Source organism: Saccoglossus kowalevskii, chromosome 4, assembly GCF_978046115.1.
Source record: "Saccoglossus kowalevskii chromosome 4, keSacKowa6.1, whole genome shotgun sequence".
NCBI classification, from domain to species: domain Eukaryota; kingdom Metazoa; phylum Hemichordata; class Enteropneusta; family Harrimaniidae; genus Saccoglossus; species Saccoglossus kowalevskii.
In genome coordinates, this window is record NC_140644.1 from 28,074,709 (window position 1) to 28,196,604 (window position 121,896).

The 121,896-nt window shown below is 38.3% G+C and overlaps 2 protein-coding genes across 2 annotated transcripts; both read right to left on the reverse strand.

Moving 5' to 3' along the window:
• Positions 1–28,951: 28,951 nt before the first annotated feature.
• On the reverse strand, positions 28,952–107,442 carry LOC100373582 (E3 ubiquitin-protein ligase HERC2-like). Its single transcript, XM_085498050.1, has 76 exons — positions 107,334–107,442; positions 107,030–107,143; positions 96,208–96,325; positions 95,243–95,443; positions 94,274–94,487; positions 92,117–92,377; positions 91,435–91,720; positions 90,512–90,676; positions 90,016–90,222; positions 89,113–89,264; positions 88,420–88,565; positions 88,188–88,301; positions 87,378–87,549; positions 86,948–87,221; positions 86,449–86,649; positions 85,455–85,683; positions 84,457–84,781; positions 83,826–84,013; positions 83,234–83,389; positions 82,529–82,714; positions 82,214–82,399; positions 81,924–82,015; positions 80,563–81,231; positions 80,170–80,365; positions 76,878–76,990; positions 74,141–74,314; positions 73,587–73,723; positions 72,884–73,209; positions 72,518–72,693; positions 71,834–72,026; positions 70,948–71,130; positions 69,915–70,096; positions 69,490–69,640; positions 68,754–68,962; positions 65,712–65,933; positions 63,199–63,370; positions 62,605–62,849; positions 59,516–59,825; positions 57,383–57,558; positions 56,798–56,959; positions 56,062–56,287; positions 55,314–55,422; positions 53,684–53,820; positions 53,205–53,392; positions 52,392–52,589; positions 51,837–52,124; positions 51,273–51,354; positions 50,897–51,040; positions 50,321–50,411; positions 49,792–49,969; positions 49,217–49,470; positions 48,757–48,901; positions 47,980–48,205; positions 47,419–47,584; positions 46,251–46,494; positions 45,372–45,560; positions 44,747–44,900; positions 44,264–44,371; positions 43,693–43,983; positions 42,897–43,027; positions 42,223–42,348; positions 41,479–41,750; positions 40,897–41,095; positions 40,258–40,472; positions 39,350–39,527; positions 37,722–37,975; positions 35,847–35,986; positions 34,968–35,063; positions 34,336–34,625; positions 33,802–34,027; positions 33,124–33,318; positions 32,770–32,904; positions 32,375–32,537; positions 32,046–32,151; positions 31,644–31,856; positions 28,952–31,142 (listed from the first exon to the last, which is right to left on the reverse strand). The coding sequence occupies exons 2-76, from the start codon at positions 107,105–107,107 to the stop codon at positions 30,879–30,881; spliced, it is 14,568 nt and encodes a 4,855-aa protein (XP_085354176.1). The 5' UTR covers positions 107,108–107,143; positions 107,334–107,442; the 3' UTR covers positions 28,952–30,878.
• Positions 101,237–102,158, reverse strand: LOC146747256 (uncharacterized protein KIAA1958 homolog). The gene is made up of 2 exons (XM_085498138.1): positions 102,074–102,158; positions 101,237–101,883 (listed from the first exon to the last, which is right to left on the reverse strand). Exons 1-2 carry the CDS (start codon positions 102,156–102,158, stop codon positions 101,237–101,239), a joined length of 732 nt encoding a protein of 243 aa, XP_085354264.1.
• Positions 107,443–121,896: the final 14,454 nt, after the last annotated feature.

Sequence of the window (121,896 nt, forward strand, 5' to 3'; positions counted from 1 at the left end):
AATGCCTATCACGTTGTTGTAAATGCCTACCACGTTGTGGTGAATGCCTATCACGTTGTGGTAAATGCCTATCACGTTGTGGTAAATGCCTATCACGTTGTTGTAAATGCCTATCACGTTGTGGTAAATGCCTATCACGTTGTGGTAAATGCCTATCACGTTGTTGTAAATGCCTATCACGTTGTTGTAAATGCCTATCACGTTGTTGTAAATGCCTATCACGTTGTGGCGAATGCCTATCACGTTGTGGCGAATGCCTATCACGTTGTGGTAAATGCCTATCACGTTGTGGTAAATGCCTATCACGTTGTTGTAAATGCCTATCACGTTGTGGCGAATGCCTATCACGTTGTGGTAAATGCCTATCACGTTGTGGTAAATGCCTATCACGTTGTTGTAAATGCCTATCACGTTGTGGTAAATGCCTATCACGTTGTGGTAAATGCCTATCACGTTGTGGTAAATGCCTATCACGTTGTGGCGAATGCCTATCACGTTGTGGTAAATGCCTATCACGTTGTGGTAAATGCCTATCACGTTGTTGTAAATGCCTATCACGTTGTGGTAAATGCCTATCACGTTGTGGTAAATGCCTATCACGTTGTGGTAAATGCCTATCACGTTGTTGTAAATGCCTATCACTTTGTGGTAAATGCCTACCACGTTGTGGTAAATGACTATCACGTTGTTGTAAATGCCTTTCACGTTGTGGTAAATGCCTTTCACGTTGTGGTAAATGCCTATCACGTTGTTGTAAATGCCTATCACGTTGTTGTAAATGCCTATCACGTTGTGGTAAATGCCTTTCACGTTGTGGTAAATGCCTATCACGTTGTTGTAAATGCCTTTCACGTTGTGGTAAATGCCTTTCACGTTGTGGTAAATGCCTATCACGTTGTGGTAAATGCCTATCACGTTGTGGTAAATGCCTATCACGTTGTGGTAAATGCCTATCACGTTGTTGTAAATGCCTTTCACGTTGTGGTAAATGCCTATCACGTTGTTGTAAATGCCTATCACGTTGTTGTAAATGCCTTTCACGTTGTGGTAAATGCCTATCACGTTGTGGTAAATGCCTATCACGTTGTGGTAAATGCCTATCACGTTGTTGTAAATGCCTTTCACGTTGTGGTAAATGCCTATCACGTTGTGGTAAATGCCTATCACGTTGTTGTAAATGCCTATCACGTTGTGGTAAATGCCTATCACGTTGTGGTAAATGCCTATCACGTTGTTGTAAATGCCTACCACGTTGTTGTAAATGCCTATCACGTTGTGGTGAATGACTATCACGTTGTGGTAAATGCCTATCACGTTGTGGTAAATGCCTATCACGTTGTGGTAAATGCCTATCACGTTGTGGTGAATGACTATCACGTTGTGGTAAATGCCTATCACGTTGTGGTAAATGCCTATCACGTTGTTGTAAATGCCTATCACGTTGTGGTAAATGCCTACCACGTTGTGGTAAATGCCTATCACGTTGTGGTAAATGCCTATCACGTTGTGGTAAATGCCTATCACGTTGTTGTAAATGCCTACCACGTTGTTGTAAATGCCTATCACGTTGTGGTAAATGCCTATCACGTTGTGGTAAATGCCTATCACGTTGTGGTAAATGCCTATCACGTTGTGGTAAATGCCTATCACGTTGTGGTAAATGCCTATCACGTTGTTGTAAATGCCTATCACGTTGTGGTAAATGCCTATCACGTTGTGGTAAATGCCTTTCACGTTGTGGTAAATGCCTATCACGTTGTTGTAAATGCCTATCACGTTGTGGTAAATGCCTATCACGTTGTGGTAAATGCCTATCACGTTGTGGTAAATGCCTATCACGTTGTGGTAAATGCCTATCACGTTGTGGTAAATGCCTATCACGTTGTGGTAAATGCCTATCACGTTGTGGTAAATGCCTTTCACGTTGTGGTAAATGCCTATCACGTTGTTGTAAATGCCTATCACGTTGTTGTAAATGCCTATCACGTTGTGGTAAATGCCTATCACGTTGTGGTAAATGCCTATCACGTTGTGGTAAATGCCTACCACGTTGTGGCGAATGCCTATCACGTTGTGGTAAATGCCTATCACGTTGTTGTAAATGCCTATCACGTTGTGGTAAATGCCTATCACGTTGTTGTAAATGCCTATCACGTTGTTGTAAATGCCTATCACGTTGTTGTAAATGCCTATCACGTTGTTGTAAATGCCTATCACGTTGTGGTAAATGCCTATCACGTTGTGGTAAATGCCTACCACGTTGTGTCGAATGCCTATCACGTTGTTGTAAATGCCTATCACGTTGTGGTAAATGCCTATCACGTTGTGGTAAATGCCTACCACGTTGTGGGGAATGCCTATCACGTTGTGGTAAATGCCTATCACGTTGTGGTAAATGCCTACCACGTTGTGGTAAATGCCTACCACGTTGTTGTAAATGCCTATCACGTTGTGGTGAATGACTATCACGTTGTTGTAAATGCCTATCACGTTGTGGTAAATGCCTACCACGTTGTTGTAAATGCCTATCACGTTGTGGTAAATGCCTATCACGTTGTTGTAAATGCCTATCACGTTGTGGTAAATGCCTACCACGTTGTGGCGAATGCCTATCACGTTGTGGTAAATGCCTACCACGTTGTGGTAAATGCCTATCACGTTGTGGTAAATGCCTACCACGTTGTTGTAAATGCCTATCACGTTGTGGTAAATGCCTATCACGTTGTTGTAAATGCCTTTCACGTTGTTGTAAATGCCTATCACGTTGTTGTAAATGCCTATCACGTTGTGGTAAATGCCTATCACGTTGTTGTAAATGCCTATCACGTTGTTGTAAATGCCTATCACGTTGTGGTAAATGCCTATCACGTTGTGGTAAATGCCTATCACGTTGTGGCGAATGCCTATCACGTTGTGGTAAATGCCTATCACGTTGTGGTAAATGCCTACCACGTTGTGGTAAATGCCTTTCACGTTGTGGTAAATGCCTATCACGTTGTTGTAAATGCCTATCACGTTGTTGTAAATGCCTATCACGTTGTGGTAAATGCCTATCACGTTGTTGTAAATGCCTATCACGTTGTTGTAAATGCCTATCACGTTGTGGCGAATGCCTATCACGTTGTGGTAAATGCCTATCACGTTGTGGTAAATGCCTACCACGTTGTGGTAAATGCCTACCACGTTGTGGTAAATGCCTTTCACGTTGTGGTAAATGCCTATCACGTTGTTGTAAATGCCTATCACGTTGTGGTAAATGCCTATCACGTTGTGGTAAATGCCTATCACGTTGTGGTAAATGCCTATCACGTTGTGGTAAATGCCTATCACGTTGTGGCGAATGCCTATCACGTTGTGGTAAATGCCTATCACGTTGTGGTAAATGCCTACCACGTTGTGGTAAATGCCTTTCACGTTGTGGTAAATGCCTATCACGTTGTTGTAAATGCCTATCACGTTGTGGTAAATGCCTATCACGTTGTTGTAAATGCCTTTCACGTTGTTGTAAATGCCTATCACGTTGTTGTAAATGCCTATCACGTTGTGGTAAATGCCTATCACGTTGTTGTAAATGCCTATCACGTTGTTGTAAATGCCTATCACGTTGTGGTAAATGCCTATCACGTTGTGGTAAATGCCTATCACGTTGTGGCGAATGCCTATCACGTTGTGGTAAATGCCTATCACGTTGTGGTAAATGCCTACCACGTTGTGGTAAATGCCTTTCACGTTGTGGTAAATGCCTATCACGTTGTTGTAAATGCCTATCACGTTGTTGTAAATGCCTATCACGTTGTGGTAAATGCCTTTCACGTTGTGGTAAATGCCTATCACGTTGTTGTAAATGCCTATCACGTTGTTGTAAATGCCTATCACGTTGTGGTAAATGCCTATCACGTTGTGGCGAATGCCTATCACGTTGTGGTAAATGCCTATCACGTTGTGGTAAATGCCTACCACGTTGTTGTAAATGCCTATCACGTTGTTGTAAATGCCTATCACGTTGTTGTAAATGCCTATCACGTTGTTGTAAATGCCTATCACGTTGTTGTAAATGCCTATCACGTTGTGGTGAATGACTATCACGTTGTTGTAAATGCCTATCACTTTGTGGTAAATGACTATCACGTTGTGGTGAATGCCTATCACGTTGTTGTAAATGCCTTTCACGTTGTGGTAAATGCCTTTCACGTTGTGGTAAATGCCTTTCACGTTGTGGTAAATGCCTATCACGTTGTGGTAAATGCCTTTCACGTTGTGGTAAATGCCTTTCACGTTGTGGTAAATGCCTATCACGTTGTGGTGAATGCCTACCACGTTGTTGTAAATGCCTATCACGTTGTGGTAAATGCCTATCACGTTGTGGTAAATGCCTATCACGTTGTGGTAAATGCCTATCACGTTGTGGTAAATGCCTATCACGTTGTTGTAAATGCCTATCACGTTGTGGTGAATGCCTATCACGTTGTTGTAAATGCCTACCACGTTGTTGTAAATGCCTATCACGTTGTTGTAAATGCCTATCACGTTGTTGTAAATGCCTATCACGTTGTGGTAAATGCCTATCACGTTGTGGTAAATGCCTATCACGTTGTTGTAAATGCCTATCACGTTGTTGTAAATGCCTATCACGTTGTGGTAAATGCCTATCACGTTGTTGTAAATGCCTATCACGTTGTTGTAAATGCCTGTCACGTTGTGGTGAATGCCTATCACGTTGTGGTAAATGCCTATCACGTTGTGGTGAATGACTATCACGTTGTTGTAAATGCCTATCACTTTGTGGTAAATGACTATCACGTTGTGGTGAATGCCTATCACGTTGTTGTAAATGCCTATCACGTTGTGGTGAATGACTATCACGTTGTTGTAAATGCCTATCACGTTGTGGTAAATGACTATCACGTTGTGGTGAATGCCTATCACGTTGTTGTAAATGCCTATCACGTTGTGGTGAATGACTATCACGTTGTTGTAAATGCCTATCACGTTGTGGTAAATGCCTATCACGTTGTGGCGAATGCCTATCACGTTGTGGTAAATGCCTATCATGTTGTGGTAAATGCCTATCACGTTGTTGTAAATGCCTAACACGTTGTGGTAAATGCCTTTCACGTTGTTGTAAATGCCTATCACGTTGTGGTAAATGCCTATCATGTTGTGGTAAATGCCTATCACGTTGTTGTAAATGCCTACCACGTTGTGGTGAATGCCTATCACGTTGTGGTAAATGCCTATCACGTTGTGGTAAATGCCTATCACGTTGTTGTAAATGCCTATCACGTTGTGGTAAATGCCTATCACGTTGTGGTAAATGCCTATCACGTTGTTGTAAATGCCTATCACGTTGTTGTAAATGCCTATCACGTTGTTGTAAATGCCTATCACGTTGTGGCGAATGCCTATCACGTTGTGGTAAATGCCTATCACGTTGTGGTAAATGCCTATCACGTTGTTGTAAATGCCTATCACGTTGTGGTAAATGCCTATCACGTTGTGGTAAATGCCTATCACGTTGTGGTAAATGCCTATCACGTTGTTGTAAATGCCTATCACTTTGTGGTAAATGCCTACCACGTTGTGGTAAATGACTATCACGTTGTTGTAAATGCCTTTCACGTTGTGGTAAATGCCTTTCACGTTGTGGTAAATGCCTATCACGTTGTTGTAAATGCCTATCACGTTGTTGTAAATGCCTATCACGTTGTGGTGAATGCCTATCACTTTGTGGTAAATGACTATCACGTTGTGGTGAATGCCTATCACGTTGTTGTAAATGCCTTTCACGTTGTGGTAAATGCCTTTCACGTTGTGGTAAATGCCTTTCACGTTGTGGTAAATGCCTATCACGTTGTGGTAAATGCCTTTCACGTTGTGGTAAATGCCTTTCACGTTGTGGTAAATGCCTATCACGTTGTGGTGAATGCCTACCACGTTGTTGTAAATGCCTATCACGTTGTGGTAAATGCCTATCACGTTGTGGTAAATGCCTATCACGTTGTGGTAAATGCCTATCACGTTGTGGTAAATGCCTATCACGTTGTTGTAAATGCCTATCACGTTGTGGTGAATGCCTATCACGTTGTTGTAAATGCCTACCACGTTGTTGTAAATGCCTACCACGTTGTGGTAAATGCCTACCACGTTGTGGTAAATGCCTATCACGTTGTGGTAAATGCCTATCACGTTGTGGTAAATGCCTATCACGTTGTTGTAAATGCCTATCACGTTGTTGTAAATGCCTATCACGTTGTGGTAAATGCCTATCACGTTGTTGTAAATGCCTATCACGTTGTTGTAAATGCCTATCACGTTGTGGTGAATGCCTATCACGTTGTGGTAAATGCCTATCACGTTGTGGTGAATGACTATCACGTTGTTGTAAATGCCTATCACTTTGTGGTAAATGACTATCACGTTGTGGTGAATGCCTATCACGTTGTTGTAAATGCCTATCACGTTGTGGTGAATGACTATCACGTTGTTGTAAATGCCTATCACATTGTGGTAAATGACTATCACGTTGTGGTGAATGCCTATCACGTTGTTGTAAATGCCTATCACGTTGTGGTGAATGACTATCACGTTGTTGTAAATGCCTATCACGTTGTGGTAAATGCCTATCACGTTGTGGCGAATGCCTATCACGTTGTGGTAAATGCCTATCATGTTGTGGTAAATGCCTATCACGTTGTTGTAAATGCCTACCACGTTGTGGTAAATGCCTTTCACGTTGTTGTAAATGCCTATCACGTTGTGGTAAATGCCTATCATGTTGTGGTAAATGCCTATCACGTTGTTGTAAATGCCTACCACGTTGTGGTGAATGCCTATCACGTTGTGGTAAATGCCTATCACGTTGTGGTAAATGCCTATCACGTTGTTGTAAATGCCTATCACGTTGTGGTAAATGCCTATCACGTTGTGGTAAATGCCTATCACGTTGTTGTAAATGCCTATCACGTTGTTGTAAATGCCTATCACGTTGTTGTAAATGCCTATCACGTTGTGGCGAATGCCTATCACGTTGTGGTAAATGCCTATCACGTTGTGGTAAATGCCTATCACGTTGTTGTAAATGCCTATCACGTTGTGGTAAATGCCTATCACGTTGTGGTAAATGCCTATCACGTTGTGGTAAATGCCTATCACGTTGTTGTAAATGCCTATCACTTTGTGGTAAATGCCTACCACGTTGTGGTAAATGACTATCACGTTGTTGTAAATGCCTTTCACGTTGTGGTAAATGCCTTTCACGTTGTGGTAAATGCCTATCACGTTGTTGTAAATGCCTATCACGTTGTTGTAAATGCCTATCACGTTGTGGTAAATGCCTTTCACGTTGTGGTAAATGCCTATCACGTTGTTGTAAATGCCTTTCACGTTGTGGTAAATGCCTTTCACGTTGTGGTAAATGCCTATCACGTTGTGGTAAATGCCTATCACGTTGTGGTAAATGCCTATCACGTTGTGGTAAATGCCTATCACGTTGTTGTAAATGCCTTTCACGTTGTGGTAAATGCCTATCACGTTGTTGTAAATGCCTATCACGTTGTGGTGAATGACTATCACGTTGTGGTAAATGCCTATCACGTTGTTGTAAATGCCTACCACGTTGTTGTAAATGCCTATCACGTTGTGGTGAATGACTATCACGTTGTGGTAAATGCCTATCACGTTGTGGTAAATGCCTATCACGTTGTTGTAAATGCCTACCACGTTGTTGTAAATGCCTATCACGTTGTGGTGAATGACTATCACGTTGTGGTAAATGCCTATCACGTTGTGGTAAATGCCTATCACGTTGTGGTAAATGCCTCTCACGTTGTGGTGAATGACTATCACGTTGTGGTAAATGCCTATCACGTTGTGGTAAATGCCTATCACGTTGTTGTAAATGCCTATCACGTTGTGGTAAATGCCTACCACGTTGTGGTAAATGCCTATCACGTTGTGGTAAATGCCTATCACGTTGTGGTAAATGCCTATCACGTTGTTGTAAATGCCTACCACGTTGTTGTAAATGCCTATCACGTTGTGGTAAATGCCTATCACGTTGTGGTAAATGCCTATCACGTTGTGGTAAATGCCTATCACGTTGTGGTAAATGCCTATCACGTTGTGGTAAATGCCTATCACGTTGTTGTAAATGCCTATCACGTTGTGGTAAATGCCTATCACGTTGTGGTAAATGCCTTTCACGTTGTGGTAAATGCCTATCACGTTGTTGTAAATGCCTATCACGTTGTGGTAAATGCCTATCACGTTGTGGTAAATGCCTATCACGTTGTGGTAAATGCCTATCACGTTGTGGTAAATGCCTATCACGTTGTGGTAAATGCCTATCACGTTGTGGTAAATGCCTATCACGTTGTGGTAAATGCCTTTCACGTTGTGGTAAATGCCTATCACGTTGTTGTAAATGCCTATCACGTTGTTGTAAATGCCTATCACGTTGTGGTAAATGCCTATCACGTTGTGGTAAATGCCTATCACGTTGTGGTAAATGCCTACCACGTTGTGGCGAATGCCTATCACGTTGTAGTAAATGCCTATCACGTTGTTGTAAATGCCTATCACGTTGTGGTAAATGCCTATCACGTTGTTGTAAATGCCTATCACGTTGTTGTAAATGCCTATCACGTTGTTGTAAATGCCTATCACGTTGTTGTAAATGCCTATCACGTTGTGGTAAATGCCTATCACGTTGTGGTAAATGCCTACCACGTTGTGGCGAATGCCTATCACGTTGTTGTAAATGCCTATCACGTTGTGGTAAATGCATATCACGTTGTGGTAAATGCCTACCACGTTGTGGCGAATGCCTATCACGTTGTGGTAAATGCCTATCACGTTGTGGTAAATGCCTACCACGTTGTGGTAAATGCCTACCACGTTGTTGTAAATGCCTATCACGTTGTGGTGAATGACTATCACGTTGTTGTAAATGCCTATCACGTTGTGGTAAATGCCTATCACGTTGTGGTAAATGCCTATCACGTTGTGGTAAATGCCTATCACGTTGTGGTAAATGCCTATCACGTTGTGGTAAATGCCTATCACGTTGTGGTAAATGCCTATCACGTTGTGGTAAATGCCTATCACGTTGTGGTAAATGCCTATCACGTTGTGGTAAATGCCTTTCACGTTGTGGTAAATGCCTATCACGTTGTTGTAAATGCCTATCACGTTGTTGTAAATGCCTATCACGTTGTGGTAAATGCCTATCACGTTGTGGTAAATGCCTATCACGTTGTGGTAAATGCCTACCACGTTGTGGCGAATGCCTATCACGTTGTGGTAAATGCCTATCACGTTGTTGTAAATGCCTATCACGTTGTGGTAAATGCCTATCACGTTGTTGTAAATGCCTATCACGTTGTTGTAAATGCCTATCACGTTGTTGTAAATGCCTATCACGTTGTTGTAAATGCCTATCACGTTGTGGTAAATGCCTATCACGTTGTGGTAAATGCCTACCACGTTGTGGCGAATGCCTATCACGTTGTTGTAAATGCATATCACGTTGTGGTAAATGCCTATCACGTTGTGGTAAATGCCTATCACGTTGTGGTAAATGCCTATCACGTTGTGGTAAATGCCTATCACGTTGTTGTAAATGCCTATCACGTTGTGGTGAATGCCTATCACGTTGTTGTAAATGCCTACCACGTTGTTGTAAATGCCTACCACGTTGTGGTAAATGCCTACCACGTTGTGGTAAATGCCTATCACGTTGTGGTAAATGCCTATCACGTTGTGGTAAATGCCTATCACGTTGTTGTAAATGCCTATCACGTTGTTGTAAATGCCTATCACGTTGTGGTAAATGCCTATCACGTTGTTGTAAATGCCTATCACGTTGTTGTAAATGCCTATCACGTTGTGGTGAATGCCTATCACGTTGTGGTAAATGCCTATCACGTTGTGGTGAATGACTATCACGTTGTTGTAAATGCCTATCACTTTGTGGTAAATGACTATCACGTTGTGGTGAATGCCTATCACGTTGTTGTAAATGCCTATCACGTTGTGGTGAATGACTATCACGTTGTTGTAAATGCCTATCACGTTGTGGTAAATGACTATCACGTTGTGGTGAATGCCTATCACGTTGTTGTAAATGCCTATCACGTTGTGGTGAATGACTATCACGTTGTTGTAAATGCCTATCACGTTGTGGTAAATGCCTATCACGTTGTGGCGAATGCCTATCACGTTGTGGTAAATGCCTATCATGTTGTGGTAAATGCCTATCACGTTGTTGTAAATGCCTACCACGTTGTGGTAAATGCCTTTCACGTTGTTGTAAATGCCTATCACGTTGTGGTAAATGCCTATCATGTTGTGGTAAATGCCTATCACGTTGTTGTAAATGCCTACCACGTTGTGGTGAATGCCTATCACGTTGTGGTAAATGCCTATCACGTTGTGGTAAATGCCTATCACGTTGTTGTAAATGCCTATCACGTTGTGGTAAATGCCTATCACGTTGTGGTAAATGCCTATCACGTTGTTGTAAATGCCTATCACGTTGTTGTAAATGCCTATCACGTTGTTGTAAATGCCTATCACGTTGTGGCGAATGCCTATCACGTTGTGGTAAATGCCTATCACGTTGTGGTAAATGCCTATCACGTTGTTGTAAATGCCTATCACGTTGTGGTAAATGCCTATCACGTTGTGGTAAATGCCTATCACGTTGTGGTAAATGCCTATCACGTTGTTGTAAATGCCTATCACTTTGTGGTAAATGCCTACCACGTTGTGGTAAATGACTATCACGTTGTTGTAAATGCCTTTCACGTTGTGGTAAATGCCTTTCACGTTGTGGTAAATGCCTATCACGTTGTTGTAAATGCCTATCACGTTGTTGTAAATGCCTATCACGTTGTGGTAAATGCCTTTCACGTTGTGGTAAATGCCTATCACGTTGTTGTAAATGCCTTTCACGTTGTGGTAAATGCCTTTCACGTTGTGGTAAATGCCTATCACGTTGTGGTAAATGCCTATCACGTTGTGGTAAATGCCTATCACGTTGTGGTAAATGCCTATCACGTTGTTGTAAATGCCTTTCACGTTGTGGTAAATGCCTATCACGTTGTTGTAAATGCCTATCACGTTGTGGTGAATGACTATCACGTTGTGGTAAATGCCTATCACGTTGTTGTAAATGCCTACCACGTTGTTGTAAATGCCTATCACGTTGTGGTGAATGACTATCACGTTGTGGTAAATGCCTATCACGTTGTGGTAAATGCCTATCACGTTGTTGTAAATGCCTACCACGTTGTTGTAAATGCCTATCACGTTGTGGTGAATGACTATCACGTTGTGGTAAATGCCTATCACGTTGTGGTAAATGCCTATCACGTTGTGGTAAATGCCTCTCACGTTGTGGTGAATGACTATCACGTTGTGGTAAATGCCTATCACGTTGTGGTAAATGCCTATCACGTTGTTGTAAATGCCTATCACGTTGTGGTAAATGCCTACCACGTTGTGGTAAATGCCTATCACGTTGTGGTAAATGCCTATCACGTTGTGGTAAATGCCTATCACGTTGTTGTAAATGCCTACCACGTTGTTGTAAATGCCTATCACGTTGTGGTAAATGCCTATCACGTTGTGGTAAATGCCTATCACGTTGTGGTAAATGCCTATCACGTTGTGGTAAATGCCTATCACGTTGTGGTAAATGCCTATCACGTTGTTGTAAATGCCTATCACGTTGTGGTAAATGCCTATCACGTTGTGGTAAATGCCTTTCACGTTGTGGTAAATGCCTATCACGTTGTTGTAAATGCCTATCACGTTGTGGTAAATGCCTATCACGTTGTGGTAAATGCCTATCACGTTGTGGTAAATGCCTATCACGTTGTGGTAAATGCCTATCACGTTGTGGTAAATGCCTATCACGTTGTGGTAAATGCCTATCACGTTGTGGTAAATGCCTTTCACGTTGTGGTAAATGCCTATCACGTTGTTGTAAATGCCTATCACGTTGTTGTAAATGCCTATCACGTTGTGGTAAATGCCTATCACGTTGTGGTAAATGCCTATCACGTTGTGGTAAATGCCTACCACGTTGTGGCGAATGCCTATCACGTTGTGGTAAATGCCTATCACGTTGTTGTAAATGCCTATCACGTTGTGGTAAATGCCTATCACGTTGTTGTAAATGCCTATCACGTTGTTGTAAATGCCTATCACGTTGTTGTAAATGCCTATCACGTTGTTGTAAATGCCTATCACGTTGTGGTAAATGCCTATCACGTTGTGGTAAATGCCTACCACGTTGTGGCGAATGCCTATCACGTTGTTGTAAATGCCTATCACGTTGTGGTAAATGCCTATCACGTTGTGGTAAATGCCTACCACGTTGTGGCGAATGCCTATCACGTTGTGGTAAATGCCTATCACGTTGTGGTAAATGCCTACCACGTTGTGGTAAATGCCTACCACGTTGTTGTAAATGCCTATCACGTTGTGGTGAATGACTATCACGTTGTTGTAAATGCCTATCACGTTGTGGTAAATGCCTATCACGTTGTGGTAAATGCCTATCACGTTGTGGTAAATGCCTATCACGTTGTGGTAAATGCCTACCACGTTGTGGTAAATGCCTACCACGTTGTTGTAAATGCCTATCACGTTGTGGTGAATGACTATCACGTTGTTGTAAATGCCTATCACGTTGTGGTAAATGCCTATCACGTTGTGGTAAATGCCTATCACGTTGTTGTAAATGCCTATCACGTTGTGGTAAATGCCTACCACGTTGTTGTAAATGCCTATCACGTTGTGGTAAATGCCTATCACGTTGTTGTAAATGCCTATCACGTTGTTGTAAATGCCTATCACGTTGTGGTAAATGCCTATCACGTTGTTGTAAATGCCTATCACGTTGTTGTAAATGCCTATCACGTTGTGGTAAATGCCTATCACGTTGTGGTAAATGCCTATCACGTTGTGGTAAATGCCTATCACTTTGTGGTAAATGCCTATCACGTTGTGGTAAATGCCTATCACGTTGTTGTAAATGCCTATCACTTTGTGGTAAATGCCTATCACGTTGTGGTAAATGCCTACCACGTTGTTGTAAATGCCTATCACGTTGTTGTAAATGCCTATCACGTTGTGGTAAATGCCTATCACGTTGTGGTAAATGCCTATCACGTTGTGGTAAATGCCTATCACGTTGTTGTAAATGCCTATCACGTTGTTGTAAATGCCTATCACGTTGTGGTAAATGCCTACCACGTTGTTGTAAATGCCTATCACGTTGTTGTAAATGCCTATCACGTTGTTGTAAATGCCTATCACGTTGTTGTAAATGCCTATCACGTTGTTGTAAATGCCTATCACGTTGTTGTAAATGCCTATCACGTTGTGGTAAATGCCTATCACGTTGTGGTAAATGCCTATCACGTTGTTGTAAATGCCTATCACTTTGTGGTAAATGCCTATCACGTTGTGGTAAATGCCTATCACGTTGTTGTAAATGCCTATCACTTTGTGGTAAATGCCTATCACGTTGTGGTAAATGCCTATCACGTTGTGGTAAATGCCTATCACGTTGTGGTAAATGCCTATCACGTTGTGGTAAATGCCTACCACGTTGTTGTAAATGCCTATCACGTTGTTGTAAATGCCTATCACGTTGTTGTAAATGCCTATCACGTTGTGGTAAATGCCTATCACGTTGTGGTAAATGCCTATCACGTTGTGGTAAATGCCTATCACGTTGTTGTAAATGCCTATCACGTTGTTGTAAATGCCTATCACGTTGTTGTAAATGCCTATCACGTTGTGGTAAATACCTATCACGTTGTGGTAAATGCCTACCACGTTGTTGTAAATGCCTATCACGTTGTGGTAAATGCCTATCACGTTGTTGTAAATGCCTATCACGTTGTTGTAAATGCCTATCACGTTGTTGTAAATGCCTATCACGTTGTGGTAAATGCCTATCACGTTGTTGTAAATGCCTATCACTTTGTGGTAAATGCCTATCACGTTGTGGTAAATGCCTATCACGTTGTTGTAAATGCCTATCACTTTGTGGTAAATGCCTATCACGTTGTGGTAAATGCCTATCACGTTGTGGTAAATGCCTATCACGTTGTGGTAAATGCCTATCACGTTGTGGTAAATGCCTACCACGTTGTTGTAAATGCCTATCACGTTGTTGTAAATGCCTACCACGTTGTTGTAAATGCCTATCACGTTGTTGTAAATGCCTATCACGTTGTGGTAAATGCCTATCACGTTGTGGTAAATGCCTATCACGTTGTTGTAAATGCCTATCACGTTGTTGTAAATGCCTATCACGTTGTGGTAAATGCCTATCACGTTGTGGTAAATGCCTATCACGTTGTGGTAAATGCCTATCACGTTGTTGTAAATGCCTATCACGTTGTGGTAAATGCCTATCACGTTGTTGTAAATGCCTATCACTTTGTGGTAAATGCCTATCACGTTGTTGTAAATGCCTATCACGTTGTGGTAAATGCCTATCACGTTGTGGTGAATGCCTATCACGTTGTTGTAAATGCATATCACGTTGTGGTAAATGCCTACCACGTTGTTGTAAATGCCTATCACGTTGTTGTAAATGCCTATCACGTTGTGGTAAATGCCTACCACGTTGTGGTAAATGCCTATCACGTTGTGGTGAATGCCTATCACGTTGTGGTAAATGCCTATCACGTTGTGGTAAATGCCTATCACGTTGTTGTAAATGCATATCACGTTGTGGTAAATGCCTACCACGTTGTTGTAAATGCCTATCACGTTGTTGTAAATGCCTATCACGTTGTGGTAAATGCCTACCACGTTGTGGTAAATGCCTATCACGTTGTGGTGAATGCCTATCACGTTGTGGTAAATGCCTATCACGTTGTGGTAAATGCCTATCACGTTGTTGTAAATGCATATCACGTTGTGGTAAATGCCTACCACGTTGTTGTAAATGCCTATCACGTTGTGGTAAATGCCTATCACGTTGTGGTAAATGCCTATCACGTTGTGGTAAATGCCTATCACGTTGTGGTAAATGCCTATCACGTTGTTGTAAATGCCTACCACGTTGTGGTAAATGCCTTTCACGTTGTGGTAAATGCTTATCACGTTGTTGTAAATGCATATCACGTTGTGGTAAATGCCTATCACGTTGTGGTAAATGCCTATCACGTTGTGGTAAATGACTATCACGTTGTGGTAAATGCCTATCACGTTGTTGTAAATGCATATCACGTTGTGGTAAATGACTATCACGTTGTGGTAAATGCCTATCACGTTGTTGTAAATGCTTATCACGTTGTGGTAAATGCCTATCACGTTGTGGTAAATGACTATCACGTTGTTGTAAATGCCTATCATGTTGTGGTAAATGCTTATCACGTTGTTGTAAATGCATATCACGTTGTGGTAAATGACTATCACGTTGTGGTAAATGCCTATCACGTTGTTGTAAATGCTTATCACGTTGTGGTAAATGCCTATCACGTTGTGGTAAATGACTATCACGTTGTTGTAAATGCCTATCACGTTGTTGTAAATGCATATCACGTTGTGGTAAATGACTATCACGTTGTTGTAAATGCCTATCATGTTGTGGTAAATGCCTATCACGTTGTGGTAAATGCCTATCACGTTGTGGTGAATGCCTATCACGTTGTGGTAAATGCCTATCACGTTGTTGTAAATGCTTATCACGTTGTGGTAAATGCCTATCATGTTGTGGTAAATGCCTATCACGTTGTGGTAAATGCCTATCACGTTGTGGTAAATGCCTATCACGTTGTGGTAAATGCCTTTCACGTTGTTGTAAATGCCTATCACGTTGTGGTAAATGCCTATCACGTTGTGGTAAATGCCTTTCACGTTGTTGTAAATGCTTATCACGTTGTGGTAAATGCCTATCACGTTGTGGTAAATGCCTATCACGTTGTGGTAAATGCCTATCACGTTGTGGTAAATGCCTATCACGTTGTGGTAAATGCCTATCACGTTGTGGTAAATGCCTTTCACGTTGTTGTAAATGCTTATCACGTTGTGGTAAATGCCTTTCACGTTGTTGTAAATGCCTATCACGTTGTTGTAAATGCCTATCACGTTGTGGTAAATGCCTATCACGTTGTGGTAAATGCCTTTCACGTTGTTGTAAATGCTTATCACGTTGTGGTAAATGCCTATCACGTTGTGGTAAATGCCTATCACGTTGTGGTAAATGCCTATCACGTTGTGGTAAATGCCTATCACGTTGTGGTAAATGCCTATCACGTTGTTGTAAATGCCTATCACGTTGTTGTAAATGCCTATCACGTTGTGGTAAATGCCTATCACGTTGTGGTAAATGCCTATCACGTTGTGGTAAATGCCTATCACGTTGTGGTAAATGCCTATCACGTTGTGGTAAATGCCTATCACGTTGTGGTAAATGCCTATCACGTTGTTGTAAATGCCTATCACGTTGTTGTAAATGCTTATCACGTTGTGGTAAATGCCTATCACGTTGTGGTAAATGCCTATCACGTTGTGGTAAATGCCTACCACGTTGTGGTAAATGCCTTTCACGTTGTTGTAAATGCCTACCACGTTGTGGCAAATGCCTATCACGTTGTGGTAAATGCCTTTCACGTTGTTGTAAATGCCTACCACGTTGTGGCAAATGCCTATCACGTTGTGGTAAATGCCTTTCACGTTGTGGTAAATGCCTATCACGTTGTGGTAAATGCCTTTCACGTTGTTGTAAATGCCTACCACGTTGTGGCAAATGCCTATCACGTTGTGGTAAATGCCTTTCACGTTGTGGTAAATGCCTATCACGTTGTGGTAAATGCCTATCACGTTGTGGTAAATGCCTATCACGTTGTGGTAAATGCCTTTCACGTTGTTGTAAATGCCTACCACGTTGTGGCAAATGCCTATCACGTTGTGGTAAATGCCTTTCACGTTGTTGTAAATGCCTATCACGTTGTTGTAAATGCCTACCACGTTGTGGTAAATGCCTATCACGTTGTGGTAAATGCCTATCACGTTGTGGCGAATGCCTTTCACGTTGTGGTAAATGCCTATCACGTTGTGGTAAATGCCTATCACGTTGTGGTAAATGCCTACCACGTTGTGGCAAATGCCTATCACGTTGTGGTAAATGCCTTTCACGTTGTTGTAAATGCCTATCACGTTGTTGTAAATGCCTACCACGTTGTGGTAAATGCCTATCACGTTGTGGTAAATGCCTATCACGTTGTGGCGAATGCCTTTCACGTTGTGGTAAATGCCTTTCACGTTGTTGTAAATGCCTACCACGTTGTGGCAAATGCCTATCACGTTGTGGTAAATGCCTTTCACGTTGTTGTAAATGCCTATCACGTTGTTGTAAATGCCTACCACGTTGTGGTAAATGCCTATCACGTTGTGGTAAATGCCTATCACGTTGTGGCGAATGCCTTTCACGTTGTGGTAAATGCCTATCACGTTGTGGTAAATGCCTATCACGTTGTTGTAAATGCCTATCACGTTGTGGTAAATGCCTATCACGTTGTTGTAAATGCCTATCACGTTGTGGTAAATGCCTATCACGTTGTTGTAAATGCCTATCACGTTGTTGTAAATGCCTATCACGTTGTGGTAAATGCCTATCACGTTGTGGTAAATGCCTATCACGTTGTGGTAAATGCCTATCACGTTGTGGTAAATGCCTATCACGTTGTTGTAAATGCCTATCACGTTGTTGTAAATGCCTATCACGTTGTGGTAAATGCCTACCACGTTGTGGCAAATGCCTATCACGTTGTTGTAAATGCCTACCACGTTGTGGTAAATGCCTACCACGTTGTGGTAAATGACTATCACGTTGTGGTAAATGCCTATCACGTTGTTGTAAATGCCTATCACGTTGTTGTAAATGCCTATCACGTTGTGGTAAATGCCTATCACGTTGTTGTAAATGCCTATCACGTTGTGGCGAATGCCTTTCACGTTGTGGTAAATGCCTATCACGTTGTGGTAAATGCCTATCACGTTGTGGTAAATGCCTATCACGTTGTGGTAAATGCCTATCACGTTGTTGTAAATGCCTATCACGTTGTGGTAAATGCCTATCACGTTGTTGTAAATGCCTATCACGTTGTGGTAAATGCCTATCACGTTGTGGTAAATGCCTACCACGTTGTGGTAAATGCCTACCACGTTGTGGTAAATGCCTATCACGTTGTTGTAAATGCCTATCACGTTGTGGTAAATGCCTACCACGTTGTGGCAAATGCCTATCACGTTGTTGTAAATGCCTACCACGTTGTGGTAAATGCCTACCACGTTGTGGTAAATGACTATCACGTTGTTGTAAATGCCTATCACGTTGTTGTAAATGCCTATCACGTTGTTGTAAATGCCTATCACGTTGTGGTAAATGCCTATCACGTTGTGGCGAATGCCTATCACGTTGTGGCGAATGCCTATCACGTTGTGGTAAATGCCTATCACGTTGTGGTAAATGCCTATCACGTTGTTGTAAATGCCTATCACGTTGTTGTAAATGCCTATCACGTTGTGGTAAATGCCTATCACGTTGTGGCGAATGCCTATCACGTTGTGGTGAATGCCTATCACGTTGTTGTAAATGCCTATCACGTTGTGGCGAATGACTATCATGTAATGGTGAATGACTATCACGTTGTTGTAAATGCCTACCACGTTGTGGTAAATGCCTATCACGTTGTTGTAAATGCCTATCACGTTGTTGTAAATGCCTATCACGTTGTGGCGAATGACTATCATGTAATGGTGAATGACTATCACGTTGTGGTAAATGACTATCACGTTGTGGTAAATGCCTATCACGTTGTGGTAAATGCCTACCACGTTGTGGTAAATGCCTATCACGTTGTGGTGAATGCCTATCACGTTGTTGTAAATGCCTATCACGTTGTGGCGAATGACTATCATGTAATGGTGAATGCCTATCACGTTGTTGTAAATGCCTACCACGTTGTGGTAAATGCCTATCACGTTGTGGTAAATGCCTATCACGTTGTTGTAAATGCCTACCACGTTGTGGTGAATGCCTATCACGTTGTGGTAAATGCCTACCACGTTGTTGTAAATGCCTATCACGTTGTGGTGAATGACTATCACGTTGTGGTAAATGCCTATCACGTTGTGGTGAATGCCTATCACGTTGTGGTAAATGCCTACCACGTTGTGGTAAATGACTATCACGTTGTTGTAAATGCCTATCACGTTGTGGTAAATGCCTATCACGTTGTGGTAAATGCCTATCACGTTGTTGTAAATGCCTATCACGTTGTGGTAAATGCCTATCACGTTGTGGTAAATGCCTATCACGTTGTTGTAAATGCCTATCACGTTGTGGTAAATGCCTATCACGTTGTGGTAAATGCCTATCACGTTGTGGTAAATGCCTATCACGTTGTGGTAAATGCCTATCACGTTGTGGTAAATGCCTATCACGTTGTGGCGAATGCCTATCACGTTGTGGTAAATGCCTATCACGTTGTGGTAAATGCCTATCACGTTGTGGCGAATGCCTATCACGTTGTGGTAAATGCCTATCACGTTGTGGTAAATGCCTATCACGTTGTGGTAAATGCCTATCACGTTGTGGTAAATGCCTATCACGTTGTTGTAAATGCCTTTCACGTTGTGGTAAATGCCTATCACGTTGTTGTAAATGCCTATCACGTTGTGGTAAATGCCTATCACGTTGTTGTAAATGCCTATCACGTTGTGGTAAATGCCTATCACGTTGTTGTAAATGCCTATCACGTTGTGGTAAATGCCTATCACGTTGTGGTAAATGCCTATCACGTTGTGGTAAATGCCTATCACGTTGTGGTAAATGCCTATCACGTTGTGGTAAATGCCTATCACGTTGTGGTAAATGCCTATCACGTTGTGGTAAATGCCTATCACGTTGTGGTAAATGCCTATCACGTTGTGGTGAATGCCTATCACGTTGTGGTAAATGCCTATCACGTTGTGGTAAATGCCTATCACGTTGTGGTAAATGCCTATCACGTTGTGGTAAATGCCTATCACGTTGTGGTAAATGCCTATCACGTTGTGGTAAATGCCTATCACGTTGTGGCGAATGCCTATCATGTAATGTGAATGCCTATTATGTAATGGTGAATGCCTATCATGTAATGGTGAATGCCTATCATGTAATGTAAATGAGTAGGATAAGACAGTCATGGCTTTCCATAGTCCATGTCCTCCTTAACCAGGAGTTGCCAGCCACTCCAATCCCCGTAGCTGCTAGTCAGCTATTCACGCATACATGGTGTTTTTCTCGCTTTTGAATGCTGAACGAAGGACATGACGCCGGTCTCAAAAATGAAGCCAATCACGATCTCCCAAACGTTGCCTGGACCAGGGACCAATCACAAACAAGAATAGACAATGAATTAACACCTCTGTTTTCCCGACGCTGGCGAACTTTTCCACATGCTAACACAAAAATCTTTTGTCTTCTACCGACTTCCTGTTCCGGTTCGTCTTTGAGAACGCAAATATTTCAGTTTGTGCGTACCGTCGACTCGTAGGACAACTCACAAAGTGGCCTGACTCAACCAGCAGAATGCCTTCATGCGACTTTTGGCGACTCGTAGGACAACTCGCAAAGTGGCCTGACTCGACTAGCAGAATGCCTTCATGCGACTTTTGGCGACTCGTAGGACACATCGCAAAGTGGCCTGACTCGACTAGCAGAATGCCTTCATGTGACTTTTGGCAACTCGCAGGACACATCGCAAAGTGGCCTGACTCGACTAGCAGAATGCTTTCATGCGACTTTTGGCGACTCGTAGGACACATCGCAAAGTGGCCTGACTCGACTAGCAGAATGCCTTCATGCGACTTTTGGCGACTCGCAGGACACATCGCAAAGTGGCCTGACTCGACTAGCAGAATGCTTTCATGCGACTTTTGGCGACTCGTAGGACACATCGCAAAGTGGCCTGACTCGACTAGCAGAATGCCTTCATGCGACTTTTGGCGACTCGTAGGACACATCGCAAAGTGGCCTGACTCGACTAGCAGAATGCTTTCAAGCGACTTTTGGCGACTCGTAGGACACATCGCAAAGTGGCCTGACTCGACTAGCAGAATGCCTTAATGCGACTTTTGGCGACTCGCAGGACACATCGCAAAGTGGCCTGACTCGACTAGCAGAATGCTTTCATGCGACTTTTGGTGACTCGTAGGACACATCGCAAAATGGCCTGACTTGACTAGCAGAATGCCTTCATGCGACTTTTGGCGACTCGCAGGACACATCGCAAAGTGGCCTGACTCGACTAGCAGAATGCTTTCATGCGACTTTTGGCGACTCGCAGGACACATCGCAAAGTGGCCTGACTCGACTAGCAGAATGCTTTCATGCGACTTTCGGCGACTTGTAGGACACATCGCAAAGTGGCCTGACTCGACTAGCAGAATGCCTTCATGCGACTTTTGGCGACTCGTAGGACACATCGCAAAGTGGCCTGACTCGACTAGCAGAATGCCTTCATGCGACTTTTGGCGACTCGTAGGACACATCGCAAAGTGGCCTGACTCGACTAGCAGAATGCCTTCATGCGACTTTTGGCGACTCGCAGGACACATCGCAAAGTGGCCTGACTCGACTAGCAGAATGCTTTCATGCAACTTTTGGCGACTCGTAGGACACATCGCAAAATGGCCTGACTTGACTAGCAGAATGCCTTCATGCGACTTTTGGCGACTCGCAGGACACATCGCAAAGTGGCCTGACTCGACTAGCAGAATGCTTTCATGCGACTTTTGGCGACTCGCAGGACACATCGCAAAGTGGCCTGACTCGACTAGCAGAATGCTTTCATGCGACTTTCGGCGACTTGTAGGACACATCGCAAAGTGGCCTGACTCGACTAGCAGAATGCCTTCATGCGACTTTTGGCGACTCGTAGGACACATCGCAAAGTCGCCTGACTCGACTAGCAGAATGCCTTCATGCGACTTTTGGCGACTCGTAGGACACATCGCAAAGTGGCCTGACTCGACTAGCAAAATGCTTTCATGCAACTTTTGGCGACTCGTAGGACACATCGCAAAGTGGCCTGACTCGACTAGCAGAATGCCTTCATGCGACTTTTGGCGACTCGTAGGACACATCGCAAAGTGGCCTGACTCGACTAGCAGAATGCCTTCATGCGACTTTTGGCGACTCGTAGGACACATCGCAAAGTGGCCTGACTGGACTAGCAGAATGCTTTCATGCGAATTTTGGCGACTCGTAGGACACATCGCAAAGTGGCCTGACTCGACTAGCAGAATGCTTTCATTCGACTTTTGGCGACTCGCAGGACAACTCGCAAAGTGGCCTGACTCGACTAGCAGAATGCCTTCATGGGACTTTTGGCGACTCGTAGGACACATCGCAAAGTGCCCTGACTCAACTAGCAGAATGCTTTCATGCAACTTTTGGCGACTCGTAGGACAACTCGCAAAGTGGCCTGACTCGACTAGCAGAATGCCTTCATGCGACTTTTGGCGACTCGTAGGACACATCGCAAAGTAGCCTGACTCGACTAGCAGAATGCCTTCATGCGACTTTTGGCGACTCGTAGGACAACTCGCAAAGTGGCCTGACTCGACTAGCAGAATGCTTTCATGCGACTTTTGGCAACTCGTAGGACACATCACAAAGTGGCTTGACTCGACTAGCAGAATACTTTCATTCGACTTTTGGCGACTCGCAGGACAACTCGCAAAGTGGCCTGACTCGACTAGCAGAATGCTTTCATGCGACTTTTGGCGACTCATAGGACACATCGCAAAGTGGCCTGACTCAACTAGCAGAATGCTTTCATTTGACTTTTGGCGACTCGCAGGACAACTCGCAAAGTGGCCTGACTCGACTAGCAGAATGCCTTCATGCGACTTTTGGCGACTCGTAGGACAACTCGCAAAGTGGCCTGACTCGACTAGCAGAATGCTTTCATTCGACTTTTGGCGACTCGCAGGACAACTCGCAAAGTGGCCTGACTCGACTAGCAGAATGCCTTCATGCGACTTTTGGCGACTCGTAGGACAACTCGCAAAGTGGCCTGACTCGACTAGCAGAATGCTTTCATGCGACTTTTGGTGACTCGTAGGACACATCGCAAAGTGGCCTGACTCGACTAGCAGAATGCTTTCATACGATTTTTGGCGACTCGTAGGACACATCGCAAAGTGGCCTGACTCGACTAGCAGAATGCTTTCATTCGACTTTTGGCGACTCGCAGGACAACTCGCAAAGTGGCCTGACTCGACTAGCAGAATGCCTTCATGTGACTTTTGGCGACTCGTAGGACAACTCGCAAAGTGGCCTGACTCGACTAGCAGAATGCTTTCATGCGACTTTTGGCGACTCGCAGGACACATCGCAAAGTGGCCTGACTCGACTAGCAGAATGCTTTCATGCGACTTTTGGCGACTTGTAGGACACATCGCAAAGTGGCCTGACTCGACTAGCAGAATGCCTTTTGGCGACTCGTAGGACACATCGCAAAGTGGCCTGACTCGACTAGCAGAATGCCTTCATGTGACTTTTGGCGACTCGTAGGACACATCGCAAAGTGGCCTGACTCGACTAGCAGAATGCCTTCATGCGACTTTTGGCGACTCGTAGGACACATCGCAAAGTGGCCTGACTGGACTAGCAGAATGCTTTCATGCGAATTTTGGCGACTCGTAGGACACATCGCAAAGTGGCCTGACTCGACTAGCAGAATGCTTTCATTCGACTTTTGGCGACTCGCAGGACAACTCGCAAAGTGGCCTGACTCGACTAGCAGAATGCCTTCATGGGACTTTTGGCGACTCGTAGGACACATCGCAAAGTGCCCTGACTCAACTAGCAGAATGCTTTCATGCAACTTTTGGCGACTCGTAGGACAACTCGCAAAGTGGCCTGACTCGACTAGCAGAATGCCTTCATGCGACTTTTGGCGACTCGTAGGACACATCGCAAAGTAGCCTGACTCGACTAGCAGAATGCCTTCATGCGACTTTTGGCGACTCGTAGGACAACTCGCAAAGTGGCCTGACTCGACTAGCAGAATGCTTTCATGCGACTTTTGGCGACTCGTAGGACACATCGCAAAGTGGCTTGACTCGACTAGCAGAATACTTTCATTCGACTTTTGGCGACTCGCAGGACAACTCGCAAAGTGGCCTGACTCGACTAGCAGAATGCTTTCATGCGACTTTTGGCGACTCGTAGGACACATCGCAAAGTGGCCTGACTCGACTAGCAGAATGCTTTCATTTGACTTTTGGCGACTCGCAGGACAACTCGCAAAGTGGCCTGACTCGACTAGCAGAATGCCTTCATGCGACTTTTGGCGACTCGTAGGACAACTCGCAAAGTGGCCTGACTCGACTAGCAGAATGCTTTCATTCGACTTTTGGCGACTCGCAGGACAACTCGCAAAGTGGCCTGACTCGACTAGCAGAATGTCTTCATGCAACTTTTGGCGACTCGTAGGACAACTCGCAAAGTGGCCTGACTCGACTAGCAGAATGCTTTCATGCGACTTTTGGTGACTCGTAGGACACATCGCAAAGTGGCCTGACTCGACTAGCAGAATGCTTTCATACGATTTTTGGCGACTCGTAGGACACATCGCAAAGTGGCCTGACTCGACTAGCAGAATGCTTTCATTCGACTTTTGGCGACTCGCAGGACAACTCGCAAAGTGGCCTGACTCGACTAGCAGAATGCCTTCATGCGACTTTTGGCGACTCGTAGGACAACTCGCAAAGTGGCCTGACTCGACTAGCAGAATGCTTTCATGCGACTTTTGGCGACTCGCAGGACACATCGCAAAGTGGCCTGACTCGACTAGCAGAATGCTTTCATGCGACTTTTGGCGACTTGTAGGACACATCGCAAAGTGGCCTGACTCGACTAGCAGAATGCCTTCATGCGACTTTTGGCGACTCGTAGGACACATCGCAAAGTGGCCTGACTCGACTAGCAGAATGCCTTCATGTGACTTTTGGCGACTCGTAGGACACATCGCAAAGTGGCCTGACTCGACTAGCAAAATGCTTTCATGCAACTTTTGGCGACTCGTAGGACACATCGCAAAGTGGCCTGACTCGACTAGCAGAATGCCTTCATGCGACTTTTGGCGACTCGTAGGACACATCGCAAAGTGGCCTGACTCGACTAGCAGAATGCCTTCATGCGACTTTTGGCGACTCGTAGGACACATCGCAAAGTGGCCTGACTGGACTAGCAGAATGCTTTTATGCGACTTTTGGCGACTCGTAGGACACATCGCAAAGTGGCCTGACTCGACTAGCAGAATGCTTTCATTCGACTTTTGGCGACTCGCAGGACAACTCGCAAAGTGGCCTGACTCGACTAGCAGAATGCCTTCATGGGACTTTTGGCGACTCGTAGGACACATCGCAAAGTGCCCTGACTCGACTAGCAGAATGCTTTCATTCGACTTTTGGCGACTCGCAGGACAACTCGCAAAGTGGCCTGACTCAACTAGCAGAATGCCTTCATGCGACTTTTGGCGACTCGTAGGACACATCGCAAAGTGGCCTGACTCGACTAGCAGAATGCTTTCATTCGACTTTTGGCGACTCGCAGGACAACTCGCAAAGTGGCCTGACTCGACTAGCAGAATGCCTTCATGGGACTTTTGGCGACTCGTAGGACAACTCGCAAAGTGGCCTGACTCGACTAGCAGAATGCTTTCATTCGACTTTTGGCGACTCGCAGGACAACTCGCAAAGTGGCCTGACTCAACTAGCAGAATGCCTTCATGCGACTTTTGGCGACTCGTAGGACACATCGCAAAGTAGCCTGACTCGACTAGCAGAATGCCTTCATGCGACTTTTGGCGACTCGTAGGACAACTCGCAAAGTGGCCTGACTCGACTAGCAGAATGCTTTCATGCGACTTTTGGCGACTCGTAGGACACATCGCAAAGTGGCTTGACTCGACTAGCAGAATACTTTCATTCGACTTTTGGCGACTCGCAGGACAACTCGCAAAGTGGCCTGACTCGACTAGCAGAATGCTTTCATGCGACTTTTGGCGACTCGTAGGACACATCGCAAAGTGGCCTGACTGGACTAGCAGAATGCTTTTATGCGACTTTTGGCGACTCGTAGGACACATCGCAAAGTGGCCTGACTCGACTAGCAGAATGCTTTCATTCGACTTTTGGCGACTCGCAGGACAACTCGCAAAGTGGCCTGACTCGACTAGCAGAATGCCTTCATGGGACTTTTGGCGACTCGTAGGACACATCGCAAAGTGCCCTGACTCGACTAGCAGAATGCTTTCATTCGACTTTTGGCGACTCGCAGGACAACTCGCAAAGTGGCCTGACTCAACTAGCAGAATGCCTTCATGCGACTTTTGGCGACTCGTAGGACACATCGCAAAGTGGCCTGACTCGACTAGCAGAATGCTTTCATTCGACTTTTGGCGACTCGCAGGACAACTCGCAAAGTGGCCTGACTCGACTAGCAGAATGCCTTCATGGGACTTTTGGCGACTCGTAGGACAACTCGCAAAGTGGCCTGACTCGACTAGCAGAATGCTTTCATTCGACTTTTGGCGACTCGCAGGACAACTCGCAAAGTGGCCTGACTCAACTAGCAGAATGCCTTCATGCAACTTTTGGCGACTCGTAGGACACATCGCAAAGTAGCCTGACTCGACTAGCAGAATGCCTTCATGCGACTTTTGGCGACTCGTAGGACAACTCGCAAAGTGGCCTGACTCGACTAGCAGAATGCTTTCATGCGACTTTTGGCGACTCGTAGGACACATCGCAAAGTGGCTTGACTCGACTAGCAGAATACTTTCATTCGACTTTTGGCGACTCGCAGGACAACTCGCAAAGTGGCCTGACTCGACTAGCAGAATGCTTTCATGCGACTTTTGGCGACTCGTAGGACACATCGCAAAGTGGCCTGACTCGACTAGCAGAATGCTTTCATTTGACTTTTGGCGACTCGCAGGACAACTCGCAAAGTGGCCTGACTCGACTAGCAGAATGCCTTCATGCGACTTTTGGCGACTCGTAGGACAACTCGCAAAGTGGCCTGACTCGACTAGCAGAATGCTTTCATGTGACTTTTGGCGACTCGTAGGACACATCGCAAAGTGGCTTAACTCGACTAGCAGAATGCCTTCATGCGACTTTTGGCGACTCGTAGGACAACTCGCAAAGTGGCCTGACTCGACTAGCAGAATGCTTTCATGCGACTTTTGGCGACTAGCAGGACACATCGCAAAGTGGCTCTAGTTATACCCATACATACCTCTCTCACTGGATTATTTTTGTCATGTTGAGAAACTTTCGGAAGCGCGGACAATTCATGACCACAAGTACAACTTGAAATTGAAACAAACTAGAAAACTAGAAAATATTTATAGAAGATAATATTTGGTAATCGTAACTATTAAAAATGGCTCTTTATCGATAGCATAGAAGAAAATGTTATAGCAAATATTTGTTGTTTTCAAGCTGCGCCCCGTCCAAAAATTGCATAATTTCATGATTCAAGATATTGGTAAATGTATTAATATATTATTTCCAGAAATTGATAGTTAAGTTTACCCAAAATTTCTCCGTGCATAAAATGAATAAACATCACTAGAGTAGGCAAGGCATTGAAATACGTCTGTTATGGCAGTCTGTCACAATTATACACCGAATCCTTTTATTGCATTGGTATTACAAATAGATTATCTTTTTCTTTCTTGCATTCAGAATGCATCTTTTGTACAATTCACACATTCGAACTGTGGCGGCACCAAGGAGTCAGATAAATTACGCCACCAACGGCTTTAACTCTTATCGCCAAACCTATAATTATATGCGACCATAGAAAACGTAATGGAGTTACCAACAGATATTTCTGAAATTGAGAAAAAAAAGCTAACATTGTTTGAAGATTGTGAAAAGAAATGGAGAAAATGGACTTTGTATCAAGTTTCATTAAAGTATCTGTTTTTTTAAAACTTAAGTGTCCTGCATTCACTTTCAGGGATTTAGGTTTTTGTTTGAGAGGAATAATTGTTTTCCAATTTCTTTATTTCGTGTCTGTTGTGAAGATGGAGACGGATTTCTTGACCACCTAGTCCTTAGCATCATTTCCCCCAGTTCCCAAATGCTACACACTGTGACGTTATTCAGTCTGTTCACGTTCAACAATAAATGTTGCACACAGATCAGTACCAGGTTGGGATCTACTGTGATAATATTACCGTAAATTGTTGTTAACAACAGAACACATGCATGTACTAGTATATTTAATAGGAGCAGCAACAAACAACTCTGTTATACTTTTGTGAATGGCAACTAGCTCTAGTCATGGCACACATGTATGCCCCCAGACTTTAAACAAGAGTCCTCTAACTGTGACTGTGAGAAGGAATGGAACGGCAATACTGCAGTGCGAGACACGGTTTTGCTAATTATATAACAATACTTTGTTTAATGTAGCTATTTTTCTCTTTCTTGCAGTCATAGTAAGTATTATACCACTCATGCATAATCTCTTGCTGGTGGTCATTTTTGAAGTGCAACATGCTTCAATTCAAAATAAACAACTTTAGACTAGTTTGAGAATTGGCATACTTCAATGTCAAACTAATTTTTTTGGCATGTATAAATCATTACACAATTAGTTACAAAACCACATTTTTATGATAAATCATACTATATTATTATCATTGTCTCTTTAGTAAAAATTAAAAATTGTTTTTGACTTACAATACGTGATGGTATTGCAGGAAATGTGTATGTTGGTGAGTGTTTCAGTTTTGTATTTGATAGTTATTTTTTAAATTGGGACATGGATTAAGTTTAAACTTTAATTCATTCACTCGCTCACTCACAGACAGACAGACATACATACAGACAGACAAGTCTATTTTTGTCTCATGTATTTATTGTGTAAATTCCAATATTACACACATGCTAGTTGAATAAAAAAAAAGCATCTTGTCAGAAAAAAAGTCTAGTTTCAAGATTTTGTAAATAACATACTCTTACAAAACAAAAACAATTATAACACAAGAAGTTCTGGTCCGACATGATTTAATTGGCTTTTTCAATCAGTTTATTAATTTAAGTTAAATCAATCAAATTATGGGTAGTACTTTTGAAAACTTATTTACAATAGCATTCACTGCTTTCTACAGAGCACTGAAACCTGCATGTGGTAGATTTTCAATGAAATGTACCAGAAGCCTATTAAAAGTACCACAGTCAGAGTTTGGAAACAAACAATGGGTTTTACATGCACAGTGTCAGAAATATTGGGGCAGCCAATTTGCAAACTCTCTAGCAAATTGGCTAACTGTTTGTGTTTTGGCTAAACAGTTGGCTTTCTAATCTCACTGGTGCCGACTCATGGTCGCGTTCACTCTGGGCAAGTCTATAATGCATTGGGGAGCATAGAATGCTTTTACGTAGCCTGGTACATGTCTGGATTTCCCTGAATGATTTGCTTTGTTACGCGAGGCGTGATACTGTAAAAGTAGTTTCCCTGGTCAGCCTGAGAATAGCCACAGTCAGTTGGCATATAAGTGATACAAATGTAATATGATAAATGTGATTAATTAACTGATATTTATTATATGGGCGCAGCCATCTTGAACACTGCTTGAAACAACAGATTCCTGCAAATCAGGAAGGAAATAAAAACATTAAGCCAACCACTAAAAAAATTTGACCTCGTTTTTGTGTGGACAATCCCTTGTATACCGACACCTCATTACACAAAGAATATAGAACATTTTCCCCGGTATATATGAAAGCGAAATCACCATCCAACTTTAAGACCGACGCTGATTAGCTCCCATAGTATGATGACCGTCCCCTACTGGTATATAGACCAAAGCAGTTAGCCAATTTGCTAGCGAGTTTGCAAATTGGCTGCCACAATACTTCTGAGGCTTGCTGTAATTCAAACGATATGCTGCTGCAACGACTGTGACACTGTCTTGGGACGAGTTTTTAAAATGCTGATCCACTTGACCAAAAAGCACATATACTTGTAAATATTAGGAAATATCAGTATTTATAAATAATAAACATGTACTAATCAGTTCCCTTGTATTTTACAGACAAATACAGTTGTATGTGGGAGGCAAGATTTTGTTTTAAAAAAAAAAAAAAAAAAAAAAAAAAATACATTATATAAGCACCCCTCATATTTGCCTTCAGAATTTCAGTAAGCCTATTTTTTACTTTGATCTGGTTCAGGAGAAATAAAAAATAATTATTGTGCTTAATGTTACTCAAAATAAGCGACATAAATATATTATCGATATATTTGATTGATCATATTGATATTTTTTAACACATGAATACTTTTTCAGTGTCTGTTTAGCTGCCTACTTCACTACAAAAAGCTGTACACATAATTGTACATCATGTAAAATTAAAATACAACATGTATCAAGATATTGGAATAGAAATTAAATATTTTCAACAGTAATAGTAAAAATCCTAAATGCAGAACTATCTTACACACAATATGAATCATTCTTATTTCAAAAATAAAATAAGAAAGCTTGCTCTAAACATATATTTAAAAAAATAGCTTATTGGTTGCTTGACTTCAATACTAAGATCAAATTTAATTGGTCAATAATGACATGCACCTGGCTCAGCAACCAATCAAAAATCTGTATGCAAATTTAATTTAATTTTTTTTTTACAGACTGATAATATACACACAATTTGGTGACAGTTTTGAAGAACAATTACTGCCGTTATCTGTAACTAATTTAAATTAACAGTGTCTAGATAGGATTCGTTTGGTTCATCATATACAGACAATAACAGCACACTTAGTCTGATTCTGGTTCGGTATCCGATTCCACGCTATCAATGTCTTCGTCATCGCTCTCGTCTGTCGTATCATCACCGACTGGTTCACCGGTGAGTGCAATTCTGGCATAGTCATCAGTGTCAATTGATTTGCAAAAATGGATGGCATATTTTAATTTCTCTCGCAGCACTTCTCTGCAAGAATACCGGGGCATTTTAAGCAAGAAGAAACAAGTGTAGGATTCTGGCAAGAAGTGATCTGGAGGGTTGTACTTGTCCAACACCTACAAGGGAATAAATAAATGAACACATTTTGGATTACCATATTGTTGAAGTATTCTGACACAGTCCTTTACACAGTTGAACAATATGTATCTTGTAGTGTAGAACACTGGCACAAAAAAAATGGGATTAACACCAGATCTTCTGGTTGTGACAAGGATGCCTGGGTTTTATGCACTAAGGCCAGGACAGTACTCATCTGATAAGATAGCAATCGCTCAAGCTATAGACTTTATCTTCTATGAGCTTTTTGCGCAAAACCTAACACAATACATTTGGTGGTCTGAGCAATATATAAACATGAACTTCTGAGTAAGCAGCAAGAAGAATCAAGCAATCATAAACCTTTCTGAGCAAGATTATATAGCATCTAAGATACTGATAAATCTGAAATAAACACAGTTTATTAGAGTTGGAGATGCATTGACAAAGTCCATTATCAAAAGTTACTATTTACCAGTGTGATGAGAGCAATAACCTTCTATGTTAATAACTGAACATACCTGAAGGACAAAGTCCCTGCCTCTGAAATCAGCGATTGTACGTGGCAAGCGAGTTCTCCCCCAAACAAATCTTAGAAATAGAGATCTCTCTGTGTTTGAAAACTCCTCCATGACTTCCCAGAACCATTGCACCAGTGGTGCCGTGGCATCTGTTCCTTTATAGGTGGCTACACTCTTCAGTAAATGTAAGGGAATATCTGGGCTACCGCAGATCTATGAACATAATCATAATACACCAATCACAAAATGTAAATTGAAGCATGTTATCAATTACTACCAATAGTGAGATAGTGACAGCGATTTAAAAAAAAATACCCTTTTCAATCAGAATAGAAAGAGAATCTTATAGAATAGAATAGAGAATCTTATGGAACAGAATCTTGTAGAATCTAGAATACTGACCATTGTCTCCAGTTCGTATCCAGTAAACAGTGAAAGCAGTGGTACTGGTATCACTTTAGCCATGCCTTCTCTCACCCATTGCAGCTGATCATAGAACTCATGTAACCTATTAGAAAACACAGTATTTCATTTAGTAATTGAAGTCTGTCTTGACTTAGTACAAGATGGATAGAATTCTTAACATACATGTACAGTACAATTGAGTGAAATTTACTGCTTCTATTTATAGTGTTGTAGCACATTGCTTGTGATTTATTTTTATTGTGAACTCACAAAGTGCAAAGTAAAAAAGGAAATTGTAGACTTGAGACTCAAGTCTATTGTGATACCTGTAATTAAGAGCAGCTCTGACATATTCATTCCGGTTTTCAAGATTGATCCGTGAATACTTTGAACTGAGTTGCATTTCTTGTCCACTGGCACTAGGGGTACTGAACGGCATCTCCATTTCACTAAAAACTTCAGATTCCATATCTCGGATACACATCAGACCTGTAAGATGTACAATCACATTCTTTAGTGTATTAACACATTGTCTGCTGTAAGCTTACACAGATAGCCACAGTGAATGTGAGAGGGTACACTGATTGACAGGACGCAAAACACAAATTTAAACAGCTTTGAACAATAAATTCCCACTGTCATCAAATAAGAAATGCAGCACACTGTCTGTAGTATCAGCGATTACAATACATTCCAATAAACTGATATCAATGAGACTAACCTGGTACATAATCTTTGTCAACCTCTGTCAAGTCAGACACTGTTAACGGCATGCCAGCTAATTGCTTCCACACAGGCTCTGCTAGGTTCAAACTAAGAGGACTGCCAGTACGAATAGCTATACCCATTAAAATACCTAACAAGTAAAATAACAATATCAAGTCATCAAATACTCGCATACACTCAAATACTCAAATACTGAGAATGATAAATTCACCAAGCAATAAATATACATAAATTTAAGAATAAATTGAATTTAGAAAAATCTCTTGTGTAAAACATTAGATTCATTCATCTACACACTCACTCACTCACTCACTTATTCATTCATGCATGCATTCATTAGGATACTAACCTAGAAACTGAAGCAGTTTTTTGTGTATTTCTGATTTTAAGTGTGGATTAAGAAGGAAACAGTCTCTGTTAGCACCAGATTCATCACGCCCGTTTGGTGTCACAATCAGCAACGGTACAGAACCGTTCTGTAATTCGTCACACATTTCAGCAATAGATTCACTATATCCACCACCACAGTCATCTACACTCTCACCTGAAATAGCAAAACATTTTGAAAGTTAACATTTTTACCCTTTCACCACTATTGTCAAGTGTTCCTTGTATGCATTTTTTTTTTCAAAATTGACACTATAGAAAGATGCCTAGCTATGAAAGGGTTGCATATTCACTTAAAATTGCTCAGCTTACTAGTTAATGCTCATCTGTTTTAAAGCAATTATCATAAAATGGAATGCTATGCACAGAAATTGTGAGACGAGCTTGAGAAACTGTCACCTACTCACAGTTCGGTGAGAATTTTTATATAATTTGTCACCAATTTGTGAGGCAGGATTTAAAATTATCACAGTTTAGTTTGCGAGAATCCAAATTTGTTTAGCAAATTCTCACTGACAAATTGGTGAGAATATATATATTCTCAGATTGATATCAGTGAAATATAATGAATGCTTGTATTTGCAGTTATAATAATACTATTCCTTTCAAGCGCATCAATAAAACAGCGAGTCAGACATACCTATAAATTTGACTTTCCATACTCGATGTGGTAGAAGTAGACTATCAGAAGCAAAGTTACTAAGTTTGAAACAAGCTTGTCCAAATACTGATTTGGTGCCATCTGGACCGGCCATGCCACCTTTACTACGTGATCTCTTCACCTGTATTCTGTTTAGTTCAATCACAGGACCATGCTGTCTGTCACGAATCATAGTTGCTTGCACTACTTTTCGGAATGCAGCCTCCTATAAAACAGAATCACATGTCAAAGGAAATATTGAATGTATAATCCTGGGTAATCTAGGTACTGACCACAAATTTGACATCAATTTGAGAATGTATATTATGATCATTGGAAGGCACCTAATGCTAACAATACTGATTTTTCAGCCAGTCCAAGGCAAACAGTAGTTGCTTAGCAACCGAATTGTATGTGGCACAACTTTATCAGTATTGTGTCACTGTAAGTTTCATAAAGTGGCCATGAAAACTACACACACGAGAACGTTAAGAACACGGGCCAAGCCAGCTCCATATTTGCTTCAATATTTACCTTTCCACTTGAGACCAGCAATGATCTGAGTGCATCCATACCAACAGATGGGCCTCCATCAGAATCCTCTGCTTTTCCTTGCAGATCAAACATGGGTATACACGGGCAGAAGAGTTCAGAGAAATTATGAAGCAAGACTAGTCGGTTACGCAGCACAGAAATACCGATGTCCTGCAATAAGTTGTATTCCATTGGCACTTTACATGGCAGTTTACTGGCATTGACTGGTTTACTGGTTGACCAGGCCAGACTGTGAGCTGAGCCACATGCCACATGAGTGATCTTCTTGCCTACAAAAGAAAACATGTAGAATGTTCACACATGATAATCTATGTGAATATGTATGAATGGAAAACACTCCAGATGATGGATGTTAGAAACTACACACCGAGATAGCAGCAGGAGGAGAAGGTGTTCAATCAAAATGATTCCATGATATATTATTAGTAGTTCACTCAAATGTGATATGATATCCAACAGAGTTGGCTCTGTCCAGTTTGAATAATGAAGGTTTTATGAAAGATCAAATGGTCAGCAGTTGAAATTAGCATTTATTATTCATATGATTTTATTTTAAAGTGTACAATGAATATAATGAAAGTTTGGATTGACAGAATAGATGTAGTACTAACCTTGTAAAGCAGTAACCAATCTTGGTCTCTGTATTGCATTAGTTGTTCCATCACCTAGCTGACCTTCATCGTTGTCACCCCAAGTATAGACTTCACCTAGTAACAACAATTATGTTAGGTTTCACTGGATCATGGCTGAATACTGACTACTGTAAAATACTTTATTTTAGCTGTAATTAATTTTCACTGAAACGACTTTTGGTCTGTTTTGTATGGAATTTATTTTCACTGATTTTTGACGAGTTGAATGTAAAGTATAGGAAAAAAGGGTATATTCGCTGGATTTTATTTTGACTGGATCATTCCTTAAACAAAAATAGTGAAAATTAATTCCAAACGAAAATAAAGTATTTTACAGTATAACATACAAACACATCAAACTAATGGATTTCTCTGTTTTAGGTTTCCCTCTGAAATGTATCAACCCTTTACATGTGATGTCACAAGTACACCACCATATAATGTTTTAAATTTATTTGTGTCTATAGAAACATTTGATGAGGTAAAGAGCCAATGGTAAATGGTGAAAAAACATCTGACAATAGAATTCATCTGTTTACATCAAACACACAAGCACTATAGCATATGACGGTAATAGAGTTCCATCACTAATTGCAAATGTTCACACAGTACAAACCTTTTTCAAAGCTATTTCGGGCTGTTATCTCATTAAATTATCGTTGCAAGTAGAGAAAAGATATATAATAATAAGGTTATCACAAGAATACGTTTCAGGCTTACTGCCTTTGTGCATACTTTGCAGTATTCTCTTAATAACCACAAAGTATTTAGAGTTTGTACGCAATTAAGACAATCCAGTCAAAACCTTGCATGTCCAGGATACATACTATAAACTATGTTCCCAGAATGTAACTTTACCTTGATCAGTGACGGCAACACAGTGAAGAGATCCTGTGGCAATATGGAAGATTTTCTTTCCTTGTAAAGCAGCTACTTTGCGGGGTCTCCTCACATGGTCGTCTGTTCCATGGCCTAGTCTATGGTAGTCACCCTTGCCCCTGTACAAACATTACATATGTAGATTTAAGTAAATGTACACTGCATAATGACATGCTAGTTTAGTACTCTCAATAGTGTAAAACTTGATCAATTTGAAGTCAAAACATGGTAGTTCCATTCACTATATATTTCTATGTATTTCCTGGTAATTCGACATAAAATTTTCAATGAAATGAAACAGTTCTATAGAGGCCCAAAATCAAAGATGATGAGGGCCAAAGCCCTCAGTAAAATCACATGCATGCCAGGATAACAGAGAAATGGTTGTTCAAATCTCCCAAAATTTCAACAATTTAGTAGTTCTCATTTTGGGGTACAACAAAGAACTTGAAGTCAACAAGTCATTGTCAATGACACGTCCCCGTTCCGTTCATATTTGAGTGACATATACATTCAAAGCAGATCATGACCGAAATGCACCTGCATATGTACAACACATTGTGCTAAATCTGAACAAAATCCATCCATGCATGACTGAGATCCGGTTCTGGAATTGTGAAAATATGTGATTTTGATGCATTTTCGGCCTTAAAATGGCCATCATTCCGCTATTGTTAAGCAGATCATGAAACAAATGCACATATCTATTTGTGACATGATGTACCATGTGTGTGTGAAGTTTGAACTTGATCAATCCAGACATGTCTTGGATACGGATCCAGAACTGAATTCTTTAACAAAATGGCCGCCAGTCGGCCATTTCGAACTTGATCCGGGAAAAAAAAAAGACGTGCATCAAGGTCCTATTATGTTTAATGTATGTACCAAATTTGAACAAAATCCATCAATGCATAACTGAGATACGGGTCCGGAATGGTGAAAATGTGCGATTTCAATGCATTTTCGGCCTTAAAGCGGCCCCCATTTGGCTATCGTTAATGAGATCATGAAACAAATGCACATACATATTTGTGACATGATGTACCTTGTGTGTGTGAAGTTTGAACTTGATCAATCCAGACATGTCTCGGATACGGATCCAGAACTGAATTCTTTAAAACAAAATGGCCGCCAGTCGGCTATTTCGAACTTGATCCGAAAAAAGAAATGACGTGCATCAAGGTCCTATTATGTTTAATGTATGTACCAAATTTGAATGAAATCCGTCCATGCATAACTGAGATCCGGGTCCGGAATGGTGAAAATGTGCGATTTCAATGCATTTTCGGCCTTAAAACGGCCGCCATTTGGCTATCGTTAATGAGATCATGAAACAAATGCACATACATATTTGTGACATGATGTACCTTGTGTGTGTGAAGTTTGAACTCGATCAGTCCAAGCATGTCTCAGATACGGATCCAGAACTGAATTCTTTAAAACAAAATGGCCGCCAGTCGGCCATTTCGAACCCGATCCAAAAAAAAAATGACGTGCATCAAGGTCCTATTATGTTTAATGTATGTACCAAATTTGAACAAAATCCGTCCATGCATAACTGAGATCCGGGTCCGGAATGGTGAAAATGTGCGATTTTGATGCATTTTCGGCCTTAAAATGGCCGCTATTCGGCTATCGTTAATCGGATCATGAAAAAAATGCATGTGCATATGTCCCATATAATGTGTGATGTATGAGTGAAGTTTGAACTTAATCGGTCCATGCATGTTTGAGATACAGGTGATCACGGACGCACGGACGGACGGACGCACACAGGGCAAAACATAAGTCCCCGTTTTCGGACTGCGTCCGAACGGGGACTAATTAGTGGTCATGTTCCTATACAAATCTTACCATGTGTAAACAGCACCAGACTTTGATAATGCTACAGAGAACTGAGATCCACACTCTACTTTACATATGCCCAGTCCTACCAATGATTCAATTCTCTGTGGGGTTTTACATCCATCACTGCCACCACGACCTAGTTTACCGTAATCTCCATCACCCCATGACCATACACAATCATCGTCCGTTAGACATAGTGTCTGGGCATCACCACTACCGCAAGCGACATCAGTTACTCGATAATCTTTCAAAGCTTCCACCTACAATGAATTCAGACATTGCATTAACCTGAAATTGTGTGTGCCAGGAATCCAATATTTGAGAAGCTCTCTCATCTTGGGACAAGAAAAGGTCACACAATCACTATCAATTTTTGTCTGCATAAAGATATTACACAGTAAATACTACTACTATACTTGTAGTATGATTTCTAGCTTCAATGCCTTAAATTTCACATGAATTGCAATACATGTCTCAACACATCGCCTGCTAACATTGTTTGATGTGTTAAAATAGTTACATTCAGGTTATTTTAAAGTCCAATGAAACTAGCATTGATCTTTGCTTAGCTAGTTCAAGATGGCCAGTACGAGAAATAAAACATTGAATATGGATGTGAGTTCCCTTGCACAAGGAGATTATTGGGCATATGTTCTCCAGACCTGCACTGCAGCACAAATGCACATATTCGATCAGTAATAATAACTACTCATATAGAAGTGATTCTTATAGTTAACTGGTGCTGAGGGAGCATGGGTATTATTCTTTATGGACTGGATACGGCTTTTGCGGCCCAAGGTCGTGCAGCGGAAGCGCCCGAGCTTGCTAGGGTGCGTAAGCCGTACGATCGAGGGCAGCAAAACCCATATACAGTCCATAAAGGTTATATCATATACCTTATATGAAGAAAAAAAGTCCTTAGTTATGTTATTATTTGCTCATCTGGCCCCCAAAAAAACCTACCGGTATTTGATTTAATCCGGGTTTCGATACAGGCCTTTTTACTGGTGCGGATTTATACGAGGGATTCTAAATGACGCAAATGCGTCAACAACTCTCACACAATACACAAACGAATGTCGCCAATTATATACACAAATTACATTTTAATGAAACAGCAAATGAACGTAAATTTATAACAATATTTCAACAGTAATAAATACGAAAACTGTAGTCGGTGAATGAGAAACAATTGCTTGACAAGAATCAGTTTGGTTTACAGTTCTAGATTCCGGCGTAGCTCAACTAAGAATATCTGAAATGCGCCGATGATCTTCCGTGGAGACAATATCGTAGCGCTGTAAACTTGACACGTTTTTGTGACCAGTTATCTTTATGATTGGTTGTGGTGGAATGCCGGCTTTCATCAGGGTACTAATGAGTCCAACTGGTCTTTCGATATATATATCCCATTCAGTGAATAATATCGTCAGCCAATATTGAAGCGCAGACAATAATCTCACATGTGTTGTTTATAAACAGAAAGTAGTTCTAGGAAATAGACGCGTTTACCAACTATAGTAAACGGGGCCCGGGCGTGATATGAAAAATTATTGCACGGCTCGCCCACCAGGATTCTCATAGCGTTATGAGGCTGGGCAATACAAGGTATATGATAATTCATATATACTCACTAGTTTAGGACGAGGCTGGTCCTCGCTATCTCCATGCCCCAAACGTCCATACCTTCCTTTTCCCCATGTATAGAGTTCACCATTAGATGTGATACAAGCGCTATGGGCACCACCAGCTGCCACATCAACGACCTCCTTACCTCGCAGGGAATCCAAAACTAGTGGTCGATCACAATGGCTAGGTGTGAAAGAACTGTATAGTTCAAAAAACATTACTTGAAAAAAAGCAAGCAGGGGATAGGATAGGGTGAACATGCATGGTTAAGGTTATGTGGCAATAAAACAATGCAGAATTTGATTAAGGGATCAGAATATCAGAGATATATCAAGAAGCTAGGGATGTCCATGCAATTTGAATGAGATTGATTAGGAAACTAAGGATGTCTAGATGCAAATGAGAATAATCAAAAGGTTAGGAATGTACATGCTATAATGAGATTGATTAGGAAGCTAAGGATGTCCATGCTAATATGAGATTTATTACGAAGCTAAGGGGAATATGTACAAAGAGAACATAATAGCTACTTCTCAGAAAGATGTGAGAAATAGTTAGTGCATTATCAAATTAGTTCATGAGCATGAATTGAATTCAAGTAAATTAGGACAGACAGATTTTACGTTGTAACACACAAATACTAGTTTTATACAACAAGATAGATATAGACAATCTTTAGTAAAACCAATTATAATGCCATAATAGAGCACAACAGCAAGCTGATGATAAACGATATATATAGGAGGTGTGGATCATGGGATGTTCATAGGGTTTGTTTGAACTGTTTCTTGTATTTATTTTTCTCTTGGTAAAAAGTCCTCAGATACATGTTTCTGCCCTATGACATGAAAGAAAGAAACATCACAAGTTATTTTCCACATGAGAGCTGAATGATTGCTGACAGGATACTCACGATCTGATTCCATGTCCTAACTTGCCATCTTCTGCCTCACCCCAAGTATACACTTCCCCTTCATGAGACAGAGCTAAGCAGTGTTTACCGCCAGAGTTAACAGCTACTTTCTTGATAACTACATGTTGTATAGATACCAAGAGTGTAGGAGTGGACACAGAGTCTGTCCCTCCTGTACCAAGTCGTCCACCAGCACCATAACCAGTTGCATACACCTAAAATGTAAATGTATGTGATTATATTTATGCTTCTACAAGTAGTATTTGTCACCTGAATCTGACTATTTGCCCATATTTGAAGAACATTCTCTGTGTTCTTTGAACGCCAAAGGCAACTTTTGATACCATTCAAAAAATAAACCAATGAGAAATTAGATCCATTTTGTCCAACAAAATAACTTTCTTTTTAAATGCACGATGAATGAAAAATCATTTCTGGATATTTTTGTCTTAGATGCTAATACAATGCATGTGCAAACCGATCTCCCAAACATAGTAATGTGTGTTTGGAAGGCAGGATAGACTGTACTCTTGTTTTACACTGCTGAGTAAACAGTTGGGATCTGGAAAACGAACCCATAACCTCCCCAGTGCGAGGTGAACATACCAACCACTGTACCATTTAAATTAGGAACATTACCTTTCCATCTGCAGTAACACAGAATAATGTCTGTTCTCCTCCTACTATCTGTATTGGTCTTAGAGTGGACAGAGCTTCACAGGGTGATGGTAATTTGACCTTAGCACCATCTACACCACCCAACTGTCCTCTGTGATTATGTCCCCAACCAAAAATAGTTCCACTACCTCCCCAAGATAGCGTCCAATCATCAGCTCTCCTATGAATACAAATAACTTAGTATTAACAGATGACATACCAATTTCTTTTCTTAACACTGGGTTCGGAGCTGGGATATATATCAAGTACTAATTTAGTGGACAGCAAACAAGACAACTCAATTCAGAATGTACCAAAATTTCAATATAAGAATGTTTTGATAGCCATTTTGTCAATTTTGAGAGTTTTTTGTCATTGATTCTTATTTCCACACGTTTCAACAGTGAGATATTTGAGTCATGGATATTAAATAACAGTCCTACAGAATCACATGCAAATTATTTCTACTAGTCTTGGCATATCATGTGAATGTTAATTATTTCGTTATAAATATAAAGAATTGAGCAGATACTGTGTTACAACAATGTGAATATCCTGACTCACCGGTTCATCCAGAGTAATAATTGTTCATCATGCTCTTTTTGAAATATGTGATGGTTTTCATGATCCTTAGATATGTCCTCTCCATCTGCTGATATCTCCTTGATTTTCTTCATTACCTCTTCCAAGAAGCTGTACGGCAGAGGAGTACGCCTCTCAAGAGACTGTGCTACCCGGGCTGCCGTACAGTAACGCCGGAACCAAGACCAGCGATGAGACATGGCACAGCATGCTAAGGCATCCAATCGCAAATCACATGCAAGGGCTACCAGTACCTGTAAGACGGTTATGGACCACAATTATGTACATTATAAAGGTTGTTTCTATGATCAAAATAAGTAAAAAATTTAATGATACTGCATACAAATGTGATTTTTGGTTTATATGCTTTATTTGGGATGTGCTTTAATGGTGCAAATATGGTGCATGTACTATGAGAATACAGAATATTTATCAAATTACTGTGCATCCAATCTAGTATTCTTGGTACATATTACACACCAATAAACCAAAATGTGGCATGGGAGCTGAAAATAACTGTGCTAATAAAATGGCCTTAAAACAGTGTGGATTGGTAAAGTTATAATTGACTCTTCTGGGTTGGATTTGTGTAAGTGATAGACAAGTGAATGTATAACTCTTCTCAATTACAAAATAATGTATGAACAACTGTCATTACTTCAATCAAGGTAATCACTGCCACTGAGATAGATCTACCACTGAAGATGAATCAATTACATTACTAACCTTAAAGAATGGGCTGTGTAACAAGTGTTTACCACCTCTGACCACAGGATCTTCATAGTCATACTGTCTCTGTAATGCTTCTGGTAATCCCTTGACAAGAGCTGCCAGTGCTGTACCGCTGAATGACTGAAACAATTGGACATTTGTTTAATAACAGCAAACAGCAGAGCATATAACATTAGTGTACTGAATAAAACTATTAACATAGGTAAGATTTGAAAATTACGAAAAATTAAAAAAAAAGAATACTTTCTCCAGTGTTACAAAAAACAACATAATTTTAACCCCTATACAATGAGCCATTAGAATGGCTTCTCAAATCTCAGACTAGTTGTATTACTAGTCTGAGCTCAAATAGATTATAGTCAAATATTGCATGTTAATGTGCATAACAAAATGACAACTAATAGATCTTGGGTGCAAATTGCTCCCAAGATATTGTTTAGAACAAAAGCCATGCAACTTGTTTATGTACTTCATTTGCACCCATCATGTCTACTGTTCCTAACTATTATCACACATGATCAATGGTACAGTGAATGCAATGACAAAGAAACAAGTCTAGTGTTCTCTCGGTCCCAACAAGATCACGTCTGCCATTGTACAGACAATACACAATGTTTGAAAAATACTATTAAAAACAAAATTAATGAAATAATGCGAGTTAGACTTACTGTCATGGGGTGAGGCAATTCATCACTCATATCATGTCCACCAATTATGGCGTCTACATTCAATGCCGCTCCATATTCAGTATTTATCAGTTTACGTAATCTCTGCAATGCCCACATACGTTGAGATGCTCCTGAAAAACACAGCAAAACAAGATACGAGTTTGATTATTCATGATATTAACAGCAAGGCTCATTAAAAGTACTTTACTAATGCCTGTTTTGTAGAGAGACGCTTTCACTATTATTATTCATTATTAGTGATAAATAATAACAGTCAACAACAATACATCTTTTATAAAATTTAAGGCAAGGTAAAAATTACATTTGACTATCTGCTGGAAGTGCTTCTTTCATTCAATCTCAACCTGTACCAAGAGCCAGAACTATGCATTATACATGTAGATGTATAAATATATGTATAAAGGTTTTGAGTAAAATTCTCTATCCTCTATTTACAGAGAATCTTTAATAGTCATTGTCTATTTTTAAAAGCTTGTGGAAGGAATTTTTGTCTTTACAATTTTTTGTCAGAAAATTAATTTAAAAAAAATTATAATCAAACAAATTTAATGCATTCGTTTTGTTCTTCTAATCTCATGTACCGATAATACTTTTTTGTTACACTCAATTTTCATGAAAAAACCTGAAGTTTAAATTAAAATAAAGATTAAATAAATTTAAATTCATGATAACTGCACAGACAATCAGAACACTGAATCATTTAACTATCATACTATTCCGCATCAACACTGTGTAATGTTAATATAATGAAGATATCATAACATTAAATACTAACCAAGTGAGCTAAGCTGAGCACACGCTGCTAACGCCGCTGCCAACCTTGGCATGATACGATGACTGTTGGCACTTTCTAAACGGATATCCAACAGGCATGTAACCAAGTCGATAGATGGCCGAGACAACACAGATCTATCTGATAAAAGATCTTTCGGAGCTGCGGCCGGCATGATTGGGAAGACAGTGAACCGCCATCCCCAGCCGTTAACTGAACCGTCACTGGTAAACTTCCATTTCAACTCATCGCAGGGGATTCTTAATTCCTGGGACCAATCAGACCACTCTCGGCCTAAGTAAAGATTATATTATGAGAGGTTGAGATACAGATAAACAGACAACTAAAGGCCACTTTACAGATATCGATCAGATTTATTGACAAAACTGCATCTAATTTATTTGATCAGCTTCATTTGATGAAATTAAACATGTCCAAGTTAAAAAAAAAAAAAATCACTGATCAGATTGTGCAGAATACAAAATCAAATCATGTAAACCACACTTTTGATTTCACATGCTGTTTTTTAAGATAAAGATTCACTTTATTCACTAGAATGACATTTCACACTGACCTGATCTCACTGACACTACTCTGCCCGCACCGTCCATGATTGTTAAGGGGTCATGTCTTCTTTCGGTTGAGCATTGACGATCAAACTCAATTCTCAGGGCTTCAGCTCCTATGACAAAACCACATAAAACAAGTTTCAATGCAAGCTTATACACAGACAAAAACTTCATTCTAATAGTGTACTATATCACATAACTAGAAAGTATATAAAATATAAATGAAAACCATTATATATAAATACATAAAATAGCCCTGAAAGAATCTAAAGTTGAGGGATATGATAAAATATCAAGATAAGTAAGCAAAAAACAGATTTTCAGATGTAATGTTAAACACAAGGAGTATAGGTCAAACAAATAAATTTTTTCCATGTATTGAGTAATCTTTATAAATATCATCATGGTGTCATTAATAAACCTAAATCCTTGTCAGATCACTGGAAACCAGAGGGAGTGAATTAGACGGAAAGAGGAATACATCTTACCAGGTATTTTGACTTGTCCAGATGTTGATATATCATCTACATAAGGATGACTACTTTCCTGTACTACAGGCTGCATAGCTGTCCTACCACTCTCTGTATCTGTGGCAACATCTTCCAGCTCAGTCACACATAACTCTAAAAGCATGTCAGCAACCTGTGAATAATAAACACATGAGTATTTCAAGTGGAGAACTTCATACCAGTATGTACGGTGACATGTTTGTATCTCGAAGCATGCACGTGTGGATATGGAGAATTCAATTTGTCATTGTTTTTAATTACTGATTCAACAAATTATTACAAGATAAGCAGTGATCCAATAAATAAATTTCATTAAAGTCGGTCCCCATAATATAAACCTCAATAAAATGTTTACTTTAAAAGGTTCAGCCAAAAAACTGAAAGTGAGTCCATGTAATTGATTTCCGAGACTTTCAATTCAAGTATACACAGAATGTATGGTTTACAATTACAATTGAGTACAATGTAAATGCTGTAATTGTATTTGAGGAAGCTCACAATTCTATAATAAATCAGTGACATATTTGTTGATTGTTGTAATCATGTAGTAGTGTTATTTGTTGTACTTCAAGCATGCCATATAAATGACATGTTCATCACTTACCTGAGGATACGTCTTTCCAAGTGCCGTCAACACAGATGACAAAGCTTCCTTGCCATGTGGTCCAGCTCTATCAGCTACGGCTAGTTTGAGAAGATCCACAAGAACCCTGGCATCATCAGATCCTAATTTAGATGTGAATTCATCCAGTCCTTGTATTGTTGGTGGCTCTGAATCATCAGGACTTGTCACCTGCAACACACAATATCAAACATAAATTTGTTTTAAACATAGAGCTAATAAGATGCTAGATACTATAAAATTTGCTACAATGAGTTGAATCCATCACTCTGATCTCTAGTTCTCAAGTGAGCAGCATGTGTGAGCCAAAGCTATCCAGTCTGTCCGTATGTGAAAACTCACAGTGACCGACTGTATCAAAATAGGTGAAATCAAGTCAAGGGTTGTACGTGATCTAGCAGTCAAAGAAAAGCTGAGAAAATTAGTTTTCGAAGTTGACCAAGAGGCAAACTGAACAGAAAATATGTGAAATTATCTAACAACGTTGACATCGATAAAGCTGGGATGTTTTTTTTATTGACACAAACGTACTATAGGGGTAAATAAACCTATGTTATGCTTTTTATCTATTTTCAATGATTGAATGCCCCTTTCACGAGGCCCCTCGGTAAGCTGTTACACCCAATATGTCAAGTTTTTTGCTTGGATCCCGACACCTGTGACTTAGCAAGGGGTCACTGCATAACTGCATGATATTGTAATTCTTGTATTCAATAGTTAGATTGCTCTTCGAGATAAGCCACCTGATTTTTGCGAAAACAATATATTCATTTCATCCTCAAAGATCCAACAGGAAACAAGAGTTAGAAAAAGACCTGTATTGTAACAGTGATGTATACAATCTGATACATGTCTACTAACCTGCTCTGTAGTAGTGATGGTTTCTGGTACAATAGTAGATGATTTAAGAGAACTGGATTTACTGGGCAAGCCATCAGCTGGTGATTGGACTTCAGATGATGGTGTAGGTGGCTCACTCATCTCAATAGTTACGTCACCGATATCAAGTGGAGTAGTTGGCACTGTACGAGCGCTCTCACTGCTGGGTGTAGTAGATGATGGCTGCGGTGGTATTTCATTTTGCAGAGCAATTACAATGGCATATCTATGAATAGATTTCATTCTATGTTTTAGACATGGTTTTGGGATAAAACTTCCAGTTTAATTCACAAACATTTGACTCTTACAAGGTGGTTTACTAGGACATCTAAAGAGGCACCTATTGATCCCTGGGAGTGCATCTGAGAATTGTTTGTGTTGTTTACATTATTAATCTATTTTTTGTTTTGCTTAATTGTAATTTGTATTAGTAAATTTGAGATTAGGCTTAAATGAAGGTGCCCCTTTACAATAGGGGAAATTAAACATAGTAGAGGAACCAACTAGATATAAAACACTGTGGTATGTATGTATTCACATGTACCTTGCAAACACCAGACTGTGAGCATGAACATGCTCTACAGTACTTTGAATTGAACCATTACACAAGCCACATGAACAATACAGCAAAAAGCAGTTGAAGAATCGAGATATCATGATTGGGAAAGGCTGATGGAATTACATGAATTATGCATGCATCTGAATGATGTAGTACAATTTGCATACAGCTCATCTGTATGGAGGGTCAAATGACACATGTGTATGTTCGATCGTCTTGTCTCACCATTTCCTAATCTCTGTCAAATACTTGTAATCCATCCCCAAAACTACAAATTGGTCAAGTTCATTAATACTCATTTTTTACCTCAAAGACAGTACATTCCAATGTCAGTCTACTTTTGGGCGACTGCATGACATGGGATTGGATTCTACCTGTAACTCACATTGATACGCTGCAGGAAAATTTCAGGTGAATGATGGCACAGTGGATTGTAACAGTTCCTCAGGTCTTATGATCCTTGCTTGAAAAGCATTTGGCATTTTACAATCGCATCACAGCATTCGATTAAATCATAAAAGTTAACAAAAAAAGCCATTAGACCAGAGGGACTACAAGCAATGTAAAGTAATTAAATTATAATAATCTTACCGTGCATATATAATCTGCAATGCAGTCAGGATATGCGTTAACGCTTGCTGTTTTGCAGTGCTGGTCTCAAGAGATAATACAATCTTTGCCAACGATGGTCTTTGTTTCGACTGTGATCTGACGTTAGAAGATCCACCTGACTGGTTATTATTACCTTCTGTTATACCTATATATATCCAAACAACAATATTTTGGTAAATCTTAAAACATGTACACATATCACCTTCTGGGAATATACTTTTTTCGAATTTATATTTCACTATTCCAATGTTAATTTTGAGTCAGACAAACATACTGTTATGCTGAGTACCGGTACGTGTTTTACAAATGTATCGCCAAATGATCTCTTCATACATGGATCTGGGAGCTACCAATGTGTTCAGTGAGGTAGGTCATCTATTATTAAAAGCATACATACATGCATATACATGGCAGGTTGCAAAATCCTAGAAAAAAGTAAGATGTTTCGTGATTGGCTCACCAGTTAGATGTTTGCATCACATAGCTAATCAACACTACTCTTGCATTGAAGCCACTTTCTAATTCACTGTGTCAACTCACCTACTGAAGAAGCCCCCAGTGAATCCCTGGGAGTTGTAAATAATACAGGTTCATGTACAGATGGAAGGCTGGTATCAGTAGTAGACCATGCTATGCTGTGAGAAGAACCACATGCAACTTTAGTTATCTTCACACCTTCCAATCCATGGACCAATGCTGGTTTCTTATTGACAGTAGTCATACCGTTGCCTTGCTGCCCGTGGTCGTTATCGCCCCATGCATACACCTATGAGACAAATTGAGAGTACATCAATAAAACATCAACCGTCAACAGAGAGAGAGAAGAATTTGAGAGTATGCATTGTAAATATTAGTGAATATGTAATTTTTAAAAACATACAAAAGAATTTAAAACCTCCACAGTATACGAATACCGGATTCTGCTGTAAATTCCCCCATCTGAAAAATCGCCCTGGGCGGTTTCACGGCTGGTGGGCCCTTATTTGTGATTCAAAATTTCAAAAATTGATCATAAAATATTTTGGGAGGGGCTTATATTTTCATTGAAAAATCCACCTTCGCCGATTTCTTGGTCCAATTGTAGTTTTTTTAAAAACCCGAACTGCCGTTCAGCGGCCCAGGGCGAATTTACGGCAGAATCCGGTACATGTATTACACATTTTTGCACATAATCTTATAAGTTCACAAAGTCAGTAGCAGAAAGGCTAATGTCAAATACAGCAATTAATCCGTTCCCATTTCATGCATTGTCAGATAGTATAGTACCATAAATCAGATTTGTCAGCAGCAGTTCGTAAGTCCAGCAATCCAACTCACCTGACCGTTGTCTGTGACTGCAAGGCAATGTAAAGCTCCTACAGCTACATGGACAATCTTCTTGCCTTTCAAACCTTCAACCACTTGGGGTTTTCTAACATGTGCATCTGATCCATGGCCCAATCTATAGTAGTCACCCTTACCCCTGTAATGAAATCATGCAATAAAAAAATTAAACCAACAGGCGAATAAAAAAAAACCTCATTTGAATTTAGTTAGGTAATAACTGGCTGTTAATGTGTTAAACAGCAGTGGTTGGAAAATACAATTCGAGCACCATTATCAAAGTGCAATGTCAGATTATTATGTAATATAAAATGAGGTCATCACAAAAATACCGCGAAGACAATACAGTGAACGCATCAACCAATGCTTAGCAGACGTTGGTGAGCAAGATAATAACAAGACACAGCAACACACTTACCAACACCAACACACTTACCAACGCCAACACACTTACCAGGTCCACACTTGTCCTGTCTTAGTTAATGCTAATGAAAACTGAGCCCCACATTCAATCTGTGTAACACCTTGTCCGTTCAACCTCTCTACATTATGGGGTGTGTTAACTCCCTCACTGCCTCCTCGGCCGAGTTTACCAAAATCACCATCACCCCAAGAAAACACCATGCCTTCATCCGTCAGTGCAAGTGTCTGGGCATCACGACTTCCACAGGCAACCTGGACCACTCTCTGACCTGATAGAGTTTTTACCTGAAAGCATGGATAATTCTCAGCATTATCTTGTCAGTAACGACAGGAGGGTGGGTGTGGTAAGTCTACATACAGTACAGTTCTCGCAAAAGCTTTAGCGTTTGTGGCATCATTGTCGCCTCAGCATCGCATCATTGTGGCATCAGCTTCGCGTCATTGAAAATTGAAGCTGTGTTCGCCTCGCTTATTTTGTAGCATCATTGTGGCCTCAGCTTCGCAGTCTCATGGCATCAACATGGCATCAGCTTCAAAGTATTGTGACATGAGTATGACCTCATTATTTAACTACAATTGTTGATACAGAAATTCAAGCCATATTACCTGTTTCGGTTTGAGTTGTGTGGTATTGTCACCATGTCCCAGTCGGCCATATTCACCCAGTCCCCATGTGTACAGAGCACCATCTGATGTGATTGCAGCACTGTGTGAACTGCCACACGCAATGTCCCGTACTCTCTTCGTTTTCAACGCTTCAATCAGACGTGGTTTGTCACAGTTCCTGATGGGATCACAAGATTACATATTTATAATTATTGGTTGTATTTACGTTTTCATATTCTGTGATAATTCAATTTATGTAAAAGACAAAAGTATGTCTGTGGTCACGATTCTGCATAAAATAAATGTAGTTTCTTGTTTATGTGCTTTTTAGAGATGCGCTTTTAATGGAAGAATTATGGTATAAGTTTTACCATCTAGGCTTAAGGAATGTGCAGTGTCACAGACTTTGTGAAAACAAGGCTATCTAATATCTTTGTATTTATAAGGGTTATAGCCAGCACTGTGTTAAGGGGTACACAAGCTCCCTAAGCCATCTGGTTTGATACACAATGTTTAAAATATAACTTACATACGACTGAAATGTCCCAGTTTTCCATCATCTCCTTCACCCCATGAGAACACTTTACCATCAACTGTTAATGCCATAGCATGCCGTCCACCTGTCAACAAATCAACAATATTATAATATGCTAACAAGAACAAAGTGCACAACATGTATACATATAATTGCATAATTATAGTCTACACAGACTGACCGACTGTCCACACAGACTGACCGACTGTCCACACAGACTGACCGACTGTCTGCGCTGACTGTCTGCGCTGACTGTCTGCGCTGACTGTCTGCGCTGACTGTCTGCGCTGACTGTCTGCGCTGACTGTCTGCGCTGACTGTCTACGCTGACTGTCTACGCTGACTGTCTACGCTGACTGTCTACGCTGACTGTCTACGCTGACTGTCTACGCTGACTGTCTACGCTGACTGTCTACGCTGACTGTCTACGCTGACTGTCTACGCTGACTGTCTACGCTGACTGTCCACGCTGACTGTCCACGCTGACTGTCCACGCTGACTGTCACATGCTGACTGTCCACGCTGACCGTCCATGCTGAACGTCCACGCTGACCGTCCACACAGACTCACCTGAATGTACTGCAACTTTTCTCACTACATACTGTGATAGTGAAGTGACTGGCTTTGGCATAGCTACATTCCCAGTAACTGGACCCAATCCCAGTCTACCATTAGTTGATTCACCGCATGCGTACATTTTACCTTCTTGTGTTACTGCAAATGAGATAAATTACAGAATGACATGTTAGTTTAACAAAGCTGTGTCAATAAATTATTCAACGATGCTGACAGATGTATTAAGTTGATTAAACTCAACAATTCATAGAGCTGACTACACTCAACAATTTATTAATTTGACGATGCTAACAAAAATGCCCAACAATTGTTTGTGTTATGCTTACTCAACAATTTGTTGTGTTTACTCCCGTAACATTATTTGACTCACCAATAAAAAGACTTTTAGATCCACCAGAAATCTGAACACATTTTATAGTTGATAGAGTGTCATTGAATCCTGGTATTTTAATCTGCAATATATGAAGAATGAAAAATTGTAAACAAGACAGACAGAGGATGAATTGATGAAAGTAAATGCTCATTTTCTCATGAATGCTTAGTGTACACAATGACCACTTACACTGAGTGCCTGTGAGATTAAGACACTATGACCCCCATGATGTGATCTGTATGAAAATGTTTTTATTTTTGAGCATGCATGTAATTTAGAAATCACCTATGGTAATTTGCAGTACTGGTGTCTCAATCTCACAGATGCTGACTGTAATTAATTCGCTTTTCGGGGTTTGGGATTACACTCAAAAGTACAAGTTTTTTCTGCAAATTAACAAGACTTTACATCATACTGCACTGTTCAAATGGATATAATGAATGTATGTGAATCTGTCAACCAGTTGATTTTGAATGTAAAAAGACTGAGCAGTCATTGTGGTAAACAAGCAGAACCAAATTCTCAGTGATAAGCAGTTGGAAAATAGTAAAGTTGATTCACCTTTGACCCCTTGGGACCACCTAATTGATCCTTATCATTCAGACCCCATACAAAGACTTTCGTTTGAATTTCATTGGCTGCAGCCAGTCCCAGTGATCGCTGTCTGAACGTAGTTCTATTGTTACTTCTCTCGTCATCTTCTTCATTGTCAGATGCAAGGAACGAAAAGCTAGCAGCGATGTCATCATCATCAGCTTTCATACGGCCTGTCATGTACACACCATGTACCTTGCAGTCTATCCCGCTGCTTTTACACTGACGAATAGCTATCTCCATAAAGCGATGATACTGTGTAGGAAAACAAGGGTAGATGTCGTCAATATCAGTATTAAATAACACGTTTCAAATTGACACACACTGGTAATGATTAAGCAGCATGTTTCAATATAATGCTACAAAATAAATTAATGTTTTGGACTGTGTTTGATAAGTGTCCCATGTGATGCATACAATCAGTGAAAAATATATCAATTAATTCAAAAGAATGCTGCACGATGACTGAGTTTCTTTATTATTTCCACTTTCCAACATCTTAAGATATTAAAAGTAAATTACCTCAGTGACATCCTGTAGTAGAGTGACCAAGGACTCAGTGGGACCAATAGTGACTGTTTTTAACTCTCGTAGTGTAGATATACTGTCCCCACCTGATATCACTATTAGCGATGGTTGATAGCTACTGTCAGTGGGTTCCACAGTGATGCGTAATCTGTGTATCAATACATCAGAATGCATCTCCATACGGATCCAGTGCTGTAAAAGATTACATGTAATGAGGGCAATTTCACAGATATCTCACGAATACAGCTGGGTTAATTTACATGACATGATGAATTGCATATTATAAACTAACTAATCATTTCAACACTATCATTTTGGTGCAACATCTTTATGTATTTCATTGACTAGATGGACATAATTTCCCATTAGCTACAGATTTGGATCAAAATTTAAGATTTCATTTTGTGAAAGGTGACTAAAGTTTAATTTTGTACTCAAAATGTTAAAGGTTAGGATGATGTAAGTCACTGTGAATCCATGATTATTAATAGTCAGTGTTTCATAATGTGTACCAGGGATGCATTCAAAAAGAAAAACATTGACAAGAGTTTTTCCATAGAATATTCTATTCTAATATAATCATATATCAAGTCCTTAAGCTTATACAAGTTACTTCCATAATTATGCAAATAAAAGGATGGCAAAAACTATGCAAATAGGAATGATGGCAAATAGAATTGTATATGCAAAATGGAAAAATAGTACCATACTGAGTGGGTGTGAGGTTGCATCATGATGGTACAAACTAATAAACCTCATCAAACATTAGCACTGTGTTTCCATTCCTTTACATATAAAGATACTCACCTTTCCTTGTGATCCGGATGACTGCCAGTATGTGGCTGGATTGCCATCAATTAGTCTAGATGCTTGGCTTTCCCTTGTTGATACGGATAAATGTTTTACACATCGATTCCATTCTTCTATCAGAGCACCTGCAGCATTAGTTTTCTTCTTACCTTTACCAGGACGCCCAGCATTCACAGGAGATGCACCTGTGGAGAGGTTTTGAAATGTACATGTTTCGATCATTCAAAGGTTGTGAAGGAACTGTACAGGCAGTTTGATGATATTAAGTAAAAAATTTACTATCGAAGTGTAAAGTTTTTTCAATGAACAAACGTTTCATAATCTCTGATATCACTCGAAAATTTACAATAACTACTAACATAGTAAGACTGGCCACTATGTAAGGTCTCCTTAAGATTGCAACACCATGACTTCCGTAATCTCACAACTGAATAATAATAGTTACTGTTACTAAATAGTCTTTTTGAAGTACTCACCTGGTTCTGCAATTCGATTAAACTGATGTCTGTGGTTCCTTCTCATTCGGAAACAGTTCTCACAGAAATCGAAATCATCGCACACCCGACACTTGTATCTGGGACCACTGATTGGGTACATATGACAGCCATCACAACTACAAGTGTTAGAAACAGACATGTGACATAATAAAAGAAACAATAAATCGACTAACTAAAATGCTTAAAGAGCTTTTCAACAGAACACTAACTGCTTCTAATCAGAAATAAGTTGTTCCAACATCTACTAATTTTCACCACTTTATATTGCCATAACATAGCACTATATTCTGTCCATAACGTATGGAGTACATTTGTGTAGCCTCCAATGTGTAAACACATTGACAACCTTAGCACTATATGCTGTCCATAACGTATTGAGTACAATTTGTGTTGCTTATTAACACATTGACAACCATAGCGAAACTGAACTGCAGAAGTCAATTTCCGCTTGCTGGAGTACAATGGCACTTAGATATAATGACATTTGATTGCTATGCTATGCGATATGACATACCCAAACTAGAACTATCTCTCAGGTGACAGACAGACAGAGAGATTGAATGTCATTGCAGTCTTTAGTGACATTTTTTAGGTACGAATTACAAGTACAATTGCTGACCATACATATAATGCATACCATAATATTCTGTTTATCATAACTGAGACTAACAACCTGTATAAATCGGCAACAATACGCCCAATGCCAACTATCGCATCTTATGATATTCCACAAGACATGGCCCACTCATAGAGATTCAAGACCCAACCCACAATAACAAATAATGCTTGAAAAGGTTTCAAGCTGCTGCACTACATCTTATGTAAAGACATCGCTCTCACAGTGGAAGAGAAAAATAGAAATTTTAAAAGAAGAGAATACTGAGAAAAAAAAAAAAATAGTTGAGGAATTGAAAAACAAACAGACAAGAAAATCAAGATACAGTAAAACCTGACTAAACAAATAGTTTTGTAATTATAATTCCTTGGGTTTAGACAGGTTTCACTGCCTGCGCTGCAGATAATAGTGAAGTAATGAAGTAAAGATGAGACAAGCTACAACAGCATGCAAAGTTATGCATGGTGGAACACAAAGGCACAGCAAATGGCAAAATGATATAGCTGGCTGGCTGGCAAAGCAGATTACGCTAATTCCTAAGTAGTAGCATAGTGTTTTTTGCCCAATTTTTTTAACCCACCATAAACATTATGAAATCATACCACAAGGAGGTCAATTTGTTTGAATTTGTTAGTTCACTGTATGCAGAACAGTGAGTGAAATGCACAACAAAGTAAATCTCATTTGCACTGGAATATATCATGCAAATTTTTTTGAACTTATTTAAAGAAACGCATGCATTTGTAAGAGAAATTATTAAACATAGTTGAAAATAGGTACAAAAAGCACTTACAATCTATCCGAGTGTGTCTGGTCAGACTTTTCTGATCCGGACTCCTCGCGCTGTGCCTTTGACTCCAGCACCGTAGAACGAAATCTATTGCTGCTGGCTTTTACAGCTACATTGAAAACAAAAGGAACAGACAAAGAGAAAAAAAAGAAAAGAAAAAAAACCACAATGATTTGCAAGGTGGTACAGGAAAAGGCACTTACGTGACACCAGGGTGATTGCTGGGCACCAGCTCCATTTCGGAGACTAGACCGATCCAGTGAGATTGCTGTGGAAAGTCCACGGTTATGTCCCGTCCATTAGCACTGATGGCTGAAAAGCAAAATAAAACAAATGCATGCACAAATGCAGGGACTTAATTTTAAAGTTGGTGTTTAAAAATAATAAAAAAAGCTACTTCTATTTCCGGCTAGTTTGTCAGAAAAATATGTGCCCCCACGTTTCAAGTCCATATCTTCGAAATTTAAATTGAATGCACCGCACTGTTAAGCCCCCTGGGTTAGTTTTAGTAAATCGATAAATAGTTCAGACAGAATTAGGGTCAGTTGTCAATCATACCATGAAGGTAAAAAATAAAGGAGAAAGAATCGAAAGAGCAGATATTGAGTCAGTACATCATGTTATTTTTTGTGTGCTTGAATTTTTGAATTTGGGTTCAGTGTTTAGAAAACATGACATTACAGAATTGACAGAGGTAGGTTTATTTCAGACTAGAAAACCCACTATATACATGTATGCATATGCAGGTAGGTATACCACATACTGTCACAAAGACAAATTATGTTTCACATTTTATAAACTCCAGTAGCTTGTTGCTGCAACAAGAACTGTTCTACACATGTACTGCCATCTGCATAAATAACTGATCAAAAGAAAATTTGATGAGATTTGTTCCTTCCTTTATTCATATCACCAATATTAACCCCAGGCAGCAACAATGACTTGACTTACCAGTTACTGTGCCAATGCTTTGATGCGTGGCGGAACCCCATTTATATTTGGGTGATGCAACCGTGTGCTTGACTCGTACTCTGTCGCCAACTTTAATGTTACTGCCTTCAGCTGTCTGCATCGTGTGTCCTAGGAGTTCAACATGTATGTACCGAACCCAGTAGGTGCCACCTTTACGCTGCCAGTCTGACTGTACGTTTAGGTCATGCAAGCCATCACGGTCCAACTGTAATTGAAAAATTACCTTTAAATTGAATAAGTAGCAGTTTTCTAATTTAACAGATCATGTTTTACCTTTTTCCTACAAAGAACTACTGTTATCCACATAAAGAAATATATTTATTTCAAAAAATTGGTCCAAAAACCCCTGGCCCCTTTTTTTTTTTTTTTTACATAGGACCTTAGTAGACGTGCTATAAAAGTTTTGATTTTCACTGGCATTTCACTATTTTGAATTTGCTCTGTGGTTTTAAATTCACAAATTTCCATCATACATGTTCATGTATCAGTTAAAATAGGCATTCTTAAAACCTTAAAAATAATTAATGCAACTGAGTTCTTGGGAGCTTGATTAGTAAGAACACTAGCATCAATGGCATCACTATAGAATAACATGAGATACACTTCAATGGTTACGACTGAATTAAAAGTCATTGATTTGTGTACACTCTCCCAGGCAATCTAGTAATGATGATATGTGTAAATAAAAAATTTCAAATGCTTAAATTTCATTTACCTTGACAACTCTGCCTGTGTCTCCTTCATGCACTTCTTCATATGTGCGGCAACATCTCACAGTCATACCAACTTGGATGTTGTCTCTAACATACATGGCATAGTCATCGTTATTAAAGAAATCAGCACGTTTCTTAAACACCTGTCCTTCAGAAGAATAACCCTACATATAGAGTATACAAGAATGTCATTTACAATGTCCAATTAATGCTATGGGTTAATATGCAGTAAAACATGCGATATATGTTGGCGCTGGGCATATAACAATGACAGGAGAGAATGGAACAATATTAAAGTGGCATAAACAAGTCTTGTGGATTTCTTGTTCTCGTGAAAATCTCAGCAGCTATTGCCTACTGCCTCATTTTATCACAGTGAATTCTGACTATGTTTTTCAAAATTGACAAAAATCCTATTTGTTCATGTGATTCTGTTCATGAGCAATATGGTTACAGTCATGTTAAGATGATTTAAAAAGTTAATGATCAAGACAAATGTAAAAAATAAGTAGGGAAATGTAACAAATACATATGCAAGATGGATATCATTTTGAATAATGCATTATGGGTAGATTGCGATAACTTACGTGATCTTGTCCCCCTTCCATGTCTTCAAATTCATCTGATATAGAGTCTGTATCAGAGTAATCGTCACATGATGAGATACTTTCAGAGTCAGATACTAAATCAGGTACTTGTAAATCAGGATGCTCTAACAACCAGCTGACGAGTACCTCTGCTGATGGAGTGTCACTAGAACTGCCTGTAATATAGATTGATAAAAAAGCTATAGGTCACAGTCGTGCACACAAATCACAAAGAAAGTTATACTAGAACTGCCCATAATAGAAAGTCAAACAAGACATGACAGTATCCTTGTTGGTTCAATAGTAACGGTAAACAAAACTGAAAGGAGTCAGCCATTTTGAATCGGAACATGAAACAAAAGATATGATGTATGAAGTTTGATTGCAATCAGTCAACGTACACCAAAGACATGCATTCCAAAACTGATATACATGTTCAATGTATGTAACAAGATAAACAATAGCTAATTACGTAAAACAGAGCTGGGTTCGTAATGGCAGAAATGCGTCAACATTTAAAATTGTTTAATATTAAAATGATGCCCAAACTCAATGCCAATCAGCTTCAGACATTGGCAGAAATATTGACCGGTATTTTAGGTTCCTAAAACAGCAACGTTCACGCTCTGATCGTGTTTAGAAACAAAAATGAACAAGTCATTGTCAATGACACGTCCCCGTTCCGTTCATATTTGAGTGACATATACATTCAAAGCAGATCATGACCGAAATGCACCTGCATATGTACAACACATTGTACTAAATCTGAACAAAATCCATCCATGCATGACTGAGATCCGGTTCCGGAATTGTGAAAATACGTGATTTTGATGCATTTTCGGCCTTAAAATGGCCATCATTCAGCTATTGTTAAGCAGATCATGAAACAAATGCACATATCTATTTGTGACATGATGTACCATGTGTGTGTGAAGTTTGAACTTGATCAATCCAGACATGTCTTGGATACGGATCCAGAACTGAATTCTTTAAAACAAAATGGCCGCCAGTCGGCCATTTCGAACTTGATCCGGGAAAAAAAAATGACGTGCATCAAGGTCCTATTATGTTTAATGTATGTACCAAATTTGAACAAAATCCGTCCATGCATAACTGAGATCCGGGTTCGGAATGGTGAAAATGTGCGATTTCAATGCATTTTCGGCCTTAAAGCGGCCGCCATTTGGCTATCGTTAATGAGATCATGAAACAAATGCATATACATATTTGTGACATGATGTACCTTGTGTGTGTGAAGTTTGAACTTGATCAATCCAGACATGTCTCGGATACGGATCCAGAACTGAATTCTTTAAAACAAAATGGCCGCCAGTCGGCCATTTCGAACTTGATCCGGAAAAAAAAATGACGTGCATCAAGGTCCTATTATGTTTAATGTATGTACCAAATTTGAACGAAATCCGTCCATGCATAACTGAGATCCGGGAGCGGAATGGTGAAAATGTGCGATTTCAATGCATTTTCGGCCTTAAAGCAGCCACCATTTGGCTATCGTTAATGAGATCATGAAACAAATGCACATACATATTTGTGACATGATGTACCTTGTGTGTGTGAAGTTTGAACTCGATCAATCCAAGCATGTCTCAGATACGGATCCAGAACTAAATTCTTTAAAACAAAATGGCCGCCAGTCGGCCATTTCAAACCCGATCCATAACTGAGATCCGGGTCCGGAATGGTGAAAATGTGCGATTTTGATGCATTTTCGGCCTTAAAATGGCCGCTATTCGGCTATCGTTAATCGGATCATGAAAAAAATGCATGTGCATATGTCCCATATAATATGTGATGTATGAGTGAAGTTTGAACTTAATCGGTCCATGCATGTTCAAGATACAGGTGATCACGGACGCACGCACGGACGCACACAGGGCAAAACATAAGTCCTCGTTTTCGGACTACATCCGAACGGGGACTAATTACTTGTACTTTGTTCACCTGACTAAAATGTCATGGCTCATGTCCCACAGCACTGGATAATCACAGCTATTAATTTTCAATATTTTTGTTAGAAATAAGAAAAAACTGACAGAATTATATTGAGAAAGGTGAGAAGAGTTGACAATCACAGTAAACAGAGTTAAAAGGAGACAACATGTGAAGACTCACTGTGTGCCTTTATTGCAAATTCCACATTCTTTCGTGGGAACCCCATTTCCATCAACTGCTGCATGAGTGGAGAAGGTGGTGGCGGCGATGCCTTTCTTTTCTTTAGTTTGTTAGTCAGTTTAATAGTACTCTGTCTGTCATTGTTGATAACATTGCTACTGACTGGCTCTGCAGTAGCTACAGCACCAGACGTAGTAGATGTGCTGCTAGGGGTGGTTGTTGGTGTATCAGAATGGGTGCTTGGAGCTTCCTCAGTCTGCGGGTGAACAGCTTCCGCTGCTAAGAACTGACATATTGCTAAAGCCGCAGCCTGTGAGAAGACATGACAGTATTACCACATCTACATGTACATAACCATTCATTTCCTTTATAACTAATAATTTAACATTTTGGACATCCTTAGTCTTACGACTCCAAGAAAATATCTACTTTATATTATTTTTGTGTGTTTTACAGGTACTCTAAAAGCTGCAACCCAGACATACATACCTAGTTATAAGAAAAAATCACGGTTGCCATAGCAACAACCCCCCAAAAAACTGATTTTTGGATAGCTTCGCGTCAAATGTATCTCCTCCTACAAATTTAGAATAAAACACCTCAGACATACGGTAGCTCATTCTACTCAGCTTGGGTGTGGGCACAAAGTTAATATTTGAATTTTTGATATCTTTTTTTCATTACCGAGAAATTTAACCCCAAAGTTGGGGTAACCGTTCACCAGGAATGGCATTTTAACTCTCCTGTGATTTTTTTGGCTGAGCCGATTTGGTCCAAATTTGGCAGAAAAGTCGCACTTTCACTCTATTTAGGTTGAAAAATCTGAAAACAAATTTTGGCCAATCGTTTCCTTCGTGCCAAATGTTTCTCACCCTATAATTCTAGGATTAAAAAGCACGGACATATCTCATTCTACTCAGCTTGAGTGTGGGCAAAGATTTACTGTTTTATTTTTTTATGTGAATTTTCATTAATGAGAAAATTGACCTCAAAATTGGGGAAACTTTTCACCAGCAACGGCTTTTAACTCCTCTGTGATTTTTTAGGCTCGCCTGATTTTGTTCATACTTGACAGGTAGGTCGTGCCGTCATTATTTGGGGGGGGGGGGCAAGGGTTATTTTCGTTCAACGTAATTGCAATATTTTTTTGTTCGTACAATGTAAATTGAAAAAATAAATTCCGTAATTCTGTAATCACAGGATAGACGTACAACGTAATCAATCAAATATTTTTTTTGTACACTAAAAATTTGTCATTTTCTTGGTACGTACAACAATTTACATCCAAATAAAAAAATAGTAAAGAATAATCCAAGGAAATTACATTTCAGAAACTGTAAAACGACTAGATGACACAATTAACTGCAAAATTGAATGTCAAGACAAAAAAGGCCCTCTAACCGAATGAAGAGCATTACGAGGGTAATATGCGCATGAGTCTCTACACGCGGCGCAGCAATGGCGGAGAATTTGAGTCGAAGAGCTCTTCGGACCATTCAATGTTCTATTTTTTTATCACTGTAAACTGTAAAAACGTCTTTTTTTTCTTTGTAAATTGTGAAAAGCCCTTTTTATTTCCCGTAAAACTGTATCAGCTACCCCCCTTGCCCACCCTCTTATTTGGGAAAAAAAATCCTGACCCATCTCTGCCATTGCAACATCCAAAAAACTGATTTTTGAATACTTTGAATACTTTTATTTTGGCTATGTTGCACACTGGTAATAGATCACCAGCGCCGACATTGTTACACTGTATCAATGTAATCCCAACGCATCTTTGAATGAACTATAAATGCTGCCTTCATTCTAGAAAATACTATTGCAAAACGGTTGAAGATAATAAATGTAACAGCAGAATATGTCCTAGTAATAAAATGAAGTGACCCATCTAGTTATAAACCAACGTTAGCTTCACGTTCATGTCCTACCATGGAAACAGGCAAAAACATGTTGTTTTCAATATTCCAGACAAAAATTGTAAACAAGCAGCCTGTTGGCTGAGATAGCTCCGCTGTTAGCAATGCACATTTCAATTAAAGAACAGAAGATATCATTAGCAAATGAACAATATGTATAGTATCAAAGCAACGGTACTTGCTGTTTTCAACAAGAATTCAAAAATATCACTTTTCACCAAAAATGACAAATATAATCATAAAAATTAGATAATTGAAGATATCACCACGAAAGTAACAAATCTGAAAGAGGTCCACATGCAGTACCTATATATGTAATATAAAAGCAATCAGACTTGTGGTTTTTAACAAGAAATTGAAAATATCACTTTTTACCAAAAATTACAAAAAAATTCACCAAATTTAGAGAATTAAAGATATCATTACAAAATGAACAAATCTTAGAGAGGTCCACATGTACCGGTAGTACCTATATATGTAATATAAAAGCAATTGGACTTGCGGTTTTTAACAAGAAGTCGAAAATATCACTTTTTACCAAAAATGACAAAAATGTTCACCAAAACTAGAGAATTAAAGATATCATTACAAAATGAGAGAGGTCTACCCAAGGTACATATACACCAAGTATCAAAGCATTCAGGCTTATAGTTTTCAAGAAGAAGTAAAAAAAGTAAAACACTGAAACGGACGACGTTGGACAATCACTCATATGATAAGCTCCGCTCGACAAAGTCGACAGCGGAGCTAAAAAAGCTGTGATGTGATGCATTTATGACTGACATATACGGTGGATGACCAGAGACATTAGCAGAAAATCACTGAATATGTTTGCCTTTTGAAACTATAATTGCTGTATATGGAAAAAATGAGCCATACGCATTTTTTCACAGTTTAGCACAAACAATTTAAGATTAATCACGCATACAGAGTTGCAAACTCCATCACTACATTCTGCCAATAATCAGGAATACTGGACGAATATAACACACTTCAGTATAGTCACATCAACTTCTACTATAAATGCTGTGATGTCAAAATTTCTCTCAAAATCAAATGCGAATAAAATTTCAACAGTTTTCATCTCACAGCTTGAAATCACATTTAGACAACTATAATGTTGAATTCTGAAGAAGTATTATGATGAGTACCGGTGAAAACAAGATGCCTTACCTCCAGTTCTTCTCTATCAAACACAGGTTTTATCGGAGACGGTTTGGTGGCTGCATTCATAAGATGTTGTAACAGCAACATCTGTGTAGTACTTGGTTCAGAGTCATCAGAGGAAGGCACACGCACAGTCGCCATCAATGATAGTAACAAACGTAAGTTGTCTTGTCTACTGAAAAGTATCCTGGCAGCTTTCAAGACACCAAGTCGTACTTGTTGTTTTCGTAACAATTTAGTATTTACCAAATCTGTTAAAAATAAAGGAAAGGGAATAAAACATCAAGACAAGCTGTGTATGTCTGGAACATCAGATTGTAATTATCAGGAATGCTTGCTAAATTAAAAAAAATTGTTTAGAATTACATTTTTTTTTAAATTTCGCTAATAATTGTACTTTGAATGGCAAAGTTAAGATTTGTCACCTTTTACAACTGTTTTAAATAAGTCTGAGTTCATGGTTGGAATTAAGTAGGGTATATAAATAATACATGAACAGGTTGGTCTCCTTTCTCATTTAAACTTTGAGGTCAAATCATGTAATCACTACCCTAATTCCAGACACAGCCAAATGGTAAACCTAGAAACATGTAACATTACCTGTCTCACCGGCAGTGAATGATGATGAGCTGCTTGGTCTACTGAGTGATGAAGTGTCAGAACTTCTTGGAGCTTTGAACCCTGAACCCAGAAGACTACCTAATGTCACCCAAGTATGCAGGACTGTATCCACCATGAGTAGCTTCTCAACACTGAAATTAATCACGGGTACCTGAGAAGAGAGTAACATTACAGTCAATACATGAATGGTGATATGCTGGATTCACAAATTTATACTACCGTAAAAACTCGATTAATTCGCGGTCCCTATTAATTCGCACACCCATTTTATTTTCGAACGCTAATTTTTAAATGTATCCTTTTAATTCGCGGCTTTCAAAAACATGTTTAAAGATGTATCCTATTAATTCGCAGGCCAGAATAAAGTGGATAACTCAGAATATGTTGCATGAAGACATTACAAATACACATTTTATTTGAGTTTTTATGTTATCAGTACTTGGTGTAGCCGCAATCACAGATGATTTCCGTCATCACAGCCTTTCAGTTAGCAAGCAGTTCAGGTTCGGTCAAGATTTGACCTGAAAGAAATCCCCCACGACACTATAGATGTTGGGCAAGATTATTTAATACTTAGTCGATAAATATCCATCGGTCAGCACATCGATTACGAATTTCCGTGATGGAAAGCTTAGTACAGGGCTTTTCGTTGCTGGTCCATAGGGTTGCATCTACCATGTGTCCGCTATTTTGGAAAGTGATTTAAGTGAATCGCCCTATGGTGGATTCGGTAAAAAACACAGAGCTAAGCGGTCATGTACGTTCTATAAATTTTGTCCAAAAAAGACGTTCCCTTTTATTTAACCCCCAGTTAACTCTTCGCGTTCATGGTATTTGTGAGAGTTGAAAGATTTTTTGAACAAATGACAAGTAACTATATTGATTTGCGTCAAGCTGGGTGGCCCGAACGCGTGTACGAAATGTACGTGAATGAAATGTGTGCGATCGAAGTGCGCTGCCCAGAGTTTATTATATTATAGTAAAATTTAATTTGACGTATGGCATGTTTATGTTTGCGTAATTATTACGAATGCAACGCATTATCGCGTCGATGATATTGAAATATTCAGACCCATTACCCCTGGTCAGTGCCCTGAAAATAGTAAAAAAACCTAATATTCATGAAAGCAATACATTACGAAGTTGAAATATTCAGAGCCGGTACAAAATTGTAAACAAATTTGCGTAATTAGAAAAGCAGTGCACTAAGTAAACGACATTGATATACTAGTATTCAAAGCCAGTACAGTGTTGCATACAAGTTGCGTAATTACAGCACCGTCGGATATAATAACACTTTTACTAGATTGACGCGCAGGGCAAAGAAAAAGGTTGCTAAGGTAACGCGCCAGTTCAGTGCGTGACTTGGGGTCAAACTTCGGTCAACTTTTATAACACACACTTGATGTCAGCATGCCGTGCAGCAAGTTTCGCAAAGAAGTACTTGAAGTTCAATTGCGTTCCAAAATTATGTCGCTGATCACTCAGTTGTCGCAGCGTGTGTTGTGCCATGCACCCCATTTCGACTTTGGCTCACTTTTTCTTCTTAGTGCATGTTCTTGTTCACGTAAAATGCGATCTCTCACCAATGTATTAAACCACTTTGAATTTATACTTGATGCATGATTATATTTGGTCAACGCGAAACATTGTTTTTTCTAAACATTTTCTGAGACCATTTTTTATCAACGCAGGGTTATTTTTTCAGACAAGATGGGCTTTGTAATATCTGCCATAACATTGCCCGGGCGATCTTTTGTTCCACATTTTTCTAAAAAAATAGAATCCTCCATAAGATCGCCCAGGGCGGGATATCAGCCGAATCCGGTAGATGAAAGTGCTTGACAAAAACAAAACAAAAAAAACAATTATGTAAACAATGAACACATGGCTACAAAAATGCAATCAACGGGGCAGAAGACCACCTTATCCGAAGCAACACTGAAATAGCAGAAATCATTGCCGATCTGCTTTTAAACGACGACGAAAATGGTGATTGGTTTGACGGCTTCACTGCCGACGACCTGTTGAACAATTAATAATTTGTGTCTGACGGTACTGCCTAGAAAAATAAAAAAAAGGCAGTGCAGCCAGACGGCTACTTTGTAGCCACGTGTTCATTGTTTGTTTGTGCACAGAGTGACCTTTGCTATTTCACTGTTCCATTTCGAGTGTAACACGGTGCGTGGTTTTTGACGCAGTGAGTGTTCTCTGTCCGACTATACGCCATGAATGTAGCTAGCCACGAGTCTCAGAGGCACTATAACAACGTGCTGTAATCGTGTTCATTGAAAAACAAAACAAATTACTAATAAATTTATGAAAACAGCTCCTTTTTGAATCGATCTAAAAGTAGTCTTAATTCGCGCACCAAAAAACAATAATCTCCGTTTTGACGCTATTAATTCGTGGACTTGAAAAAATAATTATTTTTACTACGGTGAATTAATCAAGTTTTTACGGCAATACATGACATCCCATTGTATACTTACAGGATTAAGCGCCTTAAGTCGACACATTTTCATAGTTCTCTGTCCATCACACTGTACAGTTAGTTTACCGCTAGCAGCAATCCTAGCTATGGTACCAAGACCCCACTCTTTATGCCGCACCAGACCACCTAAGCGAGGTCGTGCATCAATTCCACCAATCACAGCAAGAATAGCCATCACTTCACCCTGGTTCTTTAGAACACTACTGTCATCATCAGGGGTCTGTAGGAGGAAAGAAAAAGTCAGAATTTCAATGGTAGACAGAGTGACATAATTTGCATAGAAAGAATGTATGAGATGCATGAGGTATGAGAGAATACCTCAACAAAATATTTAAACCCAACTACATATTTAAGATTGCAAAATGGCTATTATGCAAATTAGGTAATTAATATGCACAGATTTCACTAAAAACGGGTTGAATCTGAGTTTACCTTAAACCTTCTATGCACCATGTTTTATTGAACAGGCTAATTACAAGCAATCAGCATTGGCAAACAGAGTAGCAAAAACCCAGATAGTAATTTCATAATACCAACCTCTGCACTCAGAACAACTGGCCTGTCAGAAACCATATCGGAAATTAACTCTACCATGCTGCAATTACCGCATTTTAGCAAAATGTCTTTCACTTTGAGTTAAAAAAGTTATTTCTGATATCGTCGGGCATGACCAAACTGGGTTTATTCATGGGAGGTTTATTGCCGACAACATCAGAAGAATTTTAGAAATTATTGAATATTATGAGCATGAAAATGAACCTGGGCTTATATTTATAGCTGACTTTGAAAAGGCATTTGATAAGCTAAGTTGGGAGTTTATAATTCAAAGTCTAATTTTTTTTTTTTTTTTGCAATTTTGGTTCCTCAATTATTTCTTGGGTAAAGGTTATATATAATAGTATTTATAGTCGTACTATTAATTTTGGTAATATTTCAGATACATTTCACATTTTTTCGAGGCGTTCGGCAAGGGTGTCCGTTATCGCCATATTTATTTGTCATTAGCGTAGAACTACTAGCTATTCGGGTGAGGAGTTGTGTCAATATTAAAGGTTTATTCATTGGACAAATAGAAAACAAAGTGTCACAATACGCAGACGACACAAATTTTCCAATAGAAGCTAGTTATGATTCGTTTATTGCTTTATTCAATATCCTTGAAGAAATTTCTAAGATCTCTGGTTTATCACCTAATTATGATAAATGTAAGGTGTTGCGCATTGGTTCTTTAAAAAATACAGACTTTCATATTGACACGCCGTATCCTTTAGTATGGATTGATGGTGCTGTCGATGTTCTTGGGATTCATATTCCTGTTGATTTATCTCAATTGACCTATGTAAATTTGACCTATGTAAATCGCATTGAAAAGGCGAGGAAGATACTGCAACCATGGTACGGAAAGGGTCTGACTATATTTGGAAAAATTACAATTATAAACTCTTTGATAATTTCTCAGTTCACCCATCTTTTTATGTCTCTACCATCTCCTGGTGATGAGTTCTTTAAGAAATATGAAAATATTGTTTTCCCGTTTATTTGGGGTGGTAGGAGAGACTTTGTTATTTAAACGAAATGTACTGTACAAGTCATATGAGAAGGGTGGTGTTAAACTTACTAATTTAAGAGCTTTCAATAAAGCTTTGAAAGCAGCTTGGATTCCGCGTATTTACCATAATGATACTTCCTTTTGTAGTAAAATATTTAAATACTTTCTCTCCGACTTTGGTGGTGCTCTGGTTTACTTCGCTAAGCTGGGTAAACCAGACTATTTAAGTTCGACCCTTTTCGATCAAGTTTTTTAAAAGATATAATTTCAGCATGGTTGCAGTATAATTATACGAGTGCAAGTAACATAGAAAATATACTTCAAGAACTAATATGGAATAATTCTAATATTCGGATTGACAACACGACTGTTGCTTGGAAACGTTTTATACAACACGGTATAATATTTATTAATGATCTTTTGAATGCAGACTGTACATTTTACATGTTTCAAGATTTGGTATCAAACTACGGGAATATATGTACTCAATTTGAATATCGACAGTTATTATCAGCAATTCCATCTATTTGGAAGCGCAGTATTGTTGAATCTAACATGTCAAAACTAATGGTCTGTATGCCAAACATGCATAACAATATCTGGCTGTCAGGAACTAAGGTTAATAAAAATATTTACCTTTGGTATTGCCATGAGGAATTTCCTGATTTAACCCCCCTCAGTTATACAGCAATATTGGCTGGACATTTTGAACACCCCTTTACCTTGGAAAAATATTTATCTTGCTCCCTTTTCTATTACTACCGATGCCAAATTACGCTATTTTCAATATAAAATTAATATGAAAATATTGCCTTCAAACAGGTTGTTGTGCTTGTGGGGCTTAATTGATTCCCCCCTGTGTTCTTTTTGTGGAAAAGTTGAGGAAGACTACTTTCATTTATTTTGGGACTGTAGATATGTATTTGTATTTTGGACATCAGTCAATGAATGGTTTTCTTTCATTACAGGTGATACTTTGACGTTAAGGGCAGTAACATGTATTTTGGGGGATGTATACAATGCTAGACCATTACATAATACTATATTATTATTGACACGTTATTATATATTTAAATGTAAAATTGTTGGGACAAAACCAGACATTGGTGGTTTTAGATCATATATCAAATTAATTTATCATACAGAGAAAGTCGCAATTATAGAAATCAGACAGGGAAGTCACAATAAAAAATGGGGAGAATTCATTAATTATTTTGAAGCACAAGTCTGTATTTGTGTAGTAACCTGTATTGTATTTGTGTATTGTATCTTTGTTTTGTTAAGCATATCAATAAAAAAAGAAAAAGATTGCAAAATGGCTATTATGCAAATTAGGTAATTAATATGCACAGATTTCACTAAAAACGGGTTGAATCTGTGCATTACCTTAAACCTTCTATGCACCATGTTTTATTGAACAGGCTAATTACAAGCAATCAGCATTGGCAAACAGAGTAGCAAAAACCCAGATAGTGATTTCATAATACCAACCTCTGCACTCAGAACAACTGGCCTGTCAGAAACCATATCGGAAATCAAACGTAAACCGTTAGAGATAAACTGGTTGATTAGCGGGTTCCAGGATTCCAATGAATGCAGTTTTCTCAGCAATGACACTATCTCTTCAGCAACTGTACTGCTGAATGATGCCGTCAAGGATACCTGTGCTTTAGGATGTTTCTTCTTCTTGATTCCTTCACCTAACAAGACAAACACAGTGTTTATGGTGTTGTTACAGTAGTTCGAAGATATTTTTTTTTTATAATTAAACAAGTATATATAGCAATTTTGCCCAATCCCCTTCTCCTCAAAAAAAAACATTACAGTTTGTTTGAACATAAATATTAAATCCACTCTATATTATTATTATTATTATTAATATTATACTAGTATTAAACTGTGACTCATAGACAACTTATCACAGCCACCAAATGAAACAAAATAAAATGTCTGCCATTTCATTATTGGAATTGAAAGGTAATACTTTTTAATAATGGATCCAGTATTCTGTTCCAGTGCTGAACAGTGATAGATACTCCCTAGTAAATGACCAGTGAGTGATGATTGATTGAGACTGATTCAATGAAGAATATGTGTCATAACTCCTAGATGATCATTAACCCAGTTAGAAAACACAGCTCATGAGGCATGTTATATCAGAATAACAATAAAGTTGTTCATATAACATAGAAGTGATAAACTTTAAATATGTGAAATAAAGAAATACCTGATATGAGTAATGATGAATCATGTGCACATGCTAAGAGTACGCTACCAAGAAGACTGAACACCTCCTCAACTAGATGACTCATAATGCACCTATGCTGACTCATATCCCAGGACGGCAACACAGCTCGTAATACACGCAGTGCTAGCACCTGTAATGAAAATAAGTCATTAGTTTCCTGAAATACAAGTAAACCTTGGTAAACATTAGACGATGATTCCATCTAACCAAGTAATTATTGTCATCATAATGTTATAATTGGAAGACGATCAAACAGATATGTCAAAAATGAAATATAATTTTGGTGACCAAATGTACAGTAATAATCACAGTATGGAAACAATATACGAATCAGTCACAATATATGTAACTTAGAATGAGGATTTATTTGATTCACTATGAACACAATATATTGCTACATTTACCTGTCTTGGTAAGGTATCTGCTGTGGGTGGACTGTTCATATATCCAATAAGCCTCAGTAATTGTTTTATCCACTGTGGTGTGCTGAGTGCACAACACACGGCTGGTGAAGTAGCTATACTTCGAGTAAATCCCAGAGTTGCCCATTCACGGTACTGCTGATATGCTACTGACGACTGTGCACCTGTGAAATGAACAAATTCAGAGTTGTGGTATAATGAAACAATGGTTAAACACACCATAACTTCACTTTCAAGGCCAAGATTTTTAAAATGAATTTATAACATAAAATATCCAAAATATAGAAGGACACTCATGCAAACTCATTGGGCATCAAGATGAAATTGTTTTTGTTGCATTTAAGCACTGATAATAAAACATATCATTGCGCATATTTGCACATTGTGTTACACCATTACTATGAGTTAGTCTCACATAAAATTGACTTCATATTGACTGATTCAATATGGTGCTGTGGGCCATTCATTACTTTTATGACACTGTCGCCTTCGGTACTTTCTCAAAAGGATTTTTTATAAGTTAAACACCAGATATCCCAAAGTTATGGATGGGTGGGTGGGTGCAAAGGGTGGGTTGTGTGCGGAAGAAAACATGCATTTGCAGGAAAAAAATCATGAAACAAAATGACATGCATCAGTAACGCACCATGAGTGATTTTGATCAAAAAATTAAATAAAATTGGCCCAGGAATGCATGAAAAACAGCTTAATGACAACTTGTTTTTTTTGTGAAAAGCAAGTCAACTTTATATGTATAGCGTTATATGCTAAATTTGTATGGTTTTCAAAAATAAAGGCAGAACTAATAAATCTATGCAGAATTTCTATGATCAAACCTCTACAACTGACATGAAATACTTGTGAAATGCTCTGGTATATTGGTTATAATGGACTAGCATCACAACATCCAAACATTCTAGTGCAGTTTTCATGTACACCTCATACTTAACACACACACCACATCCAAGGCATACAAATACATAAAGAATGTAATGTAAGTAAGAATTGAACTTACTGGAATCATTAGAGCAGCCTGCATCTACCAGTGTTCGTAATAATCCACACACTGTACGCACAGCTTCTTTCTGCATGTTTTCAGCATGCACACCAGTACACACTGCCAACGATCTGAGTAAACACACTCCAGCATAGTGTATCAACACAGTAGGATGGCTACTTTCTCTCTTATAACTGATGGCTGTTGATAAAATAAATTTAGTTTAGTACTGCCTTGAAGTATGTTTTTGAACCATTAAGCACATAGCATTTGTGAGGGAGGCATGTCTACAAATGTCAGACACTCCCACCACAGTAGGTTATCTATATAGGGTGTGCTACGATTTGGAAACAGAAATACACATTCATTAATGTTGAATTACCATTATTTTTGACAAACTCTCAAAAAAATCTCCATTGATTTTACCACTTTTTAATAATTACCATTTTAGAAGAGCCGAATTATTTAACTAAAATCTAGCATTTCATTTTATTTTCAATTTGCTCTGCTGGTTATCAGTTAACAATGAAAAGAATAGAAATGTAAGGAACTGTTGTTCATCAAAGGTGAAACGTAAATCATTCATAATTCGTGTGACTCCACGCTTCACCATCCAAATTTTTGAAAAGTACAAACTCCTTGATTTTCTGAAGCATGTGTACACTGTTTTATATTCACTCATGTTCATTTCTAGTCTGTTTTGCATGGTTTTATTGCATCAAATTTTAATGATCGATGGACATTACTCTAGTGTATTGCAGCATGTTGGTTTTGTTGGCCACTATTAAAGTCAACATGTTACCATTCTTAGACTGGTGCAAATGAAAACAAGCGTCAATCATGTGTTGGTCGTTTTTGTACCAAGTTCAAGAATCTTTCAACTTAAAAAATTAGATATGTGTACCTGGATCAATATCTACTTCTTTGTCATCCTCTTCTGTATTCTGCATGGGTGGAGGGCCAGCTAGTTTCAAGTCATACTTGCCTTCTTTGCCCATTCTATAAGAGTTTGTACTACCTGTATCCCACTGTACACGTATCCAGCCATCTTCACCTAACTCTCCTATCACTCTGCCTTCACTTGGGGGTGGCCCATCCTAACGATACATAAAAACTAGTTTCAGTCATGAGTGGTGTGTGTGGATCCTATATCAATCAACAGCTACAATTTGTTATCGATTGTGTTTCATTGTTTTAATTAAACAATGGTTTACTGTAAAATACTTTATTTTAGCTGGGATTCATTTTCACGGAAAAGACTTTTTGGGAGTTTTGTATGGAATTTATTTTCACTGATTTTTGATGAATTGAAAGTAAAATATAGGAAAAAAGGTATATTCGCTGGATTTTATTTCCACTGAATCATTTCTTCAGCGAAAATAGCGAAAATAAATTCCAAACGAAAATAAAGTATTTTACAGTATCATAATCTATTCCTGGATTAGCTTTATTAGAGGTGCAAGTACTCATTCAAATGACCTATTATTATATTACACTTTTAATAAAACAGATACGATACACTTACATTTGTTGTATACTCCTCACTGATTTGATTGGTACATTACAAAAACAAGTCATTTTATCTTACCTGATCACCCCATTTCCAGTCCTGTCCCCGAACTACTCTGGTCCCTATTTTCATCATAGCAGCTAATTCAGGTCCACTTGTTGGAAGTGGTGCTGGCTGTGGTTGTGATTTAGTCTCCTCCACCACAGACGCTACATGTGGATCATCTTCTTCCTCAATAGAGTCTGGATTGGGACCTGATTTGTGAAGAAACAATACCAAATTAAGATAAAAACAAAAGTTTAATGAAATGTGGAACAAGAGGGCAGTATTCACAAATACTGTTTCAGTTTAAATATTGCAAGAAACGGAGATAAACAATTGGCTTTGATATAATCAAACTTTTGCAGCATAGCTAAATGAAAAACACATAAATAATAAACCTACCAGCAAGTCGTAGTACAGTTTGTGTTAGTCCTAGAACTCCTGAATTCAAAAGCAGACTCAGACTGTTGGCCTGGTGTTCTGATGTCAGCATCGTCACCATCGCTAAAAGAAACCTGGCAGGTGGGAAGGTACCCAAACTATTGCCATTAGCAAATGCACTATTTGGGTTGATGCCGGATGTTTTGAATAGATAATCAGCATTCAAGACAGCTTCCCTCAGTGTATTGATGGCCCAGGTGTACAGCTTGGCAAAGGTTATTTCGAGTATCATTCGGTTGCAGGTTGGTATCAGGTGGACATTACTCAGGCAGTGTGGTAGCGGCTCACTGTTGATGGAAGATCTAATAGCCATTAATGTTGTTTCAGGTCAAATGTATGTCAAAAATTTAAAAGAACTTTGGCTGAAATCAATCTGGTAGTCACAAATCAAATGATAAAAAATTCAAAATTTAAATGAGCGCCAACTTTTTAAGCTATTTCAGTAGCCAAACAGAACAGCTTCAGTACCAGACAGCAACCACTACCATATAATTACATCAAACACGAAGAAATACTTTAGTTTTAGTAAATCCAGCCTTCCTGTAAATGATACAGCATTTTATCTGCCATCTAAAATTGGCAGCTATGTACAAACTGGTGTTGCATGCACAGTCATAAAAATACCATTGCTGCACATGAATGTAAAAACCTTAGTTTTATCTACCTGTGTTTCTTTATAGCAGGCAGTAATCCCTGCCATCCACACAATACATTGTAATGAACCGACGGGATTAGAAAGTCTTTCTCTACGAGTCCTAACATAGCTTCAATTCCTTTCTGACGCACAATACCTCGCTCAACCTGCAGGAAAGCAAACAAGCATTTAGCATTTAAAGAGTGGAGCACACACTCAACATTTGTTGGTATCCATCAGGTGGTTATTGCCAAGCTATCATCAACTCCATTAACCTTGCTTGTTTATTAAAATCGAATGGGTCTCACAAGTCTGATATAAGAGTACCACCCAAATCTTAGAGAACAATAAATTGAACCAATAATTGATATATATTGAACACTACATAATACAAAATCAACATGAGTGGTTGAAACTCAAAACAGACAAAGCTATGGGTTGATGTGTCACAGCAGTACAAAGTCAATTTTGGCACGAGGTTTAGGAAAAGTAATTCAAAGAATTTATCTTAATACATACTATGGCTCATTACTGGAAAACAAAATGTAGAAAGCTCAGAAATCCTTTAATTCTTTACAACTCACCTGAAACTGCAATGATTTCCTCAGGTTCTCTATGTTGACAGGATCCTCTTGAGTAATAAACTCTACAATCTTTGTCATCAGGGCCATTTCAGATGAAGCACCAGTCATACGATGACGTAGCCATTTAAACTTCCGAGCACTAGTGATGGCACCAAGAACCGACTTCCAAGAATCCTGCTGAAAATTACAAGGAAAGGAAACCAGTGTTACATTTGAATAGTTAAATTTTTATTAAAGGGGAACTATTTTGGTGTTTGTATTTATCAAGTTATGCATACAAACATTATGGATGTGCGATTGATCGAGACAGGCATTTTGTTTTGTTTTTTGTCTAACTGTCTAATAAATGCTGTTTCCAGTAGTGCACTGTGCGGCATGCAAATTATTCAAAGTATGGATGCTGGAGTATGCAATCTTGAGTTCGTAGGGTGGTGGTGGAAACATTTTCGTCCATGTATTCACGGGGCTGCACTGGCAAATCAAGGGACAAGTGTCACAGGAACACCAAGCAGATTGTTCACAGACTTCCGTGTAATTTAAAATAAAACTATCATCCGAACAAGGGGCATCGTCGATGATATACTCTCATCACTCACACTGGACTGATCTGAATCTTCACAGTATACCGTACTTCCCTGATCATAAGCCCAGAGGCATGAACACGTAAAGGAAAAGTAAGGGATGAGCTTGTACTCGAAGACCAACTCAGAAAAAATGATTTTGTTTTGGGGTTAAACACTGTAACCATCTTGCAAACAACAAAATATTATCCAAAAAAATTATTCGTTCACCACGCCGGGCTCAAGAAAATAATACTTATTTTTGAGAAAAAAATGCATCATTGATTTGAACGATACTTACAATGAAGAAACAAACAAGTTCATAAAAAACATACACATTTTATTACAATACGATTTACATACCGTCTGAATTTACGGTGAAATAATTGGTAGGGTCTGTGAGGAAACAGTGGACGAAGGCATTTATCATTATCTTTTTTTGTTATGTTTTCGATCGTACGCAAACTCACGACGCAAAGCAATTTTCCACCATGAGGTTTTTCAGCACGATTTGACCTGGAACAACTTCCTTTGACATAACAGGTCATGTCTTTCATTAACCAATCAAAATGATGTGTCGTAATAATGAAATTTTCCGATTATTGACAATGATTTTTTAACGCAATGCGGAAGTGAATTACCGCAGTGTTAAAATGCGATCTGTAGCACTGATTGCAACGAAAAAACAATGATTTTTTACCTAAAAACTGGCGATTCGCAATTTCCGAAATATAAACGACGGTTAATAGTAATCGTGGGTAAACTGAGTGTGGAGGAAGAACTTAAACACCTTTCTCGGTTGCCAACATGTCTCATCGTTCAAACCCTAGGCCTTTCATGATAGTCTCAAAGTAAACCATGCCCAATAACCAGGTACACGACTTAACGATCACATTTTTGGCTTTTCGAAAGCTACTTCTCAAAAAAATATGGATTACTCCAGAATTGCAATATCAGGGTTCATCCTGAGTAAATGACAGAATAGAAAGGATGCGAACCACGTTGTTTACGTTCGCCATGCACTCTGAATTTAATGCGAGAGCAGCAAGTTTTCTCATAAAACTAAAAGCATGAACCAAACTACCATGCCAATCATGATTATTATGAAATGAAACACACCTTTTACACGCATATTTTAAAGAATATCGTCGACGCCCAGTAAAAACACTCTGGGCTTATAATCGTGAATGCTCTCAACTCGATAAATACAAAGTAAAAATATAGGGATGGGCTTCATACCCGGGAGGGGCTTACGATCGGGGAAGTACGGTACTTTAACGTAATTGGGCTTTCACTCTCAGAATACTGTGGTTCAAACGCATAAGGCTCTAACCCAAGTTATAAAAAGCGCATTGTGCATATAAAAGTTGAGTTTATACTACTAGTACACAATGCTTGGCAGCATGAATGGCTATGTACAATGGCGTATACGAATGTGATCAGATACTAAAACGTCATAGCTTTGAAAAGTACCCAGATGTTAAATATTTTCGTTCATTATTTATTCCCCTCCATGAATGGCCTCCATGGTGTTTAATTGCAAGCACTTCAAATGCCTATCCAAGCTACAGTTATAATTAAAGCAATTAAACCACTGCAATATTATTTCGAATACAGTTTAGAATATACACAACTATAAATTAAGGCCGCATTTAGGTTCGCTTTAAAGTTTTTTTCTGGCTTTACTTTAAATCTTTAAATTTCATATTTGGCAAAAAGCATGATTGATAATGTGTAAATTGCTGCTGATGATTGTTAATGTCCATGTGTCTTTTAAACAGCAAGTCAAAGTGTAATTTGTGTAATTCAGTCATGCATAATCTAGCACCACATACATGATGGTTGGAAAAATCTGTTGTGTCACTTTAGAAGTTTTCATCAGAATCCAATTTTAACAATGCTTACTGCTCTACTTATAAACCATTTAATTTCACTGCTAGAAATTGTCTTGATTTGATGGTTATATTACAAACGAGGTGACAACATTTTGCAAAAGTCGCTAATACTCTGTATTGCTGTAGTAAACAATAACTGTTACAACATTTCACAATTTCACTGATTCCCAAAATTTGTGAAAACGTGTCTTCTGTAACAAAAAAAAGCATTGTACGGTATATAAATATAATTCAAAAAGGTTTGCAAAGTATTTAAGATAATAACATGTGCCAGATTCCTACCTTATCTCTGGCTGGTTTGTCATGTTTAACATGGTGTTTGGCATATACTTTGACAGTCATGCCACTATCTTCCTTTCTATCACTGACACAGCTCTTGTCTGGCTTGCTCAGACCTATTGTATAATAAACAAATTTAAGGTAGAGATGCAGTTTATTTGTGAATTTCAATCAAAAATAGTTTTTTTCGTTTTTTATATAGATTTTTATCTAAAGAACATTCTGTGAAAATTTGACCAATAATTTCTTATTGGAACACCGTTAAAATTGCTGTTTATTTTCTGGTTAAAAATAAAAAACACTCACACGTGGCAATGTTTATGTCCAATTGCCTACCGGGTAATTTGCATGAGTAAGCAAATAACAGGACCTTTGATTGACAATATGCAAATCGAGATTGTACGGGTCATAGTTCATTCAATTCACGCGCATGTGCAATTATTCTCAAATCAGTTATCGCTCGCTAGCAAACCAAATATTATATTTCCTCAGCGTTTTTTCCTAATTTTTATCATTACATTATGCGTGGTGTGAAAAGAAAGAGAGGTAGAAAGAAGATTCAGATGATTTCTATGTCGGGAGAGGCAAAAGCTACACTGAAGGCATCAGCCCGCCGAACGAAAAACAAAATCGATGTGAGGTCCAAACGTGACTTTCCCTGAAGGCGTGATTGACTGAGAGATTTTATTTTTAAATAATTGTTCTCAAAAAATAAACTGAGCATGTGAAGAATAATTTAACATTGTTTACTAAGTTTTACCGTAGTCATTGACGCCTATTCAAGAGTATGATGTTTATTGTGACTAGCGTGAATGGGTAAGCTTCGTTTCGACAATGAGCTGTTATCACTGTAGACTCTATTTTAGGCATCAGGAATGTTTGAAATGTCCGAAAATGACGCCAAAATACACCTTAAAAGTCCTATTTTATTTTTTTCTATTTCTATTTTCATTTTGGTCCCTCAAATAAGGGACACGTGAGCTTTGATTCTAACCAGATATATTGCACTGGGTCGGGGAGATACAAACTTTCGTGTATCTTTTGTCCAATGAGTACCTGTACTTTGATCATTCGCAAGTTTTGCTAGGTGGTGCGAGACAGCTTTGTTTGCAACCGGACGAACTCCGTTTAATTCAATGAAGCACACAACTGACAATGCTAAAATAAATTGCAGAGGTACGCTAAAATTAATTGAAAACAAGCAAATAATTTCAATGAAAAAAAAATCACAGAGAGAGGTACTTGATACATTAACAACTCTTTTGACACGCTGACCGCTTCTCCACGTCTGATGTTTTGTTTTCCTTGTCATAATACTTACTGATTGATAATTTTGTTTTGATTTTTGAGTTTTTTAGCCTGCAACTCGGCCACGACCTTTGCTTTTTCCGTGAAAAATGGGGAAGTTTACGTCAACTTGACGGACATTCCATTTTTTTTTAAACTAACGAACACACTGTTTAGCACTCCTATTTTTTTCATTTGCTGATTTCTACTCAGAAAAATTCGACCGCCCGAAAATGCACCTTAATTTTGCACTCTTAAAACATGTCAGATTTCCAACACTAATCATTTAAAACCGGTCGAAATTTTAAGACTTTTACATTAGGAGCTGGAGCTCTCTTCTTGCAGGCGACCGTCGCCGGTAGTACAACAGCATGTTTTGTACGTACATCCATGCGCTGATTGTCTGCGACTGTCTTAGAAAATCCCTGAATAAGGCGTTACCAAAATCGAAAAAAATAAAAAATTGCCTCCTTAAAAAACGAACAGAATTCAAATATTTCTTTTAACAAATATGTTGCAGTGGGAAAAATGGGATTGGAAACCCTGAACAAAACTTCTGTGCTTCGCGTTTCGATTCTAGGATTACGCGATTATTCATTATTGTGCGTTCGCTTCCTGGAGTTGGTTCTCAATACTACATAAAAATCATTGAGGATAAATAATTTAATATCTCACTTTATACTCTTCACGGTAAACCATAGGCTTTGAAATACTTGTAGATTTTTTATTGAAAATACATCGAAGAGAAGCCATGATGTTTTGATCATGATAAAAGGTCACCTTCCTAGGATCGCCCCCTGTTTAATAATTCATGAGATGACGTCATATTTACTGGCATTGACACGTGTTTTTACCGACCCCATCAAAACACTGGTATGAATGACGTGTTTCTGATTTATATATTCAAGAGCAGTTGTTCTGGTCCAACGATTTTCATAAAATGTCTATGTCTATACGTTAACTTTCAATTTCAATAGTCTAGAAAGTATGACAAAGTATGACAAAGCAGTAATTCCCGGTTTAACGCGCAAATATGCAAATTAGCCTTTTTCTCGTCTTCTATTTTTGGTGAATTCTTGGGTTTTAAATTAAAATAGCTGATGGACGCTTTGGCCATTTGCCTCACACATTACTGACAAGGTGTTCCCCCTTCAAAATGCATCCGGACAGTTTATTACGGCGAGTGGAACAAAAATAACAAGTCCGCAATTAACACGGATATATAAATTATGCAAAAATAGAAAAGAGTGAACTTTGAGGTCATGCTGTGCGACTTTGAAAGCCGTTAGAGAGATGAGTGGATGTATTTGAATAAGTAGTATACCAAGGTATCCAGTGATGTAATTTTACCCACAAACGGACTTGAAGTTTTTAAGCTAATTTTTTTTAAACCACTTTTGTCCAAAAAAGCATATTTTTGACCCAAAATCAAAAACGCATTCTGGATATTTAAAATAAAGACAAGTTTTACAAAGTTTGTATAATAAGCTTTCAGAAAATATATAACATGTTGGATATATAATACCATCTTCATTGTCTAATTACTCAATTAAAAAGCAAGCCAAATAAACTGCATCTCTACCTTAAAGTGACTGGTAATTCATAGCAGAGAGATATACAGGACTAAATGAACAGTTTGCCGATGTACATTACAACAAATACAAACTACCTTGTGATAAATAAAATATCTGTTTGCTATAACCATTTCAAATAACAAAGAACACAGATTTAAGGTAGAACGATGAAGATTTACCTTACCCATGAACAGATTTTGAGGATTTTTGCCGCAACTGTATTTACGACAGTTCCCAATCAAAATATTTAATTCCAGCATGTTTCACTGTCTTGAATTTGAAATAATCACAAAAAACTTTGTACTTTGTTGATTAAAATTATATGTAATTATAGTCTTAAAAATAAAATACCTCATTTGGCAATAAATTCAACTAATGTGCTTTTGTTGATTTTAAGTTCGCAAGCATAACCATACGTTATTATAATAAATTACCTTTAGCTGCCCTTTTATCTCTAATCATCTTGTGTGCTATACTTCTCCAGCGTGGCGGTGTACTGAGTATCTTAAGTCTTGACATTGCTGACACTTCATTACCAATACTTGGTCTGAGTTCATTGAACAGGAACAAGCAGCGTTCAAACACTGGATCACATACTTCCTTGTAAGACCTGTCAAGGTCTTGTCGAGTCTACAAGATTATATTATAATACTTTAACAGAGGAATTAACAGTTTTGATCAAGCCCTTGCAGGAAATTATGTTCAATATTAATAAAGAAATTATACAAAAATGGGCATAATGCTGCAGCAATAGTTTGGCAAAAAAAATGCGACATACAAAGGATTAAGTGGTGAATATTTCTGTAACTAAGACCACATATGCCTACCTTGATGAGAGAACACTTGGCATGAAAGACCACTTTACACATTTCAACAATGGATCTCGGAAGTGTAATGTGTCGATGATGATGTGGAACAGAACTGCCAGCTGCATCCCCTTGACCACCATGTCCACTGTGTTCAACAAGTGCTAAAGCAGCATGCCCAAGATCCAGATGTCTCATCAAACACGCCATTAAAAGTCGTCCCACCTCCTCTACAGGGTGATCGTTGGGGAAATCAATCGGCATTGTCAGGTTATGATGTTTGCAGTATCTTTCACAGTAAGACAGAAAAGTCTTTGCATGTGGGTCTTGCATTCTGCCCTCGGCGATGGCCTGCAGAAAGGGCCCTGAAGGATCAGCTTGGGACACCTGTCTCGCGAAGAGTTTCTGATTCTCTTCATGTTTTGTTGGTGCGAAACCCAGCGGTGTTGCTTTGGCTTCACTCTTTTCTTCATCTGTAGGACTAGCAATTGGATGAGTCACTTGTAATCCTCCCATAAAGAGATCTGACTTCAACCACAGCTGGCAATCTTCTTCTACAGACGTGATAGGTAAGCTGTGAGCCTGGTGGTTGGCATGGAGTCCCAGCAAGAGACCAAGCACACGCTCTGTGTCAATGAGTGGGCTGGAAATACTGCTAGTGTCAGTCATCACAACAACATCTTGTTCAGGCTGTGGTGAGGTCAAAAACAAGAATAAATACAACAAAAATGAGTCTCCCTTTTGAAATGTACAGTACCCATTGTGTACTTAATCTTAAAGACAATATAAGCATATAAAATCAAACAACACATACCCAAGGTCTGATTTTGGACAAATATCTGATTTTAGTGTTTTATTTTAACAACTAAAATTGACACCAGTCAGCCATCTTTGATTAGATGACAAAATTATTGTATGTGTGTATGTATGCATAGGATAAACTGATCAAGATAACAGCCATCTTCCAACTCCCTTGCAACATTGTACTAATCTTAAGAACATTGCCTGTAGTGTTTTGCATATTGAACATCCTACTATATTTAATAGGGGTGCTCGAATCTCAAATTTAATTGTATGCTTCTGATCAAATAATAATGCACTGTATTTAAATGTAGAATGCTCACAATTTGAAAATGGTTTTGTTCTCTCACTGTGTTTAAATCTGAGTGGTATTCACTGCACTCTATTTATGCACTGCCTACATATTAGAGTCAAAACTTGTCTAAATTGTAACCTTGCAATGTCTTGGCAAAACTTACATATGGGTCTAACAACCAGACAACATATAATACATAGGTGAATGGAAGGTAGATTGAAAGATCAAAACAAACACCACAGGCAATGTAAATATAAAGAATAATCTAAGTTTACAGTTCACTTACCTCAACATAAACACCAACAAAGAAAGCTTGCATCATTTCCCGGGCCTCAGCTGAATGCTCTGCCTCCTCAAAAGCTTCTGTGGCATCCCGAGCTATCAGTGAACATATTTCATATTTAGATATTTGAAAAATGAACATATGTGAATTAGGAGATTAGTGTATTTTTTTATGTGCTTACATGCAACTGATGTTAATAGATGGGTTTTCAAAAGATCAAAAACTAAAGTTGTAGAAAAACAAACCTTACACACGGAGCAATATGTATTCGTGAGAATTACAGAGTGACTTACCAGCAAATCTTAAAAGTGTATCGCTACCACATGGTGCTTGTGACTGGAAATCTTTCACATCATAAACTTTACCATGAATGACAATCCATAATCCGCCATCTTTATTGTGATTCTCTAAATCAGCTTTACGTATCAAGGGAACGTCATCACTTCCTCTGTTCTGGTTATTACTATATATGTTCTTAGCTGAGGATTTAATGATATATTACAATGTGAACTGATGCATAATTGGAAATGGGTGGGGGTAGGGGTGTACTTGACCACCAGAAGAACTTTTGTAAGTAAATTAAACATAAAATATTAAACATAACTTACCTATGACACCTGGCCACGCAAGGTCCTCAGAATCTTCTTTATCCAGTCCAGGTGCAAGTTTATTAAACCTGTCTAACAATTCTAACAGACTGCCTAACATTGGTACAGCCTGGCATGATTGCATGATTGCTGATGAGTGTACCTGTAATAACACCATACATACAACCAACTCAGGTAGTAAAACACCTGTAATAAAAAACATAGTGATATGAATATTGTATGGCAAATAATTAACAATCCATTATTATTATATATTTGTAAGTAAATTAACCCATCTTTCCATGTTGCTTGACCATTGATGAAACTATTGACAGAGCAAATTATTGGAGATGGGCAATAAACTACTAACGGGAAGGTTCCTGGTTCCATGTTCCCAGTCATGAGAACAAACAAATCTTACTGCATGAGTATGAAAGCATAAAAATTCATAAATTGCATTTGGAATCCATTATGACTTTAGAAAATATTAAAGGTCAGTCAGCAGCATAAATCAGAGTACAGTATGCCCTGCCTTCCTGGTAATAGTTTGGAAGAGTGGTAAGTGGTTTGCACTCAAGCACTTGCAATTAGTACCTAAGACAAAAAAGTCAGGAGAGGCTGGCACAAAAATATATAAAAGTAAAAAAATAACTTTAATGCATCATTTAAATCTTATCATTTATATTTGTATGTTTCAAGTGGTTAGGATAACATGACCAGCATTACCTGATATATCTGACTCAATGACGTGTGCCACTGCAGCAAAATGCTTTGCACTGCTGTTAGCTAGACTGGCTGCTACTGATAAGACATCACTAACATGACAACACAGTAGTGAGATGTATTTGCACATCAATGATGCAGCTCCTTGTAATTCAGGATCTATAGAATAAATAACAATAACTGAGTGTTAAAAATCAATGACCTCTCTGTCCTCATATACTATACTATAAAACACTTTAATTTATTAGAAGCAAATAATAAACATTCTACTGGTGTCCTCAATTCACATGGAAAAACTAAAGATATTAATCAAAAGTGCACACAAGATAACACTGACAATGGAGAGTGCTTTCTGTTCTTATAATCTTGTAAAGGTCTTTAAGGTCAGTGATGTTTGTACAATTTAAACCATGAAACATCTTCAACAACGAACAGATACAATATTTCAACAGTTTAGGGTTTCTTATAGCTAAAATTATCAGTGCTTATTCGAACACAGATATATTCAAGCATTACAAAACAGATCAACCTTACAAAATACAACTTGTATAACATAAGCATTTCAACAATTTGACATAAAAGCCACTCTACATACCAGTGGAAGATCCGGCTTTGTTTTTCTCCTCTTCTCTGGGGAAGAGCTCACCGACTAAAAGGCGTTGAAATCTAAGCAATAAGTCGAGAGATGTTGATTTCTCAACTTTAGATGACCTTGGTAGATCTTCCATTGAGACGTCCAAAGATAGATCTTGGAGTTTGGACAGAGTATAACTAGCTGCATTCCTGCAAAAATTTGTTATAAAGGTTAGTAGTTGTATAGAGGTTTTGTTTTCAAACTCAGTCTTCATGTAAAACACTGTGAATAGCCATCACATACTTACAAATCTAATAATGAGAGCCAAAATCGATCCCCGAGTTAGGATTTGACATGGGGTGAATTGAGTAGGTAACAAAATACAATTGAACTCATTTCACTCGCACTTTTCAAAAGAGTTGTCCATTTTCACAAGGATATATGTATGGTATACATCATATATATATAAATTTTTCTTCAACATTGCTGTTTCCAAAATAATTGGGTAAACAAGCAATATGCTACCAACAAGAACATCATAACCAACAATTGGTCAATACAAAGTTAGCTGCCAAAAATATTATACTCCCAGAACAGATTGGCTACAGTGTCATGGTTGTCAATGTAAAAAATATTTATATTGGTATCTAACCTTAGTAACTGTTGTACCAATTGTAGTAATGGTATACTTGTTATTTTCTTGTCTTCTTTTTTTGATGCCTCTGGTTTGGTTTTACTTGTTATTTCCTTTTTCTTCTCCTCCCTCTTGCTAGCTGTGGGCAAGCCAAGTCCCTCTGTGATATCTTTGTCACAACCTTCCTCTTCAGTTTCTTTCTCATTCATACCATCAATATCTTTCACCTCAGTCTTTATGGCCGCACGTAATGCAGACTCTAATCCGCCATCTGCCATCAAGCTGCTCACCAACAGGTCCATCATGAAACGACGACCGGGCGTCATGGTGATGTTTTCTCCAGCTGCAAATTATTGCACACCATCATACTAATTAGCATATTATCTCAGCTGATGAGGGAAATCCACTGTACTGTAAAATACTTTATTTCAGCTGGAATTAATTTTTGCTGAAACGACTTTTTTGGTGTTTCTTATGGAATTTATTTTCACTAATTTTTGACAAGTTTAATGTAAAATATAGGGAAAAAAGTATATTCGCTGGATTTTATTTTTACTGAATCATTCCTTCAGCGAAAATTAATTACAAGTGAGAATAAAGTATTATACAGTATTTTAATTTCTGGAAAGACAATTTTCATGAATCCAAAAAAATGTCACTTGGGTCCTTAAAGCCGCACTGTGCAACCCCTGGGATAGCACTTGTATGTGATGGGAAATGTAATAGCTGCGTACACAAAAGATAGTGGTGAATCCTATGTGCTAATATGTAAAACATGTCTTTTTAGCATCTTATTTTAGCTAATTTAGCTAATCCATAATTTTGCTTATTCAAGAAGTTGCTTATTTAAAGAAATAATAATCTCATATTGAAATTGTTGGCACTTTAGCTAAATTAAGATTCTGTTGATTTGTACAGGAAAGTCTATAGCACTTAAAGGATTAAAAAGCACAAGTGAAACAATGCAATGACAGTGTATATTATTCTATAAAAACAAAAGTATTTCTCACTTTTACCTGCAGAGGGCAGTAAAGAAGACAAAGCTCTTGCCCTTTCTTCAGCTGTTGGTAGTAAAATAGACCACCCACTCTGCAGTGTTGACTGAGCTGCTATCTGTACAGTTGATAGCACACCTGCGTTACTGGCTAGATCAACAACACGCTGTTTAAGACTAAACAGTAGAGATCCACCAAGACCAAGTCCAAGATCTTCTGGATTTTCATTCTGTGTTATTGCAGCATGCAACTAAAGAAAAAAAAAACAATCACACTTACACGGTAATCAAACTATTAAGATCATTTGTTGTATGTTCAATAGCATGTTAAGAACACTATCATAAAAGGTGAAAGTGCAAAACATTTCTGATGGTGCACATCTTAGTATAACTTGATCTTTGTATAAAAGGTCACATGACAGTACGAGTAGTGACCCCCCTTCAGGCAATGCCAACACAATTTACATGTAGAGTGGCCTGTATATAAAAGGTTGCTTGTCTGATGTGACCACCAACATAAACTGAAAAATTGTTTACATATTTTCTTTACAGATTAATGAACCTGCAACTTTGGATGGTCACTATGCATATCTCTGTCAGGAAAAAAAGGTTCAGAAGTCTACTTTAGAAAGTGCTGGAGGGGGGGGGGACTTGCATTAAATTAAATTATAGTTAGATTAAACAAGTGGTTACACATTAGAGGTGTACTTCTAATGAAATACACATGTCAGCATATCATAGGTTGCACTTGTAGACAATTTGTGTGCATGAGTATACACAGGTACTTGGCAAGGACTGGTTAGCATCTGAAGAGAATATAGCTACTGTTGTTATTTATTAATATACATGTATATTTCCTGATTAATAAAAACAATATTATCACAGCAGATTGCCAGCTATTAACAAATAACAACACTGTGCAATGAGCTATAGTGTAGAATTTATTATTAGTACACACAAATATACATTTATAGTAAGAAGGGATCACTAGTTTATATAACTTTAAACTTATATACCTGTAATCGAAGAAGATTCAAACCAGCAACAGCCATACACTCCTTCTCCTGTGGTGGCGGCCAGTCAGTTCGACCATCTAGGTCATCACAGACTTGTCGGAGTAACTGATCTAAGTAATCAAAAGTCAATCTGCAGACATCGACACAGAACGGCACTCGTAAACTCACCATCCAGTGACCACTGGTTGACCAGGCGAAACTCTAGAGAGAAAAAATGAAAAGACAACGCACTTAAAAAAAATAATGCATTCCACATGTACATACACATAGATGCAAAGTAGGATAACAAGGTGACAATTTGACATTCAATGTTCTATTTATTTTTACTGTACAAATTCATGTCTTTACATATTTTCATGTAAAACATCACAAATCATTGCAAAGGTATACGATGTTATCATTTAACCATAAATTTACTGTAATCGCTAGTAAAAAATCAGACGTGATAACCTCCCTAAATTGCGGCGACATCATACTACATATAGTAGAGTGGACCTACCTGTGATGGTCCACATGCCACACCCGATATATTCTTTCCATCCAGGGCATTCATAAGAGTAGGCTCTGACTTGGTGGTTAGACTGTTATCACCTAACTGGCCCTGATCATTTCTACCCCAGCAGTAAACTTCCCCATCTTCAGTCCTAGCCAGTACGTGCATGGATCCCACTTGTATGTCAGCAATCTTCTTGCCTTGTAAACTTTCTATCATTTTGGGGTGACGCACATGTTCCTCGGTTCCGTGGCCAAGTCTGTAGCCATCTCCTTTACCCCTGTGGAAATGTAATAGCAGTTCTGGTTCAATTTTCTCAATTTCCAGCAACATGTTATCGAAACACTAACTAAAAGTGTCTGGTTTGTAATAGGTGTAACTATATTATAAGTTTGAGTGTCATTTGAAAGAAACACTATGAAATGTGACTACTTACCATGTCCACACATTACCACCCTTGCTAAGAGCCACTGAAAACTGTGCACCACAGAAAGCTTTTATGATGTCTTGGCCATTCAATTTATCAATGACTTTAGGCGTTTTGCAGCCATCACTGCCACCTCTCCCTAGTTTTCCATAATCACCATCACCCCATGACCACACAGAACCTGCCAATAGAAAACACATGATTTCAGAGAACAATCTATGGTCTGACAGCCTGGCTATGTATGAATGCATTGCAGCATGGTAAATATAGTTACTGGGATAAAATACATACACCTGTACCTAGAGTTGAATTTAAAGCCCCAATTATGTTAACATGTGTATTGTGCCAAGTCAATAGTATCATACAATTTCAAGTTAACTGCTCCATAAATAATCACAATTAACGCAAAGTTCTTCAATAATTAAGCTGTTAATGACCATAATGGAGAAGCTATACCGTATGTGTTCTATTAGAAGCACACAGAAACCAAATGTATTTATTTCATATAATAGATTATCACAATATGATTCATTTTGATTGTAGACACATAAGTGCATGCCCTACTAATAGAACCAATATGGTATATAATAAATAACTGAAGACATCTGATCACAACATAATGTGAAACATTTAATTATGACTGCTAGAAATTAAATTAGGCATTAATGACAAGGCATTAGTGAGGATAAAAATTACTCTTTAGACCTCAGTGAAATTTTTACAACTACGAAATTGTCCCGATTTTCACAGACTTGCCAAACTTTATCTTTAAATTAAAGTGATTGACAGTACAATTATTAGTGGAAAATATTTTCTTACCGTCTTCAGTAACGGCCAAGGTCTGGGCATCTCCACTTCCACATGATATGTCAATCACTCTTTGACCTTTCAACCCAACTACTAATGATGGTGTGCTGTGGTCTTCACTACTACCTGTGGAACAAAACATAAAAAACTATGTCTCAAATAAAATGTAACCAAACAAAAGATTTGTACACAGAATTCCGCAAGTCAAAGCAGTCATATCACAAGCGACTTGCTGCCTACTTACCATGTCCTAATCTGCCGTAGTTACCTCTACCCCATGTATAGAGTTCACCTTGGGATGTGATGGCCGCACTGTATGTGCTACCACAGGATATATGTGTGATGTGTTTACCACAGAGTGACTGGATCAACACTGGTTCATCTCGAGCACTGTACAGAATAATGAAAGAAGTAATTAGACAAATGTGGGTGGGGTGCCAAAATGATTTCTCGATTCAATCTCAGCACTTTGAAACATACTGAAAGCTTCTACAAGAACAAGAGTAACATACCATTAACATAAAAACATTAATTTTAAATGGAGGCCACTTTACATTCAAAGTGACCTCTAATGTTGGATGTAACCAGTGACCACTGGCAGTGATTTGGTCAAATAACTCTTTGTATAATAGCCAAAATGATTGCAAGTTGTTCTCCGTCTTTACACTGCATTTTAATTTTATTCCTATCTACAAATATATCTGTTGAAAAAAAAAGTCCCATTCAGATAACAAGTCTTTTTTTTATTTACATAGTACTTTAAGTTGATATATTTCTCTACAATTATCACTGTTTGATGATTTGAGAGCAGTCACAAAAACAAACGTTTATGAAAGCCATAGTTCTTGATGACCCGAGTAAATATATACTAAGGTATTTTTAATACACACAGAAAATTATTATATAGATGTTAAATGTAACTTGTGTTAATACTTACTTAGTGTCACCATGCCCTAGACGGCCACCATCACCATTACCCCAGGAGTATACATCACCATCTGATGTCAATGCCATGTAATGTTTACCCTCAGCATGAGATGTAATCTTTATGCACTCTTTGTCAGCAATGCTTTCTAATAACTGAGGACCCTGGAGAAAACATAATATCAAGGATGTTTTTCTTTGTAACATTATCTGAATAAAACCCAAGCCACCAGCCAATTCTAAAGTGTAAAAGCTACTCTATATTGTATACCATATTTACTCATTGGTAACAACTGATTAAATAAATGACAGAGGTCAGGTGTGTCAAAATAAGTTATGTTCAATAATCCAGCACTTGTGCTCCGACTAAGAACATTTAGAAAGAGAAATGTTGTGATTTCATCCCAAAAAACACTATTATGCATGAAACTGTAAGAAATGTTTCATAGATTGGCAAATTTCACTGAGAAAATTTTCCATAAATGAGCTTAGAAGACGATCCAGCATACAATAAACAATTTTGAAGATGCACTGAGTCTAATAAAGCAAATATGGTAAGTTTGATTAGAATGATGTAACTGTCTCATATTAATGGTGTTCATAATTTCAGAAAAATCATCTGATTTAAATGAAATGCAAGCAGAGACCAAAATGTTAGTTTGATAAAACACTCCTTTCTTCTCATGGTGTGAAATATAAAGTAAATTCTCTCAAATGTGATTCTGTCTCAACCAAAATAAATCTATTCAATCTATAGTAAAGGTGACCAAATGTGAATCAAAATATTTTTATCATCTTTAAAAAAACAATTTGCTTCTCTCAGAGTGTACACAATAATCTAAATATGGTCACAACACAGAGCAGTGCAAATCATCCTACAGCGATGTATCATATCATAATGTGATAAAGTACATACCTGAACATCAGAGCTATAGTATAAGACATAGACTTTCCCATTACTAGTGAGTGCATGTAAACATCTCTCAGCACAACATATCTGTCTAATACCAAGATCACCAAGAGATTCTATAGGGTAAGGGCCACATGGAGCTGTGCTGCCACCAATCCATGCAATCCAACCCCATCCAAGTACTTCCTGTGATGTACTAGCCGAGGAGGAAACCTAAATCAATAAGCGCAAGTATAAAAATTGTTTTAAAAGTCACACTTGTTGTATTTGATATGTAACCATCATGTTGTTACTTACACAAAAATTGAACATTTACTGGGACTCAACTCAAAAACCATGATATTAATAATGGATTCACTGACAAAAAAGCAATGTTAGTTGTAACAAATCATAGTAAGTTTTAATAAACTTAAAAACTCAGCCAAGTTTTGGGCTATTCTGTACTGCCTCTTATTGGAAACAGTATTTTAATAAGACAGTTACAGAACAAAGTGGTACTTGCCTTTTGTGTGGCCGATGGTGGAGTATATGGCATTGCTAGTCTGTCTAGATGTGACATGATAACAACAGCAGACTGTCTGAGATCCACCGATGCATCGTCATCTTTAGGTAATTGTAAATATCTTAGAAAACAATCTGTGGGACTTATCTTGAGACTACCTGTCGACTGTAACAGTGAAGTAAGTACACAAAAGTTATTCAACCCTTTTTTAACATAACCTGCTTTTTAATCATTTGCATAACAGGGTGCAGAGAACTGTTTAAAGCATTGTAAACAACATCTCATGATTTGATAAAATTAGCAAAATCGACAAGATACTTGTGAAATTTGCACTGTTATTTTTCTGAAAATTTAAAATCTGATCCAATTTACAGCAGTTCTACGCAGCCTATTAGCAAGATCACTCAAAACTTTGCGAAACACTTGTTATTTGCTTTGTTCTAGACTTGATGGCGCTGCATGATAACACATTCAACATGATGATTTGCAAATCTAGTGTATGTATTTGATCTATCAGAAGCTCATCTCCATTAGATGTGCATATAGACAAACAATTGCATTTATAGTATGCTAAATCATTGAAAAGTACTTCATAGCTTATGTAAGTGTAAGCGCTACTTACAAATACTGTATTCTTCATTTCTCATTTATCTACATAGCATTTAATTTGAGAAATATTAAAGCATATCATATCAATTTGCAAAAATGCACTTTACTCTCATCTGACAAGTTAATGAATGATCTAAACTGCGTGCATGTCATGAAACAACGCAGTCAAGTTAGTCATAAGTAACTGTTTGTTCCAATAATTCTTAGAACCTCCATTGATTTTACTGTAAAGAGAGCAGTGATGATACAATATGAATCACTGAGCAAGCATTAGCTACACCGCATCAACATATAGATCCACCCACCAGACCTACCTCCTCTAGCTTTGGACTTTCCGGTCCTTTAGACTTCATACCCGATACTTCCTGAAATCTGCGAAGTAATGGAACCAAAGGTGCACTTGTACCCGCAGAGTTGCTCCTATTGTCAGTTTCTTGTTGACCATACTCCCAGAGTTGTAGCAGCAAAAGTACAGAGCAGAGGATTTCACTGAGTGTTCCTCTCTGCATGGAAAGCTCCAACAGCAAAGCTAACGCAGCATGTTGGTCCCCAACTGGGATGGTGTTAGCTCCTTTAGCAGTAGCACCTGCATTCAGATCTCTGTTGATGTATGGATATAATGTACAGTTAAAACCATGAATACACTTACAACATCTGCACAGCTTTAGGACAGCCCTATTCTCTGCTTAATAACATGAAGACAAGAATTGTCATCCTTGCTGTATTGAATCTGTTCTTAACCACAGACAGGATTCTGCTTTCAACTTTATCATTATGCATTATACAACACGTAGATGGTGTGATTAACAATAAGACTGGACAATAAATACAGTATTTGCCAATTAGATGACAAATGACAACTTAGTTTTCCAATGATAGTGATAGCCTACTTTGATTGTGCATATCTCGGAAAATATAATATCACATTCATATATGATACAATGATAAGATTAGTAGTCATACTTCTATTTTTTAACAATATAAAATAACACATACCCCAACACAACTGATCGAAGGAATTTAGAAGCCCTTTCTACCACTTCTAACCAAACCTTGGACATTGAAGTCTCATCAAACAGAGTGGCTTCTGGCAGGGAACGCATGGCATCTAATGATTCTTGTAAGAGTTCTCTACACAGATCAGCATCTTCACCAGTTCTCCATGCCCGGCGTAAAAATGCAAATGCGAATGATAGAGCAGCACGTGACCCAACTCTAGCGAGACCAGTGGTGGCTTTCTCACCTATCTTAGCAGCACTGCAAACAAATTATTTGTATTTAACACTGTGTTCACTTTTTGGTGTTGACCTTTGACCCTTTGAATGTCAATGTCAACATCCATCGCACATCACAAAATAAACCTGCGTAACTTTTTCTAGAATTTTTTTCAAATATTTTGACAACAAATGTGTAGAAATTCCCCAAAAATTACCAGATGTGAAAAAATTAAGGTGTTGAAATAAGACATATTCAAGTCAGACCATAAAAGTTTTTACTTTGTGTGAGTGATAAGTCAAGCAATATCAACAAAGAGCAAGGAATAAGCTGGAATCACTGTCAAAATAAGAGAATTAACCACTGCAGATTTTTACAAAAAGTCAATAGAAAGGTGAAATAGGATGAGTTTTATTTTATAACTATATTATATACAGTGTTCGCTCTAAGCCTTATTTTCGCCCAATTTTCTCAGATTCAATTGTAGTTTCTCAGTGAAATTTTGTCTTTTGAAAAACTTTCCATGCATTTTGTATGCAGAAAAAACATTTCAAGGGGAAAATGGGCAAATTTTCACAGTATTTTCAAGATTTTAAAAAAGGGAACAGTGATTATATATCTGATATATTAAGTTTGTAGCAATTGATGAATGAAGTAGTGTGGACTGTATACCAAATGTAACAATACTGTATTTGTAAGATATCTAGGTCAAAAATTGGGAGCAAACTGCTGAGCATTTATGTAAGAAATGGCTGTGATCAAATTGTCAGCAGCTTTGGGCATCAACAGAACTAAGTCAGAGATTAGTTCGATGAACACCCACTTCTCAAGTTGTACTGTCCCTTTCTTTCTAAATTTATACATGTTTTTCATAGTATTCATTTACACTCCATCAAACTGAACATGTAACATTTCATACTTCCAAGGCTAGTTGTATTAAGGTAGAGATGCAGGTTTGTGGCACTTGGGAGTGAAATTTTTTTTTTGCTTTTTATTATCCAATCAGTCTATGGACTGTTAAAATTTTGTAGAATTGTGAATAGTGGAACATACTCAAAAAACGATTTTAAAATATAGATAACAGGTGCAAACATCCTCTCTTTTGAATGCTTAGCAAGATTTAGCAAGGCTGTACATAAATAATAAAAAAGAAACATGGTGAAAAAAAGAAATGACAGGATCTCATAATATGCACTGTATTTAACAAAACGATAATACATTTAAATTTGGAACTGTTACAGCCATTTTAATTATGAGCATTAGCAAACTTCTTACTGAGTGAATTGTTATGCAAATTAGCAATTATCTCAGCTTCTTTTTAGTGCACATCCCAGAACTTTAAAAAACAATAGCTCCTAGACGCTTTGACCTTTTGTTTTGAAATTTTCACAAATGATTGATAATGTGTTTATCTTCAAAACACTGTTGGGGCATTGTTTTTGATTGAACAGTGTCACAACAATCGTACAGACAACTAGCCTTGGTGTTAATTTATGCATAAACTTGAAGTAGTGAAATTTGAGCTGCTGCACATTTTTGTGCATATTTCAAACTACAGTGTCCATAAAAAAAAATATTAACAAAATTTTAAAATTCATACAATAAGCTTTCCGAAAATATATAGTTTTGTGGACAAGGGAGGTGATCTTGGTTTCCTAATTAACTAATTAAAATACCTGTCAGGTAAACTGCATCTCTACCTTAAGTGTATTCTAAAGCAGGATTTGTAACAGCATTGCAAGCAGCATGCCAAGACTTTTAGGTACTCCAGATAAAAAAAACTGCTGATTCCAAATCATGGCTCATTTTACTATACATTTTCAAGACTACAAAAAAGTTTAACAGATAATACAGTTTTTAAATCAGAGTTATACAGTAGAAATCATATACAACATGGACTTGTAAAATGACAAAACAATAATGAGAAAACAATTTTACCTTTTACTACTCTTCACAATTGGTCCATCTGTTTTTTTCTGTAGAGCATGTCTTTGTTCAGGGTTGTGTCTTGCCAGGGCGGTGAAGTATCTTTCTAACACTGTTAGACGTTGCTGCAACCGTGTTGAAGACAGCGTGGTAGTTGCTGCTTCAGTGGCTAGCTGTTGTTGTTCATATACCAATGAATGTAAGCATTCCTTCAAGTGCTGCACATCTGAATATGACACACAAAATAAACCACATAGCATTAGTCACATATGCTGCCATAAATGTGATCGATAATTAAACAATTGATTCAGATAAACACAGAAAGGACAAAGGAAAAAGAGTTTGCATTAATATAATAGGAACCACATTTAGAGAATTAGTTTGTCCTCAGTGTTACAACGACTTGAACAAAGACACACTGATACAATGTGGACAATTTTTAAACTCCCCTTTTTGTTAATGCCTACATGTTTTGTACAATTAGATGCCAGGTAGATATTTTTTCGCAACATGGTCCTAAAATTTGTTCAATAAGCCATCTTGAATATCGACAAATATTGTGAAACTGAACGCAGAATTGCTGAAAATACGTAGACGTAGATCTGAACATCTGCAGCTAATTACAAATAGATAATCATTGTCTTCCCATCAACATTTGCTTTATAATTTTGTCCAAAATGGCAACTAATTATTTTGGGTGTAAAACAGTAAATTTAACAGATAACACTGGGGCCCTAAGTCTGAAATGATTGAATGAAATTAGGACATTTTGAAAAGATACTGGCAAATGATGTCCAGTGAGCATTTGAATCACTGCAATCACTAGACAGGTCTCAATCAACAACAGGCATACCATTCATTTGGTCATTACATTGTTAGATTGTTTCCATTTTCAATTATATTTTTGCTCAAAAACATAATTTGAAATGGAGAGAAGGGTCAAGAAGTGTGAACAAAATTAGACACATGCAGTCTAATTACCAGGTTGTTTTCCCCATGTCCATGATTCAATCAGTGCCATAGCAGGTGGAGGTCTTTTGTCTTCATCGTCTTTGTGTTCTTTCTCTTCTTTGTCTAGTTTCTGACATGGTGAACAGTTACATCCATTGTTTGGTCCACAATGACCATCACAGCAACTGCATGAAAGTACTCTCATTCCACAGTAATAGTGCCCAGTTTCACCTACAAACAGATATAATATATTCCATAATTCAAGTCATACTCAGTCTCTCGATTACATGTGAGTAGATTGAAAGAATAAAGAAGAGCTCTGTGGGTCTAATATATGTATTGTACAAACAGAGGTAACATAAAATTATAACTAGGAAGGCATATAGCAGGACAATAATTTTTGGCATGGTTTGAATTTGCACATACATCAAAATTAAACCCAGTGAATAGTTTTTCTTCTACAGTAACCATTTAAAATTTTTCTATTAAATTTCTTCATTAATTTTGAACAAAATAGACATAATTTGCCACCTGATGTAGGCTTATTTTGTGAATTGTGACAAGACTATCAACTATTCACAATTAGCTAATTTGGGAGAAAAACAAACAAAACCCTGACCATTTAAAATTTTCCACCTATGTTGGCTAGAATAGGTGACTACCACACACAATAACAATACCAGCATTTCTGATAACATTATAACAATCATATAGCAACAAATTAATATGCTAAGTGATGACACAGAATTATGTATTCATAGTCACTATTAATAGCAAAAGCAATGATTGTTTATTATGTTGAGTGCAAATACAAACTAATGATAGAATGTATCAGATAAATTACATTGTAGATTACTTGTAATGTAGTTGCTCTATTAAAAGCATATCTTTAGTAAAAGTGGTTCTAAACCCAAAATACAATTTATTGTACACTGTTTCGTTAACATTGACCAAAACACTAATAGAGTAAACACAATAATATGAATTTGACGTACCTTTGCGTGCTGGGACACCTACACAGTTAACAACAGTGTCTGAATTACCAGTGGTTATCTCGCCATCTTTAACAAGCTCATTCCAGAGTCTGCTCAGCCCATCTTTAGTAAAAGCAGCCTTTGTAAAGAAGACACAGTATTCAGTATATTAGAATGTATTCTCCTTTCTTGATTTATTCTTACTGTAAATTATTTGTTCGTGCTTTGCAAAAAAATGATACAATGTTGCATTTCCATTTTGCAAATATCTAAAAACATCACTCCCTAAACAATCTAGAAACAAACGAGCCATGAATGGCACAGTCCCTGTCAGCTATCAAATTTAAAATGTATAGTTTTGTTTATAGTAATATGTCAGAGATATGGATCCAGAAGCTGATTTTTTAACATTAATTAAAATGATTGACATTCAGTTATTTTGTATCTGAATGTTAAATGAGTACTAGTTCATTTTGAGACATATTGCTCTGGAACACCATGATATTAAACAAAATGGGCATCGGTTGTCCATTTTGAATCGAATTGTCAAACCAATACATCTGTATATCTATGACATGATGTATAATAAAAATTTAAAATTTGAACATAATCAGTCAAAGCATGTCAGAGATATGGCTCTAGAACCAAAGTCGTTAAAACAAAATGGTCACCAGTCAGCTATTTTGAATCCGATCTGAAAAACAAAATGACTTGCCTTGATGACCCATATTATTGAATGTATGTACCAATTTGGAACAAAATCCATCTATAAACGACTAAAATCCAGTTCCAGAATGCCAGAAATGCTTGATTTTTCGGCCATCTTGAATTAGATCGCAAAACAAATTGATGTGTAATTGATAATATAATGCATGATGTACACCGACACACAAGGAAACGCATGACAATCCATAAACAAGCAGCTTGTCGGCTGATATAGCTCCGCTGTTAACAATGCACATTGCAATTAAAGAACAGAAGATATCATTGTAAATTGAACAATATGTATAGTATCAGGCAATGGGACTTGCTGTTTTCAACAAGAAGTAAAAAAATATCACTTTTCACCAAAAATTACAAAAATATTCATTAAAATTAGATAATTGAAGATATAACCACGAAATGAACAAATCTGAGAGAGGTCCACATGTAATACCTATATATGTAATATAAAAGCAATCAGACTTGTGGTTTTCAACAAGAAATCGAAAATATCACTTTTTACTAAAAATTACAAAAATATTCACTAAAATTATAGAATTAAAGATATCATCACGAAATTAACAAATCTAAGAGAGATCCACATGTAGTATCTATATGTATAATATCAAAGCAATTGGACTTGCGGTTTTTAACAAGAAGTCGAAAATATCACTTTTTACCAAAAATTACAAAAATATTTACCAAAATTAGAGAATTGAAAATATCATCACAAAATGAACAAATCTGAGAGAGGTCCACATGTAGTACCTATATATGTAATATCAAAGCAATCGGACTTGCGGTTTTTAACAAGAAGTCGAAAATATCACTTTTTACCAAAAATGACAAAAATATTCACCAAAATTAGAGAATTGAAAATATCATCACGAAATGAACAAATCTGAGAGAGATCCACATGTAGTACCTATATATGTAGTATCAAATCAATTGGACTTGCGGTTTTTAACAAGAAGTCGAAAATATCACTTTTTACCAAAAATGACAAAAATATTCACCAAAATTAGAGATTTGAAGTTATCAACATGAAATGAACAAACCTAAGAGAAGTCTACCCAAGGTACATATACACCAAGTATCAAAGCATTCAGGCTTGTAGTTTTCAAGAAGAAGTCGAAAAAGTAAAACATTGACACGGACGACGACGGACAATCACTCATATGATAAGCTCCGCTCGACAAAATCGACAGCGGAGCTAAAAATGCAAGTATTAAAGGCTCATTAGAAAGTTCAAAACATTCAACAGAAAACAAACATTCACCAGTAGATAAAATTAATTAAAAATAATGTGTGAGGTAAAGGTTTCAAACTGATTGATGCATTTGAAGATGAAAAACAAAAATTGTTTTTTTCAGCCTAAGATTCAATAAGATATATTGCAGTGTTGTATATATTTGTTGTGATGGACTAGTCCACAGTTTGCAGGTCCCAACCCTAGGTGGAGCAGACCTGTCAATTCCTGGTGTATGTAATGATAACACTGATCAGTTTTGAGTAGATTGCATTTATCAGGGTTCTCCCCAGAAAAAATGCATAGCGCTGCAACTAATTTGCATATCATTTACATACCTTTCCTTCAATTAATTATAACAGAACTCATTTACAATTATGAATATTAATGAGCTCAGTCACAGTGAAATATTTTTTTTAATGGAATCAACACATTATGTTTCACAATTTAGAAGAGTTTGTAACATTCTCGAAATACAGATGCTGCAGACTAAAAACAAACACAAATTATTTTTGCAATCTAAAACGTTTTTGTCTATTGTAAAATATTGAACGCATTCGCATTCGAAACATCAAGCCAGAAATATGTTCATGAATTTCATGATTTTATTTACTCCAAAAACATTTACCTTCAAAAACTCGACCACGTAATTAATTGGCGTATTTTTGTAATTTATTATTCGCACTATCAACTTCTAAAAACGTTTACATTTACAGTAATGAGCAAACAAATAAAAGTTCAAAACGATCATCAAAGTTACGACGTGACATAACTTACTTGGCGATATACACCGGTTATACCAATAATTACTCGCAGAAAGTATTCACTTACAAACAAAGATACTAATTTCACAAATTTGACTAGCCGCTATGTATCGTGCGACTAGGTCTATTGTTTACAAATTATAATCCACGACTGGCAGGATGCGTGTCGGTCGATACGTAATTATAATAACAATCGGACAATAGTCCTGGTCGAAAGCGTTTCTATTGTGGTCACTAATTTTGGGTGACGGTCGGGGCTGACCAGCGTGACGAACAAAGCTTTTGCACATCTGATATTGGCATGTCAAATATGAAATCAAGTGCCGAGGTCGGAACACATAGCGCCGGGGTCGGAACACATAGCGCCGAGGTCCCAAGTAAAGCGCAGAGATTCAAAAGTATAGCCCTCGGAAGTACCCTGTTTATGTTACTGTAAAATACATTTGGGATTAATTTTCGCTATTTTTGATAAAGGAATGATTCAGTGAAAATAAAATCCAGCCAATATACTTTTTTCCTATCAACTTGACAAAAATCAGTGAAAATAAATTCCATACAAAACACCCAAAAAGTCTTTTCAGCGAAAATTAATTCCACAGTACACCATGTTACCTCCATGATGTTTTAATGAAGAGTTCGTATCTGTTTGGTATTAGTATAAATAGAGGATCTCCAATGAGTGACCGTGTAATATCGGATTTATTAAACGAGTGTAGTAATTTTCATATGTTTCGAGCCTTTGGCGAGGAACATATGAAAATTACTACACGAGTTTAATAAATCCGATATTACACGGTCACGAATTTGAGATCCTATTTATCACATGTATTCTTTTTTGTTGTAATTCAAAGCCAAATGTTTCCACTGTCGTCGGCAGCCGAAATCGACAACGCAAACACTGGGCGCATTGATTCAGTCGAACAAGTAAAAGTGAAGAGTCATTGAAGAGACAAATACGATCAAAAAGAACTTTAATAAAAGTCCAAACACCAAACTAGTTAGAATACAAATAAACAAATTACATTATTTTTAACTTAAACACTTAAAGCGAAAAACGAAAGCAGTAAAAACTATTAAATACATCAAAAAGCTGTAGGAACTACAAGTATTTATCGGGGGTTTCCCCGTCACTCCATGACGTCATTGACATGGTCCACGAGATCAAACATGGAAGTCAACGCTGCGTCGATTGAAAGTTATTATTTAGTTCTCATCTGATGACTGAGAGGAATCAAACACATATATCCGACGTCTTTTCGGTGGAATTGTTGAGCTATCATTGTTGGCAATGTTGTAATGTACGTGTACATTAAATACTCCGCCGGAAATGGGGCCTCCAAATATGAGGGGAGGCAAGGGGGGTACGGTTTTACAGGAAATAAAAAGGGCTTTTCACAATTTACGAAGAAAAAAAGACGTTTTTACAGTTTACAGTGTTAACAAATGGAACATTGAATGGTCCGAAGAGCTCTCCGACTCAAATTCTCCACCATTGCTGCGCCGTGTGAAGAGACGCATGCGCATATTACCCTCGTAATGCTCTTCATTCGGTTAGAGGGCCTTTTACGTCTTGATATTCAATTTTGTAGTGAATTGTGTCATCTAGTCGTTTTACAGTTTCTAAAATGTAATTTCCCTGGATTATTCTTTACGATTTTTTTATTTGGATTTGAATTTTTGTACGTACGAGAAAAATGACACATTTTTACAGTGTACGAAAAAAATATTTGATTGATTACGTTGTACGTCTAGCCTGTGATTACAGAATTACGGAATTTATTTTTTCTATTTACGTTGTACGAACAAAAAAATATTGCAATTACGTTGAACGAAAATAACCCTTGCCCCCCTTCAAATATCGGTGTGGATTGTGAACTCAAGGGTGAGGCATGATGGCTGATATTGGTTGATGTCAACTGAGACGCGATGTTACGTTGTGGCTGAGGTTGCATAACAGAAGGTATTGATGTTTGGCACGGGTTTGATGTGCTATAGTTAGGGGTGGCTACTTGATTATTTAAAATGCCAGAAATTTCTCTGTGTTGGTTTTCTGATATAGTGCTGTATGCATTCACGGACTGAATGTTACGGACTGAATGTCTGGGCAGTCCGCGAGAATGCGTGGCGATGTAGTATGGGTCGTCACTATTTGTGTAACCAGCTAGTCGTAGACTGAGGTATTTTTTGAAAATAGCAACTGGACATCTTCTGGGATTCGCAGGGACGTCCCACATCTTTGGCTTCACTTTTCTGGTATCCCTTGGATTTTCTCCAGTCCGAGTTTTAGTTTGCCGTTCAGAGAACTCAAGATATTCACGACCGCAGACCGCTACTATCAGTACATAAGCTCACATCTCCCCCAACACATGTTATTGTGCTCGGTATTACCCCTCAGACCAAAATGTACTGTGTTATAAAACCACATAGTATTTATTATGGCTTCAGGACTGTGGGACCCAAACTGTCCCGATTCCCACAGAATTTCGATTTCCTCATCTGTAGCCGCCTCAGCTGTTAGCGGTAGGTTGCCCTTACCATCTTTCTTTAATTTCTTCTGTTTTGCTTTTATTGTTTCCCGCATCTCATTAAACTCAATACTACTGATCAGTGAATACATGTATTTGTGTCGTTTCAGGTGACGTTCAAAGCTAGAAAGCATAGATCGTAAGGAAATAGGCTCGTAGTCATCACCGCTTGGTTTACGGACACTGATAAAAAATTTGCATAGAATTGTTTCCAGTTCATTTGGAGGGATTTCGTGGATTTCTCTAGCTTCGTTTATTTCTGGTGTCTTCAAAAATTTGCCCAGTAATCTCATATCATATAGAGTTTTCTTGGTTGTGTTTTTGTTTTGTTGAGTTTCGATTGTTCTTCTGACATCGTCATCGGTGACTGGCACAAATCTACATGGTCGTGAATGCCCGGCCTCGGCGCCGACGCTGTCAGTGGTCTGTGCTGTCGCTTCACCCAAGGAAGCATTTTCTGTGACGAAAAGAAATGTTACATTTGTTATTATAAGTATAAAAATAAATTCATGTTGTGGAATTATTTTATTTAGTACTCGCAGTATTGTGATGTATTTTTACCCAATGCATTATGCGATCATACAATACGCCGAGTGATCATGATCTCAGTTTATCAGTTCTGACGAAAGAAAAAAACGTAAACGTACCTTCACTTGGTCTTTCTTGCTCGTCATTCATAAATTCTGTCACGTCTATATCAAAAGTATTGACTAAGTCGCCCATATATATCATGATTTCGAACGTTCGATCAGCTGAAGGTTTGTTTACTTTGAGATGCAAATTTGTACGATTGACAGCAGACGAAACATTATCATGCCCGAACTATTTTCGGGTTGGGAGAATTGAGACTGTGATTAATATCTTTAATATTTTGTTTATTCAACAGCGATAAAATCAGAGATTATATAGAATCTAAAAATCTAATAAGTATAATATGTAATAATTTCTACATAATTTGTCATTAAAATCTGCCTCATCATAAGTGTTGCATAATTCAGTGCTAACTTTACTGATTAGGTCAAAGGTGAAATTAGCTGTATTGGCCAATCACATCACAGACATAAAGTGTGACGTCACTTTCAAAGTGTTTAATACCAAAAATATCACACGGGTGTTATTACACCGAAAGTGCATGATACATGTGATAAAGTAGTATACCAAACTAATAACAAATATACCATCTAATACGATGTACTATTGCCGGACACTTTTATAGGGTAAACAAAGGCAACCGTTACTGGTCCTCTTAAATCCAGGAACGGCCTGTGAGGGCACTGCACCACAGCAATAGGGACAGGCAGTTTGGGAGGTCAAAGAGAATAACGCACACATACATATAGATGTCTTGGATCCATATAGGGGGTAATTTATTACTAAAGCACTATGAACTAAGAAACCAGTGTTTTCACAAGGAATATGCAAATTTATGCAAATGCTATGTAAATGTGAACATGCTGACTTTGAAAACACTTGTAACGTACATATCTAAAAACTACAAACTACACTAATGGACTAAAGTCCCCAAAGATCCAAGACATCGTAGTGGGAGTAGTTGTTACGTAGAAGGTAGTCTGGCTATGAATTGTTTCATTGTTTGGCACCTCAGAGGAAGGGATGGATGCAGATATTTTCTGAAGGAGTCGCTCTGCCAGTCCCCCAGGAGTTTGATTAACTCAGTGGGTATACCTGAGTACAACGCCCATGAAGCACCACCCCGGCAAAACTGTGGGTTGAATACTGATCAGCATTATGCACCAATGGAGTCAAAAGAGAGGCCAGACGTTTGGTGAACATAGGAGGGAGGACTGGCTGGGAGGGAAGGAGTATAAAGGCTGGTCCTTCAGGAGGAGAGGGGGTATTCCTGAAGGCAGCAATAACAGCTGAAACGGGACAAAGAGGGTGATTGGGGAGGATTGGGAGGGGTAAAAGCAGTTCACGACTTTTTGTTTGGATGGTTTTGGACCACCTAATTACCATACCTATGCCCCATGGAAACACCCGGACGTCACCACGTGACAAATGTTTAGCAGGATCAAAAAGCCGGATGGATGGGGGGGAGAACATTTGATCTTCGCAGGAGACCAAAAAACATAACCAAACATATAGCCCAAAACACTATAACTGTTACATGTGAGTGATCAAGCTGAGCATGAATACCAAGAAGAAGTTGTGGCGTTATAGGTAGCTTACGAGTAACAGAGATACCCTTAACCCGGGCAATTCCTTTCATCAGAGAATTGAGGGTGAAATTAAATGTGAGTGGGTTAGGGGATCCACATTCAGAATGCAAAAGTCTGATGACATTTAGATATTGGCGAATTGAGCTGGGCTTGAGGCGCCTTGCCAAGTGGGCCACATATCTATATAGAACCGCCGGGCTAACAGGGACTGGGCTGTAATCAAATTCTAAGCAGAATTCCAAAAAGGATTTTCTATGAACCTTGTATGTTCGTTTTGTGGAGTCTGCGAAGGTGCGGCTTCTATAGAAGGCGATCTCAGCATCCAGTTCTGACTCCATTTGTCGGAGTCGAGTACCTGCTGGACAAGAGAGAGCGCACAATGTGAAGGGCAGCGCAATTTGTTTAGCTGGTCTAGAATGCGGCGGAGGAAAGTTCTTTATGACTCTGCATGCCCATGCGAGTTTACCCGCAAGGGACTCCAGCTGGCGGCGATTAACACGTTTTCTCTTCGAAAACTTGAGCAGCAGCTCTTGCAATTCATTCAGTTTTTGCGTCGGCAGGCGCAAAGTTAGCGTGGTGGTATTTATTTCAATACCAAGAAACGTAAGCTTTTGAGTGGGTCCCATAACCTTACCCCAAGCAATGCGGAAACCTAATTGGCGAAGTAGGCTGATGAGTGTGTTTAGGGCCATCCTGCATGTGGTGTAGCTTTCAGCAATGATGAGAAAGTCATCGAGGTAGACAACCATGGCCTCATAACCACGGCGAGCCATCATACGTCTCACACTTTGGGTTAGCCTATGGAAGATACTTGGAGCCAATTTTGCACCAAATGGGAGGCGTGTATCATAAAGGTAGGTTGTTTGGCTGTCCCCCGCAAACGTCCATTCAATACCTGTGGCTTGGTAGTTAGAGGGATGGATTTTTACGGAGCGGTAGGCTGACTTTAGGTCAACCTTAGCTAGGTAGTTGCCATGTGAAATTAATTTTGTTGCGTCATCAATTGTTTGGTATCGGAAATGTTCATGAGAGGCAAAATCGTTGACTGCGCTGCTTATTGGTTGACTGCAGTCATGTATTAGCCTAACATCTTCAGAGTTAGGTTTAGGGATAGCACCTAGTGTGCTAACTATGGTAGGTCTATATGGGGTTGGTAAGTAGTAACCCTCCACAATTTCTGAAAGTAGTTGGGACTCTACTTTCTGATGTGCCACTCCTGTAGCAGAGCGATAATTTTTTGTATATGCAGGTCGATATGCAACACCCTCAGTGGTTATGTGAAACCCATTTTTGATGCCTGCGAGGAGAAATTCAGCGTCGGGGTCATTTTGCAGTTCATTTTGCCATATTTTGTAATTGAGAGCGTAATCTGGTAGGGCTGGTTTAAGGGTGGGTGGCGACTCCGTAATTAGTTTTTTGAAACCAGGGAAGGTGTGGCATGGGTAGTTTTAGGATGTGCCTTGCGACAAGTAGGCTCTAGGCACACATGTGCATACATGTAGGTGCATGAAGTACCAAATTTGCAATTACCTCTATTAAATCCCAGGCATATCGGTCTACCTGATTGACTGTCAACCGGAGATGGTGTACGATTTACCGAGTGGGAGTGAGTAGTATTACCAGATTTGAATTTTCCACTTACATTGTCCATAGTTTTGTTAGAATGTGAGGCAAATGGCACTTTTTCCTTTAAACTGACAGTAGCAATATGTGGGATATCACTACCCCAAGGGAAGTTATGTATAGCCTGGAGTTGTCTATACTGACGATCATATAAAAGCACCGAGCTCCATGTGAACCGATGCGCAAGTTGGGAAATTTTGTCAGTATATGCCATATAATTTAGCAACGAATTTGAGTGAAGAGAACCCTCTTGGACTAACTCATACATTATACGCACATTAGCCCCAAACCATTGATAAGCGGTGACAGATTCGAGACGAGGTTTCTTATTTTCGGAAGATAGAATTAATTGCATGCCATTTTCACCCGTGCTAAGTACTTGTTGGTCGGGGACATTGTCGGTATTTGATAAAAAATCACAGATGTCCAAGTATTTACGTTTCTCACCTTTGTTACGAGTTTGCATGTACACTAATGGTTGGAGGTCTGCCCTTAAATTGTTTGCAGAATTGTTTATCTGAGGGGTTGACTGTGGTCGAGTATTCAGCAGTTGGTGTAGCGGTAGTGAATTTTGGTCGGAGGAGTCTGAAAGCAGTTGATGCAGGGAATCTTCCGTCCTTGAGGGAGCGGCCATTTTGTTGTCATCTGCGGAGTCGTTGGTGGCGCCGACATCCGGTGCGCTGACCACTGAAGTCTGTGCTTGTTGACATCTCGGATTAACAGGAAATGCACCATGCTGTGCTTGTTTGATGTCTTTAATGGCGTTGATCAAGAGGCGATGCTGTGCCCGCGGTTCAATTCCCATCGCATCAATATCGTCGAGCTCGATAAGCCTGACAGATTTCATGTTAATAAATCCACCAGTGGCTAGTTTTGCAAGAGTGAAGGAGGTGATGTCGTTGTTCACTGCCCATTGCTGTACTTCGAGAGTTACGTCAGAGTTGCCTTCGGGTTCCATTGTTCTCGGTGGTGTAAGGTCTATGTCGCTGGAGAACATGTTCGATTGTGTCAAGCTATCCATAGCTAGTAATATTGATCAATTGTTCGTAGATGAGTAAAACTGGTCGAGTATGTCGTTTTCGTGTTCTGGTCGTGGCTCAGTGTGTTGACAAAAATAACAACGTCTTTCTCCGCAAGCGACGCTACAGTCTAGTATTCTGGCAAGTAGTGGATCCGATTCAAACAAAATGTAGTTAACGTACCTACGGATTTTGTCTGTAGATAGCTGGTACGTAATAGGTATCGGGAACACACTGCAGATTGTGATTTCAATGTAGCTGGTTGACATTTAGCAATAAAAATTAGTACAGATGGTGAAGAAAAACGCAAGCAGAGAAAAACACGACGTCTGTGGCTGGCTTGGCAATGCGAACTGAGTACTAAATTAAAAATTGCCGGCAAACGGATAGTTTATTTATTTATGCTAATAGGGCAGCATAGTCCATACGATTGGTCACAATTGAAATATGCAGATTTGACCTTTAAATCACTAACTTCCCAAAGGGCCCACTAGCTCCCCTGTATTTAAAACTCGTTAACATATTAACTTTGCCGTACCGTCATTTGGTATTCACCATGTCGTCTAACCCAGTCAGTGTCAGAGATAGTTCTCATCGTAGGACTTTAGACTTCTTAAGAGTTGGTTTATTGTTAGGAATACCTTATTACATCCGGCAACAGAATCAAGAGTCATGCTCATGTCAAACACGACGCTAGACTTGGCGAACACGAGCCCCAAACAAATCATGACAATCAATGACACAACAGCTGATCACCGTGATCTGGCACATTGACACATACCTGTAAATCAGTTTTTAGCCACTTGGAATCTAGCCGTAGTTGAGTTCGAAGCACTGGTCTATGGGTGGAAGCGCTCATGCTGTACTAATTGTAAAATTTCTATTCGCATAATTCCTAAGTTGAAAAAAAAACATTCAGGCATGTAAAACGTCTCCAGACAAAATACATAGATCATCGTGACAAATTGCATCATTCTCATCGTAAAATATACCAATATTACAACCGTATATAACATTGAAAAACACTGTTTTCGGTGGTATACTAATATGACATACTGGAGAACAGGCCCCGCTGGAAAAATTACCTTAATTAGTATAGATTTTCAATTATTAATTTCCATTCTTAGCTGCGATGTTATTATCTGCAACATACAAAATGGCGACCGGTGTCGCGCAATGAATTTTGGGAGTCAATCAATCAAGTACTACAACAATTGAGGGCGCTATATATCAACCGGAATAAAGTTACGAGGGAAACCAATGTCTGATTAAAATCCGATTAAGTATAGAAGCTCTACTTTCCATATTTTATTTAATGTTATTTTTTGTTTTTATTACTATATTTTATTCGACTCGCCGTTATTAAGTTTTTTTTATATATTTTCTGGATTTTGTACTAAAACTAGGATTGGAGTAAAGGCTGACTACATCGGCAATGGGCTAAATTCAGGAGTTTATTATTATAAATATACATAAGGTTTAGATAAATATAAACAAGAAATGCTAGATTTACAGTTTGGTCAATTCAGACATTTCTAATGTGGCGGGGTAGTTATAACTCTACAATTTGAAAAATACGTACATGTCGCACCGATTCACTCATGGATTTAGACTCATCATTTTATGATTTGTCAAATTGTCAAAACACTATAAGAATGATGTTCCCCAAAATGTCATTTCTCACTTCTTTTTTCACTGGATTCCATTATAACGAGTTTATTTTTCGCATTGAACAAGTTTTTTATTGTAACGAGTTTTATTCTAGTTGTTGCTGGAAATTCAAATATCAGACATCTTCGTTCCATAAACATTGTTACAAATGTTGTTGTAAACCTATGATTAGTTTGAGTTTTACTACGTGTCAGGTTATGACATGTGTGGATTTACCAGCAGACGACAATTTTACATCCAACAGTGTCAGCCTGTTAGTGTCTGTTATAGTTATTGCGCCCTCATTGGCGGATTAACTATAACGTAGTTCGCACTTTTATTAGCCGATTTTTACATAAAGTAGTAAGCCTGAGTCCATGCTCAAAACAAAATATATAGCAATAGGTAAGGCATTGTGACTAACCACAGTCCATCTAATGGTGGACTGTAGACTAACGGTAAAAATAATGACATTTATACACAAAAATGTGCTGGATTTATAAAAATATGCGCAGTACAGACAGAGACAGCTTATGCAGATAATTAATTAATAATAACCCGATGTTACATAGCTTTAATCAAACCCGTACACCATTTGCTAGTACTTTAGTCAGAGAATTACCGTAATTAAAAACAATTAAAAACGGCTTTTCGAATGTTAATGTTGCAGTATTATGAACAGTATATCCGATAACACGTAACTAGTGTTTTCTACGTGTTTTCTGTACTAGGTGAGTTGATTCAAATCATACTTATTCATGTTCCGAATGAGAGGAACAGTCAAATGGAATGTCACGATATGTATTCTGTGTGGGACTATGGCAGTTACCGTGTACCTGTCACCAGTCGGTCTCACTAATATGGAAGACATTCATGCGATGGTGCAACTCAGTGAACTGCACCGGAATAATGAGACGCCCCTTTTATTCAGTGGTGTGCCAGCGAATGGAGCGAGTTTTCATGGTGACACCAGAACCATCGACCACCAATACGATAATGTGAATACAGTTCCGTTGAAAAAAGTTGAATTCACTGTCACCGGGCCGGCTGCTATGCCTACATACACTCACCCGATGTTCGATGACTTGAAAAAGAAAAATGGAACTCTACTTGGAATATGCAGGAACATTTTAAGGAAACATAAGTCCGTGATTATTCAGTGTCTAACTGCTGGGTTTCTGGAAATGACAAAAAATTGGATTTGCAATGTAGAGTGTCTTGGAATTCTATCAAATGTGTTGTTCATCACGACAGACTTGGAAGTTTATAAAGAGCTTCTTCATTTCAATTCAAAAATAAATATTATCCATATTGAATATACGACGCTGAAATCCATTCATTTTGGGCAAGCTGGTTATTGGAAATACATGGTCTTCCGCGTTGGCATCATTAGATTTTTGCTGCGGAATGAAATTAATGTGTTCATCACGGAGTCTGATGCTGTGTGGTTGCAAAACCCAATGCCATTAATTGAAAACGACGGTAAGTTTGACATCATAGCACAGGTAGACAACGCCAAGCGGAATTTTATCTGTGGTGGATTTCTTTACCTTAACTGTACCGGAGTCACAAGGCAAGTCTGGGGTCAAGTATTTCAGGGCATGGAAAACGCTGTAATGGATTGGGATGACAGCGAGATTAAGGATAACCAAGCCATGTACAACGACCAACGCAAACTGAACAAGGCTATCAAACGCTTGCCCGTCAGGGTGAGAAGATTACCCATAAAACGATTCAGTAATTACGACAACTGGGACCCCGATAAACCCTCGCAACCATTTGTTATTCAGAACAACTGGATTATTGGTAATGAGAACAAAATTGCCCGAGCTAAGCGATTTGATCATTGGTTTTTAACTGATGTAAATTCATGTAATGTGACTAAAATATACAATATTGTAAATTGTCAATCACGGATGACGTCATAAGCTGCTTCTGTTTCAAGTGACTCGGGATTATGGTAATATTGAACAACTGTAATCGGTTTGTACCTTGGGAGTATATGGCCGCCGAGATCTAGTTGCGAGCGAAAGAGCCACGAGACTTCAAGTTGTTTTTTGCTCCTCGTCCCATTCTCTGTCTTCAACGCGCCTGCTGTTCCATTGCTCTATGTTACCATGGTATTTAGTACTGTGAACTTTTTTAATGGTAGGATTTTCCTTGAGACAAGGACTAAACTCATTGAATATGTCACGGTGGATCCAATTTCCATAAAAAACAGGATTTGTTTTGAATAATCCGGCATTGCCAGATAACTCGAAAAGTTTATGAAATTTGTGAGACGGGTTGTCCTGGAGACGAGAGCCAGTCAATTGTTGGAAGCATTTTTATTGCCAATAATTCAAAAACACATTTTTATGATTTTTTGGGAGGAATTGCCCTCGTGACCAAGGACCAATCAAATAGTTTGTGAGACACCTGGATTTATCTTCCACGGGGGTAGGGATTGTTGACTTTTACAGTAGTGCAGGCAGCGGCAAGAGACTGGGCCGAGTCTAATTTGTATTGCATATCTGCAGTCAACATTGGAATTATCGTCATGGTAACGCAGTAACCGCGAACTTATATATATTGTTGGACGATGCATCAACGTATAGAATGTCCCTGGATCTACTCGATATATTAATAAAAGAAGTTTAAATATATCGCTTCTTAGTTTGTACTACAGTCCGGTTTGTTTTTGTAATGATTTAAGTATTTATGTATTAGCAAATACGTGAGTTGAAATTGGCAACTCGGTGGCGGTGCATTACACTATATAACTGGAGAGGAATGACGAAAGATATTGATATCGTAAAATGATATGTTATGTCAGTTTATTTTGCTGCGTATATTTGAATGCTCATTGAAATGGGTAGTCAATGCTAAGGATCGCTAACATTCTAACTAAAGACACGTTTCTTCTAGCAACCTTAATATATTGCAACCAATTCAATTTTGACGCGGTAATAACCGTGGTTTTGACCTCTATTATCACTCAGAATTCCGTGAAGGTGTTGTTTTCACATATGAGTTAGCATGTGAGGAAAAGGCCTACTTGTAATCATCGTGATGTAGGGGCGGTGTTTGGCCATGAACTCCTAGCTTTGAAAATAACACAATATTCACCGATCTAGTGAATGCGTGGTGATTAATAGCAGTAACATGACAACATAAATATTCTGCGGTATATTAATATAATAAGAAACGAATTTTGTAGTGATGTTTAATTTGTATGCGGCGGCCAGGGGGCGCAAACTATGTGGATGCGTGCACGCCTACACCTATGTTTATTATGTAGTCACATTCTATCTGCGTCAGGCAATACACTGCAGACAACGGCATTCAAATCGTGTTTGATTGTCTAGTCTTTCAATATCTCATTGAGTATAGTAAAATATCTCAAAAAACATAATCCTCATTCGGCTAGAGATTCGAGCGGCCTTCTTCTTTACATCACAGGAACGCTTCGTCACTAGATATTATGGGAGTGTATAAATTTCACAGAAGATGGGTAGGGGTGGTTTCTATTTTGGTATTAAGCTGTTTTTAAAATACGTTGGATCCCAGTTTGGAATAGCCTGTAGTAGGCGTGAGTGGCGCCCTCGCCGGCCAAACGGCATTAGATCCCGGAGCACCGCGGAGAGCGCAACTCACGCGACCTTGTCAGGGTAAGGTTGCGAGCAGAATTTACAGCAGAGAGAGGGTGAGAAAATGGGGGGTGGCTCGGGGGGGGGGGGGCTTTGAAATTTTATGGCAGCTGTCAGGGGGTCATGAAATTTTAAAACACAACAACGTATAACAATATTTGTCATATTTGCTTCACCTTTTTACTTAAAACAAAACAAAACATACTTGTAAATGTACTAGTATAATAAATAAAACATACAACAACAGTATCAACAGTATAAGTATACATGTAGTTTGACCAAAAAACGGTGTGATTTGATTGTAAATATTTATGGTGAAAAAGAATATATTTTATATGTATATGACACCTTTGTTTGTGAATATGTATTAAAGGTAGCAACAGAGAAAATGTGGGCATATAAAATAATGACTAATACTAGTAGTTTTTTTAAATCAAAGAAACTATCACCCTGGCTTAACACACTTTATACTTTGTTATAACAATGTTTTTCTTGTCCCCAAAGTACAACGTACTTTAATCAAGCCACACAATTTCCCCTAATGCAACACCCACTCCATTCAACTCTCATTGTATTACAGGAGACGATGTTTGTAACAATATCTTTCAGACTCGTCAGTCTCAGAATCCGACTTGCAATCTGGTTGTCATCATTATTAGGGTCCCCAAATGCATTGATGTTTCGCAAGTAAATTAGAACATTGAGGTGTTTTCTGGACAACAGCTTCTGTTTGGCAATTTTATTAGTACAGTTAACAGTATCTGGTTTATGTCCATATTTGGATTTAATTTGGATATCAGAGCTGTCATCAACCACTAACATCTTTGCCAAGAGCTCCGGATGACTGGTAACCAAGAGCCAACAACATAAAACTGTTTAAGGCTGGTGAATTGTCTCTTGAGACATCAAACAAAATTAAAGAATTTTCAGAAAAGTTCTATGTTGAAACTCAATATATTCAGAAATACTTGTTACATTTGCAGAACTTAAAGCAGCTTCAGCATATAAGAACACACAATGGAGCAATTCAGAAAACAAAGAAATCTATAAAGCAATACCAAGATTATGTCTGGTTAAACATCGTAGTCAATGGGAAATTAAAAACCCTTTTGGTGTCTGAATTAGACAAATATTTACAACATAACAAACAGGATAAAAAAGTTGATAAGATTAAGACAATTGCATGTGATGTGCTTGGAAAGACACACAAAAATACACAAACTGTAGCAATTCAATGATCACAGTGTGAAGGATTTATTTGAGTGTTATTAAACATTCACGTCAGAGGTACCAAGTTCGGGGAATTCTCCACCTTTCTATCGAACAAAACCACACAGAGAATCGAATCGTGTCACATTTGGTCACAGCCGCGTTGTTACTCTCCCGCGGCCGCCTCAAGACTCGTCCTCGTCGAGAGCTTGCCACAACTAACTGAGATCGTCTTTATTCATATTCCAACTGTTAACCAATTACAGAGAAGTTTAAGAGCTCGAGGCGTGGCCTCCACACATATAGCCAATCACACAAAGTAATCAACACGCCATAATGTCAGATTAATTGCCCCCGATGTCGGGACATAACTCTCATACTTATCGTCGCCACAAGGGCTAAAACAACACTTCATATTCGACCATTATATCAGCCAGTTGTTCCAATCACTCTAATTCCCTAACATACGAATGAAACTGATCATGACAAGTTACAAGCAGGTGTGGATCACCCAGGGGTCATCAGTGAAAGTCGCTATGACTACAAAAAGCGGCCTCACCTAAATACATGGAAATATAAATCATGACAACAGAGTCACAACAGTGAATCAGACAGTGAAGACGATTTGGTGCTAAGAGAGGTGTGTAGTGAATCATCAGGAGAAAGCACTGATGAGAACGAGGATTTAGATAATCATGATGAGTTGGCAACAACATTAGGGTCTGGGAGAGTTGCAGGACAATCCTGGAAAAGGTCATATCAATTATCACATAAAAAGAAGCAAACTGCAGTGATTCAGGGAGCAGAACACAGCCACAACAACAGTAACAGTAGTAGTAGTAGTGAAGATACTGAATCAACAAGATAAAGTACTGATGAGGAATGTGAGGATGTAGACAGTCAAACTGAATTGACAACAATATTGCGGTCAGGGGGAGAATTGCAGGCCAATCGTGGAAACGATTTTCCACATTTGTAAGAAACATTCTCCAGTGTTAAACAAACTGACAAACTATTTAAAAGGTGTGACACTTATTCTTGGCCAAGTTGATGAAAACTGTATTTGAGCTATTCTAAATGGCACAATCAAATAAAAATCGTGTGACTGCCACGTTTATAAAGAGCGATTGTAAATATTTAAGTATTTAATACGACCACATATGATTGTAAATGTATGATCACAGATATGATGCATGTATTCTTTATGGAATGTAAACATATTAAAAAAATGGGTATTTGAGGGAGGGTCATGAAAATAATAGGTGGTTGGTTGGGGCTGTCATTTTTGTATGCAGTAAGTTGGGGGCTGCGAAATAAAAGTAAAACTAAATAATTTCTCACCCCCTCCCCTGCCATAAATTCTACTCACATCCGAAGTTTGGATCTGGACCCCGGGTACTGTAGCAAAATCCTGTCACATCTGCCGTGGATCATTGGCATGCATGTTTGCCAGTCTGGTGAGAATCAAATGTAGGCCCAGGCTCGGCAGCGACATGAATAGGATTACCGAAAGGCCAATAATTCAGGAATACAATAACTATTTTTTCGTTTGTTTATTTATTAGTATTCATTATCTACTTGGAAGACACCTCCTTATTTAATTTCATATGAAATAGACGTAGTGAAACTACTAGTAATTCGCAGATACGTTCAACATGCAAATCTGTTTATAGAAAATTGTATCGTAGGTCCCAGTTCCCGACTGTTGTGGTTAAATTTATGTTTTTCTTTGCTTTTTAAAGTTCTACTGTATTGTACCGTCTATATTGGCCCGTGACTCGAGAATGACAAATCTGGCTGCATCATGGTAATCCGTACTCATTGCGACAACGGTTGTATACGTATCTGACTGCACATCCCCTTCGGACACCATTCTCTGGATCACTACTGTCGCGAATTTTGTCATTTCGGAATAATTTGTTGTTACTGTATTTACTTTTCAGGCGACCGTGGAAATTTAAAGACCGATATTCAAGTTCCTGGTACTGGGCGGGCACGCAAACCACTGAATGAGTGACGCAAATAACAAAGAAATCAAATATCAAAGAAAAAAAAAGTCATAAAGAAAAAAAACATCAGTCACTCAGACAATGCATGTTCAACATGGCTCCGAAGAACTCAGTACAAATGCAAATATGTAAATTTATGGTCATCATAGTGACGTCACGATCAACGAAGTTAGGTTTCGAACTAGCAAATTCAAAGTTATAAGAATGAGCTTTGTCTTATGAACCACACATTACACACAAAATAAACTCTAAATTTGCAGTTACAAGTCTCCTAACACTAAATGAGAGTATCGCTATGGCAACGGGTTACACGGTCCATCAATGGAGCAAGTATCTGACGTGTTTAATTGAATTAGCTTAAATTTAATAAAAACAAATTCAGACATTATATGAATTGCAGATACACACCACTTCTACATTTAATTTATTATTTTAAACTCAAAATGATAATTGAATTTACTTGACTTTTGCAGTTCGGTTTCATTTTATGCTTTTGTTTGCAAGCAAATTCGTCACCAAGCAAGTTTTATAAAGTCAAATATCTTTGAAAATCACGATCATTCTTAAAACATATATACTGACTGATTTCCATTGTAACGGTCTCATCATATTCAAAACATGTATTGCATGTTGATCAAATTTCATGTATGGTTTTCCTGAACTATTATGCAATTTTGGAGATTAATATTTTTAATAATAATTTAAATATGAATTTCTAAAAATAGTTTCATTGTATAATTCCAAATTTGTTATTCCAAAATATTTCGTACTGGGTTTAAAAAAACCTAGTTGATTTTTGTGTTCCAGTCAGTAATTGTGAAAACAAAAATGAAAGTCATAAATTACATTTTCTCATGTTTCGTAAAATATACGCTTTTTGTATTTTATTACAATATTACAATGCAAAAGAGAATCTCAGTCATCGGCACCGGCAATATATTGTGAGCTGGTATATTAAAATACATAAACCTGCATAATTTTAATGATGTGTAAATATCGTTATTCTTTTATTTGTCACAGTACTGTATATTCACCACTAATGTTTATTACCATGCTATATATATTTATAAGGTATATATTTAAGATTAGCATATTTTGTTCTATTCTGACATGCTATTTTCTTCTCCTCGTCATCAGAGCAGGGGTTAGCTTTTGTAATTTGACGCTACCCAAATAAAGGCCTTAATTTCTTGAAGTGTAGTTGAGACAAAACAAGACACAGGTTTAGTGCAGATATTTCATTAAATTAACGTCACTCAGTCGGGGAGATAGTGATTATAGAGTAGTTCAGCATATGCATTCAAGCAGCTTAGAAGAACACCGATGTTACACGGTATTTCATCATCGTGACAGAAGCTGTGACATGGACAGGTTCGAACTTGAGACATAGCCTTGTATCTATTTTACCAGCCATGCCACAGGGAACACTTCAATGACGTAACTTATTGTTCGGGTGATATCTCATAACTGGAGTAATCAATCAACGCACACCAATAATAATGAGATGACGTTGAGGTGGGTATGAACGACAGAGAATGCAATTATACCGTAGTAATATTTATATTGACATATTGATACTCAGTCTGATTTTTTTAAAATATAAGTCAGATACTCCGGTACTCAGTGAGTTGGAATATGTCATTAATTAATTATTAATTGTTGATAAAGAACATTCTTCCCATTGTTATGTAACTAGACTTTTAGCAAGACGTCAGGCGACCGTGGAATTCGAACATTCAAAGTGAATCTCAGACCACGTCGTCTACAATATATCGAAAGCTGGTATATTAAAATTCATAAAACTGCATAAATGCATAATTTCGTTGAAGTGTAAATGTCAGTGCTCTTTTATTTGTCACAGTATATTCATGAATGATGTTTATTATCCCCCCCCCCAAAAAAAAAATTAAACACCAAACCCCGCAAATCACTCAGAACTCTGTGAAGGTGATATCCACATATGCTATGAGCATAGGAGATATAGAAAGATTTGTCATCATCGAGACGTAGGGACGGTGCCTGGGCGTGAACTCGGTACGCTTGTTTGACAAGGAAGTTCAATGTAACACGGCTCTGTTTCGATCTATTGTGCCACGAGTCACTGGCGACAACATTATTACAGGGATATTTATAGTTAGTTTCTAACCGTGGATAATACAGACAGGAGTCACATGGAATGCTGATTACAGTTCAAGGGACGTTTGCAACAGTTTCACATGAGTCTACCTTGCGTGTAGCGCTCAGTAAAAAAACACACACAAACATTTGCGGTACTGGTATGTATGTCGCCATCTAGTGTCAAGATAAGATTAAATTACGCTTAGCATTGACACATGAGGGCGCTGTCGCTAACAAATGTAAGTATTTTATTACTAGTACTATACTACATATGTATTCGACTTTTACAAAACGGATGAGACAGACTTGATATAATTGAAGCAAATAATCTATAATTCGTTCTTTTTCAATTAAAATAACTCATTACTTTGGTTACGAACCTTTGACGGGTACCCTGTGTTCCGCCGTGATACTACGATATGATTCCATGTATTCCTTGTTAGCAATGGTATACAAATGAGCCCTGGTAATGCTGGGACTCTCTTCCTAAGGTTGATATTCATATACATGAAGCTGATGGGAATCAAAACAAGAAAGAGGCATTGTCACTCAGATGAGAGAGATTAAACATTGTTCCCAAGAACTCTGCGACTCTGGCTCAAAGTTATAATCATAGTGACATGTGATTCTGAAGCCGGATTCGAACTCTGACTGAAATTATGCTTTATATGTTTCAGTCTAACGAACCTGTTGTGTCAGTCGATCCACCAAGGACAGACAATACCTTACTAGTATCTAAATAAATTGGCGGGTTGTTGTACGATGACAAAAGAGAGGCAAAATAAAACTATATACAATATACAACACAGATCACATTGTTTGGCATTGGTTTACAGTACGTTTACAGGTTTAAGTCATTCTATTTAAAGGTAACTCCGATTGTAATGATGCTTTATATTCTTGAGTCCACCCCAGAAAGACGGAAAGATTACTTCCCAGTCTGGTGAGAAACAGATGTAGGTCCAGGCTCGGCCACGGCATCAATACGATTACCAAAAGGCCAATATTTCAGGAATACAACAACTATTTTTTCGTTTGTTTATTTATTTGGAAGATACCTTTTCATTTTCATTTGATATGAAATAGAATTAGTGAAACTACTCGTATTTCACAGATATGTTCAGTATGCAAGTCTTTTTAAAGAAAATTGTATCGTAGGTTCCAGTTCCCGACTGTTGTGGTTATATTTATTTTCTTTGCATTTTACAAGTATCAATTTGCCACTGTTTTATGCCATCTATATTGGTCCGCGACTCGCAAGAGAAAGATCTGGTTACATCATGGTAATTCGTACTCATTGCAACACCGATTGTACACGTATCTGACTGCGCATCCCACGCAGACGCCATTCTCTGGATCATTACTGTCGCAAATTTTAGCAATTCGGAATAATGGTTCCTGTATTCACTGCTCAGGCAACCGTGGAGGTCGATCCGAGTCCAAGTCCGAGTCCCTTGTACTGGGCGGGCACGGTAACCACTGAATGAGTGGCGCAATCGTTAAATATACAGCAACATAAATAACAAAGAAAACAAAATGTCTGTCACTCAGATAATGTAAGTTCAACATAGCTCCGAAGAACTCAGTGGCTTACAACTGAACTTAAGATTATTATTCATCATAGTGACGTCACGACCAACGAAGATAGGTTTCGAACTGGGATTTTCAGATTCACATGTATGAGTTTTGTTCTCTGAACCACAAAGTACACCCAGACAAGTGCGCTGACTTTACAACTATAAGTGTTCTAACATCGAATGAATGTGTCGCCATGGCAACGGCATACAATGTCCATCAGTGGGGAAAGTAGCGAAGCTGTGGTGTTTACTAGTAAATGAATTAGCTCAAATTTAACAAAAAACTAATTCAGACATTATATGAATTGCACATACACTTCACTTCTACATTTAATTAACTTCAGACGGATATTCGGATTTACTTGACTTTTGCAGTCCGGTTTCATTTTATGCATTTTGTTGCAAACAATATTATCAGCAAACTACTTTTAATGAGACAAATATTAATAACGCCGAAAATCAAGTTAATTCTTAGATTATATATATCACCGATTTCCATGGTAACAGTCTCATCATATACTACGAGTTTATTTGTGTCTCTTGAAATATACGTTTTTCGTATTTTATGACAATAAAATTAACTTTCAAAGGCAATTTTAGGCCATGTCGTCTGCAATATATAGTGAGCTGGTATATTAAAATTCATAAACCTACACAATTTTGTTGATTCAGAAGTGTGTTAAATCATCATTAGATTTTTATTTGTCGCACTATATTCACCAATGATGTTTTGTTTACTATAAAAGATAGCACACCGCCTTGTATGTCAATCAGAACTCTGTGAAGGTTTTTTCCACATATGCTGTGAGCATAGGAGGAATAGGACGTTTTGTCATCATCGAGACATAGAGACGGTGCTTGGGTGCGAACACGCTATGCTTCACTTGAGAAGAACGTTAACAGCACTCCTGTTCTGATCTACCATTGACGACTAGTTTCATGGAATGTTAATTATTGTACCAGGTGCACACCCGCAAAAAAAATGACAAACGTAGCCCACGTCAATAGAATTCTAATAATGAAAAATACAGTTTAATGTTTACCAATCTGTGGTGCCTGGGGCGTAGACCGAAACATTGCTCTACATCACGCAGATACCAATGATCCTGAAGTATCACCAAGTCAAGAAGGCGTCACCAGGAAATGTACCTTTTTGAAGAATTGGTAGTTGACTTAAACCAAACCGGTAGTGCAGCCCCGCAAACAACTCTAAAATTCAACAACGCACAACTCGTTTACATGAGTACATAACGCATTGAACGCAATATAGATGAATATGTACGCTGAGATCTAGTTCAAAGCGAGAGAAAGCCACGAGACATGGCTTTGCCCCTCGATAGGGACGGTGCTAATATTAAATTAGCATTCTCTAAATATCTTAGGATTTAACGTAAATTAAAAATATATTTTTGTTGCATACAAAATGAAATTCATTTTTGAAAAAAAACTATGCTAAAGCGCATGCGCGTTAAAATAGTAGTATGTACCAATATTTGGTTTTGAATATTCATTTCAAGTGATGACGAATTTTGAGTCCTTATTTTTTTCCGTTTGGATAATGTTCAGACTACGCGAAAGTCAATGCTTTCCGTGGTTTCTGATATTTTTATAATATACCACCTATAATACAAAATAACAATAATTCTAAATTCGTCGAAGTGAATATAATAAATCCAAGGTCTCTTACAGTGTTTGTGGCATGTGTTCAACGTCACAAAACCACATCGTTATTAGATGGCGGGAAGTATTACAAATGACAATTGTACACGTACATATATAACCCACTACCTAAGAGCGGCCCATACCCGGCACAATTTACTTTTAGTAGTTTACTTCCGGCATGCAGCAACGGCTATATATTATTCAAACACTGTGAATAATTCAAGAATAGATTAATGCTTCATAAGATGTGTACGTATAGAAACAACAGAATAAAATATCCCTTAATAGAGTTTGGTCAACAACAGTAATTTTAATTAAAGTTGTTTCAACTCCGGAGATGAATCGGAACTGTACTGCCGAACGTCATTGCGTGTACACTATATTGTGTTCCTGTATGTCTCTCTCTCCATGATAATTAATCTAATATTAGAAACTCGTCAAATAATCTTAGGTATGTTGTCAAGGTTGCTTACATGCCCCGGGTGGCTGCGTGAGGGTGGGGGGGGGGTACTAGAAACTATAGTACTTGAAGGCATTAAGGTAGCGAGAAGGTTTTGTGACGTTTTTAAATAAAACATTCTCTGTCTGTTGTCTCGTTCAGAACAGTAATGTAGGTTATATATATCAAAAGACTAAGTATAGAGATGCAAGTTCGCACAAACTGGACATACATTGTTTACATAATTATCACGCGACATCAAAAATGGCGAACCTTGTAAAAATGACTAAGTCCGCGATTGCGAGAGCACACTGCGGAATTTCCTGGTGAAATTTACGTCATGCATTGTCCGTAATCAAGTCCATTGAAATGCGTCTCCGATAATCAAAATACCTATTATTCCGATTTCTATGCAGGTTTGTTTTTTTGTCCCCAAATTATTTCATACTTGGCACCTTTAACAGACTATTATTCTGTGACAAAGCATTTTCTTTAAAAACCCAGACAAGTTTCGCACCATCATTATCTTTTGAACGATAACTGCGAGTTTGAATGTCCTAGTCCGAACGCACTTGATTTAGCGGCGGTCCCAATGAGTCGTTCTCGATCAAAACTTCAACTCGAGAAAAACGCGAAAAACAGTTTTGGTTAATAAAACACTGTAGATTTGCTGCATTATTATAAATATACACTAAAAATGGCCAAACATATTAACCACTGATATCATAGAACTCATAAAGAGTGTCAGATAATGAATAATTTCAAGCTCGAGCGTGAAAAATGAAGAAAACTGCTGGCATTTGAGTCCGTACTCCAGGAACGTTCGGGTTTTCCATTGTTATTATTATTATTATTATGGTTTTATTTCAGACATAGTCCATATATAAAGAAAAAGATACAAACAAATATGTAATAAAATAAAATGACAAACCATACAGATTTGAAAACTATACTAAACTCAGTAAACTACTTTTGTCCAATGCTGCACTAAGGTAGACTTCCATTTCACATCACTATTGAGCAAGGCACACACAAGTGTATTGTTTGATGTTCGTAATCGATCCATAAAAGCATAAATTAGCTTTCTATATAAACTGGTAAATGTGTTATGCAAACGAACAACGAGGGATAATCCTCTGACAAACATTACTGTCCCACTGTACACGCTGACAGTTTACAAACAAGCTAATCCTTCAAGTGTCTCTGATAAGACATCTAATAAAACGTTTTTCATGGTGAAACAAAATGGCCGATGTTTGAAAAAAAATTGCTGTGTCAGAGTGCGACACTGAGTGGCAGTTTTTTCTTTGCCTCGTCTGTCAACGCTTTCTTTCTTTTCTTCGCCATTGCGTTAG

Coding starts and splice junctions, on each gene's coding strand:
- LOC146747256 (XM_085498138.1), bottom strand. CDS start 102,158: ATGATATATATGGGCGACTTAGTCAATACTTTTGATATAGACGTGACA. Junction 101,884..102,073: donor GCAAGAAAGACCAAGTGAAG/GTACGTTTACGT, acceptor TTTTCGTCACAG/AAAATGCTTCCTTGGGTGAA.
- LOC100373582 (XM_085498050.1), bottom strand. CDS start 107,107: ATGAGCGCTTCCACCCATAGACCAGTGCTTCGAACTCAACTACGGCTA. Junction 63,371..65,711: donor GACTTAAGGCGCTTAATCCT/GTAAGTATACAA, acceptor CTCTCTTCTCAG/GTACCCGTGATTAATTTCAG. Junction 52,125..52,391: donor TACTACAGGATGTCACTGAG/GTAATTTACTTT, acceptor TTTCCTACACAG/TATCATCGCTTTATGGAGAT.